Raw genomic sequence first — 144,179 nt, 5'->3', positions numbered from 1 at the left:
GAAGGAATCCTTTACCATGGTATGAGGCAGAATAAAGGTTTAGTGTTGAAGATTCAAAGTTAAGCACTGATTATGTAAATATAGCACAGGGGATGCAAATTGTCCAGATTTAAAACTCAGTTCTGTAGATAAAGTTTAGTACTGATGTAAACCCCAGCACTGCAATGTAAAGTATAGCGATGTAGATTTTGAAAAGATAGCTATTGAGATGTCAAGTTAAGCTATGTAGGAATAAGTTCTAGCGCTGGAGATATCAATTACAACATTATTGACTTTCTAGCTTCTGTGCAAAACTGCTTCAAACGCTCGACTATTAATCTTCAGAGCTAGACTATTAATCTTCAGCGCTAGACTATTAATCTCCAGCGCTAGAACTTTAATACAGAAAAAAACAGCTATTCACTATTCACTACCAGTATTCACTTTATTACAACCAAAGGTCTCTTTAGAAGCTGCTGCCATAACTATACAGACACGATAAAAAAATGACAGTTGAAATGTCAAACAGTATACGGCAAGTTTATGAATTTTGGCGGTTGTACATTTGTATGTATAATTGATACTAAGCTAGTTGAAAATTTCAATCAACAGAAGATCTCAACATTGTTCCAGAATATCTCAACCGATACCAGAAAATCTCAACATGATCTACTTTGTAACATATTTAGCTTAATGAAATTATATTAGTAAAGAAAAAGAGCAAACTGTAATTTTATGTTTATAAGGTTTTAGAAAAATACTAATTTACTGATGTATACGTTAGTTTTATCAATGATTTCACTGTCATTTTGTCAATAGCTGAGTGCACTGGCCACAGTTACCTGCAGGAGAAAAGTAATTCCGATGTCATTTTAAATCATATTGGTCCGTGTTATACACGAAACAAATCCTAATTCAATTATCTATGGCATGACATTCTCCTATTTTACAAAAAACTCATCGATTTTCAGTATTTTGACGAAAAGTCGACCTACCCTGTGTTTATTTTGGATATTTTGAACCAGAAAGGCTCAACAGGAAGTGCCAGAATACTTTTTTCCGTCTCAACATTTTGGTTGAGATTAGATGGTTTACCAGGCGTGTACAAGAAAATCTTTACTTAGTCTAGTTATATTAAGGCAATGATATATAAGAATAATGTGATGACACCTAAAAGTTTTATTTGTCAAAAAATCTAGCGCAAATAAAAAGAAACAAATATACATTTATTACTGTTTACATTAAACTTAATTCATGGTTAACAAATCTAGAAACTATTGGTAGTATAAGTAGTTTCTTTCTGTTTACATTCACCAAAACCCCGCGGAAATCTCACATGCGTAGGTGCGTTCTTAAAGTCATGTACGTTCGTACAACAAAGTTTACATTAAAAATTATATAATTATATAATTGTCCCGAATAAACAGCTGTCATGGATGCAAAGAGCTATGGGAGAAACAATTATTTTTATAAAAACATAAATCTTTGTAAGATCTAGTTCAAATATTTATAGTTTTTCACTTGCTTTCAATCACGATATAATTTTCGAGACGTTTCTTCAAACACAACCAAATCACCCACCAGTATAGCATTTTGTCCAATAACAGAAAGAATTTTCGAGCATGCGTAGTCTGTTGCCATAGTGAAGCGTCATTAAGTTCAAAGTGCACAAACCGAAACTATACCGACTACGTCTGAAAAAATATTTGAAAACCCATATGACTGTCAAAATTTAAATCTGCTAACCGAGTCCCTGTGGGTACATACTAAATACGTATTGGATATGAATTGTTAATTAGTCATAAATAGAAAACCAGAAAAAGTTGATGCCTTATTTGAAAAGGTTCATAATGTGATACTAATACTAAAATAGACAGAAAATACGAAAAAAAGGTTTGAAAAATATTGGCAAACAAAAGTTCAAGCAGCTAACCGACTCGGTCCCTGTGTATATTGATTAGCCTTATTTAAAAGATGTATAGACAATATAGTGCATGAACTTGACATAATAACGATATAAGAATGAGGCTTAGGAACGGGGAAATGCGAGGCTCTTTCCCTAACTTTTCCCCCATTTCGGGCCGAATTCTTATATCGATGATATGTCAAGTCAATGCACCATTTATATTGTTTTTATATTGCAATCTAAAAAAAAAAAACACATTTACAATTGTTGTTTAATGTGTTAATTTTATTATTTGATTTAAATATTGGGAAGTTTGACGTACCAATGTTTTATATTCATTCTCCGTCACTGTAGTGTATCCTATATTTAAATTTCTTTTACGAAACCAATTGTTCGATTTGTCTTATTGTATATGATATTGCTGACTGACTCAAGAATTTGACAATATAGGCTGTATGAAGTTGCAATTGTGTTGTTTTTCCTGCTGATGGTGAGAACATTGCATTTGTCAGGATGGACCGACACTTTCCATTTTGATTCCTATATTCCAAGTTTGCCCAGATTAAGTTGTAAATCATGTGAACTTTTGTCTGATGATATCGTAAGGTAAGCTATTGTGTCATCTGCAAAAAGTCGGACTGTAGATTTCATTCCATCTGGCATGTCATTAATGTAAAACAGGAATAGTGACGGCCCAAGTACTGAGCATTGGGGTACTCCTGACTCTACATCAGTATGAGATGAACTTTCTCCATCAACAACTACTGATTGGGGTCGATTAGAAAAGAAGCTAGTGATCCACTTATTTACATTTCATTGGATACCATAGTATTCCAGTTTATGCATTAGGAGACTGTGACCGTCCTTATCACAGGGACTCGGTTAGTAGATTAAAATTTTGTAAATCAATGTTTTTAATTTATTATTTTTTTCTGATATATAGGGCATATTTGTTAATACATATATATATATATTTTACTATTTCCGGTCTATTTGCATTACTATATTAACGTATTTAACGTTGCCATCACTATTTCTTTGTTTTCTGGCAATGTGCAGTTTACTATCCATATCCATATACTGATAAAATAATAAAAAATAAATTAAAAACAAAGTTTAATCTGCCGAGTCCCTGTGGTTGAACAAGCCCAATTATAGTTATACGTCCTTGATAACAAGAAGAAGAAAAAGAAGAAAATTGAGTATCTGTGGTAGAGCTATACAAATCCTTGAGCTATATATATATTTTTTATGTTTTATGTTATTAGGATGTATACTGGATATATTCTATTTACATTTATTATAATTTGTAGTCTGCTAGTTTATTCAGGTAGAACATTTCCTAGTCTTTATATCTTTTCTATTGGTCACTATGATTTAGGCGGGAATCTTTTGTTTTAACTATTCTTTGTTCTGGTCACAATATTTATCTGAAGTGGTAGCCATTTCTTCAGCTCTATTGGAAGTTGTTATATCTTTAATTTGGTATTGAAATAGTCTAGGACTTTCATATTCTTTTATAAGGTTATATTATTGAAACAGAATGTAAACTGATTCAAATAAATCAGTTGGTGAAAAGACCTTTGCACTACATGTGAGGGTCATTTTTGTTAGAATATTAACATCAATTCTGATGAAATAAAGAACCTAAGACCTATCAACGTGGTTGTGTTTATTTAAATACATGGGAAGCACGACTATATATCCATTTAGTTGCAATGGGATCATATCTTAACATGCAGTTGAAATTATTTCTTAATTCAGTCAGTCTAGTGTTACATGTATGAGGTGTGGTGTACGTCAAGAATACAACAATGACTGACTAACAATGACTAAAGGGGAGTAACTCTGATACATGACGTTTAGTACATAAGTATGGAACACAATACATGACCTTTATTTTTAAGCTCGAGATTTCGGGATTGACCCTTTCGGGATCCGGGAATTCTTTTTTTCGAATTTCGAATTTCGGGATGTTGGGATTTCGTGTTTTTAAACTCGGTGTATCGGGATCAGGACCCCTTCTACCCTCATGTATGTTTGAGCAAAAGCACAAAAAAAGGCCCAAAAAAAATCCTTTAGAAAAAGTTGGGTGGATTAAAAATCACAGGAATTATATTCTGGGAGAACATTTTCACATATATAATTTCTGTATAATTTGTTCGATCACTATAAAACAAGTTATTTATTTTCTACATCATATCACACACTTTATCGTTGACATTTTATTTTTTAAGAAATATCCTTATGGTACACCTTTCAGTGCGGGTTGGTCTGATTTAATTTAGTCACACTGTTAAGTCGGGTAGAGTTGTCCCTCTTTACGCTTTTCAATCATTTCAAATATATATCATATTTCATGACAACAAACACTAAAATAAACCAACTTGGAAAGCAACTAGAACAATTAGCTTTTGAAGCACGAGGTAAGAATGTTGTACAATAATAAAGTAAAGTTAGAACGAGACGACGAATTTGTCGTGTTGTGAACAAAATATGGATTGGGTCCCGAAACTTTCTCACAAGATGCAATAAATTTATCAGCCCATGCAGGACATATATACACATATGTGTATATATGTCTCTGGCCTATGTACCAGTCAAGGCTCTTTTAACACTTCAAGCCGACAAACAAAATCTGGTTGTATATATATTGCAATTAAACATATAAATGAAAGAATTTATTTTTATACTTTGCCAAAATGTTATGAATATAATCAGAGACATATAATACAAGAGATTGGCAACTCGGCGAAATCCCGTGATTTCACTCGGCCAGATTTAAATCTCGCGAGATTTCTGTGGTTAATAGAGTCTTTATCAAAGTATTAAAGGTACTCGAAGAAATGGTGAAGCATGAATTGACTGTTTCAGTGTTAAATTTAACATGATAATTAATTGAATAATTTTAGTTCATACGTAATTACGTATTTCAATGTCATTTTAGTTTTGATTATTTGTATTATTGAAAAAGAGACATTATTTGATATTGTATTAAAAATACGATATTAAATAATTAATACGTAATAAATTGCATGTCTTGTATCAGAGTTAATTTTATTTGATTGTTTCATAATGGGTTTTTATTAAATATACACCTGTCTCGGAGACATAATGTCACAGTGTGACATGTATATTCGGCTTGAATTATCCGATGGTCAGGTAAATCACAACCTGTTAAAATGAGTTTTATTTGACACCTGGTACACACGAAGTAGTTACACCACAGGTGTACACACTCCTTCCGAAAATATTATTTACAAATTATAAAATTAAATAATGTGTAGAAAAAAAAAAAAAAATTGTTTGAAAAATATCGTTTATCATGATCGACTTTGTCTTATATTTATGATTTGTATAGATCATTAAAAAAATATTACTTTCTGGGTTCATTATTAATTTGGCTTGTATTCGGTTGATTTTTTATGATTGTCTGTAAATTGTTTTCTAATTGTGTTTTTCGAAATATTATGAGCTTGCATTCAGTTGTTTTTATGATTGTCGGTAAATTTATGGTTTCTCCTTTTCACGGGTTGGGTTGTGTATTTAGTAAGGACTAATTACATTTAATGATCATTTAATAGAAAATTGCAATATAAGTCTCGCTTTTGACCTCGAATATAAAGGGATTAACCATATTGTAAGAATAATGTACATGTTTCTCTTCTTTTTTTTACTTTTAGACTAGTTAAAATCTCCTTTTAATTTTGAAACAGACATGGACATGTGTGAATAGTTAAACAACATTTTGACTTGATTGTTAGTTAAAACCCTTTTTTTTTACTTTATGCAAACTGCACGAAAATGTGTCTTCCTTTGTTGTTGATCATGCTGATTTATTTGAAGTTTGCTTAACGTCCAGTGGCAAATATTTCATTTTTTTGGTTGATCAGGTTGATTTAATTGATGGTTGCTTAACGTCCAGTGGCAACTATTTCATATTCTTTTTTACATATTGATGTGCGAGTGTATGACATTCATGTTTTTCTGTACAGTTTATGCAATATAATGTCTAACTCTCCACAAGAAACCAAATGATACAGACATCAACATTTTAAGGTGACCAAAACATGTACATTATTATGTATACAATATATCTAGAATATCACTACACATTATTCCATCCTTTTTCAATAATTAAACCAAAATGCGAGAGAACAAAAACAATTCCAGGTATAAATAATATTTTTATTAAAAAACATTTATTCATAATGTTACTGTCAATGATAACTGAGAGTTTTGTGATCATTTCCCTGCAACTGATCTGGTACAGTTCAACTATGCAAATTTCGGTATCTGTACAGCTAAGGATATATACATGTATCAGCGATGGTAACTTGTAATAAATTGCATACAGTGAAAGGGAAATGGCAAGATTCTTCATCTTTATTGTGTGTCTCATTCACTGCAAATATCTCAATTTCTTGTGCAATCAGTTGCTCTGTGCCTTTCACTGGTGCTAGAAGAGAAACAGCATGACAATCAAATTTAAGCGTTCATATTTTTTCATTCTCTTTCCATCTTCAGTGTGGATTGCAACTGGAACAGATGTCTCCTCCATACTGGTACCAACAGCTGTTCATGGTCGAGGATTACTCTCTTTTTAACTCCATTTGTTAATTTCTACATCTTTTCCTCTTTGGCATTCTAAATTAAAAAAAAAAGATAGAGTTGAATAGACTATTTGTCTTACTTGTAAACTTTACTTCCTACATGTATGTCATACAACATTCTGCCGGTTTTTATTATGCTAAATCAGAGACATATATTGTATTATATGTCTCTGGCTAAATCTATTTTAAATTTCATTTTGTAATGTATAGACCTTTCAAGCTTGCTATAGGTACGCATTTTTTATATGTTTGTCAATTGTTAAACGTGGTACCGTGAACATACAATGTAAGTTGCTGACATCAACGTTAACTTTATTTAGTCTCTGCTTCTACATATTTGGTAGGTCTCATGAGGGTCTAGAAGGGGTTTACAAAAGCATAACGGACTGAAAGTTGCAGGAGATAAAGTCACAAATATAGTAGAACAAAAAGTCACAAGACAAAAAAATCCCAAATAATCTTTTGATAATTGTTTGTATATATAAGAGAAATATCTTTAAAACATATATTCATATTAAAGTTACGAAATGTGTTATTATATTTGAAAAATGAAGATTTATTAAATTTTGATAATACAAAAGAAAGACTTATTGGCACCATGAAGCCATTTAAGTGCCAAACCAGTTTGACATTTTGTTTTTGGTAACAATTATTTGATCATCTTTGATATGTTGTGATAATTTTTGTATACAAAGTTGGTTTGTATACAATAGTTCAAGAATAGAAATAAGTGCTTTTTGTTCAAGGAAAATAATAAAAAAAAAAATTGTGACATTTTGTCCTGTGGCTTTCTGGCACTGTCCTTCATTCATACAAAAGAGTATCGGAATAACTGCATATTTGAAAGCAGAGAAGTAAGGACAAGAGGAAACATCTTATCAAAATATCAAGATTGGAGAATGATGGGGTGCTAAAATAAATAAAGAATAGAGAATGATGGGGTGCTAAAATAAATAAAGAATAGAGAATGATGGGGAAAATTTACAAAGAAAAGAGAAATAAATTGGGAATGTCTACATGTCCATGGTAATACAAATATATGCCCCGCTGATCTTATTTTAACAAGAAAACATTTGGAATAAATACAGACTCATTAAAATGCATATTTATTCTATAATTTCTAAGTTTTATGAAAAAAGGTAAGTCCCGCATAGCCGGGTTTGGGTATCAATGTGAACAAAATAAATCACCTTTGATAGTATTTTATAAAAACACTATTTAATCAAAGTATACGACAATAGTATCATTTTAACAAGATAACAATCGTTAAAAGAATAACACTATGGAATTGCATGTATAATCGTAAATTTCTAAGTTTTATGAAAAAAAGGTAGTTCTCGCATAGCTGGATTTGAGTATTAATGTGAAAAATAAATAAATCGCCTTTGATGGTATTTTGTGAACACACTATTTGATGAAAATAAACGAAAATAGTATCATTTTAACGGGATAACAATCGGGAGTAGAATAACACTATAAAATTGCATATATTATCGTAAATTTCTAAGTTTTATGAAAATAAAATGGTGGGCCACTCCGGTTCTACAGCATTGAAAGAGGGGAAGCTGAATGGACCGAATTTAAATAGGTCTGCATTGGATTATTATCATCATCTCAGGACATAATCGTATAAACAAATCGGTGGAACTAGTTAGATATATCTTTTGAATATACTGACATGCTTTAGCTGTGAAAGCAATTGACATAAACAAGAAAACAAATCTGTAAGCGTATCGTCTCTCTTTACAACAATGGCGAAATTTTCTCATCTCGATCCTCCTTCATCCCAGGTCACATCATAATCCCAAGCACTTCCGGTGGCCAAGTGATTTCATTGGCCGTTATATAGACTCTACTACGAGTTGCCAATCTCTTGTATTATATGTCTCTGATATAATATATAAAAAAGAAGATGTGATATGATTGCCGATATAAGAAAACTCCCCACAAGAGACCAAATGACACAGAAATTAACAACTTAAAGTCACTGTATGACCTTCAACAATGAGCAAATCCCATACCACAGTCATCTATATAAGGCCCAAAAATGACAAATGTACGTAAAACAATTCAAACAAGAAAACTAGGGGCCTTATACATGTATTAAAAATGAATGAAAAACAAACATGTTACACATCAACAAATGACAACCGCTGAATTACAGGCTGCTGACTTTGGACAGGCACATATATACAGTATGTGGCAGTGTTAAACATGTAATTAAGCTGGATACCAACTGATCTGTGCAGTGCTTTACCGGTACTCAAAATTGGTAAAAAAAAATTATGGTAGGGAATAAAAAATTAGGGTAGGTCATGCAGGTAGGGGTATAATAATCACACATGCTTTTTTGTTTGTCCTAATTGGTAAAGATATCATAATAGTTACTGTAAATAATTAAGTTTCATACATGTAGTTCTCAATTTTTTTCCAGAATTATATCTAGACAAGACTGTTCGAGTACTCACTAAAGCACCAACACCACTTGTATTTTATCGGGAATATGTCGCACCAAACAAACCGGTCCTCATTCAAGGTGCCATAGACCACTGGCCAGCAATATCTAGATGGAATCATGACTATCTGAGGTAATTTTTAAAACTTTCTGTGAAAGAAAATGTTTAATTGGTTCCCAATAAAATTGAGAATGGAAATGGGGAATGTGTCAAAGAGACAACAACCCGACCAAATAGAAAAACAACAGCAGAAGGTCACCAACAGGTCTTCAATGTAGCTAGAAATTCCCGCACCCGGAGGCGTCCTTCAGCTGCCCCCTAAACAAATATATATACTAGTTGTGATAATGAACGCCATACTAATTTCCAAATTGTACACAAGAAACTAAAATTAAAATAATACAAGACTAACAAAGGCCAGAGGCTCCTGACTTGGGACAGGCGCAAAAATGCGGCGGGGTTAAACATGTTTGTGAGATCTCAACCCTCCCCCTATACCTCTAACCAATGTAGAAAAGTAAACGCATAACAATACTATTTTGAGATATGCAATACAAATACAAAAATGTCTATGCATAAAAAACAAAAGCTGTTTTAAGAGATACCATCTTTATATTGTCAATCTAATGATTCTTTGTCATTTGTGTACACTCATATATAAGTCCTGTGAGAATTGTGTTAGATCAATATATTTTCATGATTTTAGTAAATACCAAGAAAAATCTTTTTTTTTTGGATTAGAGAGTTGTCTTAATGGCACTCACACCACATTTTCTTATATCTATATATTTTTGCCACAGGAATATTATTGGTGATCTGGAAGTGACAGTAGCTGTAACACCCAATGGCTATGCTGATGCTGTAACTGATGGCAAGTTTGTCATGCCACATGAAAAGATGATGAAGGTTAAAGACTTTTTAAAGGTCATAGAAAATCCTGATGAATACACAGACGTTTACTACATACAGAAACAGAATTCTAACCTAACTGATGAATTTGCTACATTATTGAAGGATGTTGATAGCGGTATATCATGGGGAACTGAAGCATTCGGTAAAGTATAGATAATTTATAAAGAATTAAAATAAGTGTTAGTGTTAATATTAGTGTCCTGATTGATTGATTGTTAGTATATGACAACACTTTCAGCCGTCTAAGCTACTTTGTGGCAGCCAGTTTCTGGGTAAAGTTCATGCAATCAAAATCCTATGTAATTGATTTGATTTCTAATTCTTTCTAAGCTTATCACTACCTTTTTGATACACAAAAATAGTGCATTGATCATAACATTCTATACACTTGATACATGATATCCATGAACATTTGTAGAAATTCATCAATGTAATATATGCTTAGATATTCAAGTCACAAAATAATGTTACACCTGTCAAGAAAACTTTTGCAAGGTGCAGGAACCTAATATCTGTTCTAAAAATATAAATGATGTTGTTGTCATCTTTGAGAATTAGAGTTATCTCACATTGTCTAGAATTGTAGTTGAATCAACTACAATAAATGCTTTTTTGACAATTCAATATTTAATTTAACTTCCTTCTGATAAATCAACACAATCTTTACCCTTCTGTGCTTATAGGTTGAGGATTGTCAAGACATGATTCACAAGTTCACATATATAAAGTCAACTCAGCCTGGAGAACTTGGCAGGACTTCTGCAGAATTTCTTAATTAGTGCATTCAAAATTATCTCTTATGTTAAATTATAGAATCCCAATAATTACATTATGTGCATTTTCGCTAGCCAAGGGTTACAATCCAGTCTTGCCAAGAGAGGAGGTGACTGGATTGTAACACTTAGTTAGAGAAGATGCATTATGTGTAATTCATGCATAATTAGTCTAAGATCAGACAGTATTTTTAGGACTTGCTTTGGCTGGGGTCATAAGTCTTGTAAAATTCTTCATTCATTGGTTATTAATTTATTTCATAGATGTATATTAAATAAGTGGTATTATAGGTATATTAACAAACATAATGGTATAACATGTATAGATCAGTGTTTAAAAATTGTTTTGCTGATGGTGCTACCTAGATGACAGTAGAATTGTATGTAATTTTTCTAATATTTACTTTATTGTTTTAACATATTAAAATATATATAATTTTATATTTTCAGGAAAAGAACCAGATGCTGTTAACTTTTGGATGGGGGACAGCAGGGCAGTCACTTCCAGTGAGTAAAACAGGATTACATTTTGGGGCAAAATCAAAAATTTATGAAATTTATGAAATTTTCATATATGAAATTTGAGGAATAGGTTTCTTAATATGATTGCAAAAGAACAAATATTCATCAGAACAGGGTAGCTGTTACTTATGAGCAAAACCAATAACACATAGTATACTATAAAAGGCTGACAAAACACAACAAAACATAAAGTCCTATTATCTTTCTGTACGAAATTTCTTTTTTTTGAATTTTTGAAGTATTATCATCTGTTTTATTGAAAGACTATATATATTTATCATATTTATATACGGTAACAATGTATATATAGTAAATTACTGAAATAAGCAATTTTAGTAAGATTCAATAAACAATGTACAAATCCAGTTTATGAATTGAAGGATGCATCTGATATTATTCTTATTCGATCAAAATAATTAAATTCAGCTTATTTTTGTTTGGATAGTTTTTATACGACCACAATCGTCATATATTGCTATCACGTTGGCGTCGTCGTCTGCGTCATCGTCGTCGTCGTCGTCCGAATACTTTTAGTTTTGGCACTCTAACTTTAGTAAAAGTGAATAGAAATCTATGAAATTATAACACAAGGTTTATGACCACAAAAGGAAGGCTTGGATTGATTTTGGGAGTTTTGGTCCCAATATTTTAGGAATAAGGGGCCAAAATAAGCATTTTCTTGGTTTTCACACTATAACTTTAGTTTAAGTAAATAGAAATCTATGAAATTTTGACACAAGGTTTATGACCACAAAAGGAAGGTTGGGATTGATTTTGGGAGTTTTTGTTTAAACTGTTTAGGAATAAGGGGCCAAAAAAGGGCCCAAATAAGCATTTTTCTTGTTTTTTGCACAATAACTTTAGTATAAGTGAATAGAAATCAATGAAATTTAAACACAAGGTTTATGAACACTTAAGGAAGGTTGGGATTGATTTTGGGAGTTTTGGTCCCAACAGTTTGGGAATAAGGGGGACAAAGGGTTCAAAACTAAACTTTGTTTGATTTCATCAAAAATTGAATAAATGGGGTTCTTTTTGATATGCCGAATCTAACTGTGTACATAGATTTTTTATTTTTGGTCCTGTTTTCAAATAAACTTAGTTTGATTTTAACAAAAATTGAATCTTTGGGGTTCTTTGATATGCTGAATCTAAAAATGTACTTAGATTTTTTATTATTGGCTCAGTTTTCAAGTTGGTCCAAATCGGGGTCCAAAATTAAACTTTGATTTCATCAAAAATTTAATAATTGGGGTTCTTTGATATGCCAAATCTAACTGTGTTAGTAGATTCTTAATTTTTGGTCCCATTTTCAAATTGGTTTTCATTAAGGTCCAAAATTAAACTAAGTTTGATTTTAACAAAAATTAAATTCTTGGGCTTCTTTGATATGCTGAATCTAAACATGTACTTAGATTTTTGATTATGGGCAAAGTTTTCAAGTTGGTCCAAATCAGGATTCAAAATTATTAAGTATTGTGCAATAGCAAGAAATTTTCAATTGCACAGTACTCAGCAATAACAAGAAATCTTCAATTGCACAGTATTGTGCAATATCAAGAAATTTTCAATTGCACAGTATTGTTCAATAGCAAGAAATCTTCAATTTCTTTGTCCAGAATAGATATTTGTGCAATAGCAAGATATTTTCAATTGACAGTATTGTGCAATAGCAAGAAATATCTTAACTTCACAATATTGTGCAATAGCAATCAATTTTCAATTGGAGTTATCTTTCTTTGTCCAGAATAGATATTTGTGCAATAGCAAGATATTTTCAATATTCTTTGTGAATTTGAGTTATCTTTCTTTGTCCAGAATAGTAGTTGAATCAACTTAAATCATTGTTTTATACAATAATCAATGTAATTTCACCATTACTACCAATAGATAAATTAAAACAATCTTTACCATTCAGTGATAACAAGCACTTTTTTTTTACATTTTAATATTTTATGATGTATTTAAATGAGCAGTTATTGTTGCAAACTCCATTAGAAATTTGAATTGAGATCAGTTTTGGAATAAGGGAAAGTTTTTCTCATTTCAGATTTCATAAATAAAAATAAAATTTCTTCAAATATTTTTTTGAGAGGATTATTATTCAACAGCATAGTGAATTGCTCAAAGGCAATTTTTTTTTAAAAGTTCATTAGACCACATTCATTCTGTGACAGACACCTATGCTGTGTCAACTATTTAATCACAATCCAAATTTAGAGCTGAATCCAGCTTGAATGTTGTGTCCATACTTTCCTCAACCGTTCAGGGTTCAACCTCTGCGGTCGTATAAAGCTGCGCCCTGCGGAGCATCTGGTTTGAAGACTGATTTTGTGTTAATCTTACATACATTGTATTTACACAACCTAAATATAGCTACGATATGCAACGGAAATAGAGTTCTTGATGTGAAAGAATTATCATAAGAAATCACTGTTCATGAATGTGAATATTCAATCTGTCTGGTGACAATTGGTAGTTAATTTGATAAGCATAAGGCAAAAGAAATTTCTATAAAAAACAATGCATTTATATGTTACCTAATATTGGTGAGTTTTGAGTATAAGTCAAAATGTACACTACATAGAAAATTGTATAATATAAATTGAAAGGGATGAAAAATTTAAGTAGAAATAAAAGCTTAGTTTAGAAAAATTGTAATGGCTTATTTTTTTGATAATCATCGATAGAATTAAAATCTTTTACCAACAACGTTATTGAAAATAATCTACTGTACTCCAACTTTTATACAATATTATTACAGTACACAAGGACCATTATGAGAATCTTTACTGTGTTGTAAAAGGATGGAAGAAGTTTATCTTGATACCACCGACTGATCAACCATTTGTTCCTTATGGTAAGGTTTGTAGCAGCATTATAAATGTTCTGACATAGAGCTTCACATACTAAACAGACAATTGTTAATTGTTGAAGACTGTGTGTTGATTTCTAGATGTCTTTGTTCTTTAGTGTCATTAGGTTGCTGTTGATGGTTACATATTTGTTTTTCATTCATTTTTTTTAATATATAAGTAGGCCGTTAGTTTTCTCGTTTGAATCGTTTCATATTGTCATTTCCAGGCCTTTTTGATTTCTTTCATGGATTTGGCTATACTTTTTTGACCTTTTGGATTATAGCTCTTCATCTTTTATATAAGCTTTGGATTTCAAATATTTTGGCCACGAGCATCACTGAAGAGACATGTATTGTCGAAATGCGCATCTGGTGCAAGCAAATTAGTACCGTTAATTTTATTTATAGCTGACTATGCGGTATGGACTTTGCTCATTGTTGAAGACCGTACAGTGACCTAAAGTTACAATGAACTTTCACTTTCACTTTCCAGTTGCTATTAATAACGTTACTTACCATTGTAACATTTTGACATTTAAATTTTTACAACCCGATTTTGTACTTCAGCATGATTTTATGTATTGTTATTATTCTGATGACGGTGCCTTAGGCACCGAAACATGTTGATCAATAAATTTCTGCAGAAGTCCCTAAAATGTTGTTGTTATAAGACTCTACATTGCTAATAATGGTTTATTTTTATGATAGAAGTACTCAAGAAAAGCAATATAACTTACACTTTATCATAGAATTAACAGTCTCATCTGACATTCAATGTACTTTAATATTAGTGTTGTAATTTGCTAAACACAACAGTTAATTTTAGTGAAGTTTGTTTTGATTAAGGGGAAATAACTCTAAATTGAAACATGTGCAGGTCACTTTTGCAAATTAAGCATGTGTAAGTTGGTTAAGTCTTGACATATAAATTTGGTATAAGTTGTGTTTCTTCTCTGTGTATGTGTTATTGCTCTATACAGTTATTTTATAAGGTTGATTTATCTATAAATAATTACTGAAACAAGTAAATCTCATTAAATTAATGCAGCAATCCCTGCAGTGTTGTTGTTATTGTTGTTATTTATGAGGTTTTTCATTATATATTATAAGTGGCAGATCCAGAACTTTTCATAAAGGGGGTAGGGGGCTGCTGACTGACTAGTCCGAGATTACATCCGATGGCTGTTTTGCCAGACAAGCTGGGGGCGTGGTCGAGATTACTCTGACGTCCGACGGCTGTTTTGCCAGACATGGACTACTGACTGACCTAATGCGGGTGGGGGGGGGGGGGGGGGAGGGGGGCTCTCCAGTCATGCTTCAGTGATTTCCTATATAATCAACCAAATTTTTCCAATGAAAAGGGGGGGAGCTGGATCTGCCTACAGTATTATCTAACATTCCTGAATACCTGTGGTAGTATCAGCCATGGGGATTTTATTGTGTTTAAGATTTACCATGTCATTTATAATAACTGAAACAGTTACTGAAAATTAAGAAAATTAAGAACGTTTTTGTAATTGTGAAAAAGGCAACAGGGTTACAATAGCAATGATTTAAACTTGCATTTTGAATTTTTTTTTAATGAATTAAACGGGATTTCTTTTAGAGTCGCAAAAATTATAATCACATTTTAATCTAAAATGACAAAATCTCAATAATAAAAGCACACAATAATTTCTGAATTTACAGAATACAATAATTTAATATAGGTTATTGAACTGGTGAAAGAGTTTAAGCATTTGAAAGGCAAATGTTCTTGATTTATCATTCTGCTATTAAAAATAAAAAAACAAATTTGGTAAATTTTGAATATTTTGTGACGTTTATTATTTCGCAAAATTGGCAATGCAAAAGGTTTAGCAAATATTTAATAGTAATATTTGTATGAAGCGTTATATTATATTAAACAAGTTTATATTAATCAATCCAGCATTATTCATTGTTTCAAAATCTTAATAAAAGATGCATCCATTCCAAAAAATTCTAACTTTACAGTTATTAATACCATTTATTAAAAGCAGTTCTTTTTCACAGTAGGTGATTCATGTATCAACAAAAGAAAGAAAATGTTCCATGAAATTTATGATTATGAATATATATTGAAAATATGTTTTGAAATTATGTATCTAGTTTAAGATTAAACATTTCAGAATTGTATGATCCTGCAGTGTATGTACAGAATGACGATGGTTCATTTACTATTAAGCCAACAGATTCTAGTGACAAGGTATCATCAATATCAGTATTGTATTTTCCCGTAAAATTATATTCATTTGTATATTGCCCCAAAAAAATAACACTATACAATGGACCACATCAACAACATTCACAAATAGAAACCTTTAAACAAATTGCATAAAACAAAAGTAACAATGAATAACATTTTGTCCAATTACCCTGATTTCGGCAGACACGAAATAAAGTGCATTTATATCAAGTTTATGTTTGAAATATACTAGATTTTGAAAAAATTGTTGCAAAAATATGAAAAAGCTTTAACTGCTATACGTGGTAAGATGTCATTAAGTTGTTTTATGTGTGTTGTTAAATCAGGTTAAAAGCAATGTATACACACAATTCTCTTTCATCGTGCTTCTCAAATTAATATTTTTTTATATTATGTTTTACAATGTTAAGTATTGTTTTGAAATTTGTTGATGTAGTTTATACATGTTTTTTATTCTGTGTAATTTACATATCTTTGGAATTTAAACATTCATTTTAGACACTGTTAAAATTTTAGATATTCAAAACACTATTTTTAGGTTCCTTGGATAGCCATTGACCCATTAAATCCAGATCTAGCGTTGTATCCAGAATATCAAAAAGCCAGTCCAATAGAAGTTACTGTTAATGAAGGAGAAATGTTATATTTGCCCTCATTATGGTTCCATCATGTACAACAGTCACATGGTTGTGTGGCAGGTTAGTAAAATGCTATATCTGCCTTCATTTTGGTTCCATCATGTACAACAGTCACATGGTTATGTAGCAGGTTAGTAAAAAGTTATCTTTTCCCTCATTATGGTCCATCATGTCCAACAGTCACATGGTTATGTAGCAGGTTAGTAAAATGTTATATCTGCCCTCATTATGGTTCCATCATGTCCAACAGTCACATGGTTGTGTGGCAGGTTAGTAAAATGTTATATCTGCCCTCATTATGGTTCCATCATGTACAACAGTCCCATAGTTGTGTGGCAGGTTAGAAAAAATGTTACATCTGCCCTTATTATGGTTTCATCATGAACAACAGTCACATGGTTATTTAGCAGGTTAGTAAAATGTTATATCTGCCCTTATTATGGTTCCATCATGTCCAACAGTCACATAGTTGTGTGGCAGGTTAGTAAAATGTTATATCTGCCCTTATTATGGTTCCATCATGTCCAACAGTCACATGGTTGTGTGGCAGGTTAGTAAAATGTTATATCTGTCCTTATTATGATTCCATCATGTACAACAGTCACATGGTTGTGTGGCAGGTTAGTAAAATGTTATATCTACCCTTATTATGGTTCCATCATGTCCAACAGTCACATGGTTGTGTGGCAGGTTAGTAAAATGTTATATCTGCCCTTATTATGATTCCATCATGTACAACAGTCACATGGTTGTGTGGCAGGTTAGTAAAATGTTATATCTGCCCTTATTATGGTTCCATCATGTCCAACAGTCACATAGTTGTGTGGCAGGTTAGTAAAATGTTATATCTGCCCTTATTATGGTTCCATCATGTCCAACAGTCACATGATTGTGTGGCAGGTTAGTAAAATGTTATATCTGCCCTTATTATGATTCCATCATGTACAATAGTCATATGGTTGTGTGGCAGGTTAGTAAAATATTATATCTGACCTCATTATGGTTCCATCATGTCCAACAGTCACGTGGTTGTGTGGCAGGTTAGTCAAATGTTATATCTGACCTAACTATGGTTCCATCATGTACAATAATCACATGGGCTGGCTGTGTGGCAGGTTAGTAAAATATTATATCTGACCTCATTATGGTTCCATCATGTCCAAAAGTCACATGGCTGTGTGGCAGGTTAGTAAAATGTTATATCAAAAAAAAAAAAATACAAGGTAAAAAAAAGATAAGCAAATTTCATTCATTGCAAAAGAGAAAAAAAGAGGAGACAAAAAAAATTGAAACAATTAAATATATACTGTATACTAATTTATTTTCTCTTTATTTTCGCAAGTATTGCAGGTAGAAACTAATGCTAATATGTAAAAAAAGAATTCCCTAATTTTAGAATAGAGAAATTTAATTCAACAAAATGGGTTAGGTAGGGCTAGAAAGAAATAAAGTAACAGCGAAAAATAAGTTGGTTTACAGTATTTTCATTCAGTGCCAGTTTGTCTTTTCGTGGCCTTTTACTTTTTGCCATAATGTGTCAGGTTATGCTGATACAGTACTTGCAACCTTAGGCTTTACTGTTTTAGCGATCAATCAGCGGTTATCCATCAGTCACCGATCAGTCAAGTTTGCGTTAAACTCACGTCAGCAATCCGCGAGACTTATAGTAAAAATAATTGAATGATCGGACTGATCAGACAGATAGTACCGATCCACCTTGCTGACAGATTGAACTTTAAAATGTCACATGATAAACTAATACAAATTACGTAATTTTAGTTTCGTTTTATTTTTAACATTAAAATGGCAACCCGTGAAATTCGAATGTTCAAGTACAACTGATACATTTTTTTATTTATTATTTATCAAAGTTTTATGAAAAGAAATGTACATATAAAACCTAAATTAAAATATCATCTTTAAAGAATGGTCTTTTTTGTTTTTAGAAACCCGGTGTGTTCTAAAACGTAGTCTTTATCGCTATTTTGATTTTATTAACTTTCCAAAAATACTCGGGAAAACAAAATGAAAGGATCAGTTATTAAAAATTTTAGTCTATGTTTTAAATTTTTGTATCCTTTAATATCAACATAAAATTCTTTAAAAACAGTTGTCACAATCAACTGATTGAAATTGAAGTTACTGAAGTTACAATATTTTCCAATATGAGAAGAAATATTTGCATTTTAGGCAACGCGTATAAAAATTTAATGACTTTTTCCTTAAAGTAAACATAATTTATAAAGACCAACCATTCCTGATGGATAAAAAGTACTGAAATCATATGGCGGTTAATAATTTGTATCAAAATAAAGCAAGAACTGCATTCTTATTCCACAAAAATAAAATTTAATTCTCATTATATCTCAATACTAATTAGATGACTTATCTCAAGATGGTAAAAATAACATTTCAAATAAAATAGTATCATTTTTAATAAAATCAAGAATTGTTTTGGTAATTTTACAATGCGAACAAAATTTTAGTATGATTTTCTGACATTCTTTTAATTCTCTGATTAAAAACTATTCTAAACTATAAAAAGTTCAAAAATTCAAAGGCTGTCAATAATATTCAGTAAAATGAAGAATTTTTTGCATTTTAGACAAAGTGTACAAAAATTTAGTATCTTTTTCCTTAAAGTAAGCATATTTTATGAAGGACAGCCAATCCTGATGTACAAAAAGTACTGAAATCATAAAGCGGTTAATAATTTGTATCAAAATAAAGCAATAACTGCATTCTTATACCACAAAAATAAAACTTTAAGTATTTTAATTCTCATTATATCTCAATTCTAATTAGAAGACTTGTCTCAAGATGGTAAAAATAACTGATTTCAAATAAAAGACTATCATTTTTGATAAAAAGAAGAATAATTTTGGTTATTTTAAACAATGGGAATAAAATTTTAGTATGATTTCTCTGACATTCTTTTAATTTTATAAAAAAAACACCTATTCTAAACTATATAAAGAACAAAAAACAAATGCTGGTCAATAATTTCCATTTAAATGAAGAAATGATTGCATTCTGGTTCAACAAGATCAAAAGTAAACACATACTTATCCTTCAAATATTTACATTTTATACAAAATTAGTCATAAAAAAGCATTTATAACAACTGATTGCAATTGAAGTTACAATATTTTCCAATATGAGAAGAAATATTTGCCTTTTAGGCAAAGGGTACAAAAATTTAGTAACTTTTTCCTTAAAGTAAACATATTTTATGAGAAACAACCAATCCTGATGAACAAAAAGTACTGAAATCATAGATGGCGGTTAATAATTTGTATCAAAATAAAGTAAGAACTGCATTCTTATTCCACAAAAATAAAAGTTTAAGTATTTTAATTCTTATTGTATCTCAATTCTAATTAAAAAACTTGTGTTGAAATGTTAAAAATAACTGATTTCAAATAAAATAGTATAATTTTAATAAAATCAAGAATAGTTTTGGTAATTTTAAATAATGCGAACAAAATTTTAGTATGATTTTTCTGAAATTCTTTTAATTCTATGAAAAAAAACTATTCTAAAATATTAAAAGTACAAAAATCCAATGGCGGTCAATTATATTCAGTAAAATGAAGAAATATTTGCATTTTAGGCAACGCATTCGAAAATTAAGTATCTTTTTCCTTAAAGTAAACATATTTTATGAGAAACAACCAATCCTGATGAACAAAAAGTACTGAAATCATATGGCAGTTAATAATTTGTATCGAAATAAAGCAAGAACTGCATTCTTATTCCACAAAAATAAAAGTTTAAGTATTTAATTCTCATTATATCTCAATTCTAATTAGAAGACTTGTCTCAAGATGGTAAAAATAACTGATTTCAAATAAAATAGTATCATTTTTAATAAAATCAAGAATTTCAAATTGGTAATTTTCAAAAATGCGAACAAAATTTAGTATGATTTTCTGACATTCTTTTTATTCTATGAAAAAAACAGATTCTAAACTATAAAAAGTAAACAAATCCAATGGCGGTCAATTATATTCAGTAAAATGAAGAAATATTTGCATTAAGGTAACGCGTACAAAAATTTAGTATCTTTTTCATTAAAGTAAGCATATTTTATGAAGAACAGCCAATCCTGATGTACATGTACAAAAAGTACTGAAATCATATTGCGGTTAATAATTTGTATCAAAATAAAGCAATAACTGCATTCGATTTCCACAAAAATAAAAGTTTAAGTATTTTAAATCTCATTATATCTCAAATCTTATTAGAAGACTTGTCTCAAGATAAATGATTTCAAATAAAATAGTATCATTTTTAATAAAAATAAGAATAATTTTGGTTATTTTAAACAATGCAAACAAAATCTTAATATGATTTCTTTGACATTCTTTTAACAGTTTAATTTCATGAAAAAACAACCTATTCTAAACTATAAAAAGTTCAAAATCCAATGGCGGTCAATTATTACCATTTTCGTAGGAAGAAGTTGTATGTTAACAGAGATATATGATACAATAATGTATTATATGTCTCTCATGTTAACAATATTTAATACAAAACTATTAATCAACACAAACAATTTAAAGCTCTAAGCATCTTATACTGTTATACTTTTTTCACTTTTTTATTGCAACTAATTTTATAACAAATTAACGTGTAAATTAAGGTGTCTTCATAGAGGTCCACGTTCATGGAATGTAAACACTGTCGAGTTCGGTTTACATAAGAATTTTAAATATATACTTATCCGTCCGATCCGTGCATAAATTAAATTTACTGATATATCGCTGACCGTTGTCACTGTAACTCTCACATAGGTTATTTGACTTATCTGATGGATCCTATGGGTCACTGATCACCGATCACTCATCGATCAGTCAAACATCCATCACCGATCATTTACCAATCAGTCAAGTTCACGTCAAACAGTAACGCCTAAGGTTGCAAGTACTGTAATGAGCTTTATGTTGATTTTTTGCCATCTTTTGTTATGAAGGAAGTTAAAAAGAGTAGAAAGAATATTTGAAATAAAAATATATAACCTCATAAAACAAGTGATTAAATTATCATGTAGTTAATCCTGTGTACCTGCTTTTATTAAGCTGTGAATTTATAAATACATAGTCCTTTTTTTCTTCTTTTGCAGTTAACTATTGGTATGATATGGAGTTTGATATAAAATACAACTATTATAACTTTGTGAAGAATGTGACCGAGATACTCAAGTGATAGATAATGTATGCTATGTTGTAATAACATTTGAAATGCAGCAATCATCAGTTTACCTGTTCATGTGTAAATCGGCTTAATAGAAAATGTCGTGTGAATGATGAATGAAGGTGCACTCATCACTTCTTAAAAATTAAATGTGTAATATAGGATTCATAACAAGTGACAATTAGATAATGCTTAATATCAACTTGAGTTATTTTATTTTTTTTACAAAAAATAATGAAAAAGCCTTTGAGTAAAATACTGAGCATTCATACCAAGTGATACCATATTCTTAAGTGTTTTTGAACCTATTTCCTTTACTGTAAACATTCTCTATGTGTTGAATAAGAAGCCGGCAACTGCATGGTTGAACTATTGTTTTGCAAATAACAGTAATATTCCAGTTTCAGCCTAAAATTTTAACACCAGACATCCTAAAACTTTTCTAAGCTTCAGAAAATAAAAAAAAATCAAGTAAAAAGTCTTCCTGTTTTTTGTGGGGCATTTGATGAAAGTTGCAGAATGCAAAATACATGGTTTACTATCGAGGAGCAGTGGGGACAGCACTATTTTATAAGGCTTTATTTTATTAAGGTAGAAGCCATGGATGCTTCATTCTTTTATGCTGATGTCTTATGTTATGAAATTTCTGTCTGTCATATGTCCATTGTCCTCGATTTCTTCTTCATGGTTCAGTGACTACTTACAATTACCTTCATTCTACGATAGTAGAGGGGCATTATGTTTTCTGGTCTGTGCGTCCGTTTGTCTGTCCCGCTTCAGGTTAAAGTTCTTGGTCAAGGTAGTTTGTGATGAAGTTGAAGTCAAATCAACTTGAAACTTAATACACATGTTCCCTATGATATGATCTTTCTAACTTTAATGCCAAATTAGAGATTTTACCCCAATTTCACAGTCCACTGAACATAGAAAATGATAGTGCAAGTGGGGCATCCGTGTACTGGGGACACATTCTTGTTTTTTCAGAAAATTCAGAAATTATTCGAGGGATTTATTAGTGTGAATAATGTGACTGAGTGAGTTTCGAAATAGTAAGACTTCACATTCTGATATCTGCTACATATATCTAAATGAAAAGTTTCCTGAATTTGCAATAAATAATCTCTTAGTCTTTGTACATTCTTAGAAAATTGCAATAATAAATGCCTGCAATAATATCTGAATTTACAGTACTCACAAATTATAAAAATAGGTTTTCTTGCAAAAACTTTATGTCCATCTGATCAACAGGTCAACTATATTTGATGTATGGATTTATTGTAAAGTGTACATGTCCAAGTGCAGGCTTCAGCTGACCTTGACCTGATATTAATGTTTCATTGGTTAATTTTCATGTGTTTTTCTGCTTAACATATGTTTTAAGCAATAAGACAACCATATTTGGTGTGCACATATGAAATGTTTGAGGTTTGCATGTCTGAATGGTAGGTTACATTTGACCTTGACCTCATTTGCATGGTTCATTAAACAATGTAAAGATTTTGTAGTTTGGTCTATTTCTCAGATTCTAGAGCAATAGGGCTACTATATTTGGTATATTACAGGTTTCATCTGACCTTGAATTCGTTTTCATTGTTGATAAGTCGATTTTTTCATACTATTAGTAATAGCTTAAAAATATCTGGTGCATCGAATAATTGTAAAATGAACACTGTCTGACATGTATTATTTGATCTTGACCTCATTATCATTATTCAATAGTCCATGTTAAGTTTTGATTGTTTTGATCTGTTTTTTTTTGGATACTATAACCAAAATATGAATTAACATTTTGGTGTATGGAATGACTCGGATGAACAAGTCTGCTTGGCAGGGTTTATCAGACCTTGATCCTTACTGTCATGGATCTGTCATGGATCATTGCTAATGTTAGGCTTAATGGATAAATGTAGTTGTAGTAAATAAAGGCAACAGTAGTACAACACTGTTCGTAAGTAATACATCGATTGAGCGAAAACAAATCCGAATTACAAACTAATACTGTGGGAAAAACTTCAAATATCAGATGAAAATAACGAAACAACAGAAACACCAAAGTGCAACAAAAAAACAAACGACAATGCAACACACACACAGACACGAACAATAAGATAACAATTGCCATTTTCCTTTGTAAAATCTTAGTCTCAAAGGCATCCAACATAAATAACATCAGGGTAAAGAAAGTAGGCAAGACGTCCCAGTAGGTGCATCCTTTTGTTTATGTTTTTAGTGAAATCTTAAGCAGACCAACATGAAATATTATTAAGAAGCAGAAAATGAACAGCAAGATAAGATGTAGAGATAAGTAAATGTATAGATTAGACCGTTGGTTTTTTCCGTTAGAATGGTTTTACACTAGTAATTTTTTGGGCCCTTTAAACTGCTGTTCGGTTTGAGCCATGGCTTCGTGTTGAAGGCCGTACCTTGACCTATAATGGTTTACTTTCATAAATTGTTACTTGGATGGAGAGTTGTCTCATTGGCAATTTTCAACCAACTTGGTATAGAAGTCATTGCCATTTAATGATGTTTTTCAGGAAGTTTAAGTGTTTTTATGCATCTGTCGTAGCGGAGGGGGCATTATGTTTAACCCTTGTCCGTGCGTCCATCGTCTCTACGTCCGTACATACGACACAAAGTTGGTTTCTGTTCTCTAACTTTAGTTTGCCTCTACCAAATGCTAAGAACTATGCATAATGCATATTCCCACCACACACAGATGACAAAAAATTTGATGGGGTCACTTCAACCGTTCTAGAATTATGTCCCTTTTCAAATGAAAAACAAATGCTAAATTTTTCGTTTTTGTTCTCTTACATAAGTTTGACTCAAACAAATGTTATTAAACTTATACTCCATGCTTATTATAACAAAACTCACACCAAGAACATGTTTGGTAGCGTCACTTGTACTGTTCTTGGGTTATGTCTCTTTTATAACATTATATCCAAGTGGGGTCATCATCTGTGACCTATGGACATATTCCCCATTTATTTTCAAATATCTTGAAAATAGCAATAAAAGTCTGAAACTTTGAACCACAATGATAAGTAAAACAAGATCCACAATTAAGTCTAAACTGATTGAAGTTGTCAATCGACATTTTCGGGAGGTTTTATTAAACGCTCATCATGCTCATCACAAATTAAAGCTGTTTTTCGCACAACTGGACCTTTGTTATCACTTAGATGCTTAGCTTCTGTCATTGTTTCCATTCCTTTTTGTAAACATTTTAAAACCTGAATAAATATTGTACAAAGTGTCTGTTATTCTTTTGCTGATCAACTACATGTAATATGAACGACATGACATAATATAGAATGAAACAGTAAAATGAATCTATTCTAGTTATTGATATGCAGATACTGATCTAAAAAATGTCCCATTTCTATTTAAGTAATCAGATGCCTTCTTACCAATGTTTTCCCTTAGTTTGCTGTTTACTTTTTATCTTTAAAACAATAAGAAAACATAAACTTTAAACAGCAAAAATGAAAAAAAAAAACAAGATCTTTTAAAAATGATGTACAATCAAAACCCCCAAGCTGGTGTATTAGCCTTACATATTATGGTTTTCTCTAATTATGTTTAAGTAATTTTAAAATCAAAGAAAATGTTATTAAAGACTAACATTTTAACCATTAAAGTTTTCATTCAACACCTATGATTTTAATTTGTTGCACTGTATGTATTAGTTTCAAGGAAAAAACAATCAAGATAAGCGATATAGGCTCCTTCAATCGTGTTGTTATAGCTTTCAGATCTTATGCATTATAACAAATAATGTCCTATAAAACAAGGAAAAAGACACCATTCAAAAGACAGCTATCGCGTTTTAATTTCAGTTAATACAAATGTAGTTGTGCTATAAATAAAATCATGAAGTCTTAATATGGTTGTGGTTTTAGAACCTAAACTCGTTTTTATTTTGTTAAATTAAGTCTCCCAGGGTTGCCTTAACTGATCATACTCTTTCAATTATGATTTTATTAAATTAATTAAACATAAATTACATTGGACTAATTAAGTACTAAAACTGATTATCCTTTCATTCTTCAAAAAGATGTATATTTTTTAAATGGGATCACAGTCACAATTACCTGAATACATGGAAATAAATCGCTTAAGTTGTGTGAAATTTGAAAGTCAATTGCCTGTATGAGCAACTTGAAACTCAATATGATTTGTATTTTAACCTTAAACTATTTTATTTATTTTTTTACTTTTTTATTATTTCATTTTACAATATATTCAAACTTTATTATAACATTTAAAACATAAGAGAGCAATTAAAAGAAATCAGACAATATCGAAAGGCCAACTGCATGTTCAAATTGTACATAATTACAAAGCACGATAATAAATTATATATTATTGAAAAAAATATCAAAAGGATGAGTGTCGATTTAGACGGGCGGTACCCACAAGATTCGAACCGAGGCTCTCCTCCTATAGGCAGATCCATATGCTTCAGGCTCATTGGAAATGAATTAGTATCAATCCACCCGACCACGGCTCACCCGATAAATTTTATAGAATTTAAACCTATATACCTACCTGTTCTCATATATCTACCTGTAAAATCCATATTTAGGTATGATAAAGCAACAACAGGAATAATCACTATACATTTTATTAAAAATCATAAACATGTCTGATAAGCCAATATATGCCTGTTCACTTTATACATCCATATCATAATGTATAGATATAGCTTCATCAGAGACATATCTCTGGTTCTATCTAAACTTGTATACAAACTATGTTACATATCGATTCATGACGTCAGAGGTCCGACATGTTGAATTGTATTAAGTATATATCAATAAATATACAATGTGTAAGTATAGCTGGCATAGTCGAGAGGATACTTCGCTCTGGCCTTTTGGATAGATCTGACTAGTGTCGGCCTGATGGCTAATACTAGGAAATCCTTTGACGCAATCCAGTACAAATCTTTTGTTTATTTTATTTTATTATTTTATTTTTATTTTTAACAATAGAATTTCTGGTAGATAAATATTTTCAGATTAAAGCTAACAATTTGTTTCAGGTTCGAATCTTCAAGAAGACGTGTGACTTTTGTATGTGAAAATATAAAACTAATTTGATAGATATTTAAAAATTACAATTATATATATAATTGGATTTGTCTTTTCGGTTATAGTGTTCCAAATGACGGGAGTCATATATCCTATTGCTACCATGCAATTTTGGATTGTTACCTATTAATGTGTTTCTAATCCTTAAGGTTGATGACCCGTTCTGTAGCCTTTTTTTACGAATTTTTCAAGCATCAATTGTATCAAAACTACAGATGTATTGAACAATAAAGACAGGCCATTTTGTACATATACCAGGGGGAAGCTTGAACGAAAGCATTATAATTTACTGTTTCATTGTATTTAAAAGAAAAAGAGTACCAAATGAATCAGGATTTTTATAGAAAATCCACAACATTTTATACAAAGATTTTTGTTATAAAATTTGAAACATAGATTACTTACTGGCTTTTCTGTGATGTGCTAGTGTTTATTTTTTACAAAAGTTCTAACCAACCTGTAAATACCAAAATACTTCGTGCTAAGTCACTAAAGTCGAGCGCACAATCAAAGGTGTACTTGATTTGGTCTATATTTTTATTTGTTTTAACCAATACCTACATTAATAAACTTGTTTTAAAGAAATTAATGCTATCATTGCATGAAAAAATCCTTTATCTATCAGTCATACAATTGCCAAATATGATAATACAGAGAAAAAAGACTGTGGATTTTCTATAAAATTTCCATATGTTTAGCATTGAATCAGCAGGAGAGTACATTATCCTTAAACAAACATCGTACTTATTTCAAACTTTTATAATATTCCCGTTTAAGAATATTTTGTTAATCATACCAACTATCATAAAACTTACTAATGTATATAACAAATTACCTTTTTAACTCGCACAACATTTAGGATTACTGGAAAATATCAATTACTGCCGAACTAAATTATAATCCTTGTACCTTTGATAAATATTTACACCACGCGGTTGATGACACTGCTGGTGGACGTTTCGTCCCCGAGGATATCACTAGTCCAGTAGTCAGCACTTCTGTGTTGACATGAATATCAATTATGTGGTCATTTTTATAAATTTCCTGAATAGAAAACTTTGCATTTTCGAAAACTAAGGATTTTCTTATCCCAGGAATAGAATACCTCAGCCTTATTCGGCACACATTTTTGGAATTTTGGTTCCTCAATGCTCTTCAACTTCGTACTTGTTTGGCTTTATAATTATTTTGATATGAGTGTCACTGATTAGTCTTACGTAGACGAAACGCGCGTCTTGCGAACTAAATTATAATCCTGGTACCTTTGATAACTATTTGCTTAGTCGTTTTTGTTGTTATTGTTGTTTAATATATTGAATCTTTGCAGCAAACAGTCATAACGCTCTTACTTCGTAATGAAAAAAGGAATTATCATTATATATCTTACATATACGCATTGCTTGGTAAGAGTGATATGGATGTTTGTTGCAGGACGCATTATATGTAAAGAAAAATAATTAAAAAATACCATGAAAAAAAAATACAAAATTTATTTCTAATACAATTGACATCCGATGTTCTCCCAGTCACTAGCATGTACGTTCAAGTTGTTTCTGCAAGTTGAAAGATCTGATCTAATGAAATGCATTTTTCTACATGTTACAGTTGCCCTGCGAAAACTTATTTTTAATCCTCTCGTTTTTCTGCCTTTGCTTAGTTATCTCAAAAACAATAGTAAACAAGTAAAAACTGTCAACAGCAAACGAGATGCATGCAATACAAGATCTACAAAAAGAGGTATGATTAGAACCATTAACTGACTAATTTTAGAATTTATTTTCCGTCCATAATATATTTTTTATATTGTTTATCCTATAATATTCATAGTCAAAGTGTATGAAAAGATGTCGTTTTCTCGTAAAAGATGGGATTTTATTTACGTTATAAGAGTACCCGACGGTAAATTGATTATTCAATCGTTGGAAAATCAATTTGTTGTGTTGTTTATAAGAATGGTTAAAAACGTTTCCTTTTCATGTATTTTCGGTTTAAACGTGTTAAACACATATACACTATAGCCTTAAATGAACAATCAAGAAAGGTCACTTTAAAAAATAAGTAAATTATCTAAAGAACAATTTTTAAATATGACATGAAATAGTGATAACATTTATGAAAACAAAAATCAAAAGGATGAGTGTCGATTAAGTCAGGTGGTACCCACAAGATTCGAACCGAGGCTCTCCTCCTGTAGGCAGATCCAGATGCTTCAGGCTCATTGGATTGTAGATCAATTATAGTGTCAGTAATCCACCCGACCACGGCTCACCCGTTAAATATTATAGAATTAAGGTGGTACCTAACACTACAGGGAGATAACTGTGTAAAATCATCTAAACGTTTTAATTACGTTATATTGTTAAGGGAATATTAAGCTTGTCAAGGATCAAAATCAGTGTTTGGCAAATTGCTATATAACCAGTGTAATATTTCTGACAAAATGGTTGGTTAAAAATTTTTGATTTCTTTTTATATTTTTGTCAAAGGGTCAAAGTAAATACTTTGTCAAAATTTTATGAAAATTAAACGAGCCAAATTAATTTTAGTGAAAGTGTTGGGTACCAACTTAGAACCTATATACCTATCATAAGGCTCGTACATAATAATAAAAAAAGGGATTATAATAATTTATCTTACATATACGTATTACTGAGTTATTGATTAAGTTACAGAGATATGGCTGTCTCATTCAAGATGCATTACAATAAAAAAAAACGTAACACAAAAACAAAGTAAGTTTCTTATACAACATCTTCACTAGGCAAGGGTTACGATCAGGGGCGGATGCAGGAATTTTCGAAAGGGGAGTGCTAACCCAGGGCAAAGGGGGGGGGGGGTGCAAAACATATGTCCCGATACAAATGCACTGATCGGCAAAAATAAAGGGGGGGGTGCGCACCCCCGGAACCCCCCTCTGGATCCGCCACTGACGATCCACTCCCGTTTGTTCACCCTTGGCGGACTGAGATAAAATTTCGGAGACACAAAGTAAGGATTTTTATTGGTTGCAGTTGAAACTCGCTGCAACCAATCAAAAAGCGCCTATAACATGATCACGTGTAATAAATGTAGAAAGTGAATGTAAACAATTGCCGTGTTTTTATTGTGCAACAATTCTTTACATTCTTTAAACATACGACTATATTTAGTGACAACTTGAATGTTTTTAATCACTCAGTAGAAGTTCCTGTGTATGTTTCATGCACAAGTGCAGGAATGCTGACGTATATTTTCGTTTCCGGCTTTATCAAGTGTGAAGAATTTAGACGCTACCGTGTTTCATTTTTAAATTCAAGAGTTCAAGTGCTACCATCGGTCAAGAATAATGTATTCGGAATGGGCATGACTTTGATATTCCGATAGATGGCGCAATATTGTTTTCACAAATGTTGGCTTATTTTGCCTATGGTGAGGAGAACGGTATTGGATTGTAACTCTTGTCTAGCGAACATGCTAATACAATTGATATCCGATGTTCTCCAAGTCAATCGCATGTACGTATTGTTTTGCAAGTTGAAGGCTCTAAGGTAATGTATCTTTTTATATGTGAAAATTTCGTAGCGGATACTTTTCCTGTTTGCCCTCATTTTTCTGTGTTTGCTTAACTCAAAAACAATAACAAGCTGGCAAAAACTGTAAACTGCAAAAAAGATACATGCAATACAAGATCCTCAAAAAGAGGCATAATTGGAACCATCGACGAACTACTATTAAAATTTGTTTCCCATCAAAGAAATATTGTTATAAATTGCCTTTCTTATAATATTTTGTAGACCAAATCTATGAATATATGTTGTGTTTTTCTGTTAAAGATGGGATTACATTTACGTTACAAGGAATTTACAAGGTAAATCCCTGAATTAATTAATTTGAAATTAAACATGTATTTTTGCTTATGTGAATTGGTTATTACAGTTCCTTTTTCGTATATTTTCCAGTTTAAAATACATTTACACTATAGTCTTACATTAAAGATAACTTTATATAGTATATTATTTACAGGACAATTTTCAAATATGGCATGAATTAATGATACCAATTATATATATAGAAAAATCAGAAGAATGAGTGTCGATTTAGTTAGGTGGTACCAACAAGATTCGAACCGAGGCATTGTTGTTTATGAGAATGATTTCAAACGTTTATTTCGTATATTTGAAGTTTAAAACATATTTACACTATAGTTTAACATAAAATTCAGGCAAGATTACTAAAAAATAGTATATAATGGAAAGGACAATTTTCAAATATGGCATGAATTAATTATAATAATTATATATATAAAAAAATCAAAAGGATGAGTGTCAATTTAGTAAGGTGGTACCCACCAGATTCGAACCGAGGCTCTCCTCCTATAGGCAAATACATACGCTTTATGATCAATTGTGGTAGTACCATAAATCCACCCCACTACGTCTCACCCATTAAGTTATATAGAATTTAAACCTATATACCTGTACCATTATATGTACCTGTAAAATCTATTTTTAGAAATAATCAACTTACAAATGTAATGATCATTAAACCATTTTTACAAAATTCATAAACATGTCTGCTTAGCCAAATTATGAATGTTGACTTTAAACATTTATATCATAATATAAAGATATAGCTTTATCGGAGACATATATCTGGTTCTATCCAAATTTGTATACTATGTATATATAGAGAATAATACATGGCAAAATCCGTATCATATGTCGTATCATCCCGAGACATCAATATCAGCGTAAGGGCCTTTAGGCCCGAGGTATGATATTGGTCGAGGGTGATACGGCATGTGATACGGATTTTGCCATGTATTATACGCTTTATCATATGTTTCAACAGAAGAGTATTATATGAACTGTTTTCTGATCCATAGCACTGGGTTACCTTCAGTTCTACTTTTGTATTGTTTCAAAGGCCTTAAAAGAACTGCTCATTTACTAATCCGAAGCACCTTGGTTACCTTACAATTTGCGTGCTGTTGTTTTAAAAATATTTTGTTTATTTTTGTAAGTTTTTTAAAGTTGCATTTAGTGTGCCAAAAACTATGAAAACTTGACGTTCGTGACGTCACATACAATGTGAAAACAACGTTCGTGACGTCACATACCAAACTATGACGTCATTAAATAAAATTTTGAGGAAAATTTTTCTTGAGCTAAAAAAAATTAAAACGGACTTTATGTAAAAAAAAAAAAAAAAAAAAAAAGTAGGGGTGTGATAAAGGGTAGGGGTGCGATAAAGGGTATGCGATAAAGGGTAGGGGTGTGATAAAGGGTATGCGATAAAGGGTGCGCATCAAAGTTGCGCGATATGGATTAAACAGCAGCCTATTTATCACATATGCAAAACTACTGTATTTACTACTAAACATATGATAAATCGATTTATGACATCAGAGGTCATGTTGAATTGTACTAAGTATATATCAATATATATACAATGTTTAGTATAGCTGGCTTAGTCGAGAGGATACTTCGCTCTGGCTTTTTGGATAGATCTGACTAGTGTCGGCCCATGGCTGATACTAGGAAATCATTTGATGCAATCCAGTACAAACCTTTAGTTTATTTTATTTTTTTGTTTTAATTTTAGTTTTAACAATAGAATTTCTGGTAGATACATATTTTCAGATTAACGATTCAAGCTGACAATTTGTTTCAGGTTCGAATCTTCATGTAGACATGTGAATTTTTTTATATGGAAATATAAAACTTATTTAAAATATATTTGATAATTTTACTTCGAAAAAAATATAAATGTTTTTTTTTTTTTTAGCTATAATGTTCATAATGACGGGTATCAGATAAGCTATTACGACCATGTAATTTTGGATTGTAATAAACTTGTTACTACCATTTATTACCTTAATATCGTATTTATTTCAAACTCTCATTGTGTATAGAACAAAACAATTCCTATTTATGACTATATATCTGACATTTACAGTTGTGTTTCTCATATTTTCTTCTGTATAACTTGCTATATCTCAAAATACCACATACATATCCAATTCCTCAGTAGTTTTGTTTTGGTGTTATTATTTAAAATGTTGATTATTACTACAGACATTCATGGTGCTCCTGCATGATAATGAAAGAGAAGAAATTATCTTTATATCGCTTACATATATGTATAGCTAAATAATTGACAAACTTAGAGTGTTACGGATGTTTATTGCAAGATGTATTATATTTTTAAAAATATTAAAAAAAAATACCAAAAATAATACAAAGTTACTTTCTAATAAAAATGACATCCGATGTTCTCTCAGTTAATCGCATGTACGTATTGTTTGCAAGTTGAAAGCACTAAGTTAGATAATGCATCTGTCTTTAAGTGAACATTATCTAGCGAATACTTTTTCTGTTTCCCTCAGTTTTCTGTGTTTGCCTAGAAATCTCAAAAAATTATATTAAGAAGGTCAAAACTGTGAACAGCAAATAAAGATACAAAATATACAAAACAATTTCTGCAAAAAGAGGTATTATTTAAACATGTGTTAAACAACAACTGACTATCAATTTGATATTATTTTACATTATTTTTCCATTGATATTCTATAGTCCAAACCATATCTATAAATAGATATGTTTTTTTCTATTGAAAATGAGTTTACATTTAAGTTACATAAATACTTGAAGGTAAATTGCTTATTTAATCGTTTTAAAATTAAACATGTTCTGTTGTTTATGAGAATGATTTTAAACGTTTCTTTTTCGTATATCTAAGTTTAAAACACATTTACGACTATAGTTTAACATAAAAAAAACAGGTAAGATTATTTAAAAATAGTATATTATTTAAAGGACAATTTTCAAATATGGCATGATTTAATAATAAAAATTATAAAAAAATCAAAAGGATGAGTGTCGATTTAGTCAGGTGGTACCCACAAGATTCGAACCGAGGCTCTCCTCCTATGGGCAGATCCAGATGCTTCAGGCTCATTGGATTGTTGATCAATTATGTTAGTATCATTAATCCACCCGACCACGGCTCACCCGATAAATGTTATAGAATTTAAACCTATATACTTACTACCTATATTTCTACCTGTGAAATCTATATTTAGGTATGACCAAGTGGACCAGACGAACTTAAGCCACGTCTCCTTAGGGAGTTAGCACATGAAATTTCACCAATACTATGCCTTATATACCAAAAATCATTAGACACTGGCGAAGTCCCTACTGACTGGCGTACTGCACATGTTTCACCCATCTATAAGAAAGGTTCCAAATATAATCCAGAGAATTATAGACCTATTTCTTTGACATGTATATGTTGTAAACTTATGGAACATGTTGTAGTTAGCGCAATCATGACACACGCAGACAAACATAACATCCTGTATCCCCTACAACACGGCTTTCGAAAAAACAGATCTTGTGAAACTCAACTTTTGGAATTTGTAGATGATGTCACTAAAAATATGGAAAACTCAAAACAAACAGATGTACTTATAATGGATTTCTCCAAAGCTTTTGATAAAGTCAGTCATAACTTGTTAACACACAAATTAAATTATTATGGGATACAGGGGAAAACAAATGCATGGATACAGGGCTTCTTATCATGTCGTACCCAAGCAGTCATTCTAGAGGGTGAGACTTCAGGCTATGTCCCTGTAAAGTCCGGAGTGCCTCAAGGATCTGTTCTGGGCCCAAGTCTGTTTTTATTTTATATTAACGACATACCAGTTGGGCTAAATTCCACCATACGCCTATTTGCAGATGACACCATTGCATATCTGGTAATAAAATCAAACAGTGATTGCGAAACCCTTCAAAAAGACCTCAACACACTAGGCATTTGGGAAAATACATGGAAAATGGCTTTTCATCCTGACAAGTGTAATGTCATGTCCATCAGCCGAAATAAAAATCCATTCATTTATAATTACACTTTACATGGCCACATTCTTGAACATGTCGATAAGGCGAAATACCTAGGTGTGACAATTCAATCAGACCTCAAATGGCACAGTCACATAAACAAAATCTGCAATAAAGCCAACAGCACACTAGGTTTTCTTCGAAGGAATCTTAACATCAGTTCCACCTCAGTAAAGGAACAGGCATATAAATCCTTAGTCAGACCATCACTAGAATATGCCTGTTCAGTTTGGGACCCTTATTTTACTGAGGATATTAACAAAATAGAAAAGGTACAAAGAAGGGCTGCTAGATATGTCACTAACCGACACAGAAACACCTCAAGCGTTAGTGACATGCTAGATCATTTGAAATGGAGAGACCTTGCTAACAGGAGAACAGATGCACGACTGGTCATGTTCTATAAAATCACATATCATCTCATTGCAATCACAAAAACAGACAGATTAATTCAACCGCTCAGACAGTCCAGGAACATGCACACACTCTCATACCAAATTCCATCCTGCAGAACACAAATAAGACAACAATCATTTTTTCCACGCACAATTAAAATCTGGAACAGCCTTCCCCTGAGTATTGTTATGAGCGACTCTATAGAGTCGTTCAAAGTAGCCGTCTCAAACTACACCTACAGCCCATAAATTCATCATGTGTAAATAGTTTTATCTTAATATTTTAAAAATAATAAATTAAAAATATGCACTACCACTATGTAAAAATTTTTTTGTTTTGTTTATTATCACAAATTTGTATATTTCACTGTATATATGTCTTCACAAAGCAATGCGCAGTACAAGTGACGTAAACTTCAACGTGTTGAAGGCGGTCATTATATAGTAGAAGTAGAAAGTAGAAATTTACAACTTAAATAATCGATTAAAATTTGATAAATCAGAAACATGTTTAAGGCAAAATGATATGTTGACAATATACATATATTTCACATTAAATAAAGTTTTATTAAAGACATGCATGGTTCTATCTAAAGTTATTATTCTTTACTTAATAGACTGTTTATATCGCTACAAGTCCGACACGTTGAATAGCAATATCTATGTATTAATAAATATTCAATAATTTAGATATAGCTGGCATAGTCGAGAGGATACTTCGCTCAGACCTTTTGGTTAGAACATACTTGTATCGGGCGTATGGCTAGTACTAGTAAATCCTCTGACGCAATCCAGTACTAAATGTTTTGTCCATTTTATTGTTTTTTTAATTTTGTTTTTAACAACAGGATTTTGAGTAGATATAATTTCAGATTTACAATTCAGGCTGACAACCCGTTTCAGGTTCGAATCTTCATGTAATTTTTTTTTTTATAAAAAATATAAAACTCAATTTATATCGATGAAAATTGCGCTTAGAAAATTTATAAATTGGTTTGTCTTTTTTGCTTTTTCGTTCCAAATAACGGGTTTTAGATAAGCTATTGCGATCATTTAATTTTGGATTGTAATAGACTTGTTACTTATATTAACCACCTAAAAACTCGTTCTTATTATTTCAAAAACTGTAAAGAGACAAAACAAGTCTTGTTTTATGACTTTATAACCGACATTTTTTTAAAAATTGATATTAACTGTCGTAAAATGTAATAATGTATATCACAAACAACTTTTTTAACTCGCGCAGCATTTTAGAAAAACTGGAAAAATATTAATTCCTTAGTCATGTTAGTTTCTTTGTTGTTGTTAAATATGATGAATCTTTGCAACAAACAGTCATGACGCTCTTACATTTTAATGAAAAGGAATTATTATGATTTCTCTTACATATACTTATTGCTAGGTAATTTATAAAGAAAGAGCGCTATGACTATCTGTTGCAAGATGCATTATATTTAAAAAAAATCAATAACAGAAGGGAATAAAATTCAAAGTCACTTTTTAAAACTATTGACATCCGATGTTTCTCCCAGTCACTCGCATGTACGTTTATGTTTCAAACGAATACACTTTAGTAATGTATCTTTCTATTTGTGAAAATTTCCTAGCGGATACTTATCCTTTTTCCATCCTTTTTCTTTGTTTGCCTAGTTATCTCATAAACAATCATAAGCAGGCAAAATCTGTAAACAGCAACATAAGATACATGCAATACAAGATCTACCAAAAGAGGTATAATTGGAACCATCAACTGAATACGACACGGGGGGGGGGGGGGGGGGGGGGGGGTCTCAACATGGGATTTTGGGTACAGGTGTGCAGCTGGGACTTTAAAAACACCCCCATTCATATATTGAATAATTGTGAAATCCCTACCTATACATATATTTCACAGCGAAATCATAACCCATTCATATATTTATGACCCATTGATATATCACAATCGGTCAATTACTACCTATTGATATATTTCCTCGGTAAAATTGCACCCCATTGATATATTTGACGGATCAAAAAAGGGACCCATTCCAGCGGCACATATGTATATACCTTTATATAGGAAGAGACCCCCCCGTGGAATACGATTAACATTTACTTCCCGCCAATGATATATTGTTTTACATTGTTTTTCTTAATATTTCATAGTCCAAAGTATGAATAGATTTTTTGTTGTTGTTGAAGATGGGATTAAATTTACGTCACAAGAGAACTTGAAGGAAAATCGCTTATTTAATCCCTTTGAAATTCAATATGTTCAATCATTCTTTTGAAAACGTTTTCTTTTCATATCTTTTAAATATAGAATAAATGCACTATAGTCTAACATGCAAATCAGAAAAGGACATTTTCAAATATGGCATGAATTCATGATAACGATCATAAACCTTAAAAAAAATCAAAAGGATGAGTGTCGATTTAGACGGGCGGTACCCACAATATTTGAACCGAAGATCTCCTCCTATTGGCAGCTCCATATACTCCAGGCTCATTGGAAATATGATCATTTGTTTGACGTATCAATCAAAGACCACTGCTCAACCGACAAAAATATGAGAATTTAAACTTTTATACTTACTACCTATATTTCTACTTGTAAAATCTATATTTAGGTATGATCATTTTACAACTGAAATAATCGTTAAACATTTTGATAAAAATCATAACATATCTAGTTGGGGAAATATAAGTTAAAAAGAGAGTTTTATCAAAATGTTTAGTTTTAGCAAAGGCATATCTCTGGTTCTTTTCTGCAATTAATATCCTTTTATATCGATTGATGACGTCAAAAGTCCAACATATTGCACAGCATTATAAGTTGTAACCATAGTGTGACTATTTTACCGATTATGTCTGTTTTGTTCACGTATCATTGTTAGAATAACGGAATTTGATGCGACTTTCATAAAAGTGAGAGGTTTAATGCTATACAACAAGGTTCAATCCACTATTTTTTACGTTTGAAAATGCCTGTATCAAGTCACGAACATGACAGTTTTTGTCCATTCGTTTGATGTGTTTTATCCTTTGATTTTGCCTTTGATTAGGGACTTTCTGTTTTGAATTTTCCTCGGAGTTAGTATTTTTGTTGTTTTACTTTTTATGTATATATTAATAAATATTCACTAATTTTGATATAGCTGACATAGTCGAGATAATACTTCGCTCAGGTCTTTTGGTAAGAACATACTAGTATCGGCCATATTGCTAGTACTAGTTAATCCTCTGACGCAATCCAGTAACAAATGTTTTGTTCATTTTATTGTTTTTTTAAATTTTAACAACAGTGTCTGGTAGATGTTTATTCAGATTAAACTTAACCAATCTGGCAAACTGTTTCAGGTTCGAATCTTCAAGAACACATGTTATTTTTTTTGTGTATGAAAATATCAAATTAACAGTTGACAAGTCGTAAATAAGGAGGGATCAGCAATTTTGAATTGATTGGCTCAATACATATTATCGAAAATAACATAAAAGTTACCTCAAAACGCTGTTTTAAATGTGATTTTTTTCACATGTTTTAATGTGACTTTCGCAAATTTTTCCATACAAATTTTGAACCATTATGCACATTCTGCATACCTTGAAGAGATGATATAATAAGATATATTATTTTCGTAAATACATCTCAGTAAAATTAAATAAAAAACAAATGTTGGAAATTTAAAGTTTGAGTGTCTGTTCGTTTAATGCTTAATAATTCTGTTGGAAATTTTCATTTCTAATAGCAAAAAAGTGGACAAGATCATTGATTTCAATCCATACACGGCTAGAATTTTTATTTAATGACATAATCAGTAAGTACAAGCGAAAAATGTCTTTATAAGTAAAGAAGTGTCGAATACAAATTAAATACACGGGAAATGGTAAAGTTCACGAAGTCTAGTCTGATAAATCATTTTACCCCCCCCCCCCCCCAAAAAAAAAAAAAAGTCCAAGCGGGGGTGGGGGTTGGGAGCGTACTCCCTCTTCGCCCTCTGTGGATCCGCCACTGATTATAATAATTCTGATGTGACTAGTTACATATCCATTTGAGAAAAGAAGTTACCAAAAATACAAAAGGATGAGTGTCGTATTGGTCTAACTCGTCGGAGACGAAGTAGCCGTGAAAATCACGAAGAGGCAAAGACTCTAAGATACGTAACTAAGACGATAAATCTCCTCGAGGAGATTTCAATGTTTCATCGGATAAGTGTGAGATGCAGAAATTGATGATTAACAATATAGAAGATGTGAAAAGGAAAATATAAAAAAAACCGAACTACCATGAAAAATCAAAACGAAAGGCTCCTATCAAATGTCAAAATCAAGAGCTTTAAACAAATGGAAAACAACTGCAGTATACCTTGGTACAGGTATTTCTTTTCTCTTATCATGCTTATGTATAATATGATGGATCACACTTGTTTTTTATTTATTGCTAAACCCCTGAATAACTAGAATGTGTTGTCTGAATAACTATAAATAGACGAAAACTTCAAACACCAAAAATTATCCGAAATGTAAAACCTTCTAATAATGATGTATGGTTTGAAATCATCAACAAGTGTACTCCCCTTAAATATTATGTTTTTCTCTCTGAAATTTTAGTAATTCTAAACAGAAAAAAATTAAAAGACCAAGATTCGAGCAACAAAAGTATTCAACGTTAATAATTCGTTTCACTTATAAAATTGAGAAACAAAAGTAGGAATATGTCAAGGAGACAAAAACCCGACTAAAGAGCAGACAACAGACGAATGCCTTCAATGGGACTTCAATGTAGCGAGAAACTACTGCACCAGTTGGTGTCCTTCAGCTGGCCCCTTAATAATATGTAATTAGTACAGTGATAATGGACGTCATAATAAACTCCGAAATATACACGAGAAACTAAAATTAAAATCATACAAGTCTAACAAAGGCCAGAGGCTTCTGACTTGGGACAGTCGCAAAATTGCGGCGGGGTTAAACATGTTTGTGAGATCTCAACCCTCCCCCTTTACCTCTAACCAATGTAGAAAAGTAAACGCATAACAATACGCACATAAAAAATAAGTTGAAGAGAAGTCCGAGTCCAATGTCAGAAGATGTAACAAAAGAAAATAAATAAAATGACAATAATACAGTAATAACAACAGACTACTAGCAATTAACTGACATGCCATCTCCAGACCCCAATTAAACTGATTGAAAGGTTATGACTACATCATATGAATATCAGACACAATCCCACCCGTTAGGGTTTAGTATCATACTTTCATAAAATATACGAGAAGAACATAACCCGTGTCATGAAGCAGTTTTTATAAAAAAATCTTGTTAAAGATATAGGTTCCTTTAATTATCTAGTTTTTAAAACAAATTATGTCCTGTAATATTTATGCAAGGAAAACGACACAATACTTCAGTTTTTAAATTTCAGTAAACAGTTGTACTGTTAATTACATAATAAAATCTTAGATGGTTCTGCATCAAGACCCCAATTTGAAGGATCCAAAAGAGAAAAAAATGTGCAGCTACAATGTAGTATGTTTTTATTAAATCATTCTTCCAGATGTGCCTCAACTGATCGCACACTTTTAAATATGTACGAATTATTGAAACAGATTTTTGAGGGTCGATTTAAACGGGCGGTAACAACAATAATCTAACTGATGCTTTCCTCATATAGGCAAACCCATATGCTTCAGGTAGTACGGTAGAATTGCATTCAATGATTTGTATACTTGGCTTTATCACAAACAACCTTATCAACTCACGTAATATTTTGAATTACTGAATACTGTTATTTCCATAGTAGTTTTTTTTGTGTTGTTGTTAAATATGATGATTATTGCTACAGCCATTCATGATGCTCTTACATAATAATAAACAGAAAGAATGATCGTTATACCACTTACATTTACGTATTGCTGACAAAGTAAGAGTGATTTGGCTAGCTGTTGCAAGATGCATTATATTTAAAAAAAACATAAGAAAATACAAAAAAAATACAATATTAATTTCTTATACAATTGACATCCGATGTAGGTAGTGAGTTGATGGTTCCAATTATACCTCTTTTTGAAGATCTTGTACTGAATCTTTTTTGCAGTTTGTAGTTTGCAGTTTTTGCCTGCTTCTTGTTGTTTTTGAGTTAGGCAGACACAGAAAATTGAGCCAAAACAGGATAATTATTCGCTAGGACATGTTCTCAAAAAGAAAGATGCATAACCTTAGTGCTTTCAACTTGCAAAACAATACGTACATTTGATTGACTGGCAAAACGATTCCTTTTTCGTATATTTTCAGTTTAAAATACATTTATACTATAGTCTTACATTAAAGATCAATTAAAATAGTTTTCTATTTACAAGACAGTTTTCAAATATGGCATGAATTAACGATAACAATTATATATATTAAAAAAAAATCAAAAGGATGAGTGTCGATTTAGTCAGGTGGTACCCACAAGATTCGAACCTAGGCTCTCCTCCTATGGGCAGATCCAGATGCTTCAGGCTCATTGGATAGTAGATCAGTTATATTAGTATCATAAATCCACCCGACCACGGCTCACCCGTTAAATGTTATAGAATTTAAACCTATATACTTACTACATATATTTCTACCTCTGAAATCTATATTTAGGAATGATTATTTTGCAACATAAATAATCGATTAAAATTTTGATAAATCATAAACATGTCTGAGAAAAATATATGTTGACAATGGACATTTATTTCACCAGAAATACAGTTTTATGAGGGACATGGTTCTATCGTGTATATCGCCAAAAGTCCGACATGTTGAATAGTATTATGTATTTATGAAAAATTATTCCATTATTAAGATATAGCTGGCATAGTCAATGGGATACTTCGCTCAGGCCTTTTAGTAGAACATACTTGTATCGGCCATATGGCTAGTATTAGAAAAACCTCTGACACAATACAGTACCAAATGTTTTGTTCATTTTATTGTTTTTCATTTCATTTTAACAACATAATTTCTGGTAGAGATATAACAAGATTAACAATTCTAACTGCCATCTGTTTCAGTTTCGAATCTTCATGTAGACTTGTTTATTGTTATACGAAAATATCAAAACTAATTTAATATACATTTTTAAATCACACTCAGAAAAATATTTATATGGGTTTGTCTTTTAAGTTTTACAGTCCCAAATAATGAGTGTCAGATAAGCGTTTGCGACCATCTAATTTCGATTGTAAAACTATTAAATATTTTATTAATATTTATTACCTTTGAAATCTTACTAATGTCAAACTCTTATTGTAATAAGACAAAACAATTGCCGTTTATGACTAAACAAATGACATTTACAATTTTGTTTATCATATTTACCGTCGTCCAACTTACTAAATAGACTCATCAGGATTCGAATTTTGTATCAGTAAATCACAAACAACTTTATTAACTCGAATAGCATTTAGAAATACTGAAAAAATGTAATTCCTCAGTCATCGTATACGTTTAGGTTTTTGTTTTGTCTTCGTTCATGTTGTTGTTATTGTTAAACAAAATGAATATTTGCTACAAACTGTCAAACTACTTTTGCTAGTCTTTAACGCTCAAAGCCAAAGCATACATAGACTATGTCGAACCGCATGAAAATTAAGAAATAAAGTACATATCTAAGTAATCTGATTTTTAAATGAATTTAACTATTTAAACATATAATATTGTTTTACCCCGAAAGAATTTAAGTTATGCCATTTTATTATTGACAAGACCACTTATATAATCAGGTTTTACTCTACACAAGGACTAAAATAGATTCGGTTCGTTTAATGATTTACCAAATATGTACTTTGACCTGTTGACAAAAGTATTACACTTCAAAAAATTTGAACCACAGAATAAGCAGGAATAATTTCATTGGATATATAACAGTTTGACAAACATTCATTTGATCATCGAGAAGCTTGATTGCGCTTAACAAATTGTATGTAATTACAACATTCGCAGATCTTTGAATATTTAACGCCCTTAATATATTGAAGGCTGAAGAAAAAAAGATAATTTTTAAATATTAACTATTTGTAAAATAAAATGCAGTCTTAAGATGCTAAAAATGAACTAAATATCAAGAAAAAGGATGATTTTAATCTTCCAAACCGCACCTTCATATGAAAGTATCATGGCAGATCATACTTTCTCTTCCTATCACGATTTCTCTGCTATAGTGTCTGCTAAAAAAATAAAAATAAATAAATAAAAAAAATTAACTTCAAGGAAATTTCAAAACGGAAAGTCCGTAATCAAAGGCGGATTCAAAGCTCAAACACACCAAAAGAATGGATAACAACTGACATATTTGGATATTCTTATGTAGAAAATGGAAGAAAAACCTTTTTTTAAATACATCAAATAACATAATTACAAACCTAAGATCCATATGTATCCTAGTCTAGACATATACCTGTCGCGTTGATACGTTCTAGAAATATACCTGTCGCGTAAATACGTTCATTATTCTGTTATGCGTTTTTTGTGTACTGTATTGTTGTTATTTTGTGGTTAACATGTCGAAATGCACAATAATATTATATATTTATGTATTTCTCTGTCCTGAATGATCTTGCATTTATTTGTACTGTATTCTCGTCATGTTATGTTGTCATTTTTTTTTAAATATATTTAGCATTACCATAAATGGCGAGTTGTGGCTTAATAGGAGAGTGAGTCCTAGAGATAATATTGAGATGTTTGGATTGTTTAAGGACTCGTTCTTATTTCAACATCTCTGAAGATTTATGCTGTTACAAGAAAAGGAGAAAAGTGTCTTAGGAGTTATATTAAGATATTTGGACTGGTTAAGGAGTCGTTTTTATTTGAACATTTAAATACATGAAAATAAACTATATATGTATTAAACGATACGATAGGTCACTGATTCTCTGAAGATATATACTGTTACAAAAATGGAAGAGTGTGTCCTAGAGATAATATTGAGATGTTTGGATTGCTTAAGGACTCGTTCTTATTTCAATATCTCTGAATATTTATGCTGTTACAAAAAAAGGAGAATTGTGTCTAAGAAGCTGTTTTGAGATATTTGGATTGGTTAAGGACTCGTTTATTAAACATTTTGAAATGAGCTTCACTGATGAGCTGATTAGCCATAATGACAAAAGTGTGTCAGAAATCATATCTGAATATTTTTCCTCGGTCATAATAACCTTCCATCATTACCGAACTGAACAAAGAAATAACACGACGGGTGCCGTATACGATGTAGGAAATGCTTACCCTTCCGGAGCACTTGATTTCACTCCCGATTTTTAGTGTAGTTCGTTTTGTTTCTTATTCATTATTTATAACTGTTGATGTAAATGTCTTTTGGTTTTGTGTGTCTTTGTTTACTCTTTGGTTTTGAATGTTATTGTCCTTATGTAGACGAAAAGCGTAATCATAATCCTGGTACCTTTGATAACTATTGAATTGCCTCAAAACCAGGTTCAATCCAATTGTTTTTCCTAAAATGTTCTGAACCAGTTCAGAAATAGAGCAGTTGTTATATAATAGTTCTTTTTTTGTATGTGGCATGGTCCTTTTCTTGTTTGTTGCATTTCACTGTTTCTGTTGCATTTTAGTGTTTCTGTTGCATTTTAGTGTTTCTGTTGTTTCGTTTTTGTCCTCCTAAATTTGATGTGGTTCCCTCGATTTTAGTTGGTAACCCGGCTTTCTTTTCACTCAATCTATTCATGAATTTCATACTGTTGCCTTTGTTTATAGCTATGTTCGGAATATTTGCTAGGTAAAATCTTATGAAAAAAATAATAAGACACTTTGAAAACTTTAACTAGTAATAACATAAGTTTAACATATGAAGTGATTTTTTGTGAAACATTTTATTAACAAATAAATGATAAACAATTCACTAAGCAATGATGGTACTAACAAAACAATACACATATATAACAGTATCACAATAGAAAACACAACCTTTTTAATAACAGTTATCGCTTATACACAAAACTAAAATAAACATGGAATTTATATACAATATCACACTATGAATTGAAGAGCTTATATATTCCGCCATTTTTATTATAAAAAAAGCATGATCACAAATACACAACGGCAAAAGGGTGTTGGAATTACGCATGTCCTCACCTCAAATGTTTTTAAAATCAATTGTTACGAATCGTTTTTCAAGTTCACGTTACTATTAGATGTTGCAATTTATTGTTCAAATCATTTTTAAGTTTGAGAAATTCCTGTTCGGGTACGACATATCTGATTATTTTATCTTAATTGTTGTGCTTTGGCCTGCTTCTCTCTGACATATCTTTTTCTACCCTCATTTTTTTTATGTACAGAATTTCCAGAATTTTATTGTTCGTGCATCATAATAGTTTATTGCTGCATAGTTGCTGCACTTGAAAAAAGTCATTAATTTTGTAACATTTTTTAAATCAGAAGTTGAAAATTATTACTGTTGAATTTTTGTTAATTGCTGATTTTGATTAAAAGATGTTTGCTTGTTACTTAGACTAGTTCATTGCCTACTAACGTGTATGGCTTAAACCTAAAGTGTTCATCGTTGATTTCTGTTTCAAAGTTGCTTTCAGTAAGTATAGAAAACATTGAAAGTTGTATCTTATCATTCGGTTTTTGTCATATATATCATGTTTGTTACATGCCGTCTTTTCCCAAGTAATTGAAAACAGAAGCTCTGCGCAGTATGCACACAGAAAAAGGGTGTCGAATTTCTACAAACCCACTGATTGATTTAAAAAAAAAACCACCAAAAATAGCACTCAGAGTAGAATTAGATACTCTGATATTCAAGCAGTACTAAATCAGTATTCAGTTTGTGCGTTTTTGGTGAAAGTAAATCCAGAAAAGTACTTTGTACGAAATTTATATAGTATTGTTTGCATTTGTTACGGAGGTGCAACTTAAAAAGCACATTGCTATGTTGGTCCACGAATGTTTTAAGCGGAACTTAAACTAGATACATTTTACTAGTATGCTAATGAGTATAAAAATAATATGCATGCGTAGTAACAGCACAGTATGAATACATAAAAGGTGGACTTGTATTCCGTATTCAATCACAAAATGTAATCTTCATTCAAACACTTCTGGTGACATAAACATGAACATTAGGCTATTATAAGTACAACGATTAATGTACAGTTTCCTATGTTTTATGAAGCTGATGGGGATGTTATGACAGTAGATAAAAAACAATATGTAACAATGGAATAGGTCTTGAAATAGATAAATAAGGTATGCTAATCGTGTTATACATTTACTTTCTATTATTGCATTTCCTTCCAAACATAGAGTATACATTATATAATCAAATGTGCAATAAAAGGTATAATACAAGCATATCAAAATCACAAGTTATAGAACATTCATGAATTTATCTTTCATAAAAAATGGTCAAACAATAGAGAAAAGTAATATTTTTTATTCGACAGTTGTTCAATAACTGGCCAAACTATGCTTGATCACGATATCAGTTCGAAATATCAGATGTCATCACTGATAGCAAAATGGGTCAAATTTCAATTCAAGTATAATAAGTAATTATGCTTTGCGTAATGCAATTGCTAGTGAAAACTCTTATACAAGTCAAAAATACAATAATTGGTGTAAAAAGAACACTATGCCAGCTCGCTCTATCATAGTATGATCAGTAAAATCTGTGTCAAACCCCTTATGTGGCATACATTTCAAAAACAGTATACTCTACAACACATCTGTTTCAAAATGATGTGTGACACTCTTCACCTTCACCAAAACTTTAAACCCATACAGAATAGGTGGACATATTCCAATGTAGCATCAATTATTATACGAGATGTTAAACAGTTTTTTCGATGCCTATTTTATTTTAGTACATAGTCATATCTTATGCTATTTTAAATCTAAATTAAGACATTTGTTGTAAATCCCAGACTAAATCTAAATATTCGAAATTCATCGATAAATTATATAATAAACACTAATATTGAGACTATAAGCTGGAGGTAACTAAAAGTCCAAAAACATGAAAAACTCGTTAGTTCTTATCAAAGTGGTGTACTACAACGTCCAACTTCTATATAAAATTTAAAAAAAATCTCACAGAGCTTCAATTCCTATATTGGGATGATGACTTAAAACACGTACTTGTTACCCCAAATAAATAGGTACCAAATAGCTCTGTTGACTTCTGTGAGCAATTCAGATACAAACCTCATCTTAAAAATGTTTTATTAAAATTTAACCGTTGTTTCAGGTAATTGAAGTGTAAGTAAGATTTTTTTAAAATGGGATATCTAATCGGTAACTTATTTTTGGTTTAAAAATGATGTTAGAATTGAAACCTAGCGATTTTGTGATTATGTTTTAAATCATAATTTTATCTGACCTGAAATATCACTTTTAATGCTACCACATATATCATCATATGCCGGAAACAGTTTGATTGTTTTGTTCGAAGTAGTGTTATAAATATCTGATAAAAGAATTTCTAGCTGGGCAACTGGAGCAGATATGACAACGCTGTCAGGAACATTTCTAGCATATAAAGCATATGAGGCAGTGTCTGCGCCTTTGATGCAACATCCGGCGAACCAAAACAAATACGGAACAGCTACCCCATTCCCTATTGTGCTGTCATCATCGTTTAATGATACTGCACCTGATATTACATACATCTCCGGATGGTCACGTGATACCCTGTTTCGTTGTCTCCTCACGGGATTTAAAAGTACTGGAATTCCACACTTTTCGACGGCGAAAGTACGCGCAGTTGACAAAGCAGTTTCCCACATTCCATGTAATGATGAGTGAATTGGCGCCGTATTGGTCAGTGTGTATGTTGCTATTTTCTCTCTGACGTCATTTCCTGTGAGACTGTGTGGTAGAAGTTGTTGCATTTTGTACTCTGCTCTTTCATAATCGGTGTTTACAGCCTGAAATTGACCTAGATTACAAACTGAAATTTCACCTTTGTCATAGAACATTCCTTTGCCTTCTGCACCATTCAGCCAATTATATACCGTCGATACTACAGTTTTATGCTTTTTAGTTGACACCAGACCTAATAAGATAGGATACAAAAATTTATAAAAGACACATTATTTTTGTAATCAGGGTACTGTCGTCTGTTCTAAACCTAACTTGATTTGATCGCATATTTCATTTTAGTTTTTTACTCGATTTGTTCGTTCGTATCCTTCTGGGTGTACCTGAGATCTTATATAGACCTTACATGTTTATGGCAATGGACAGGGTAGGTGTTCTATCAATTTTCACAAGTCTGTTAAATCAAAACTCTATCTGTAATTTGTCATTTTATGATTACAACGAAAACATTTATATTCCTGGCGCGAAAGTGTATAATTGTCTTGGTCCATTTGTTGTAGATGCATTCAAGAGGGTCTTCGCGCATAAAAAGAAGTTTGGAGGTATCGAGTCTTAGTGGTGGATATGGCCTGTTGTATTTTGCTGCGATTTAGTCAATTTCGGTTATATAGAGATAAAGGGGATGGTGTATGATTGACAATTAGACATCGTACGACCTTCAATAAGGCATAGAATACAATTTACCTAACATTGTCCGTTTCTTAATTTTATTGTAATTTTCTAATTTGAAACGAACTCAGGTTTCAACTTCATCAAGCGAAGATGACCTAAGATGGATTCTTCTATTCTTTTATATGCTTTTAGATATACAGCTCGTCAACGGTTTCGGTTTGGTTTGCTTCCAAATAACGGTATTCGGGTTTGAGTGTTACTGATGGAGGTTTATTTAGAAAAAGTGCTTCGGACGTACATGTATGTAATCTATAGCGTCTAGTTTTAATTTTTTTTAAATGTTTTAACATACTCACTTGTCCCAGTTTTCATAAAAAATGGGGTTGTTATTTCAATAACACAAACAACTCAGTACATAACATATTGAACGTTTTCAAAATATTTGTTGAAATCAATTTTTGAATAATTATGAATAGAAATATTTTCATAAAGGTTAAAGTCATAAGAAACGAGTGACCGGTGAAAAATAATATTCTTCCAATTCTTGAACCAATGCATACAAACATCATAAACTTAGTCTTCTGTGCTCGAATTTATCATTTTTTTTGGTGTAAATTTCGTATAATTGTCAATTTTTTTTTCAATCGGTCAGAGTTATTGTGAAAATATGGCAGGTAATTAAAGTTCGTGTTTTGAAGCCGAAGTTTAACAATTGTCACCTGTTTGTCAACAATTGACGAACAATAATCAAAAAAGCATGGAAATTGAGCACGTGTTTAACATGTAAATTCAGATAATAGTTTATTTTAAGGACATCCATGCGTATTGTGGTCACCGGATTTTTACGAGATGGGTCACACTGAGGTCACCTTGCATACGGAAAATATGTCGGGGGAATTGCTTGCTGGAAGGAAGCTATTCAAATAAAGTAAACTTCTTCTAAATATGAATAAATTAAAGAATTTTCTTCAGAAAAAAAGTATATGTACATAAGTTTTATAATGAAAACTATCTTTTGAGTTATAAAAATCATATGCATTTTTTTTTTATTTGAGGTTTCTAATGACTTTAAAAAAACTTACCCTTTTCAATCATAAACTTCATTAGTGGTTTTGAAGTATCAGAAAGGTTTCGCAGTCTTCCAAAAGACATCAGAGGAATCCGTTGTTTTGTATCATAAACAGTGCCATAGAAAGCCTTCCTTGACGTGGATCCTATATACGTATCATCCTGGGCAAAGCGCTGGCAAATAAAGTATTTGTCATATATTCCTGGAAACCCCGTTGGTAACTGATCACCAAGAAGGAACTTTTTCCAACAGTTGTGTTTCAAGTTACCTTTAGACTTCAAAATATTTTTCTTTTTACGAATACATTTTTCTGATTCTTGACAAAACTTTTCTAAGGTTCCAGAGCACTGTTTCGTTGAGTCGAAGAATGGAACAAAACGATCCCTATTTCTACACCAAACATTTTTGTCCCCTTTTGCATCAAGATCATCGATTGTCCATTTCTTGTGTATGAATTTTGCTATTCCTATATCGTATAATGAGTATTCACAATCTGATACTGCAAAGAAACGAGATGTAAACAGTAAGTTTCAGGTACTTTTCAAATGAAGTGTGGAACATAAAATGATAGTGAATGTATTGGAGGACCCAGTCTACTATTTGTCTTTTCGCTTCTTTCTAACTTAATTTTTCATTAAATCGTTTTGTTTTTCGATAACGTTTTGATTGACTGTCTTGCTGAATTTGCATGGTCTTTTCATGCTATTCGTACGAGGTATCATCAAATAAAGCCAACTGAAATTTATATTTTTAATGTGTTAACTAACGCGTCAATTTCTATGAATGTGATGTTACATAAAGGTGGTACATTGATTCCCCAATTCCCCAATTTTAATTATCTGAAGTAAAAGATCAATACGTTACGAAGAATTGTAAATTGTATTCCTTAAAAAACGGCCAAGCTTTCTTCATGTATGTTATCCTGTTCTTTTGACTTTTTTTCCAGGACAACAGTTTCATTCAGATACCGAATTAATGTATGATAGGCATAAGTCCCCACTTATTTAATGACCAAACATATTCTCATCATGCCATTACATAAATTATATATTTTGTATGTAATTGGCTTTAAACTTTATTTCAGTATTTGAGAGTACAGTTGCATTTGTTTTTTGTTTTAAGTTAGTTGTTTTTGCCTTGTACCAATCTTTTAAATTGCAGCAGAGTTTGACAGTTTTTCTTATGATGTGCTGTTACAATTGTCACAGGTAACAGCAGGGAGAATGCTCATAAACATGTGTTACACCACTATATGTTGTATTTGTCTGTCCCAAGTCGAAAGCCTGTAGTTTAGGGGTTGTTCTGTCATGTTGGTCATATTTGGATTTTGCTAAATTGTTTATCTATGAATAAGACCGTTAGGATTACATTTTTCATGTCGGGGTCTGATAAAGCCGACTATATGGTATGGCGTTTTTTTAATTGTCGAAACCAACCGGTTGCATGTATTAGCTTAATTCTACTTCTTTTGAATTCTAGTTGATTGTTGTTTCATCGGCAATTCTTCTATATCTATTTTTTTTTAATAATTTACCAGACACAAACACGGTACCGTCAGATTTAGGTTATCCAGTCAACATTTGTAAATATATCTGATACGTTATGATAGTATAATAATAGTATCTGACTTACCTTCATCGTGTAAATGAGGGAAAATATCATCTGAAACAACAATTTTCAGAAAAAATGATTCATAGCCAATGAATTTTAAAAGCATACGTTTGAAGTTATATAATTTAACAACAAAATATCAATAATTGTATCAATAACAAATTTTGGATTTGATTTATTCATATATAATTGAACCAACAGTTTAAAGTGGTGAAGTTATAATCATCCCTACGTAAATTTTACAGACGCCATCACCAGTTGGCAGACCGTTATGGAATATCAGTTACACAGATTACAGTGGATACCGGAACGTTCCAAATGATGTTACTACAATTACGTCCTGTTTTCCCGAATGTAATCTACCAAATTAGACTTATAAGGGGGTTTGTGATAACACAAGCAAAACCGCGGGTGCCACATGTGAAGCAGGATCTGCTTAAACCTTCCAGAGTACCCAATATCGACCCCAGATTTTGGTATGGTTCATGTTGCTCAGTCTTTTCTATGTTGTGTTTTGTGTAATATTGTTTGTCCGTTGGTAATTTTCTTTTTTAGCCATGTTAGTTAGTTTTCGACTTGTAATTATCAATGTCCCTCGCGTGTATTTTTATCTTCTTTTGAATCAATTGCAAATTTAAAAAACGTTTTTTCTGTGTTGCTATAGTTTTTTACAGACAGATTCAAAGGATTATTTTTCAAAGGATTATTTGGTATCGTCAAATTTTACTCCTCTTTTGGCATCAAACATATGTTGCATGTTGAAGATGATATCATCCGTGCTTTACGGTTAGGATTGTGTTGCTCAAATTTTTCTGTTCTGTTGCTTATCTTATGACCGATTTTATTATTTTTTTTCGACATATGAATATGAATATGCCTTTGGTTTCTTTCTTCTTTCTTTGTGATCTTTGAAAATTTATTGTTCCCAATAAACAATGATTAACCAAGTTTAATATCACACGAATTCTTTATCAAATTTGATTGTAATGCATTATATATATTCAAATATCAATTCTTTATCAATGGTTAACCCTTTAAAAGATTTACTTACCAATTCTAGATATCTCAGATAATTGAACTCCGCTGCATGAGTATTCGTATTCTTGTGTTGTTTTTCCTGACATAGATCTGCACGCTCTTGTTTCTCGTCTGTTACACTGTCGAACCTGCATCTGTGGGTCGTTACAACTGTCGTCTGCCAGTAAATATGAACCGGAACGTTTGCAATATCTAAACCTGAACTCCTTATCACCTGACTGTATCCAAAGTGACCACGGTGTCCAATAAGGGTCTGTAGATGTAACAGATAGAAATCTTGTAAAAAATATCTATATATAAAGAAAAGATCCCTCATCCAGGAATAAGCCAAACAAGGTAGTTAACACAAAGTAATAGTTACTGTCTGGGCTATCAATATATAAATCTTCCCACAATATCAATTCATATCATTTCATATCAACTTTTTTTTGGTTATTTTTTTTCAGCATTTCAATGTTGGTGTTATTTAGAGAACCTAGCACTGAAGGCATTATTACAGAACATTAATTGTTTAACACATCTAAGATGTATGCATAGACTTTACAATATAACGTTAAGGTACATGTTTAATATAATAGCATTACTATTGATGTCATCACTCAGTTCGTTTTTCTTGAGAGTTATACTTTTGCCCTAAACGATCCTTTCATTGAACGATAGAACATTCCAACTATTCTCAATTTTACTCTTTTGTTTAATATATTGATGCCTTTGGCTTTGTAAATTTTACCTTGAAGGAATTGTTTATTGTTCAGCAAACTAAATTTACTATCACCTGAACAACAGGCTGATATATTCCAAATGATTGGACACATAGTGATTTTAACTTTATCTATTCACAATGAGACAAGGGAAAACTTTTTTTCTTTTTTTTTTTTTTATTAAAATACGATTGTATTCCTCACACTTATGACAAACCATAAAAAAAACTATTTATTATCGTCATTTTTAATTCTTTCCACTTACAATTTCATTACAACTCTTCGTCGTGTTTATAAGTTTTGAATTTTCTCATATTTCAGCCTAGAGCATCATAAAGAGACATTCTTTGTCGAAATGTGCTCATGGCACAGAAACATTTGTATCGTTAATGTTATTATTGTGTTCTTTCATATACAAAACCCTATTGTAAATTGTGTGATACCGTTTGGCTTTGCAAGAAGGGTGTATCTGAAATACTCCTTTTACATTTAGATGAAAACTTATAGTTTTCAAAGTTATTATATAGATTGTTAAAAAACGCATCACTAGGGCATAACCCATACAGAACAGGAAAATGTTTTGACAAGCGTTGCCTGAGAAATGTTGCTCTTAGAAAGTTTTACCTCTAAGTTTTAGTATTTGCTCAGATGATAGAAAATATATATTTGATGAGTAATATTTGACTAATTGTTGTTTCCTTAACGTCTATTAGCATGTAAAATATTTAAAAAGAGCGACACAGAGAATCAGAGCGAATACTATTGTATGATTTTATACTTACATGATGTTTTACATTGTTGTAATGAATTAAGTGGATTATTGTCATTTTGCAAACCTGAAAAGATACAAATCAGTCAAGAAACTATTTCCGATTGTTTTATCAATGTTGTGAATGGGTCAATAAAAAGAAAAGAAAAAAGGACCAATATTAATTTAGTACTAGTAGTTGTTACTATTGCATCAAAGAGTATTCGAGATTTTTTTTTTCTATTTTGAAAATTACTGCAATATAAATCTACTCTTTTTATTCTACTTTTTAACAAAATAGTTGAACATGAGACTCTTGTTGAAGCACTCAAATAAGTAAGTTTATACCACAAATAATGTAAAAGACTATTGCTAATGTAGTAATCTATTCAACAAGAACATTTAAAAGGATAACCATCTACTGTTCATAGAAATTACTCTGATGTTTGACTTTGCTTATATTTTATTTCTATGCTATACACTTTAAAAAACATAATGACAAGCTTACACACACATATGGAACATAATTAAATTGACGTACATTTACTTGAAGAATCCAGCGATATATTGACCTGAAGACTACATGCCTCTAGATGCAAATGACAGAGGTTTTCATATAGTATACCGTCGGAACCACACACAGGATCGCCTTTGAAATTCTCACATTTCATACCACAGACACATCCGTTTTTAACGCCGTTTTGAATCAGACAAGTGGCGCCATATTTGCACGAAATGCCTCTGCAATTATACTCATCTAAAATATAAGGTGCCCATTAATGCATGACTTCATGGTTATCAATGAATATGACGATCTTAATCATTTTTGTTTGAATAATTGGATTAATTTTGTCTCTATTGTGTGGTTCGTTTGGTTGCTGTTGTTCAAATGCATACTTGACATATTCATTGATTTATCTTTAAAGTCTTCAAGAAAGTATAATACATTTGCATTGATACCATTGAATGTTTAGCCCAATTGCAACGAGGTCGAACTGGCTTTTCATATGACAATTGCCTAAGAAAATCTCTTGAACTGAACTGAAAGAAATAACACAACCAAACCAAACCATGCATAGTTATGCCTAATTGAATGCTAAAGAAGCTACCAATGTAAGGGACACTTGATTTAAGCTCTCATCTATTTAAAACCAGACAAAGAGTTTGCAGATTTTAATTTTTACAAAAATAGTTTTTTGGGGAAAATTCTAAAGACAAAAGTCACAGTAACAATTAATAAATTTATATTTCGGTAAAGTTCTTTGTTTACGCATATATCAAAACATTTACTTGATTTGATACATGTCTTTTTTTATTTGTATTGCATATATTGATTTTCAAGTCGATGTGTCAAAGAACAAAGTTAGATCAGTCATTAAAAGACTGAAAATTAGGCGTTTTGGTTCTAAATCATATCTGTTGAATATAAAAAGAGAAGATGTGGTACGATTGCCAATGAGACAACTCTCATCAAGAGACCAAAATGACAAAGAAATGAACAACTATAGTTCACCGTACGGCCTTAAGCACCATTTATACCCGCCAACAAACTAACCTGTAGACAGTCCAAAGGACAAAACGATAAACGTATAGTTTTTGTGGTCGGTACATGAAAGATGAGGTGATGTTTATATAAATACAATAAAAGTTTTGTAAAAGTTGTTTGAAAGGCTATATCGTTTGAGTCATAAATCAGCTCGTTTGCAATTTTTGCTAGGTAAATAGGTAAAGGAACTTTGATTCTTTTAATGTCATTGGGTCAAAGGTTAGGGTTACAACAGCAATCACTATACTGCAAGTTATGAGTTTTTATCATTGTTTCCTATCATTTGATACAAATTGTCTACAAACTGAACAGTATGTACTGTATTCGAAACAAAAATGTTTCTCTGAATATTCATCCGTTAAGATTACATATCAGTTTATGCTACTATGTTGTTCCTGATATTGTACAATGTGAGGTAATCAATATTTAGACATTCAATGTTTAATGTGTTTTAATGGTTATCCCGCGTGTTTATTTCCTCTAATATGTTTCACTATTTTAAATCACCAACATTTGGTTTCACGAGAAATGGAAATTCGAAGTGCATTATTGATGCATGAAAGTTCCTTTGGTACCTTGTAGGGTGATGTCAACTAAAACAACTACATACTTTCAAAACTAATAATATGCACAGTTGTTTATGCTTTTTGTTTTGCTTAATTAGATATTTACCTTTGGCTATTTCCTCTGTTTTCATGGGAGACGTTATATTCAATTTCTCCTCGTCGTTTGAAACTAAAGATACAACAGAAGTAAAAGCTATGTAGAATATGCGAGATATATGATATAGTACTGTGTTACTATCAATTGCCAACGTACGGTTTATTGACAAAAGGCAAATAGACGATTAACTTTACGACGATACAGCAGATTTGATGATACTAACAAATTGTTCTTTACTGGAAGAATAAATGAGATTTACCACAATTATATCACAGACACATAGTCAATATGGTACTTTCATGCACGCTGATACTGGCCTCATTGAACATATTTGATGGATGTGTGCAATCTATTTTATTATTGCCTGCACCTCGAAGTGGTCTGCTTTAAATGGAAGATGCAACATTACCTTTTCTCCGTGATATTCAATAGATTTTTTTTATAAAGTCCTATGTACTTATATTGCAGTTATGAGAAGATCATATTTTGAACAGGTAACCAAAAGGCGACGAGCTTACATGACTTAAAACTGCAGTTAAGATAGAATATAGCAAATTAAACTTAATGAACTATTGTTATAAATCATGTCGGTGACGACACTAACAACTGAGGTAATGATATCTTCGATGGATTACCTTTTATTTGCAATATTAAGACTCATTTCTGATTTAGATTGATCTTGTCAACTCTCCGATTTGTTCCCCTTAAAGAGACAATTACTTGAAAAATTGGCTATAACTATGCGAGTTATCAGCTTTACTATGAACTAATGGTGTTTCATATACCGGTTATATTCGTCCAGACTGTTATTCTCAAATAAAATATTGCTCTCCATATCGATATTTGGCCTTCAAACGTTTCGTATTCGAACGCCACTGATATGTCGTATGTTGTCTGGGCCAGGGTCTCAAATTATAAGCGTGGTATCTTTGGTTGGTTTTTTAAACAGTGATATTTGTATAAAAACACATTGAGTTCCTGTTGATGGTCGAATAGAGAAAATAGTGTGCTGTCGTTAAAGAAATGAAGCCAGGAGTGAGATTTTGAATTCACAATACGAAACAGAATACAATTACTATACAAATATGAAGCCAAAAAAAACCCAACACAGACAAGCCATTAGTAATGCCAGAATAACTAATAGAACAGTTGAAAACTCGTCATATTACGTCCTTTGAAATATAACAAGTTTAATCTTTGCGGTGCATGTAATGTTAGAGTGTTATTTTCGTTGCATTTTCATTTAAGACAACATCGGAAAAACAGTTAATTCAAGTTAATCGGATATAGCATGAGAATCAGAAAAGCGATAATTATTCATCGTGAATATGAATAGTTCTAGGAATTCCTAAATTGAACTTTTTCGTATATTTGTTGTTGTTAGATTTTCAAATTAACCTTTTATCAGGATGAAAATCGAAATAAATGAAAGGGTAAAAGAGAGTAAAAGATACCAAAGAGACTATCAAACTCATCAGTCGAAAATAAACTGAAAACGCTCTGGCTGAAAAAGAAAAATATCAACAGACAATCGCCAGCACAGAAAAAGCAACATAGTACACTAAAGTCTGAGCAATACGAACCCAACCGAATTCTGGGGATGACCTCAGTGCTCAGAAAGGGTAGGCAGTTCTTCAATAACCCGCCTTATTGCACATACATTTATGAAAAAACAAACACGCACATCTTATGTTCTATGGGATAACCCACAATAACTTACGAGGAAGACAATTATGGATCTGTGGAGGTAAAACACCGTAGTTGATACGTTGTACACTGTATTGCTTACCTTTATCTTCCAATCCAGACCCAAGTTCTGTTCTGGCCTCAATAAAATCTTAAAAAAAATAATCATAATAATTATAAGACTGAATTATAACAATTCTTTGCCTTGAATGTCGGTATTTTTGTTTATCTTTTTATTCAACAGTATATGCGACGAAATATCATGGTATATAATATCATATAAAAAAATATGTAACCCTGTGTGCCTGCTTAATTAAATTTTAAATTCCAAATAATGATTGTTTTGCTGGTATGACTGACCTTAAGCTTCTTAGTGGGTATCTATGACATAATTGCAACTGGACGGATTGCACTTATGAATCAATCAACCATTTAAATGTTTTTGCAATTACTAATTTCCCTAAAAACTGTAAACTTTGTCCGTAATAATATATGCATGTTACGTGTGCAGCAGCATGTATTTTTGTCTATCTTTTTGTAATTTTATTTTTTGATATGTTATATGTATATTTTTTCATATAGATTACATCTTAATTTGTTCATGCAAGTTACTTATATTTTTCTGTCAAGGTTGGCTTGTAATATTGATACAAAACAGTGCGAATTACCAGCATCATATTATCTCCCTATATCTACTGCAACTGACATCGTTTTTGACATCAGACAATAAATTTCCCTCGTGATCGGAGATAATATTTCATTTTATTATTTTGTTGAAAATTACCATTATGATGAGAACCAAGTTATCATGAATTGTATTGGGAATAAGAAATATGAATATGCCTGTTGAAATTAATAATACTTTGTAGTTCTACTGTTATTGTTGAATTTTATAGCAGAATAAAATGTCTGATATTACAACCAATTTAACTACTAAATTGTCTCTTATATTCTCAGATTAATTCGTCACCGGAAAGTTATTTCAGTAATACGAATAGAAAATTACGTCCTATTAGTCATTTATAATTAGTTTCTTAATACTCCTATTCAAACTGCAGATTTTATAGAAGAAAACATTTGTCACACGAGAATACTGGTCAAAAGTGATTCGTAACAAGGAATGGTGAAAAAATTACAGGACGCTTAGTAAGCCTGAAAAATCAAACTTCTGCAAAAATGTCCAGTTTCATTTTTATTTGTTTCTCAAAAAACATATGGCGTTATATTTAGATTTTTTTTTAAATGGACCTTTTCCTACATGTATAACAAAATAATGCAATACATCATAATAAAAATGGATGAAAAGATAGTTATCTATATGAATTATCATTCACTATCTACGACCCAAACACTCTGTTCACGGGTCATAAATTTACACAGTGTATATTATTTCTAAAATTCTTGCATGTAGAAACAATATGTCATGCGTTTGCAAATACAAATGTAACTCCTTTTTTCAAAACAAAACACGATTTTTTCATGTTAACTTGTATTCTCCATTGTAATTTGAAAAATGATTGCAATTTTGTTTCCCGTGTATTAGAAGCAATTCATGCTATGATGTATCCGATCATGTTTCCCTTATATATGCTGTTCAACTACGGAATGGAAGAAAACAAAACCTACAGAGGTACAATTGGATTCTAAAAATCCAGCTCCAACGGAAACCGTTGAAATCACGAACATTTAAGCAAAACGAAGATTAAACGTCAGAAATTAAGAAATCAACACAAGATATAAATGAAACATAATCCTACATTTTGATTAGAGAGGATAAAAATACCAGAGAGAATTTCAACCTCGAAAGTCAACATAACTCGAAAATAAACTGACAAAGCCATGCCAACAAAAACCAAAACAAACAAATGTACACCAAATACAACATATAAAACTAAAGACTGAGCAACACGAACTCCACTGAATCTTGGGTGATCCCAGGTGCTCCAGAAGGGTAAATACTGAAATGTACCCACTTAAAATACAAATATGCTATGTGTAATTGTAGTAAGGATATTTCAAGATCAGACTGAAAATCAACTGTACCGAGCCTTATAATATTAGGATTCTTATAAAAAGTGCACATGACGAATCTTTTACAATTAATAGTTTACTGTAAGTCAGAAAATTTGATGACAATAATCATTCTGTTACACTTTGTGTGTAATATTTGGAGCAAGATCTGCTTTTCCTATCAACCGCGTCTTGCCCAGTCTTCATTTTTATATGTTGTGTTTTGTGTACTTTTGTTTGTCTTTTTATCGTTTTTTTTCCATGAGTGTGCAGTGTTTCTGATGTTCCGTTGTGTCCCTTGTCCTTCAGTTTGAGTTGGTTATCTGAATTTGTTTTCTCTCAATCGATGTATTACTTTTTTTACAGCGGTATACTACTGTTGCTTTTATTTGCCACTTTTGTATTTAATTTATGAGTTTGGCTATTCCTTTGTAATCTTTCGCATCACTTTTACAAAAAATGACAAGTTGTTGTTGTTCTTTGCTTAAGATGAAGAGTTAATTCATAAAAACTGGGAATGAGTCACTTTTGTAAGTTATGATATTGGTGAAAAATTGAGGAAGTATATGGGGTAAACAGAGTGAGATTTTGGAGAAAAAAAAGAAAGTGGATATCGGAAGCAAATGCCAAACAATATTTTTTTTTAGGAAATTATCAACCCGGTATCACTCCATCATTAATTTTAACTGCCACTGAGTAAGTGTTTCAAAAAGTCGTCAACGTCTTTATAATGAGTGTTTTCATCTCATTTAACTTGGGTTAACTTTTAGCGTGTTTTTTATGCATATTAAATGCTGCCTGTGTTTATATATACGCCTCCAGACTTTTCACTCCTTTTGCCTACAGTTAATGTATAGCTACTTTCATGTCTAAATTGAAATTGGCAGAATATGCAGTAAAATTATTATTGACACTTGGCTTACATTCATATAACATGATTAACATTAAAGTTGAACGTTGCAGACTATAAATTAAAATTATAATTGACTATTGGCATACATTTATATACCATTTTCCTGGAATTACTGCCTAAGACTTCATATTCAGAATTCTTGAAATCCAATATTCTGACAGTTAGTCGACGTTTAATTGCCGCACTTTTCAAGGTCGTTTATATTTCCTCAGGGGAAAGTGAATCAAATTATATAATACATGATGTATGATATCAATTTCGGAAGAACAATCAGTGAACCTCTCTAATTTTCATAATGCTTAGTTATCGAACGAACCTGAGCAATAAATCTTGAAAAACCAGTAAATCGAGAGGAAAAACATCTCTGACGACAATTCTTGTTATGTTTAAATATTTTAATTGAAAAAAAAATGTGTTTCTGTTCTTTCCCGATTTATGTTTAGTGTTTTCAATTATATTTGAAAAGTATAGTTACCATCGCCGTCTTCATCGTCAAATTCATCGTCAGTTTCTTTGATAATGTCTGGATTATTTGAATGTGTTGTCGACGTCTTAGTGACAACTCGAGTTGTTTGGATCGTCGCAGCACCCATAGTCGGTAATGGGTGTAATGTTTCTTTTATTTCTTCATTGTCAACATTGAAAAGGTCTACATCTATAAACACAAGTATTTTTTAAAGACAAACTATATTTAGCCATACCAGTTTATTCATTTGAGAATTAAAAAGGCCACTAATTTGATGAAAATGTAACAAATGCATACAAATATGGCTTTATGTGGTTATTATAATATAATGACATTTTTTTAATGTTCTTCAAACGCTTTGCGTACAAATGATGTAACATTCGAATATAGTCATATGTATGTCACATACTAGGCAGCGTCATGATTGTATGGGCTGTAATGTTCCAATCCTACTTAAACCCCATATGCTTTAGATGAGTAATTCAAATCACACCAGCATATGTAAATGACGTCTTGGAACGATGACGTAAGAATGTTAAGTTGTATACGGGAACATGCACGAATGGGAACTAAAAGTGGTCAAAATTGTGAATACATGAAAAACTATTATAGGAATTTGTATACTATCCCAATCTTAAGCTCTAACTTTAGTTTGTGGTAAAATATAAAGCATAAAGCGTAAATCAAGATAATTGAAGCCCAAATGAATAATCTCTTGTTTCTATTTTTTCCGAGCTTGGAATCAGTCAAGATTTTATGACTTTTACAAGTAAAAATATCTATTTAATTTTGAAATGAATATCATAATTATTCATGGTGGAGTACAATCATGATAACAGGAGGGAAATGAGACACTGTTTATCCATTGATTTAACGAAAACGTCCGAGCGTGATATTCCGAGTATTTTATCACTCTATAAATCAACATTGACCATTAGATTTACGTTGGTTCAAAATGTATATGATCGTTCTAAATCAGTCAGAATATTTGACGAACTTATATATGAGATGATATATATACTAAATTTTCTGACAAAAATCATTTAAGAAGGTTATACTATAATAGTACTTCAGAAATGTTTCAAAGGGATACAAAACAATAAATTAATTTAACTACATATATATTATTTAACATTATCGATCAAATCACGTATTTATCTCGTTTGGTACCATACTCTGAGGACTGTAATTGTGCTAGACAATTGCGTCGTAGTTTTATTCACATATATATTGCATTGTTATAGACTTGCAAACAAATACCAATTTCAGTGTTTGTTATTAACCAATAATGGTTTACTTTTTAAATTGTTACTTGGATGGAGAGTTGTCTCATTGGCACTCACACCACATCTTCCTATATCTATTGACATATGTTTTGGATTTTGTTCATTAGGTACACTCGAGATCAAACGATTAGAAAACAACTGTATGGATCGTTTTGAGTTAGCAATAACTTTGCAAAGTATTTTCTCTGCACATGGATGCACAATATGGAAAACTGGTTTTGTTATAAACTGAGATATGTACGGCAAACATATTCACAATTGGAACAACAAAGTATGATAGTTTTTGTTTATTTCTACTTTGGTTGTCGTTTTGATTTAAAATGTATTTCAAATTGTTGTTGTCTTCTTTTTTAGTGTCTTGTTTTTAACTAGAATTTCATCGACATCAAAGACGTCACAAGTTATAACATAGTCAAGAATGATTACAAACTAATCTAATAATTTGAATATAATAGTTTCAATCGATCCATAATCCTCAGATTTCTCCATTCCCTTGGTAAAAGCAATATGAAAACAAATTACTACATGTTATCAAAAGACGAATATATCAATGTACGTTTGATCTATAATTAAACGTCAATACCTGTATCAGAGTCGGGCAGACGACGAATAGCCTCGTGCTGTTTTCCTATCGTCTGTTGTTCTAGTCTTCCTGGCGTGTGATCAGTGAAATGGCCTGGAATATCAATGTTAAATTAACTTAATCATCAAAGTAATCAATAATGTATCAGATCCTGCATTTCAATCTATTCATGACTTTGATCGGAATCGATTTTTAGATAAACATTTGATTCATCTATAAAGTAACATGTCTATCAGAATATACTTGGAAATGTCTGACATCGATTCGGATTCCAACGTTTATTTTGCCATCTTTCTTGTTTGGGCTTGGACCACATATCAGACAAACTACAAACTCTATCAAAGTGTCATTTCCGCAGATAATTAACACAAGATGTATCACTTAATTCTTACGAAATTAATGTTTTCTTTCACTTAAAAGTCTAATCTATATCTGTAATTTCCGTTTCTACTTCAATTTTCGTATCAGCAATGCCACAAAAATGAAATAACAAACACGACCATTAACATTTGCGATGTTTTTGAGGCAACAATGTAGATATTTCTATTAAAAAAACTGAGGTGAAATGATGGGCATGAAACAGCAAGCAAAGGACATATAATAATATGAGACATGTATTTGTCACACACAGGTACATAATGATAAAAATTTAAATGGCGAGTTCCTTTTCAATATGGTAAAGTCTAAATCCGAACATAAAACTGGGAAGTTCCTTCTTGATATGCTAAAGTCTAAATCGGCAATGACATGGATATAAACTTTAAGGGCATACGATACAGTTACAGGGAAGGTCATGACGTTGCTAACGTGATTTGTTTTTTTCGCGACGTCAAACTGTGACATAACGGGAAAAGATGCATTTTTCGACTGATTTTTATTATTCAAACTGATTTAATTTGAAAACGCGTTCATGGACCCCTATTGTTTAAAACGGCATTTGATTTCATTTTGCAGGGAGATTATGTGACCTAAATTTTTTTTTAAACTGTAAATAGAGGATTTTGTTTAATTGTGATAAACATGCAGTAAAAAATTACTTTTTTCCCTCAATTCATGAACATTTGATAAATATGAGTTATTTCTGATTAAAAAAATGCATATTTTTTAAAGATATTTATAAAATACAGAAATTACCTATTATTTAACAAAAAACAATTTGTTTTTATCTTTTATAACAAAAAAGTTATATCTTTCTTTCGAAAAAGAAATTACGGCCACCAATCTGAATTTCGAGCAAGTATACAAAATTTCGACCTCATTTAACTCAAAAAGTAGCACATGAAGGTATATTTTTTATTATATATTTGATTTAATCAGGTAAAAAATAGCCTATATGCAAATTTTCATGAACTTGTAAATACAGGATCAAAACTGTATCGTATGCCCTTAAGGACACGCAAAATAACTGTCATCCACACTAAAAGCTCTGGAAATAAAAAAACGACGACATTACTGTAAAAGACACTGTAAAATACAAACATTACAGATGATACACCACTGACGTGATTTAAGACCTTGAACTGCTAACAAGACGCGAATTTTGTCGTTATAGATAGTTACGGTTTTATAGAAGATGAATTTGGGGTTTGTATGGCTTTTTAGTTTAAAATTCACATTTGATTTCGCGTTCTAAACAGTTTTTATTCAAACAACCCTGATGAATCTTTGGACAATACGCGCACATAGCGTTCAAATTAAAGTCATCGTCTATTCGAAGAGTGCTTTTTTAAGTTAATTATTGAAAATAATCTATACACTGAAATGATTTTGTAATTCATTACATTATTAGTAATGATGAGTTTTCCTTATCGAGATCCCTCTGACGTATACATTAGTCTCTTTTGGGCATTTACAGTAACGACAGCAATAGAATTCTCACAGTTGATGTAAATTAATTGATAACAAGGAAGTCTATTTGTAATAACTTTCTGTTGACTGTTCTCTCCGCTTACCCATTTAATTCTCTGAATTGTATTTAACAAACTTGTCAAGTACTTAAAAGTCGTATGGAAATATATAACAGGCCTTTAATGATAGACTGGGTATGAAGACTGACAACGAATCCTGGGAGCTTAATTCGATATTTGAAATCCAATAGCCCTGTACGGATATATTTAGAGAGACTGATAAATTGTATTGGAATTCATGCTGAAATTTGTACCTAAGTGATGATACCGGGGTATATCTTACTCCACCACCAATCTAGTCACAATGTTCTTGTACTTTTTAAATTCTATAGCAAATCCTTATAAAGCAGCAAATAGTATTTTAATGTTAAGCTTTCTGTCATGTCAGTACTGCTGTGTCTACAGCTGGCTCTGTGTCAGATTTAGTCGACATTTTCCTCGGGAAATGTCTGTGCCAAGACAGGGGTGTTGTGGATGTTGTCAACTCGTGCCGTTGGTTGTGAAAGTATGATGTTGTCAGTCTTTATTTTCTTTAATTGGTATTTTGTAACATTTTGTTTTTATATTATGACTTTTTTAGGATTCATTATGCAAGTGAAGTGTCAGTACTGCGTCTGTACCAATTTATGTCAAAGAACTGATCTTTTTAGTACTGTTTTAATTCTGATGTTTTCAGGGGTGATATAAAAAATACCATTTTAACAGTTTCAATTTTGTGGTATGATATAGTTTCCAACATTTAGAAGCAGACGTTATAATATCCCGTTATTTAGCTACACAGAGGATCTTCACAATATACAAAGCAATTACGAGTATTTAGTACATCTTGAAACGATAGTGTTAACATCGTTGTAGTGCGATGAGTTTTCGTTGCTATGCTTTTACAGCATAGTGGTTTAGTGTGATAGAACCAACGACCTCAAACACTAACGGTGAGTACACTACCACGAAAACATAAACTGTCATATCAAATTGTAATGATATCTACCTGTAGAGTTGTTATTCATTTAAGGAGGTAGACCTAGGTTAAGGGAAATAACTCTTAAAATCATCAGTACGTTTGTGTCAACCATTTTCAAAAATATATTCTAAGCTTCTAGGTTACATAGATTATTTTCAATCTGTTTCAGGTAAATGCTTAAAATACATTGATGAACTTGACTTTTACAAACGCATAACTGATTTAAAGAGTTATCTCCCTGAACCAAGGTCTACCCCCTTAAAGTGTTTGCCATTGATACTTAGATGTGAGCAACAACTTTAAAATAAAAGATATTTTACTAAAAATGTATTTTACAAGGATATGCATGTGACTTAAATATCTTGTTTGGTAAAGCTATTACTCATATATATTTTTTCAGAAAAGAAACTTAGCATGGACGGCGATATTAGCTTGAATATATGTTATGTTTAAACATATATACTAGTAGATATAAGAAAATGTGATATGAGTGCAAATGAGACAACTCTCCATCCAAGTCACAACCTGTAAGAGTTAACCATTATAGCTAAACTGTCGGCATTTGAAACGGAGCATTGGCTGACACTGAACAGTAAGCTATAAAGTTCCTCCCCGAAAACAAAAAGAGCCACGTGTAAATCCATTCAAACAGGAAAACATAAAAACGAGAAACGAGAAAACACATCAACAAACAACAACAACAGAACAAAAGGTTTAATGACGCAAACAGACATCACCTGCTACTTTTCTGTACGAAAATATCCAAGTACTATTCATATGTGATTCATCCTTTATTATAAAACGACTAATGAAATATGGGAATATGTAAATGACACAACAACCCGCCCAAAAAACAGATAACAGCCACATTCCACCAATGGGTCTTCACCGCAGCGAGAACATTTTGTACCCGGAGGTGGTCATCAACTGGCTCCTAAATACAAATGTGTACTACTTCAGTAAACATGGACGTAATACTAAACTCCAAACCATATAAATGAACTAAAACTGTGAAAGATGTGGTATGAGTGCCAATGAGTCAACTCTCCATCCAAATAAAAATTTATAAAAGTAAACTATTATAGGTCAAGGTACGGCCTTCAGCAAGGAGCCTTGGTTCACACCTAACAACAAGCTATAAAGGGCCCCAATATAACTAGTGTAAACCCATTCAAACGGGAAAAACAACGGTCTAATCTATACATAAAAAAAAAGAGAAACGAGAAACACGTATAAATAACATAAACAAACGATAACTACTCTACATCAGATTCGTGACTTAGGACAGGAGCAAACATTTGCAGCGGGATTAAAGGCCAGATGCTCTTAGCTTTAAACAGGCACGAAATGAGGCTATCGGTTAAAGGCTTGCATAAGTTTACTGTTTTTAATTTGAGGTGACAAATCATTACTTATCACACATTTTATTCCTTTTCCTCTGATCAATAAGCAATGAAAATGCAAAAACATATAATACTTTCTAATAAATATGTATGTACCTCCTTCGCTTTTACCTTTATCTAGTTGCATCCCATCACCGGAACCGGAACCATCGACATTATCCTCGTCATCAGATACGAGTTGTGGTAATTGCACATGTTTGGGTTCCTGGTCGATAATAATTTGGTTGTACTTCTTACTACTCTCATTAACATTTGTATTAAGAACTTCATTCAGCCAATTGTCATCTATGTTTATGTCGTACCCATTTGTATTTCCAATATCATAAGTGACGGAATCTGTAAACGAAAAAATGATACGTCATTATTAGGTTATTATTAGATAAGTTAATTCTATTATAATGTGTCAATTTTTCAAAATGTTAAGTGACGAAGGTTTAATAAAATACAAAGGATGAGATGAAAAAGGGGGACAATTATAAATTATAACCCGGTGAAGTACATTATCAGTATAACAACGCTTAATTTTCTGCGCTCAAAAAGTAAAAAAAATAGAAATGTAAATTGCTTTTTCTCATTCCAAACATTAACTATATAATTTATTAACCCTTCTGTCGAAAATTTATAATGTCTGGTAACACATATTTTGGTCCAGTACTGTTTATGACTAATATGGCAGTTGTTTTCACTCGAATCGTTAAATATTGCATTTGATTTTGTAAATTTTTATTGACTTTTCCTTTGTGAATTTGCAAAGCATTTCGGTATTTGTGTCATACCTTTTTACCACATGATTTATTGCCAGTGCCAAAACATTTTTAAAAACCAAATGATCAAGAGTTTAATATACATCTTTTCATTTATCTACCTACATATATAATAAATAAGTGCATTTAAATAATAACTGGCAAAGTAAGTCGCATTCTCAATTCACATAAAGGTTAAGAGCAACAGTAATGTGGTACCGTAAGTCTTTATCTGAAAGTCAAATTACATAAGGCATTTGTACGGAAATTAATATACATATATTTGAAAGTAAAATAATGCTTTGAAGAAATCTGCAATTGCAATTTCCGATCTCATTTTCGAAAGATGAAATTGATAAATCGTGAAAGAGAGAGAAAACATAAAATTGCGATACAATACAGGAAATTGACATCCGGCAGTAAATGGTTACGTAACAATCCTGCATTAGGGCATATAAATAACTTGTTATCGAGAAATCTTAAAGCACTAGGAATAAGAATTACATAATACTTGTTTCAAAAAAAGAAGAAATCGAAACGTAGAAAATGTTTATAACATACAACATGCCCTGAAACATACTATTTTCGCACAAAATACGTTTAAGTGAAAGTGGGAATTTTCTATTCTACTTAATGAAGTTATCGTTTCTGAAAACAATCAAATGTAATATAGAAACTAATTCAACATTGTAAAATCAATACAAAAACAAGAAAAACAATATTGGAAATTAAAAGAGATGTAGTTACAGACACTTGATAAAAAACCAGATGCCATTATCAATTGCATCAAGTGACAAAATCTCTATGATAAAACATTTGTTGATAAAGCGATAAAATTTAGCCTAGTTATTGCCTTTAGAATTGACACGATAGTGAGATTAGTGAATCGAATGTTTTAGCTGTACATACAAAATGGAAGAGAAAATCTCATTTAAATTAGTGCATTATGCCGACCTCTGAAAGCGCGATTGTATTACTTAGGACAACTAAAAACTATCAAAAAGAAAATTACGATAAATTTAACATTTATACGAAACTTTTCCAAGACACGTTATTGTTTGAATTTTTTTATAAGTGAATACAAAAACACAGATTGTTAGTACATTATTGTTATCAAAAAAGGGCACATTAATACATATGAATAAACACATTTTAAGGGGCATGTGAAAAAAATTATGCCAAACAAAATATACAAAAACCTAAAAAGAAAATATACAAGAGGCTAAAATGAAAACAATAAACTTTGATAAACCTATAAAGAAATATTGATAGAAAATACACAACACACAGAATATTTATGATGAAATTGGTGTCGATTTTATCATAAAGTATGCCAGCTTTAACAAAACTGATTTGCACTTGAATTTTCCGCTCGAAGAGGTATGAAAGTACAAAACTGTTGTTGACTAAAGCATGTAAAGAGGCAATTTTTTACAACGTTAGAAAGAGTTAAAAATTCGTCAGTGCTTTTAATTACTGGGTTTCAAACTTTTGTTTTGATTAATAACAAAAAAATCAATAATCATAGTTTATGCAAACGACTAACACCAGATTATTTAAAAATAAGGGATGAAAAAATACCGAATAACATGAAGTGTTGTTTTCCTCAGAAAGGGACATACGAATACTTGCTAAATTAATCATGCATATTGGATCATCTGTGTGTTTTGATATCCCTGCTGGTGCGGAATTTTACCGCTGTTTTGAAGACCTTTAAAGTTTGGTGGCATTATCTTTATTTTCAGCCCATTTGTCGGGTTGTTGTCCATTTGAGAAGTTACCCGTTTCAATTCTCAATTTGAGTTTGTTTCAAATGATATCAAGGACACTACGGACATTAACGTTGTAGTGATGAAACACAACATTGTCAAATCCAAGTGAAATAAAATCATTGAATTGCTCCAGTTCTGATATGCCACGCATCTTTTAAAGGCTCGACATAACAGACCGGGGAACATTCAAGGATTGAATCTGAATAAAATTGCAACATTGCCATTCCTTACATGATTTTGTTAATGGGGAACCAAACACTTTTTAAGTCGTACATAGTTTAATATTTCAGATCTATGTTTTAATTGCTACAAACTATCTACAAATCTAAAACCTCAAATATTACAACTTTTTTAAAATATTGGCTCCGTCGGATAGAAATCGACCTTATGCAAGTTGATATCAATATAACTACTATCGTATTTCGACTTAAAATAAAATATTTATCACGACTGTTTGAAAACTGAGTTTGTTTTAAAACTATATAAAAACACCACAATTTATCTTTTATTACAAATATGAACATGTTGAACGTCCCTAAAACAAATCAAAATTGTATACATATACATGTAAATATGCTATTGCATAAGGTCGATTTCTATCCCACGCAGCTCATATCTTAAAATATTAACAATTGTCATTGCTATATTTTTGCAAAGGTATAATGTAGGTCAAAATCACCGATTTATAGCTAGTTCGTGCATAATAAATTTACAATATATCTATAATGCTTATTTCCGGTATCTAACTTAGAACAATTTGCATGCATTAGCAATTTAAGTAAATTGTATGTTATATATGAAACATATCGTTACCTAAGAGAGCTATTAGATTTACGTAGTCTCAAAACAGTTTATTTTCAATTAACCGAATTTCTTTTAGGGTCAATCATTTATCCAACACATATATTGACAAATATCATGTTTGATCAAGCATCTCATAATTAGGTTATCCGAGGACACAGGGTTTCAGTATCATTACGTAGTATTAGAAGTTAAAAAACGGCTTCCATCCAAGTATATATAAGAACATTAGGAATGAGTGCCAATGAGACAACTCTAAATCAAGTAACAATTTGTAAAAGAAAAAAACATTCTAGGTAAAAGTACGGTCTTCAACAGGGAGCCTCGGCTCACACCGAACACTATGAGGTCTGTGTGTCCTCTTTCTGTTAAAAATTTCATTCAGTTGAACCGTTTACTTGTCTTTTTGCTTTGTAAATCCCAGAATTTGGAGGGGTTCATCATGATAAGTCTTTAGCTTGAAATGTAATATTTTGTGAAAGTATATTTTCTTTGTTGTTATTTATCTCTACGTGTGAGTTTGGGTTTCCTACTGGTATCATCTTCCATTTTTCTTTTACATTTACACTAAATAAGTTTGACTATATTATGTTTAACAAACAATATCTGTAATGTTAAAAGTATACCTCAGTCGGAGAGATGTAATACGGCATCATCATTTAACTCTTTTTATTAACGAGAAAATTTGACTGATAATATATTGCAAAGTCTGTGACATAAGTAACACGTCCAGATTTATCTTATGAACGTATTAGTTATGGCTTAACGAGCTGTGAAAAGCTGCATCAGCTGCTTTTAAAATTTCTTTACTGATTGAAATAATAATTCCACTACTTGAATGGATTCCGATGATCATTAAAAATCTGATGTACATCATTGACAACCAAATGCTACCTTTTTCTACTGATTGTGACATTCCTGTAGGAAACAGTTTGATAGATACCAGTCTGCCGTACATAAACCAATATTTATCCGTGAATAAATGTTTTTAACCAAATTATCCGTAGTCTTATATGCGGCAGAACAATCCCGGTGTACTATCTATCATAAATTATTTAATTTGGTTTATATAGTTCTTAGCTTAAATTGCAAAATTTTGTCGAACCTTTTACAGGTTTGAAATCTTATTCGATACCAAAAACTAATTAGAATAGTGGATAAAATATCATTGACAATAATAGATAAATATCAATTTAACTACGCTGTCTGCGTTTTACATGTTCACATGGTGAATCTGGGGTGAAACCAGGAGTTTTAAAAAAGGAAAAAAAATGCAGATTAGGAAAAAAGATACCACCAAGCGGAGCTCGGGAAAACATCAGAAGATTATAAGCTAAAGATTCATACAAATCATAAGAATATGAGATTGTTCTTCTGACAACATTGGCCGTACGACCTCCAAGTTCTATCGTGGATCTGAAACAAGAGGTCAAATGAAGTTCTCAATTCATCATTTTAGAATCAATTGTAATGTACCTGTGGTTTTATTACGTGTATCTTTTGTATCCATTGTATTAACAAATTTTTATAAGACCAAAGCTAAGTGCAAATCATTTGCATTCTGAGTGATAATTTCAGAATAACTCAAAATCCATTTAGAATCACGGATGTGTATATGACTGTTCGATTGGTTTCATAAAAGAATGTTAGTTATAGAAAAATCTACTATCAAAATCATTGGTAATCGTTTGTCGTAACTATGAAGTCACAATGTTAGAGAGAAATTGTGCCGCTTGCCATCTCCATTATCATAACAACCGTCCACACCAAAACAAATAAGAAAAGAACTGAACAGAAAAACCAACTACTCACTTGAGAAAACAAGGGAATACAACTCAATTTATAAATTGTATATGCCCGAAGCGCTGTTCTATAATGCCTTTTATCAGGAACGCGTAAATATTTGGAAGCCAATGATGGACAATAAAATCCGAAGCAGAAGAAGAGACATATGACCAAAAATGACCTTAAACAAATAGCCAAATACTTCCAAGATCAACTTTACCTAAATGAGTTGGAACCTTAGTTTCCAAATGAATTCTTAATTTTGAAAGTTTACCAGCTAGGGTATCGACCCAGTGTTGTAAAAAATTGAAAACTACACTTAATGGAAGCATACCACTATGACAACTTACATTGATGTACTAACAAATGTATCTATTTCGAAATATGAGAAAAAGCATGTTTTGGTGAAAATAGAATAAAGGCCAATCATTTGCTCTTTTATAAAACCTATTAGTTATATGCTATAGTCAATATTCAGACCATAGTTATGTTTAGTTAACAAAAGTGATCAGTCATCATTTTTTTCTCCTAGATAAACAGAGAACATTACAGTAATTTAGCTTTTTAGAATGAGACATTGATAAATATTATAGGTTTAGTGGTAGACAGAAATGGTTTTGTAACTGATCACTTGCAGCTATGGGAAGTTATTATTGTTCCACATATGTCATTAGGAAAAATGCTTTTTATGATTTTCGTAATCGACACAACTAAGCCTGTGATTTCTCCCGATGTTCGATTAGTTGATTATTAGTCTTGAGGTTTTGTCCTTGGGTAGTTATGAGTGTATATTTTCATGTAAGGTATATAACGCTTCCTTTATTTCGTTTGATTATAGTATGCCACCGGTTTTTCTAAATAGAGTAATCCGGAGTACTCGGAGAGAACCACCGACCTTTGCAGATAACTGGCAGTACTAATCAAAGTTGATTGAATTGTGAGTTTAACGAACCTGAAGCGTACGAAGTATCAAATCATATAAACACAAGAAAATACCTGTACTAAGTCAGGAATGTTTACTATTTATTTGATGTGTTTGAGCGGTATATTATGCCATTTGATAAGGATTTGAAATTTTCCTAGGAGTTCGGGATTTTTTGTTATTCGTTTATCACAACCTAAGTTTTGACAGGTAGACATTTCTGCTGCTACTGTCACAATTGTAATGACAATACTAGATAGAGGAACCTCAAAACATAAAAGGATATGTTCAAGAATGAAGCAACAAGACAAAAACAAATCTTAAACGAATAGCTATTACCGTTCAGGATAAAAATTGTCAAAAAGAGGAGGAATGTTGCTTTTCGATCTAGCCATAAGAACAATTGTTTTTTGCACATTCCATGTAACATATATTACGTTTAGATATTGTATTGTAACAAGTACATCAAATGCATATAGATAATTTATATCGAAATGAAAATTATAAAATAATGTTAAAAAGAGATTATGTGCTGTCCTGCCATTTTACTACGCTTATCTTCTCCTTTTTACCTTTTTATAGGCATTTATGTTTCAGATGATTATGGCGCACGCAATTGGCAAACATACCCTATCAAGCAAACTGTTGTGATGACTGAAGACAGGGTTCGAAAAGGGGAAGTTGTTCTTTAGTTCAAAATAATTGCCATAAGATATAACAAAGAATACAAACATAAACTATGATTCGTTCGTCTTCCTGATTTAGCATTGCAAAGCAATGCATTTTCATACAAAAGAAATCTATTTCCTTCGACAACTCATTAATACGAAGTTCCGTCAAAAGTAATGATTATTTTTGGACAATAATAGGTAATTTGAATAATTGGTTGTACAAACTGGTCTAAGTTTTGGGAATGTCTTTTCTGTAGTTAATTTCTGTTTTCAGCAAATTCATATATAGTTTGCAATGAACTCTACACAGGCAACACGATTCGCCTCGGAAAAGAGGAAAGGCACGCTGAAGTTTCCATTTCACCGGTTTCTCAGCCTATTTCAAATCAAGGCACTGCACACTTATTCACTATCTTACTATCTTACAGTGTAATAATCGTGAGAAATAGATGGTTCTTTATCTATCTGTATGTAAACTAGTTTGAACCAATTTGATATTATTTTCACATTTCAAATTTGTTAGGTTGATTATTGTGATTCGTGTCATTTCATGATTCACTACTTGTAAATATGGCAGAAGCCTATCGAAAATCTGTATCTTATGTTAATCAGCACTTCTCTGATACACAAACACGGAAATATTTGACTATGCTGTTTGGGCTTTTTTATTTGTCGAAGGCCGTGCAGTGACCTATTTTTGTTAATTTTAGTGTCATTTGGTCTCTTGTGAAGAGTTTTGACAATCATACCACATCTTCTTTTTATACGTAAAGTCCATAATAAGATTAGTATCAACATATATTGTAATGTTTGCAAAGATAGAACTACTGTCCTTCAAACCTCAAACAGTCGATGTCTGATAGCATAAAAAGTAGAAGGTTTGATGAACCACAAATAATCATGAAGACCACAACTGCCACTTCAGTATGACAGCACCATCCTGTTTAATAGATTTTTCCCATGAAATTGAAAAACACAAACATATGAAAATGACAGTTAATAATCGCTCTCCTTATTTCAATATGCATTTTACTGGTCTGATCTTTTATGGTTAACGAAGACATGGAAAATATTGCAAAACAATTTCTGATGATCTGTCATACTGATGTATTATTCTAACGGCATGTTCAATGCTGCTTTTTGATAAATCACGCTATTTATATATATCCATCTTTAAAAAAAACATTCGGTGTCAAATTCCAGATATTCCGCATTTTACTCAAAGAAATTAAATAGACTATCGACATGCATGATTCATAGAAAAAAAAATCAATGTTGGGATTTTCAAAAGATATGCATGACTTTGTACTTTTATCAATGCTGAAGAGCCACCCCTAAAAAAAAAAACATGAAAAAAACAAATTCAGATTGAGAGAAAAGCAAATCAACATTATCAATTAACATGAGTATATATATAATCATAGATTTATGAATAACACAAAACTGCCGCCGTAAGGTCTCTATTTATATGAATACTTTTTCCATATTACTTTTCAAAGTTATATTTTTGTATTCAAAGCTTCTAGACGACGTTACATTTGATGAAGCAGATTTCCAATATATTTCAATCTGAGAATTTTATCTCCTTTTCTAATTGTCTGGATTGTTGACTTCAACAACAATTTTGTTCAATTGGTCAGCTCTATTAGGCTATAAAAAAGATTATTATGGTAATCAAGGGATTCAGCTAATATAGAATTTCTATATGTCATTAAGGCTAACATCAGAATGAATCCGACTGTTTTTTAGGAACAATATTAGGTACCAAGGGAATTGCTGAACGATTTTAGAAACTATGTTTAGAATTTACAAGTATAAAATATTGTTATAGATTAATTGTTTATGAATAACAGAACTAGGATAGCAAAAAAAAATATGAAAGGTATATGTTTGTGTTTTTGAGAAATAGCAATCGAAAAATGATTCTCTGATATATCTAACATTATCATCTTTTTTCTTGGAAAAAAAAGAAAATTCAAGATTTCTAAAAAATGTCTTTTTTGCAAAACGAGGCATACATTAAAAGATTCATGATCCCTTATGGATGTCACCTTTATCATTTGTAATAATTTATCACCTTTAAAATCTAAAGAAAAACATATGCACATGAAGTTAGATTCTGTTTACCTCTTGTCAATCATATAATTTATATCATTCCATATTAAAAAAGAATTTTAAAAATTACAATAATAGTTATTCATGAGAATGATGACATGAATATCGGAGTCAATGTTTTCGAGCTGCTACATTTGAATCTGTTCTAAAACTTTTATCATTAGTTGCATCGGCAGTGTAAAATGTTAGTCTTTTTTCTGGTGAAGTTATCCAATGGACACCTATGAATCAATTCGTACATTTCAGCATGGTATGTCTAGACCACGTGTCAAGTGATATGTCTGGAGGATCCCTCTTGATACTTCCTTATGTCTGAAGGATCCCTCTTGAGACTTCCTTATTGTTACAGATTAGACATGGACAGCAAGACACAAGAAATTTCACAGATGTGTCTTCGAAATAAGTGATTTCTTTTATTTTATAATTAATTTGTAATGCCTCAGAGTAATGCCGTTAAAAACGTTTATTGCTCAGTAGTAGGGTGGGGTTGCTTTGGTTAATTGGTAGCATTTGGTTTTATTTCGAAATGCCTTATTTGTATAAACGCAGTGGTAGTCTCCTTAATCATTTATTTTTTATGAATATTTGTTTTTGATCTTGAGACTTCTTGTATTTTCTTGAAAATTTACAAAATCTCTCAAAAAATATTTGATATCTGAAAAATCATCAATCGCAAAAGGTTAGAATGTCTCCCCTACGAAAATCCATCATAGCTACAAAAGGTTTGGTGCCTTATAATTCTCCTATAAATTATGACGAGCTTTTTCACGTGAAGATGAATTAGAAATTTCTGTGAGTTATATGACCAATACTTTCATAAATCCTCTTTTATTGTATTCCTAACCACCTTAAATTGCATGATATAAAACGAAATAAGTTTTTGTAATAATTAACATCAGGTGTTCGAAAATGAGATTTTATTGCAAAGTTCTCTTTTCCTTGATATGGTTTTATATCAATGCTCAATTTGAAGCTGAATTTCCGATTTAAAGATCTGTTATTCTGATTTTACATGTCATTGACACATGGTTTGTCAGAATTAATTGAGTTTCAACATAAACTCTAAGTAATCTAACAATCCTCTGTTGTTTTGTAATTGTTTTAAATGAAACGAACAATTACTTTTAACAACAATTGTGATACTCCTAGCAAAATCTTTGTACTGTGAAATTAATGGTTAGTCTTGTACCAGGTCGATAGAGATTTATAAATTGCCTGTTTGGTAACAGCTTTTAGCATTATATTTTCAAATACAACAATACAAAACTTAAATTGGATTGCTGTGTCATTCACATTTACTAGAAATCACGATCATCCAGTTAATTTCTAAATAGATCTACCTTTGGGTTTAATTAGATACAACAAAGGAATTTCATATACTTGCATCAAATAACATTTTTATGTATTTGTTAAAAGTACCTTAGACGTAATTGTCATGTCTAAAAAAGTGCATTTGAACAATCAAATATAAATTTAACGTTTATATATACAGCTGATGAAAGAAAGTAGCAACCGCAAAGGTTCAAACCAGCAGTTATTTTACTGGTTTCATTAGGGGCCATAAATGTGGCTTGTGTAAACAAAACATGTGTATGTGGCTTTGTTTCACTTGTCATTTTAGTGGTATAGTTAACATTGCCATAAAGCGCGAGATTTTTCTAGCAACAAAACCAGGTTCAAACCACAATTCGTTCTTAAAATGTCCTGAACTAAGTCAGGAATATGGACGTTGTTATCTAATAGCTCGTTTCTATATATGTTGCATTGTCCGTTGTTTTTTGTTGCATTTTAGTGTTCTGTTGTTTCAGTTTGAATCAGTTTAATTGAGGTCTGGAGCTTGCATGTCAGTTATCTGCGAGTAGTCTGTTGTTATTTATGTATTATTGTCATTTAATCATTTCCTTTTGTTACATCCTCTGACATCGGACTCGGACTTCACTTGAACTGAATTTTAATATGTGTATTGTTATGCGTTTACTTTTCTACATTAGCTAGAGGTATAGGGGGAGGGTTGAGATTTCACAAAAAAGTTTAATCCTGCGCAATTTTGCGCCTGTCCCAAGTCAGGAGCCTCTGGCCTATTTCTTAAGGGGCCAGCTGAAGGACACATCCGGATACGGGAGTTTCTCGCTACATTGAAGACACACTGGTGGCATTCGTCTATTGTCTGCCCTATGATTGGGTTATTGTCGCATTGACACATTCCCAATTTCCATTCTCAATTTTATTGAAATTGCAGAGATAAGTATAGAAAGCAATGGGGCTGTGCACTAATTATTTTATTCCTTAAAGTTATAGTAGCGTACTTTTCCGTGACTGCACTGAAATTGATAACAAAATAAAGATATTTCCTTGCCTCTATGATCATGTCGTTTATTATATATACCATTACCTCTCCAAATCAAATCAAGCGTAAATTTTTCGTTTGATTAGTATTCCAATAACATATAACGAAAGAGTTCATATTGCTCGCACGCAATGTTAGTTCATAACGTTAGTATATGGATAGCTGATTCATTAGCAGATTCTAGGAAAAGAGGAATCGATCTATATACAAATCGTTGTAGTATCCTATAGCATATAAGGATCAACTTAATCATATAAATATTTCATAGATTGGCTCTTATAAGCTATTCCAAGAGAGGAATGCATTACTAGTTTTCACACTGATCTCGCTATTGAAAACTAACATTTATTAGAGAGAGCCGTAATGACATCAGTTCACATTATATATGATAAGATAATATTGACATTTCAAGATTCCAGCAACTCTTTTTTTTGATAGTTTTTATATATAAAATACATGTACATGTTAAAAGCAGAACAGGTTAATGAGCTCGAGGTAACAATTAGCAAAATAAAAAATCTAACACAAAATGATTAAGCTCATACTTAAGTGTTATTATACTCGTAGAACGTATCGTCCTGAACTTGCATAAATTATTTGCCACTGGACTTTAAGCAACCAACAATGAAATCAATCAATCATTCGTTTCTATATAAAATATAAAACTGCACGTCATAAATAATACTATGGAATTTAATTATAATCTTATAATGTCGATTTAACCACTTTTTTTAAAGAATACAGTACATACTACATTTGTAGTCATTATATATTTAAGTAAAATACTAATAAGAGAGAATGTCAAGTTGACAAATCTACATATGAATGTCGCAAAAATGATTCGGCATCTCAAACTTATTTTGAGTGTAGACAGACACTGTGTGGAGCCAATAATACGATAGCATATTTATATATTCCTTTGAATTGGTAAGTATTTTTTCTTTCACTAAAATATGCGATAATCAAGGTCTAAAATAGCAGAAACCAACAATTGGACCTGAGTAACATCGAAATGCAAGTTAAGAATGCAAATGTCAAGCATTCCTTATGTTGTCTAATTCAATTATACCCCTATCGTTGTACTTGCTGCAAGTAATTTCCTTTCTGGAATTTTACTGTCGTCCGCCGGTAATTAAAGTTGAGATCACATTAATTGTTAGAGTTCTGGATAAATTACTAATACAATTTCAGAAGTAAATTCAATGTTACACCAATACATGTTCTCATCAGAGGAATTTGGCTTTAACTACAAATTGATCAATTAATTACTTATTTTATAGGAAAATATGGGAATGCGATTTTGTTATAGCATTTTTAATGGTTGTTTCATATATCAAGGTATTTTTTACGTTCAACATGCTTTAAAAGCTATTTCCAATGACTCAGACCACTTTTGCACTTCAACCATGCGTTCATCATGCAAAAACATGTGAACTTTAACTATTATTCATAACGAGAACCTTAACCATTCTTCATGTCAAAAACATAGCACTTTTACCATTCTCAATTACAAGAACATTTGCACTTCAACCTTTCTTCATGACAATAGATATAGGAAGATGTGGTGTGAGTGCCAATGAGGCAACTCTCCATCCAAATAACAATTTAAAAAAGTAAACCATTATAGGTCAATGTACGGCCTTCAACATGGAGCCTTGGCTCTCACCGAACAACAAGCTATAAAGGACACCAAAATAACTAGTGTAAAACCATTCAAACGGGAAAACCAAAACGAGAAACGAGAAACACGTATAAATTACATAAACAAACGACAATTACTGGTAATTAGATTCCTGACTTAGGACAAGTGCAAACATTTGCAGCGGGATTAAACGTTTTAATGGTACCAAACCTTCTCCCTTTTTCTTAAACAATAGCATAACATCACCAGATAGAAAAACACACGATAATATATAAATTGGCAGGCTTTACTCAATTAAAAAACGTAAACTAATACACTATGATTAAATTATTTTGATCCACGATATCTGAATGCAAATGCACAGTTAATAAAAGAGGGACGAAATATAACAAAGGGACAGTCAAACTCATAAATCCAAAATAAACTGACAACGCTATGGCTAAAAATGAAAAAGACAAACAGACAAACAATAGTACACATGACACAACATAGAAAACTAAAGAATAAACAGCACGAACCCCACCAAAAACTAGGGGTGATCTCAGGTGCTCCGGAAGGGTAAGCAGATACTGCTCCACATGGGGCACCCGTGGTGTTGCTTATGTGATAACTAATCCGTTGAATAGTCTAATTCGGTAGGTCACAATCATGAAAAGGAAGGGGATTGTAGTTACGACGTAAGGTATATATCCGAAATCATTGGTGAAACGGTTATTCAATAACGGTCAACCAATTCGTGATGGCATCCGTAAAAATTACGAAGGGATGATTTCAATTTCACCATTTGGAACTCTTGGTTTAATAGCTTCCTTGTGAGCAGCAATCCTCTATCAAGAAAATCATGATAGGAAATGCAAGCACGGAAATATCGTATCAATTGGGAGATATATACCCCGTATGCAGGTGCTGCTGGAATGTTGCTACTTAGAAATGGAAAGTTAACAATTGGAAAGCTGAAATCATCTCTTTAGTCGTAAAGGTTTGTTTTCAACCGACCCTCATTGTCAAACTCTAGACGTAAGACAAGATATGAGGCCGATTCAACTGTATCTGTAGTATCCTTTATCTCTAGTTCGATGGGATAAAATATTAGGGATTAACATTCTACATGGCAAGAACATTTTTCATCTTCACCGTTCTTTATAAAAAGAACATCCGCCCCTTAACCATCCGGCATGATAAGAACTTGTGATCTTTGACCATTTTTTATGACCAGAACAATTGTGCTTCAACTATACCAAACCCAACAGTATCACATTGCGCAACAATATCATTTTACTTACAGATGATTTTCCTTTTAAGAATTAGAGTTTTTAAGACGATTATTTTTCTTGTTTGCAAGAACACTGATTAAGACAAACATAATCTGTTAATGAAATATGATTATAAACTATCGACTATATAATTCTTTTCGTACGGAACACATTTATTCAAATTCTATTAAACCATTATTTTCTTTCTATTTTCTGTTGGTGTTTTATGGCAAGTGACTATTGAGTATAGTGTGTATTTTTGTCAATTTCCTGTTTGTCAATAGAGTAGCTGAGGCCTACCTGCAGGTGAAGGATTTTCTCGATGCATCGAAGATCCATTGGTGGCCTTCGACTGGTATTTTTTCTTTGGTCAGGTTGTTGTCTCTTTGATATATTCTCTATTTCCATTCTCTATGTTTTAGTTTATTTTTGACATGATTATTTTCACACCATCTTGCTTTGGAAAAGTTATTTGGTAAAATCTTTGTTTGTTAACTCGTATCTCGCAAACACCTAATTTGATTTGTCTTTTCAACTCTACGACACCTCTTTCAAAACCTCTCTGAACAGATAAATCAAACTTAGACAAAATACAATTTTTTACGTAAATTTTACAAAAATGTTTTACAATTGCACTTCACGAATTCCTCCCATTACCATGATTACTAAGTCATAATAAGAATTTAATACAGATGGAAGATTTTTCAAATAGAAATTCACAAACGAATCTTACGTAACGACAACCATAACACGATAAAAATGTTGTTTTCGATAGCTTTTATCAATTTATACTTAAGCTCTATTGAGATGTAGTGGATTATAGAATAATTTATTTTGCAAATTTGGTCAATTAAGGGACGCTTTGATTGATAATACAGTAATAAAATCACTGATACTGCAGTTCCTACAAAGTAAAAAAAAGAAGGACAATTGCGTAATTCAATGCACTGTAGTAAGAACAAAGTCACGCATTTCGAACTAAATCAACGTTTACAATACAAGTAAATTGAATTCACGTTAAGGACACGAGATTTAAACAAGATGCACCATTACAAATGATCATTAATTATACCCCCGCTCAATCACGGTATATTACTAAATTTGATCATCTTTCAAATATGTGCGTGATATTTTAATGAGGGACGTTTTAAGTAAACAGGATTCAGAACATCGAAGAGGCGGGAAAAGTGTCACTTTCTTTGATATACCAAGGCAGAGCCTCATCCCAAATAACAAAAAACTTCAGACTTGAAGACGCCGATAAAAAAGACGAAAATACGATATATAAAGTATTGTATATATTTTTTTGGAAAACTGGAAGAAAAACATTGAAGGAACTAAAAACGTTAACTTTAGATGCTGATAAAATGTGCCGAAAATATAACTGTCTTTATCACCCTGCCCCGCGCTTCATGAAATCGGCTTTGTGACGAATATAAGTTCACCTGACTTTAAAACTACTTTGACCCGACTATATCATCGACGACATAATGAATGAATCGACGTTGATAAGTTTGACACGTCATCTTACGGTTTACTGGTGCATAACAGAAACCGACGCTTGTTATATGAATGCAAATACAAAGCAATCAAAGAAATCAGATAAATACTGATAGGCTGTTGTTTGATTAACACCCAGTAGAGCAAACGGATGCAAGTTCATTAAATGTATGATCAAGTACAATGTACAATGCTGCTACTATAAACATGATAAACACAGAGCTTTAATTTAAAATGTCTCGAGAAGATTGTAAATCAGTGAGCTAAACAATAATAGATGGTCATGTAAGCCACCTACATGTTTACAAAAGCAAGGTCTGTCTGGTTTCCAAATTCGTTATGAAGCGATTAACATCAGCTTATAAATGAATAAGTCATGAACACGTAGGATTATTCTGACGTACATTATGATTTTATGATTTAAGGTTCTATTTATAAGTGTAAGAATAAGTATGGAATATAAAATTTAACATGAAAGGAGAAAATGTTTGATTTTTTTTACAAAACACATGTGTCTATATTTCAGTATTATAATCAGAATAACCCAATTAGTATTCTCACTTTGAAATGCCTATAAGTACAGTTTTGGCTTAGAGCGCGTAGAATTAAAGACAAGAAAAGAAAATATCAGCCCAAGAAACCAACTGAAAAATACCATTAAAGCAGCTAAAGGGAAAACATTTAAAATACACGCAAACCAAAACAAAGTAAATACTACATCTCGATCAACCATTATGATATTCTACAAAACTGCAAAAGTATATGGCAACGATGATCATGTGACACTTAAATTAAATTAAATTAAATCTCTGATCCTGTTATGCTCATCTTCGATAAGAAAGCGAGTTGCGATAGATCTGAATGCTAATCAAATTTAAAGTATTATGGGGACGTCTGTTCATTAACAGTGGATTATTTTTCAAGAATCCACGCCCCCTAAATCCGTCGCTCCCTCTGGGCTCATTGTTTGTTTTTGAAGAATCAATGCTTATCCGTTGTATCTATATTACTGATCATAGTTACAATAAATAAATGTTTGGCTGAGATCCTTTCTGGGATAACAAAGGAGCTGGAATATATTTGTACATTATATACCTTCGGCTTAATATACCCTTGTTATTATACCTCGTTATAACCCACATGGAAGTAACTACAAATTCTCTCTCTTCAATACGTTAAGATTGAATTCTTATTTTTCAATCAAAAATATCATCGCCTTAGGCACAACAAAAAACTAACAATAACCAATATAAATATATAATATATCAAAAGGACTATAAAAGAAACATCATTAGTTTCATGCTATCATCCTTTGTATTGGATAAACCAACAAAATCAGAACATGCACATGTAAAAATAATATCAAGGATGTTAGGAGCCATTGGCAATATCAAGCTTAACGTGTTGGTGTCTTTAAATTAGCAAGAAACTAATATCAAGGATTATCAAAATTATCAATGACAAACGCTTACTAAACATTAGATAATGAAAATGGAGGGACACTGCTGATGTGGTCGTAACATACATTTGTATATATTATAACTTGAAACATTTATGTTACTAGTATCAACAAAAAAATAAGTACAGTAAAAAAAACTAGATATGCATATACCATTAAAAAGATTTTTTTGTTAATAAATTTGGAATGTCAATTGTTAAACAATTTTTTTATTCTTAAATGTTCTCATAGTTTTCGAATTATAATATTTTTTAAGTTTGGGTTTGTCAAATGTTCAAAAATTTCTCAAATGTGACCTTCTGCTGTCGTTTTGTCTATGGTCGGGTTGTCTCTTTGACACATTCCCCATTTCCATTCTCAATTTTATCTTGTTTTATTACCAGATGAGCATTTTTGGAAAGTCTGAGCGAACCTATCATATACCAACCAGGAATATATATGTTGAATAAGCAAACATATAATACTTTGTCTTTGAATGGATCTTTATATAATTATGTCATGCTTTATTATGTCGAATAGAGCATCTCAGAAGCGCTTTATACAACAAATATGGTACACGATAAACAAAGCTTTTGTTTTCAATATGCTAAGGAGAAAACCATGAAATTACAAGTTTAAAAAAGCTTTGTGTTTTCCCCCAAAAATTCCTACGAATTATTTAAGTTTAATCATCATGTATTTTGCATTATATTGGGAAGCATCACACGCTCTGTACACAACCGAAATTGATAACCAAGTGAAATTTCGGTATCGTTCACAAAAAAAGAAAATTACTTTTATGGAAAGTAAGGACTGCAGAAATTCAGTGATATTGCGACCACAAAAAAATACTTAATTGAATGAATTTGAGTATGAAACAACAGGTGATAGAATGTCTGAACTTTAAAGTACACTCACTAAGATGGTTGGTTTAATGACTTTTTTTAACACTTTTAACGTGGAGTAAATTAAAAGTATAATAGTCCTACCACTTTTGCTTCTAACTACGACTTGAAATACCCAAAACGGTTTCAATATTCCTCTTTATTTTGTTGATTAATTGTTGTTTGTAATATTGCCAGTGGCAAATATTTTATCTATATTTAGGACTTCCTGCATCAAAATGAACATTTTTGGTTTAGTTGCCTCATACGCAATTCCATTTTAACTATTAAAGTCTGTGGACAAAAAAATTTGATTGTCTGATAACATAAATGACTTCTGCAAAGTGAATTTACCGGAAAGGAGAACGACAACATATTAAGACGTGTTTGTTTTTATAATAGTAAAATATGTGAAATTATAAGTTTCTGAAAGAATTGTTTAATTGGTTTGACTAACGCGAATTGATAACATGGCACTTTTCAAACATGGGTTTTAGGAGTTAACGTAAAATTGAAAATGAAGATATGTATGTGACAAAGACTCGACAAAAAAGCAGTAAACAACCGAAGGCAACCAATGGGTCTTCAACACAGCGAGAAAATCCCGCACCCGTCTGTTTCCAACTTGGCGGTATTTCATTGATTATTTTATGTTTATTGAATAAGACCACAGGAAATATAAAACTATAGAGAATCAATTATTGTCCACAAACAATGAAAATCAGAAACACGTTTCCTTTTATCCGTTTATTGATATCTTTTAATAATTTATTATCGATGGCTGTTTTTCAAGATTTTTCAATAAAAAGATGGCCATGTATTACAAAGTTACCATGATGGAAATATTTGTCCTTTATCCATGATAGTAAAACAATCCTAGTTTTGCAATTCTCGATTTAGATAGCTTATTAAGTTTGTATCGATCTATTATAACGACAGTATTAAATTTCTTAGGGTTTTAAAATGTAAAAGTCGTGATTTCTAAATTGTAATCTTTCACTTAACCAAATACTTTTTATAATTGGATTGTTTTATCTGCGAAAGAAATATCTATTTTTCTTAAATCCCATTCCAGATTAAATCAAATAACATAGGTTTTCCGTGAAATGTAAGTTTTAAAATAATTTTAGCGTTAATTTACGACAAATGTTATTATTTAGTACCCATAAGCCTCTCTCCTCCCGAAAATAAAATGCAACATATTATATTTCTATATCATAAAAGTATAGCATATATTAATCTTTCAAATTGAATGCTGAGAAATATGTCGTTTTTTTATTGTGACAGTCTCAAGAAATAGTGTAATAACCGACATTTGAAAAACGAATATAGATGTCTGGCACCCTGAAATTTCCAAAAATTATAAAATCTACAATCCTTTTTAAATTATAAGCCACATTTTCATTTTTACAGCCAAAATTGTGTGGTCATGCCCTTTTCAAGTCTTTTATGTCTGTCGACCCAATTTCCCAATTCGTCTAGTTAGTGTTTTATTTGTTTAAAGTTAATTTTGTACAAGACCTGAATTTGCATAAATCATTTACCTCAGGATCGCAAACAAACAACGAATCAATAGAAATGAATTTTAAAACATAAATGACAGAGCATACTATTGCATAATATGCAAATTTATTGCAGAGTTTTATTTATTTATGCAATATTTTAGTCGATAAAACGACAGTATGAGAATGCAAATCAGATTAGGTTTCAAATTTGAAAGCAATAACAAAAAAGTGTTGATTTTTTAATGGATATGTTGTTAAATAATTCATAGTAAAACTTAACCTCCAATAAAAAAGTCATGTTTGTTTTATTTTAAACATTTGTACAGGATATACTATATACAAGTGTCGATAAGGATGTGTAATTACAACCTAGTTTATTATACTGTTATAGGCTTCAGCTGTCCTGTTCTGTCTAGCATGTAATCAATAAACTGAAACTTAAAAAGTAATTTTTCAATATGTATAAAAAATACTTGCTTCTGGACGCTACCGCGTTCGAAGTTCGTACTCTCAACCTTGGTGTTGACAGGGTAGGCCACTCTGTGCTTCTACTGTTAAAATGTTTATGACAAACTAGATCTCCAAATTAAAGAGATTTGTACAATAGTTATACAATTCGAAAAAAACATTATCTTAGAGAAACAGCCAGAACCGCTCAAGATACCAGCTGTTACTGGAAAAAGTAGTCACGTTGATTTTCTGTTTAGTTTTCATCCAGCAACAATTGTGTTTTCACAATTCTTAAAACATATAATATGTCTTGAACTGTAAGAAGTAAATAAAATACACATAGATAATTTCCGATCGAAATAAAATTGTAAATTTGAAAAATAAGTATTGTTGTTACGTCATTTTATCTCGATCATTATTTTTATTTTCATATTTCTATTGCAATTTATGGATGAAAAAGATTCATTGTTATTGCAATTGGTAAACATCCCTCCTCAAGCAAACCCTTGGGATGAATGACTGACCCAAGGATTTCAAAAGCGAAAGTTGCAGAATTATCGAAAATAATTTTCATTCGATATAACAAGAAAAAGAATGATAAACATTGATTCGTACGTCTTCCTGATTTACCAATGTAAAGCAATGCCGTTTCATACAAAAGAAATTTATTTCCTTCCACAACCCATTAAGAGGAAGCTTTGTCAAAACTAATATGTATTTTCGGATAATAATAGGTAATTTGAATAACTGCTTTCACAAACTGGCACAAGTAATAATAGGGATCTTTTATCTGTATTTTATTTTCACATTTTATAAAATATACATTAACATGAATACGTCTTGAACTGTAACAAGTACATACAATACACATTTAGATATAACCACGAAGAAACACCAAAATGAATGATGTTTCGTACGTCTTTCTGATTTGCCAATGCAAAGCAATACAATTTCAAACAAAAAAAAGCTATTTCCTACGACAACTCATTAACGAGCAAGTTCCGTCAAACGCAATATATATCATCGGACAATAATAGCTAATTTGAATAATTGGTTGTACAAACTTGCACAAGTATTGGGAATGTCTTTTCCTGATTTTATTTCTGGAATGAGCATTTATATATCTATAGAGAGGTTTACCCTACAAAAGTAACACGATCCGAATCACTTCACCTAGTTCTAATGCTGGATAAACTTAAATAAAGGCAACAATAGTATAACGCTGTTCAAAACTCATAAATCCATGGATAAAAAACAAAATCGGGGTAACAAACTAAAACCGAGGGAAACGCATTAAATATTAGAGGAGAACAACGACATAGCACTAAAATGTAACACACACAGAAACGGACCGAGCATCAGACAAAATCCCACGAGAATAACTTATATGTAAGACAATTCACTTTATATGACAGAAGTCTTTCAAAAATCTGTATTTTATGCTTATCAGTACCTCTCTAATAAACAAACACGGGAAGTGTGAACCTGCCCTTCAAACCTTTGTAACGTCGATATCTAAAAGCATTAAACAGTATTAGTTTAATGAATCATAGATAAACATTTTGGACCACAACTGCCACTTAAGTACATGATGGCCTGTATGCCCAAAGGTTTGAAAAAAAAAATATCTACAAATGTTAAAAAGTTATTAAAACAAAAAAGGGCACACATAAATTAGAGTTGCAAAAATGCTGTACAGATGTATAAAAAATCGAAGTTCTGAAAACAGACAAAATATGGATATTAATACGGATGGTCAAACATACTGCGTATATAGCAGTCCTTGAAATAGATAATGAGCTTTTGTGAACAACCATTTCCTACATAACAAGTAATTGTAGCAAGTCTGGAATATGACAGATGTTTTCCATGCGTTTGGTGAGCTAAATCTTTTTCTGTTCTCATTTATTAAGGATTTTTCCGTCTGGAATTTTCCTATCCGGTTTGATATTTTTGTTATTCTATATGCACTTACAATCGACAGATACTGTCTCTTGAGTGAATATATGGCATAAATATGACAACACCATACTTTTGAATAGATTTTTCCCCCATGAAAATTGAAAAACACAAAACATATGAAAATGACAGTTAATAATCGCTCTCCTTTTTTTGATATGCATTTTTACTGGTCTGTTTTTTTATGGTAAACGAAGACATGGAAAATGTTGGAAAGCAATTTCTGATAGTCTGTCATACTGATGTATTATTCTAACGGCATGTTCAAGGCTGATTTTTGATAAATCACACTATTTATACATATCCAGCTTTTAAAACCATTCTGCTGCCAGATATAACGCATTTCGTTTCAATGAAATTAATTAGACAACCTCCTTGATTCAAAGAAAAATTCAATGTTTGAATTTATAAAAGATACGAGTTTGTCTTTATATTAACGCGGTAATGCACAAAAAAACCCAAAACAAACCAAAACAAACAAAATACAAACAAAAAAACAAACTCAGATTGAGAGTAGAGCGTTATCAATTGACATGAGTATGTATATAATCAAATTTTACGTCTAAATTTTGATTAATTAATAACACAAAACAGCTGCCGTAATGTCTCTATTTATATGAATACTTTTTCCATATTACTTTTCAAAGTTATATTTTTGTATCCAAAGCTCCTAGACGGTATAACATTTCCAATATATTTCTATCTTGAATTTTATCTTCTTTTCTAACTGTCTGAATTGTCGACTTCAACAACAATTCTGCTCAATTGGTCAGTTCTATTAGGTTATAAATAAGATTATTATGGAAATCAAAGGATTCAGCCAATATAGAAATTCTATATGGATTTAAGGCTAACATCAGAATGAATCCGAATGTTTTTTAGGAACAATATTAATAGGTACCAAGGGAAATGTTGGACGATTTTGGCAGCTATGTTTAGAATTTATAAGTTCAAACTATTGTTATACATTAACTTTTTATGAATAACAGAACTTGCATACGCAGACAAAAAAGAAAGGTTTGCGTCCTAGTTTTAAAATAAAATAAGAGCTATAAGTTTGAAAATATAATTGGAAGTTGTTGTGCAACACGAGGCAGTGTTAAAATTATGTACACCCCCTCCCTAATACATGTCAACTATTTTTTAGTATATGTAATATTGTTTTACCATTGAATATGAATGTAAAAAACGTATGCAAATAAAGATTGGTTCTGTTTCACATTACCGGAACATTTACGTCGTTATTAACAGTACTAAGTGAATATCTGGATCAAGGTCTTCGAGATTCGACATTTCTCTGTTCCTAAATATTTTCATCTTTCGTAACATCGCCATTATAAACCTTAAAGTCTTTTTCTGGTCAAGTAATCGAAGAGACACCTATGAATCAACTCGTACATTTCAGCAAGGTATGTCTAGACCATGTGTCAATCAATCTCTCGTAACAAGAAGAGGCACATCTGTAATGTGCATACTCGAAAGTGATATGCCTGGAGGATCCCACTTGAGACTTCCGTATGTCTGGAGGATCCCGCTTGATACTTCCTTATTGTAATAGATAAAGCAAGGACAACAAGACGTAAGAAAGTTCACAGATGTTTCTTCCAAATAAATGATTTCTTTTATTTTGTAATTAATTAGTAATGCATCAGAGAATTGATTAAAAATACCGTTCATTGTACTGTTATAAACGTGTATTGTTCAAAGAAGGTTGGAGTTGCATTTGGTTGATTTTTATAATTTCATGTTATGTCAAAATACTTAATGTTTTCCCAAACACGATTAATTTTTTCTTTATTTGTGTTTGATCTTGAAACTTCTTGAATTTTTTTGGAAATTTACAAAAAATTTCGCTATCTGCAAAAGTCTCGCTTGAAATGGTCGAATGTCACAAAATGTTTTATAAAGATATTGATGCAAGTTAATATCCCTTCTTGTGATGCATGCTGTTCAGACATACGTAAAGATTTAAGGCATCTATATTTTGAGTTTTATGGTGGATGGGGTTGTGCTATTATGAAATTAGATAAAAAGGCAGAACAGAAGTTTGAAGTAAAAAATGCAGGATGAGCAACTTGTCAAAAAAATGCAGGATGACAATTTATGCCAAAAAAAAGGTTGATTAAATAAGTTCATAAAAAATCGCAGGAGAGAATACTTAAAAATAAAAAAGGCAGAACAGATATTACAACTCACGACTTAATCTTGACATCACAATTGACATTTCTGATTGAATTCAAAGTAACCCAACTAAATATAAAACATGGTATGATCAATAAAAATAAAACAAAAACAGAATACTTTTCACGGGTTTGCATAATTTTAATATTTGTTCAATGATAGGAATGGATGATAGGATTTAAGAACGAATCGTCCCTTCCCCTTCCCCCCTCCAAAAATCCTTACATAGCTACAAAATAGTTGGTGCCTTATGTTATATCATATAAACCATCATGAGCTCTTTTATGTTGAAATGAGTTTAAAAATTGTGTAAATTATAACCAATAGTTCCACATATCCTAGTTTATGGTATTCATGACAAAATAAAATTGCATGATATAAAATTGTGCCTGTAATAGTATAACATCAGTTGTTCGGAAATGAGTTTTTATTGATCGAAGCGTAAACTACTCTTTTCCTTGATATTGTTAAATGCCAATGCTCAATTTGAAGTCAAATTTCTGATTTAAAGATCTGTGATTCCGATTTTACACGCTATTGACACATAGTTTGTCAGGGTTAATTGAGTTTCAATATAAAGTTGAAATAATCTAACAATCCTCTGCTGTTTTGTAATTGTTTTGAATGTAGCGAACAATTACTTTTAACAAGATTTTTGATATTCCTAGCAAGATCTTGATATTGTGAAAGTAATGGTAATTCTCATTCCTAGTCGATAGGAATGTATACATTGTCTATTTGGCAACAACTGTTAGCAATATTTTTAGATATAAAAAAAACCCAATTTTCATTGGTTTAATGTGGTATTCAGAAAAAAGATATAGGACAATCAAATCTCAATATAACGTTTATATCTACCGCTGATGAAAGAAAGTAAAAACTGCGAATGTACGGAACAGCAGTCATTCATCCGTTTTCAATAGTGCGCTACTTTGGATTCTTGGGTTAAAAAAAACACGCGTTCATGACGTCATAGTATAAATTATAAGACTAGTATCTTGGACAACGTTTGATATCAATGTTTGACAATTATTCATTGTAGATACAAGAGCAAGAAAAAGAATATGTTAAAAGATGAACAATGAAACATATCTCTACAAATGGCCATTTGATAGAGAAATATGTTACATGTACCTTCAACGATGAGTAAAACCCAAACTGCATAGTCAGCTGTGAACAGCATTCAAATGACAAATGTGAATAAATATAGATCAACACATGGCCTTCAACAATTAGTAAAACTAATTGAATAACAAGTTTTGAATAACTAAAGAATAAAGTGAAAAACAGAAAAGCAAGGCTAACCAGTATATGAAATAATTGCAATAACAAATAATACCCCCTTAACTGGCGTACTTTTTCATGACTATACTTAAATTGCTAACAAAATAAAGATATGTCCTTGCCTCTATATAACATTACCTCTCCAAATTAAATCAAGTTTGATTAGTATTCCAATAACATATACCGACAGATTTCATATTGCTCGCACGCAATTATAGTTCATAACGTTAGTATATGGATAGTTGTTTCATTAGCAGATTCTAGGAAAAGAGGAATCGATCTATATAAAAATCGTTGTCGTATCTTATAGCAAGTAAGGATTAACCTAATAATTTGAATATTTCATAGATTAGTCTGAATCAGCTTTACCAAGAGGGGAATGCATTTAAGATTTTCACACTTATCTCGCTATTAAAACTGACATGTATTAGAGAGAGTCGTAATAGCATCAGTTCACTATACATAATAAGGTATCATTGATATTTTCAGTTCAATATATTTTAAGCAACTGATTTGTTTATATGTTTTTTTTTAATAGTATATATATTCTATTTCTAAAAGGTGAACAGGTCAATGAGGTACCAATAAAAAAAACCACCACGCCCACGAACCCGCCCCCCCCCCCCAAAAAAAACACAAAAAAACATGGGATAGTGAATTATGTTCATTTGCATTGTTCAACAAATGGCGCCAAAACAAATCGGCAAGTCGAACTTATTTTTGAGTCTAGACAAGTATCGAATGAAGTCAAAAGAAGTTAACTTAATATATATTCCATTGATTCAGTAAAAAGGTACATACAACACGAAAGGCAAACAAAATGTATCCGAGTATAGAAAGGCATACGATGAATCTAAGCATATAGAACTAGTAATTACATTAAAAGACTTTATAGTCATGGGATAATATACCAGAAATCAACAAATTCGATCGGATTAGCATCGAAATGCAAGTTAAGAATGCAATTGTAAAGCATTCCTTATATTGTCTTATTGGATTACACTACTAACGTTGTAGTTGCTGCAAGTAATTTTCTATTTAAAATTTTACTGCCGAACTCTGGTAATTAAAGTGGAGGTCCAATTAGTTGTCAGATTTCTGTTTAAAATACTAATACAACTTCAGCAGTAAATTCCATGTTACACCAATATACGATCTCCTGAGAGGAATTAATATTTAACTACAACTTGGTCAATTAATTGCAAATAATCTTGGAAAAATCGGAATGCACATATGTAATAGCATTTGTATTTGTTGTTTCATATACTAGTATCAAAGATTGTTTACGTCTAAAATGCAAATACTTTAGCTATTCCACATGACTGAAATATTTGCACTTGAACCATTTGTCATCCACAGTACATTTGTACTTTAACCATGCATTTTTTTCATGACAAAAGAACATGTGGTATGAGTGGAATATATTGGTCGTTTTGTTTTACATGGTTTTTAGGGCCATCTTGGTTACATAAGTCGGTAAAATCTGTTTTTGCTAACTCATATCTTAATTTAATTTGTCTATTCAACTCTACGGCATCTTTCGAAAATCTCTTTGAACAAATACATCAAACTTAAAAATATATATTGCAAATGTTACAAAATTGTTTTACAATTGCACTTCACTGATTCCTTTCCATTCGTAGCATTTAAGTCAAAACTGGAATTTAACGCAAATGGAATAATTTTCAAATAGTAAAGTCACAAACTACTTTACGTAACGTCAACCATAACACGACAAAAATGTTATTTTCGATCGCTTTCATCAATTTATACTTAAGCTCTAGTGAGATGTAGTGGATTGTATAATAATTTTCTTTGCAAATCTGGTAAATTGAGGGGCGCTTTGATTGATAATACAGTAATAAAATCACTGATACATTTTGTACTGCAGTTCCTTCAAAGTAAAAATTCGAACAATTGCGTTATTCACTGCACTGAAGTTTAAACAAAGTCAAGCATTTTGAACTTAATCAACGTTTACAAAACAAGTAAATTGAATTCACATTAAGGAAACGAGATTTCAAAAAGGTGCACTATGACAATGTTCATTAATTATGTAATATTTTTATACCCCCGCTCAATCACGGCTGATGACTTAATTTGATCAAAATTACAAATATGTGCGTGATATTTTAATGATGGAAGTTTTAAGTAAACAGGAAGTAGGACCTCGAAGGGGCGGTAAAAGTGTCACTATCTTCGATATACCAAGACAGAGTTTCATCTGAAATAACAGGAAACTGCAGACTAGTGAACGCCGATTAAAAAGGACGAAAATACGAAATATTACAGATATAGCAGTATATTTGGCAGACTGGAAGTAAAACATTGAAGGAACTGAAAACATGTCCCCTTTTATCAAAGATCCACTTAAAAATATAGTTTGGTGACATACCTCAAAAAAACATTGACTTACAAGTGACGTTAAAAATGTTACCAAAATATGACTAGAAGGTGTTCCTAATGTCTATAGCACTCTGCTCAACGCTTCGTAAATTCGCTTAGCGCGGCTTACAGACGTTATATACGTTGACCCGACCTAAAAATCTTTGACGACACAATGAATGAATCGACGTTGAAACTTATCAACGTCGATTCATTCATTGTGTATGGTTATCAAATCCTTCATCGAGCGACTCACGTAGGCTTATAAATTAAACGCCATGAACACGTAGGATTATATTGACGTACATTGTGAATTGATAATTGAATATCATATCAATGAGTCTATCGATAAGTATTGGATATCAAACTTTATAATAAAGGTAAAAGAAAAATCTAAATTAAGAAATTTCAAAACCTGTAGTTTCATTGGGATCGCATACCACATACATTTATTTTGAAAATCTTAATCGAAATAATAAAATTAAGAATGAAAATGTATCAAAGAGACAACAGCACGACCAAAGAGCATAACGCAGCTGAAGGCTGGGTCTTTAACACATCGAGAACAATCCCGCAACGGGAGGCGGGCTTCAATTGTCCTCAAAACAAAATGTATACTAGTTCAATGAAAAGGGACATCACTCTTCTCACTTTTTTATTTCCATATGAAAAGTTCTTGTTTGATAAAGCGCCTGGAATTAAAGACAAGAAATGAAAATTATAATCTCCAGAAAGGAAAAAACAAACAAGGATAAAATATATCGCTATGATGATCATGCTACACTCTAATCAAATATAGATCTCTGATTTCGTTTTGCACATCTTCGACTAGTAAGCGAGTTATGATGGATGTGAATTTTAAATAAAATGATCATGGCTTTGCGTTAACAGTTTTTCATAGTACCTTTAGATCATATTTGATATATTTATATCAATATACCTCTTTTTTTAACCCATAGTATTTACATGTCTCGTCAATAGTATGTTAAGATTGAATTCTTATTTTTCAATAAAAAATATCATCGCCTTAAGCCTATCAAAAAACAAACAATAACCGACATTAATATATTATATATCAAAGGGACCATAAAAGAAATATCATTGATTTAATGCAAAGCTGTCATCCTTTGTAATGTATGAACCAACACATGCAGATGTTGAAATGATTACAAGGATGGTCAGAGCCATCGGTAATTTAGTCGACTATTAACTTCTGGAATTTATTCAAGATTGTGTTGGTGCGTTAAGCAAATCAAGAAACAAACAACAATAATCGACACTTATTAAAATGAAAATGAAACAATATGATGTCGTCGCAACAAACGTTCTTTTTACATGAATACTTGGGACATGTAAATAATCAACTAAAGAATAGCTTATTAAAAGAAAAAAATGCATATGCATAAACAATAGAAAAAGACGTTTGTGTCTAAACTTTGAGAATTAGATGGTCAAATGCTAGCTTTTTAAATGTTCTCATGATTTTTGAATTAAGTTATTTGTTTTAAGTTTGGGGTTGCTGTATGTTCTTCTGCTATTGCAGGATGAACATTTTTGAAATAATCTGAGCTAACTTATTATATCTTCAAGGAATGTTGACTGTTAAATAATCACAAAATACATGTACCATTAATTGCTTGAAAGCTTCTTTTTGCTGTTATTAACAATTGTATTAAAACGAACACCGCGGAAGCGGTTCATACCACAAATGAGTGCACAGTTAACATATAAAACTAAAATTAAAAAAAGACATTCATTTTTTTCAATTTTATGTTAATGCTTAAACCATGGAATTACGAGTTTTAACAGGCTAGTCAGCACGTCGGGGTTGACATGAATATCAATTAAATAGTCATTTTTATAAATTTTCTGTTACAAAACTAAGGATTTTCTTATCCCAGGAAAAGTAAAATCACAAAATACTGAACTCGGAGGAAAATCTTATCGGAATTTCCATGATCACATGGCAAAATCAAATGAAAAAACACATAAAAAACGAATAGACAAGAACTGTCACATTTAGATTTTGGCAAAAACAGTTAATGAAAATGCAAAAATACTGAAAGTGGGTTCGAAACAGTAAGCAGCTTTACTTGATCTCCTTCAATACATTTTATTTTATCGAATAACCTACTGTGAAGTACATTCAAACTATATTAGTCCTACCACATTTGCTTCTCATCACGACTTTCAATACAAAAACGGCATCCATATTCCTCCTTATTTTGTTGATTAATTGATGTTTTAGATATTGCCAGTGGCAAATATTTCATCTATATTAAGGACTGCCTGTTTCTAAGAAACATTGTTAAAATTGTCTTGGCAATTTTCATTTAAAAATGTAGAGTCTGTGGGGGAAAAATTATTGATCGTCTGATAACATAAATGACGTCTGCAAAGTGAATCTACCGGTGAGGAGTACGACAAAATATTAAGACTTTTTCTATCAGGGTAGAAATCTATGAGTTTCTGAAAGACTTGCTTAATTGAGTTACATGTATCTAAAGACCGTGAAACTCTTCAAACATGTTTCATATGAGGTGACGTCTGCTTTGTTTTGACTTGGCGGTATTTTATTGATTATTTTACATTTATTGAATAAGACCACAGGGAAAAATAAAAAAAGGTAGATAATCAATTATTGTCCACAAGCAATGAAAATCACGATTAATATTTCTTTTATCCGTTTATTGATATCTTCTTCTAACAAGATTTTTCAATATGAAGATAGTTAGGAATGATAAAATTACCATGATGTAAAGATTTGCCTTTTATCCATGATATTAAAAACTTCTAGTTTTGAAATTCTCGATTTAGATAGCTTAATAAGTTTTTATCGATCTATTATAACCATAGTATTAAATTGTTAAGGGTTTTTAAAATGGAAAGTCGTGATTTCTAAGTTGTAATCTGTTTAGTAATAACCGAATGTTATATTATAATTCAATTGTTCTTTCCGCGAAAGAATTATTATTTTTTTTAAATCCCAATTAAGATAAAATAAAATAACTTCTATTTTCTGTGAAAACGGAAGTTTTAAAATATTTCAGGCTTTAATTTACGAGAACTGCTTGTATTTAGTATACATGAGCCTCTCCCTTCCCGAAAATAAGTTGCAACATATTAAATTACTATATTATAAAATTATAGTATATTATATATATTGTCTTTAAAATTGAATTCTGATAAATAGGTCTTTTTTTATTGTGACAGTCCCAAGAAATAGAGTAATAATCGACACCTAGAAAACAACTATACATGTAAGGCACCCGGAAATTAAAACAATAAATAAAATCTACTATCCTTTTAAAATTAAAAGCCACATTATCATTTTTACAGCCAAATTTGTGAAGTCATGCCCTTTTCAATCTTTTATCTTTGTCGACCCAATTTTCAAATTCGTCTAGTAAATGTTCTATTTTTTGTTATGTTAAATGTGTACTAGTCCTGAATTTGCATGATTCATTAACCACAGGATACCAAGCAAATAACGAATCAATACAAATGAATTTTAAAACATAAATGTCAGAACATACTATTGCATAATATGCAAATTCATGGCAGAGTTTTATTTATTTATGGAGTGTTTTAGTCGATAAAACGACAGTACCAGAATGCAAATCCGATTACGTTTAATTTTTTTTTAATGGAAATGTTGTTAAATAAATCAAAGTGTAACTTAACCTCCAATAAAAAGGTCATGTTTGTTTTATTGTAAACATTTGTACAGGATATTACCTATACAAGTGTCAATAATGATGTGTAATTACAACTTATTGTACTGTTGTAGGCTTCAGCTTTCGTGTTCTGTTTAGCATGTAATTAATATATTGAAACTTAAAAAGTAACACTCGTTTTCAATATGCATAAAAAAAACACTTGCTACTAAACGCTACCGCGTTCAAAGTTCGTACTCCCAACCTTGGTGTGGACAGGGTAGGCCACTGTGCTAGTACTGTTACAATGTTTATGACAAACTAGACCTCAAAATTAAAAGGGATTTGTAAAATAGATATACAATTCGAAAAAATATAATCTGTAAGAAACAGCCAGAACCGCTTAAGATACCAGCTGTTGCTGGACAAAGTAGTCACGTTTCTTTTTCTGTTTAGTATCCATGCAACCAACAACAATTGTGTTTTCACAATTAATAAAACATATAATATGTTTTGAACTGTGAGAAGTACACAAAATACACATAGATAATTTCCGATCGAAATAAAATTGTAAATTTGAAAAATAATTATTGTTGTTACGTCATTTTACCCCCATCATCATTTTTATTTTCCTATTCCTATAGCAAATAATGGGTGAAAAAGATTCATTGTTAACGCAATTGGTAAACATCCCTCCTCAAGCAAACCGTTGGGATGAATGACTGATTAAAGGATTTCAAAAGCGAAAGTTGCAGAATTTTTGAAAATAATTTTCATTCGATATTACAAGACACAGAATGATAAACGATGATTCGTACGTCTTCCTGATTTACCAATGTAAAGCAATGCAGTTTCATACAAAAGAAATCTATTTCCTTCCACAACTCATTAAGAGGAAGCTCTGTCAAAACCAATATGTATTTTCGGACAATAATTGGTAATTTAAATAATTGGTTGCACAAACTGGCACAAGTAATAATAGGGATCTTTTATCTGTATTTTATTTCTGGTATCTGCATATCAATATCACATTTTATTAAATATACAATACCTTGAACTATAATAAGTAAATAAAATACACATTTAGATATAACCATGAAGAAACACCAAAATAAACGATGTTTCGTACGTCTTTCTGATTTGCTAATGCAAAGCAATACAATTTCAAACATAACAAAGCTATATCCTACGACAACTCATTAACGAGGAAGTTCCGTCCAACATAATGTGTACCATCGGACCATAATAGGTAATTTGAAAAATTGGTTGTACGAACTTGCACAAGTATTGGAAATGTGTCTTCCTGATTTCATTGCTGGAATGACGTTTTATATCTATAGAGCGATGTGCTCTACAAAGGTAACACGATCCGACTCGAAAGCGTAGGGAAGGCACGGTGAAGTTACCACTTCACCTAGTTCTAATGCTGAATAACTCAAAAATTATATGATAGACAATTCACTTAATATGACAGAAGCCTATTAAAAATCTGTATTTTATGCTTATCAGTACCTCTCTAATAAACAAACACTGATAGTGTGAACCTGTCCTTCAAACCTTTAAAACGTCGATACCTAACAGCATTAAACTGTATTGTGTTTAATGAATCATAGATAAACATTTAAACAACAACTGCCACTTTAGTACATGTAGTACTATATGACAAAAGGTTTGAAAATCAAAACAATTGTACAAATGTTTAATAGCAAATAAAACCAAAGAGGGCACACATAAATTAGAGTTATGAAAGAGTTGCAACAATCAAGTTCAGATGCATAAAATCAAAATAACGAGAACAGAAAAATATAGATTATGAGCTTTTGTTAACCACCATTTCTTACATAACGAAATTTCTGTAACAGGTCGAATTATGACAGATGTTTTCCATGCGTTTGGTGTGCTTGGTCTTTCTCTTTTGCCATTTATTAACGTTTATTCCGTCTGGAATTTTCCTATCCGGTTTGGATTTTTGTAATTCTATTTGCACTTCCAAATGACAGATACTGTCTGGAGTAAATATATGGCATAAATATGAGAAAACCATACTCTTTAATAGATTTTTCTATGAAAATTGAAAAACACAAACATATAAAAATGACAGTTAATAATCGCTCTCCTTTTTTTGCTATGCATTTAACTGGTCTGTTCTTTTATAGTAAACGAAGACATGGAAATGAATTTCTGATGATCTGTCATACTGATGTATTATTATAACGGCATGTTCAATGCTGATTTTTGACAAATCACGCTGTATATACGTATCTGGCTTTTCAAAAATAAACTGCTGCCAACTTTCAGATATAACGCATTCTAACTCAATAAAAAATGAATTGACTATCAGGGTGATTAATAAAAGAAAATTTCATTGTTGGAATTTATAAAAGATAGGATTTTCCCTTTTTAAAAACGCGGGGATGCCAAAAAATAAACTAAAAAAACAACAAAAAAAAACCAACCAAAAAACAAAAACAAAACCCAAACAAACAATCTCAGAATGAGAGTAAGAAAAATCAACGTAATCAACTGACATGAGTATATGTATATAAAATTTCCGTCAAAATTTAGATTCATTAATATCGGCACAGAAAATTCCGCCTTATGATCTCCTTCTATAAGAATATCATTTCCATGTTTTTTTTCAAAACTCCCAGACAATGTAATATTTCACATAGCAAATTTCCAATATATTTCAATCTGAGTTTTTTTTATCTTCTCTTCTAATTGTCTGAATTATCGACTTCAACAACAATTCTGCTCAATCGGTCAGCTCTATAAAAGTTTTATGGTATTATGGTAATCAAGGGATTCGGCTAATATAGAATTTCTTTATGACGGTAAGACTAATATCAGAATGAATCCGAATGTTGTTTTAGAAAGAATATTAGGTACCAAGGGAATTGTTTAACGATTTTGCAACTATATTGAGAATTTACAAAATTAAACTATTGATATATATTAATTGCTTAGACAACAGAACTAGATTCAGAAAAAAAAAAGAAAATTTAAGAGATATCTAAAAATTGTTATTTAACTATGATAAATTTGAAAATATAATTCTAAATTAGTCTGCCAATAGTTATCAAAAGTACCAGGATTATAATTTTATACGCCAGACGCGCGTTTCGTCTACATAAGACTCATCAGTGACGCTCAGATCAAAATAGTTAAGAAAAGCCAAATAAATACAAAGTTGAAGAGCATTGAGGACCCAAAATTCCAAACAGTTGTGCCAAATACGGCTAAGGTAATCTACTCCTGGGGTAAGAAAATCCTTAGTTTTTTCAAAAATTCGAAGTTTTGTAAACAGAAAATTTATAAAAATGACCATATAATTGATATTCATGTCAACACCGAAGTGCTGACTACTGGGCTGGTGATACCCTCGGGGACGAAACGTCCACCAGCAGTGGCATCGACCCAGTGGTGTAAATAGTTATCAAAAGTACCAGGATTATAATTTTATACGCCAGACGCGCGTTTCGTCTACAAAAGACTCATCAGTGACGCTCAGATCAAACGAGGCAGAGGTAAAAGAAATACTATCCCTAATGCATGTCACCTTGATCATAAGTTATAATTTATCACCATTTAAAATCAATTAAAAAAAACAAAATGCACATGAAGATAGGTTCCGTTTTCCGCTTATAAATCATATAATGTATATCAATCCACATTAACAAGAACATAAATGTCATATTTTAAAAATAATGTAACATTAATTATTCATTTAAAGGATGAAATGGTTCTCTGGATCAAGGTCTTCCAACTTCGACATATCTCTGCCCTAAAATGTTCATCATCTGGAGTAAACATTAAGTCTTTTTCTGTTCTAGTAATCCAATAGACACCTATGAATCAATACGTACATTTCAGCACGGTATGTCTAGACCACGTGTCAATTAAACTTTCGTTACAAGAAGAGGCGTATCTGTTATGTACATACTCGAAAATGATATGTCTACATGCTCCCTCTTGAGACTTCCTTATTGGTATAGATTAAGCAAGGGCAACAAGACATTAGAAATTTCACAGATGTGTCTTCTAAATCAGTGATTTCTTTTATTTTGTCATTAATTAGTAATGCCTCAGAGTAATGGTAAGTACATGTAATGTCGTTCATTGTGCCTTAAAACTTTAATTGTTCAGTGGAAGGGTAGTGTTGTTTTTTATTGATAAGTTGCATTTTATCTTAGGTCGAAATACTGTATTTTTCTCCAACGCAATAGTAGTCTCATATCATACTGACAGCACAATTGACAATATTTTTCAGCACTGAAGGTACCCGACTATACAAAAAGCTTTAAACAATTAAAAACCCAATACTCATCAAAGGGCTGCTTTATTTCAAAATGTGTTTTACAATAGGAATGTATGGCATGAATAAAGACCAAAACCCCCCTCCACCCAAAGAAAAAATCAACTAAGCTACAAAATGTTTTTTGTGTCTTATGTTATACCTCTAAATTTTAACAAGCTCTTTCATGTAAAAAAAAATAATTAAAAAAATATGTAATTTATATTACCAATAGTCCAAATAATATTTTATTGTATTCGTGACCACCTAAAATTGCATGATATAAAACAAAATTAGTCTGTGTGATATTTCAACATCAGTTGTTCGGAAATGAGTTTTTATTGATCGAAGCGCAAATTCACTTTTTCCTTGATATTGTTTAATAACAATGCTCAATTTGAAGTCAAATTTCCGATTTAAAGATCTGTTATTCAGATTTTACACGCTATTGACACATGGTTTGTCACACTTAAATGAGTTTCAATATAAAGTTTAAATAATCTAACAATCCTTTGCTGTTTTGTAATTGTTTTGAATGAAGCGAACAATTACGTTTATCAACAATTTTGATATTCCTAACAAGATCTTGATTTTGTGAAATTAATAGTTATTCTCATTCCGAGTCGATCGGGATTTATACATTGTATATCAATTTCAAATATAAAAAGACAAAACTTAACTTAAGTTGATGTCTCATTGACGTATATGTAGAAATCATGACCAAGTAATTAATTTCTATAAAGGTCTACTTTTGAGATTTTATTAAACACCACAAACGAATTTGGTATACTTGTATTATATAAACAAACATTTTATGTATATGTTAGAAGTACGTAAGACGTAATTGTTATGTCCAGCTGATGAAAGAAAGTCATGAACGCAAAGGTTCGCAACCAGCAGCCATTCAACCGGTTTTATTAGGTCTACAGACGAGTCTTACGTAAACTTGTTTGCACCTGTCCTAAGTCAGGAATCTGATGTTCAGTAGTTGTCGTTTTTTTATGTATTTCTCGTTTCTCGTTTTTATATTAGATTGTTCCGTTGGTTTTCCTGTTTGAATGGTTGAACAATAGTTATTTTTGAGCCCTTAATAGCTTTCTGTTTGGTGTAAGCCATGATTATATGTGGTCATGACAGTACTTTGACCTATAATGGTCATTTTATTTTCAATTGGGACTTAGATAGAGAGTTATCTCATTGGTAATCATACCACATCTTTTTATATCTATAATATGCAATTTTATGTTGACTTTTTCAGCACAAGTCAGGATAATCTAAAGTTTTGAAATAAAATGAATGCCACTTGTTTTGAACTTCGGACAACGTAGCCATTAAACCTTGTAATATTAGTATGTAGCATAGAAAGCGATAGCCTGTACGCTTATGGGTTTATTCCTTAACGTTAAAGTAGCGTATTGGTTTGTGACTGTCCATTAATTGGTAACAAAATAAGGATATTTCCTTCCCTCTATGATCATGTCGTTTATTATATATACCATTACCTCTCCAAATTAAATCATGCGTAATCTTTTCCATTGATTAGTATTCCAATAACATATACCGTGTGCTCGCACGAAATGTTAGTTCATAGCGTTAGTATATGGATAGTTGTTTCATTAGCAGATTCTAGGAAAAGAGGAATTAATCTATATGAAAATTGTTGTAGTATCCTTAAGCATGTAAGGACAAGAGAGTTATATGGAAATATGGAGGTTTTTAATGTAAAAAAAGTGCAAAGAATTGTAGAAACTATCTGTATATCAATAGGACTAACTAAAGGCAACAGTAGTATACCGCTGTTCAAAACTCGTAAATCCATGGACAAAAAACAAAGTCAGGGTAACAAACTAAAACTGAGGGAAACGCATTAAATATAAGAGGAAAACCACGACATAACACTAAAATGTAACACACACAGAAACGTACCGAGCAACAGACAAAATCCCACCAGAATAACAAATATAACATCAAAACCAAATACATGAATTCGGGATAGACAAGAACCGTGACACGTCTTATCGCAATGTGAGTTTACACTCAAAAATAAGAGAAAACAAACGGCACAACATGTGGGCATGTGATACACACAGAAACAAACTATAATATAACAATGGCCATATTCCTGACTTGGTACAGGGCATTTTTAAAGGAAAAAATGGTGGGTTGAACCTGGTTTTGTGGCCTGCCAAACCTCGCACTTGTATGGCCATATAAAATATAACATCAAAATGATAACACAACACTACATTTTCAATTGCCAGAACTGGTCCAATCCAATAATATATGATAATGCTATAAAATATAACTTAATTGTGCAGTTGATTTAATCCAATATCTTTTAAGTGTATTTGATGAAATGTAATATCATCTAATTCATTTTAAAGACTTGATTTTGAAACACGTGACTACCAAAGTTGCATCTACTGACAAAATATCTCAGATATAGAATAAAACGCAGCCTTTCACCTCATTTACTCATCCATGAACTTCATTTTAAGATGACATATTTAAGGACCCTGAATTCTGACTATTACAGACGAATCTACTGACAAATAGTATGTTTCTACCAATTGTATCTCAGCTATGGACTCTAACGTAAACTTAAATCAGTCACTCATTTGTAAAATGTAGGTCTAGATAACCGTATTTTTTATCAGGACCCCTTGGTTATTCAGGACGCATCTATGAACAAAATATCATGAACTATGGCTAATTATTCCACATCTGGATGGACTTTAACTTTATGACGGACAATCTGTTGGTTCCAGTAAAATTGCAAAGTGTTGAAAAAGCCTAGATTGTATTTGAGAAGTTTGAAAATAATTTTCCGTTATTGAAACATATAACCTATTAAAACTCCATAGATAAAAAAAACCCAAATTATAAATAATTTCCCAAGTTCCGACGACGAGTTGTTGTAAGAAATTAGTACCTTGCTTACATTTCTAAAAATAATCTGTTTGGGAAATCCCCAAAATACGGGTCATGCATTCTGTAAACGTTCATAATAAAAGCATGAAAATGTATCGTTTTAAATATTTGGCTTCTTCCTTTTAATATAAAAATCAATAAAAAAATGTTTTTATTTCAATTACCTTTAATCTTTAATTTTCATATACCGCAGAAAATAAAAAATATAGTTCCATATTAATGGATGTAACAATCTAAAACCCATATCATATGATGGAGCGGGTTAGTGCCGGCCCATACTTAACTTAATCATATAAATATTTCGAAACTCCAATCTTTTTTTATTTCAACTTCAATTTATATCATTGATACAATTTTAACATGATTGGCATCTTTGGCTATTTCAGAATTGTGACAGATGTTGTTCATTCGTTTGATGTGTTAGAGCTTTTGATTTTTCAAGTAGTTCATTGCAGACTTTCCATTTGAATTTTCGTTTTTTTATTTTTTTACTTTTTAAAGACAATAGAAAAGTAGTTTTATTGGAAACATTGCGACAAATGAGATTAACACTTTAAACAAGGTTGATTGTGTCCGATGCTTTTTTGGAGTCTGCCTTTATACCAGGAACACCCGAATCCAAATATTGGAAGGTTAAGAATGTCTAAGTACATCCTTGCTCCTTTCATATATAGTTTGATATAGGCATGATCACGCTCATACTTAAATTGTCTAATTATAATTCTACACATATATATGGTAGAAAACTGCAAGTCATGAAGTGGTTTATGGAAATTACTTCACAAACACTTGAATATTTATTGGTTCGATTTGATTAATTTCTGCTCTAAGATTGCTTAAAATATTTAAGTAGAAATACGGGTTATGTTGTTCTCTTATATTCTATTATGGCATGATACTAAACGGAGAGGATTGTGCTTGACAATCATATGATGATTCATTGAATTGAGGTCTGGATATCGCATGTCAGTATTTGCTAGTAGTCCTTTGTTAGTTAATGTATCCTTGTCCATTCGTCAGTTTCTTTTCTTGCCTCTGCTGACATCGGACTCGGACTTCTTTAAACCGAGTTTTATTTATTACTTATTTACGTAATGCTGCGTGTTTTTGTGTTTTTTTACATTGAATATAGAGGGAGGGTTGAGATCTTACAAAACATGTTAAACCTCGACACAAATTTGCGCCTGTCCCAAGTGAGGAGCCTCGGGTCTTTTTTAATATTGTATGATTTTTAATTCTAGTTCATATACATGGTTTTCCGAGTTAAGTATGCCTTCTATTTATCACAAAACTAGTACACTTCGGGTTCGGAATTTTTCTCGCTTTTTAGAAGAACCATTGGTTGTCTTCGGCTTTTTTCTGTCTCTTTGGCACAATCCCTATTTCCGTTCTCAATTTGATTGAATTAAAGATAAAAAAAAATGTCAATTGTAATAAATCGCCATATGGATGTCACCAAAACAATTCCAATCGGCAACTCAAACTTTCTTATTAAAGTCTAGTCAAGCACCAAATGGATCCAAAAAGACATAAACCTAATCATTATGTAAAAGGGTACATAAACACGATAGGCAAACAAACTGAATTCGATTGTAGACAGGTATAAGATGAATCTAAACATATAGAACTAGTACTCACAATAACAGACTACTGAATAGCCCTGGTATAATATACCAGAAATTAACAAATTAAGCCTGATTGGCATCAAAATGCAAGTGAAGAAGGCAATTGTAAAGCATTCATTATACTAGTATTGTCTTACTCGATTACACTACTACCGTTATACTTGCTGCAAGTAATTTCCTTTTTGAAATTTTACTGTCGTCCTCCGGTAATTAAAGTTGAAATTCCATTAATTGTTGGATTTCTGTTTAGATTACTAATACAATCTCAGAAGTAAACTCCATGTTACACCAATATATGTTCTCATGGGGGACATTTGCGTTAATTACAACTTTATCAATTTATTGCGTATTATCTTGGAAAAATCGAAATGCACTTATGTAATAGCATTTGTAATGGTTGCTTCATATATAACGGATTGTTTATGTCTAAAACGCAAAGACTTAAGCTATTCCACATGTCTGAAAACGTTTGCGCCATTTGTCATAAAAAGTACATTAATATAGCGCCTTGGCTCACACCAAACAGCAAGCTGTAAAGGTGTAATACCACCAAATCATGGTACGTCACATCCGGTTGTATACGAAAGTAGGTCTAAAAAAATATTCCCTTGAATTTGACCGTTGTAGGTAATTAATCCTACATTTTATCGCAGTAACACTATTTCTGTGTCATAAACATATGTCTTGGGTATTTCAAAACACCATTATTTTATATTTGTGATTTCTATACAAATTTTTGTAATCTTCAGGGGACATGGTGACTAAACCTTGTACACAGATAAAATAAGAGGAGACATTTGATTGGTTAACTTCCAATGATGGTTACTTTCTTATATGCAATGAAATGTTATGTGAAAAGTTTTCTATAGAACTGGACAGGATAAAACTTTACTCATGCCAAGTATTTCTTTATTTGAAACAAAGATAAATTCTGCACAATTTTTTGAAAAGTGCAAATTTAACAAAGACTAATAGGGGAAAATCAATGGTGGTATTACACCTAAAATAAACTGTTTGTTTGCTAACTCATACATGTATCTCGCAAACACTTAATTTGATTTGTCTTTTCAACTCTACGGCACCTTTTGAAAACCTCTCTCAACAGATTAATCATACTTAAGATAAACTAGAATTTAACGCGAATGGAAGAATTTTCAAATAGAAAATTCACAAATTACTCTTACGTAACGTCACAAATAACATGACAAAAATTATCGTTTTCGATCGGTTTTATCAATTTATACTTAAGCTCTAGTGAGATGTAGTGGATTGTATTATAATTTTCTTTGCAAATTTGGTCAATTGAGGGACGCTTTGATTGATAATACAGTAATACAATCACTGATACTGCAGTTTCTATAATGTTAAAAAAAACTCGAACAATTGCGTAATTCACTGCACAGCAGTTAAAACAAAGTCACGCATTTTGAACTAAATCAACGTTTACAAAACAAGTAAATTGAATTTACATTAGGGAAACGAGATTTAAACCAGATGAACTATTACAAATACTCATTAATTATACCCCCGCTCAATCACGGTTGATGACTTAATTTGATCAAAATTTCAAATATGTGCGTGATATTTTAAAGATGGAAGTATAAAGTAAACAGGAAGTAAAATAACGAAGGGGCGGGAAAATGTCAGAGTTCATTCCATATAACATGAAACTTTAGACTAGTGGATGCCGATAAAAATGACAATACTAGATATTAAAGATATTATATAGACACGCTTGTTATATGAATCCAAACACAATCACTGATAATTTTTGGCAAATATGAAGAAAATCATCGAAGGGTTGAAAACGTGTCTCATTTCCCTAATTTGAAATATAGTTTGATGCAATACCTTAAAAATATTTGATTTGTAGATGCTGATAAAAATATGCCGAACATTGACTGACTTTACTCTGCCTCGAATTAGTCATTCATAAAACTGCATATCGCGGAAATGTGACGTAAAAAGGTTAACATGACCTTAACAACTTTGAAACAACCATATCATCTAAAACATTATGAATGAAACTACGTTACTAAGTTTGACTCGAACTGATCACGTCATCTTCCGATTTCCGGTGAATAACAGAAACGTGCTTGTTATATGAATGCAAATACAATCAATGATAGGCTGTTGTTTGATTAAAGCCCAGTAGCAAATATTTGATGCAAGTTCAGAATAGCCATTACACGTATGATCAAGTATACCGTATAATGCTACTTCTGTAAACATGATAACATAAAAAGTATTATAATAATTTAAAATGTCTTGATAAGATTGTAAAGTCAGTGACTTTAACATTAGTAGATGGCAATATAAGCCACCTACATGGTTATACAAATGCAACTCTTTGGTTTTCAAATCCGTTATCAAACTATTAACGGCAACTTATTTACAAATAAAGACGTCATGAACAATTAGGATTATACTGACGTACATTATAAATATATAAATTAATGCTATATTTATGAGTCTATGAATAAGTATGGGATATCAAATTATACATTAAAGGAGAAAATGTATTACGTCAAGAAATTATAAAAGTTAAAAATTTTGTTTCATTTAAATGACTTCGCTTGCATGGCTTGCATGCTATGTACAGTATCATTTTTAGATTCATAATCGAAATTACAATCAAATGGAGAATGGAAATGGGGAAAGTGTCAAAAAGGTAAGAACCCGACCTAAGAGCCACCAATGGGTGTTCAACACAGCTTCAACTGGCCCAAAACAAAATGTGTACTACTTCAATGAAAATGGACCTCACTCTTTTCACTTTTACATTTCCGTGAGAAAACGCATAGAATCAAAGACAAAAAAAGAAAATTCAACCCCAAGAAAAAAGAAAAAAAATATGATAAAAAAGGACACAGAAGGAAAACATTCAAAATGCACTGGAATCAAAGCAAAGGAAATACTTCATCTCCATAAACATAATGCTTGTATGCTAAAATATATAGCAACGAATATAGATTTCTGATTTCGTCATGCTTATTTTCGACGAGTAAGCGAGTTAATGATAGATCGGAATTTTAATTAGATTGATCATGGCTTTGCGTTAACAATTTTACATAGAACATATACCTTAAAAATAAAATACTGATATCATTTTAACTCGTTTTTAACTCACATGGAAATATTTACAGATTATGTCTCTTCAATAATACGTTAAGATTGAATTCTTATTTTTCAATCAAAAAATCATCGCCTTAAGCACGACAAATAGCTAACAATAACCAACATTAATATATACATAATATATCAAAAGGACTATAAAAGAAATATCCTTGATTTAATGCCATCATCCCTTAAAATGTATAAATCAACCAAATCAGCACATGAATTATATGAAAATTATTACAAGGATGGGTGGAGCAATCGGCAATATTTAACTTGTGTTGGTATATATAATAATTTCACATAGCAATATACAAAATCAGTATGTTAAACACTAAGTACTAAACATAAGCTCATTAAAATGGAGGGATACTTCTAATATGATCGCAACAAACATCAGTTTGCATTATAACTTAAGACATTTGTATTATCAACTAAAAAATAAATTAAAAAAAAACAAAAATAAATAAATATGCATATACCATTAAAAAGAAATGTTTGTTAATCAATTCAATAAACTCATCCAAAAAATTCAAAATTTTGTAAACGGTTAATTTATAAATATCAAATTATAACATTTTATAAGTTTGGAGTTTTCTTTTGTTAATCAAATATTGTATCTATATTTGGACTGCCTTTATCAAAGACTCCTATATATATGTTAAAAACGCCTCGTTGGAAATTTAATTTAAAAGTGTAAAGTCTGTGAGGACAAATCATTGATTGTCTGATAAGACAAATGACTTCTTCAAAATGAAACTACCGAAAAGGAGTACGAAAACATATAAAGACATATTGTTATTATAATGGTGGACATTTTGTATTCTATGAGTTTTTGAAAACTTGATAATTGGATTATCTAACATTTATTGAGAGCGTGGCACTCTTCAAACACGATTCAAAAACGTAACGTCTTCATGTTTTCAACTTTAAATACGGTACTTCATTGATATTTTATATTTATTGAATAAGAACACAGGAAAAATAAAAAGGTAGAGAATCAATTATTGCCAACAAACAATGAAAATCATGATTAACATTTCTTTTATCCGTCTTTTGATATCTTCTTTTAATAATTTCTAATCGATGAATGTTTTACAAGATTTTTCAATAAGTAGATAGTTAGGCACAATACAATTACCATGATGAAAAGATTTGTCTTTTATCCATGATAGTAAAACATCCCTAGTTTTGAAATTTTCGATTGGGTAGTTTATTAAGTTTGTATCGATCTATTATAACGACAGTATTAAATTGCTAAGGTTTTTAAAATGTAAAGTCATGATTTCTTATATGGAAGCTACGAAGTAAAACATAGGAGATGGGGTGTAAAAATTGTAATCTGTTACTTAAACGAATGCTATTCTATAATTGAATTGTTCTTTCGGTTAAAGATTACTTATTTTTCTTAAATCCGATCCAGATTTAAGCAATAAACATAGCTTTCTAGGATTTTGAGGACTATTCAAAATATAACTACTTCGAAAAAAAGAATCTCTAACGAAAACAAAAAATATCCAAATAAATTAATTAAAATTTAAAACAAACAAAGGTGCACATTTAAGTCATATAAATCTTAATGTAGCCTTTAGTATTCGATGAAAATGTTGATAACACAATCAGATATGTGTTAAAATTTCAGAACATCAAAGTACATTCCTTAAGCTGGATGTTTCAGTGATTTTTTTGTTATTAACGAGTGACGAGTCTTTATCAGTCTAATGTGAAGTAAGTTTAAAGCATAATAGCGCTACCATTTCGCTTCTAAACTACGATTTTCAATATCCTGACAACATCCCCGTTCTTCTTTAATTGGTTGATTAATTGTTGGTTTTGATATTGCCAGTGGGAAATATGTTATCTATATTCAGACTAGCTGAATCAATTAACACGCAATTCAATTTCAAATAATAAATTCTGCGGAAAATTCATTGATTGTCTGGTATCATATATGAATTGAGCAAAGTGACTCTATAGGAAGGGAGTACGACACTATTGGACTAAAGGGCATTATGATTATGGATCTGTGCGTCCGTCTTCCATCCGTCTGTCTGCTCAGCTTCAGGTAAAAGTTTTCGCTCATGAAGTTGAAGTCTAAATAACTTGAAACTTAATACACATGTTACTCATAATAATATGATAGTTCTAATTGTTATGCCAAATAAGTTTTTGAACTCAATTTAAGATCAACTGAATATAAAAAATCAAAGTCCAATTGGTACATACGTGTAGTATTGAAACGTTCTTGTTTATATTGATATAAATTTTGTAATCTGAGAATTCTGAAAGACTTGCTTAATTCGGTTACCTAACGTGTATTGAGAGCGTGGCACTCTTCAAACATGTGTCATAGGAGGAATAGTTTGGTTTCGACTTTGTGGTATTTTATTTATTTACCATTATTGAATAAAACCACAGGAAAAAAATAAAAAGGTAGAGAATCGATTATTGTCCACAAACAATGAAAATCTCTCATAAGACTTCCTTTTTTTCTTCATTGATATATTCTTATAATTTCTAATCGATGACCATTTTTAAAGATTTTCAATAATAAGATAGCCAAGCATAATAAAATTACCATGATGAAAAGATTTGCCTTTTATCCATGATGGTAAAACATTCCTAGTTTTGCAATTCTCGATTAAATTAGCTGATTAAGTTTTTATCGATCTATTATAACGACGGTATTAAATTGCTAAGGCTTTTAAAAAGTAAAGTCGTGATTTCTAAATTGTAATCTGTCACTTAACCGAAAACCATTTTACAATTGAACTGTTCTTTCCGCGAAAGAATTATCTTTTTCTCTTAAATCCCATTCCAGATTAAATAAAAAAAGTGTATTTTTTGTTGTTGTGAAAACGGAAGTTTTAAAATAATTTTGAGTGTTAATTAACGAAAACTGTTACTAGACTCTTTCTCTCTCCTCCTCCCAAAAATACTAGCAGGTGGCCACATATAGCTTTATAAAGTATAACATGTTATGTTCTTTAAATTGTAAGCCTGAAGGATGGTAGTCCCTGGATCACAATTGACATCAAACGTCTAATAAGAAAGAGGGATAGATGATATAAGAGAACGAATAAATCTGGAAATGAAGGCGACAAAAACAAATTCAAAGAACTGAAACGTTGCACACAGAGAGAAATCAGGAAAGCTTACTGGTATTACATCGACAGTATAGTCTCACCACCAGACCTGAATAAACCACAGGAAAAACCAAACTGCATGAAGAGATTCTGGACCTTCATATACCACAAGAGATCGATCAGATGGGAGAACAATGCCCCCCCCCCTAAAATATAATGGAACTTTACACTCAGAACCAACAGAAAAAGCAGATATACTCAACGGACAATTTCAGAAAGCATTTTCAGACAAAACCAACATATCAAACCAAGAATTCCAAAAGCAGTGTAAGATGTCTGGTAAATTTCAAAACATCTCCGACATCAATATTACAGAAAATGGTGTTAATAAACTTCTGAAAAACCTAAATCCAAACAATGCAGCTGGCCCAGACAACATAACACCTCGAGTCCTTAAAGAACTTGCATCAAACATTGCTCCAATACTGACAATTATATTCCGCCCATATCTTACAGGGGATGTGCCAAGTATTTGGAAATCAGCTTACATCTGTCCAGTGTATAAGAAAGGGAAGAAATATGATCCAATTAATTATAGACCAGTTTCACTCACCTGTATATCATGCAAACTAATGGAGCATATTTTAACCAGTCACATTATGTCTCATGATGATGCACAAAACCTCATGTATTCATTACAACATGGCTTCCAGGGGGGGACTATCATGTGAGTCACAACTCATTGAATTCATCGAAGACATAACTGGCTTCTATGATCAAGGTAAACAGACAGATTGTCTCATAATGGACTTCTCAAAGGCATTTGACAAGGTTAGTCATAGCCTTCTTATCCACAAACTAAATCATTATGGGATGACAGGTAAAACAAATGAGTGGATAAATAACTTCCTCAGTGATAGAACACAATCAGTAGTGGTGGAGGGGGAAACGTAGAGTGTAGAACGCTGTGGAGTCCGGCGTACCCCAAGGATCTGTCCTGGGACCAAGTCTTTTTCTATTCTACATAAATGACATATCCAAAGGGATCCAATCAACTGTACGACTGTTTGCTGATGACACAATTGCGTTTGTCACAATTTCATCCGATGCAGATTCAGCAAACTTTCAAACGGACCTTGACAAACTAGCTGAATGGGAAACGAAATGACTCATAAAGTTTCATCCTGATAAATGTAACGTACTCACCATCTCCAAAAAGCGAACACCAGCTAAATACAGTTACACACTACATGGCCATAACCTTGAACATGTCTCAACAACAAAATACCTGGGATGTACCATTGCATCAGATCTCAAATGGGGTAAACACATTAGCAATATCTACTCCAAAGCAAACAATACCATCAGTTTTCTTAAAAGGAACTTAAACATCTCCAACAAGTCTATAAAAGAAAAAGCATATGTGTCCCTCGTCAGACCAACATTGGAATATGCTAGTTCAGGATGGGACCCGTACCAACAAAATGATATTTGTAGATTGGAAATGGTCCAAAGGAGAGCAGCAAGGTATGTTACTAACAGATACCACAACACTTCATCTGTTAGTGACATGCTTGAACATTTAGAATGGACTACACTACAAGGACGAAGAAAGCAGAGCAGACTGATAATGATGTATAAGCTTAATAACAACTATGTAAAGATTGATACATCAAATAAACTGACACCAAATGAACGTGCTTCCAGGAATAACAACGAAAAAGCATTCAGAATTTCATCATGCAAAACTACAGTTCGGAAGGAGTCGTTCTATCCTAGAACAATAAGAGAGTGGGACACCTTGCCCAACTGTAAGGTCTCTACCCCGAGTCCTGAATCTCTCAAGGCTCAGCTCCACTGGGGTAAAGCTGACGACCGTAACTGCATTCACGGTCATCCCAAGATGTCGGATGAAAAATTAGGTCAGTATTTTTATTGTCTGTTAAGGTGTTCCTACATCATTTTATTTACAAAGCATACTTTGATACGATGTAAATTTATAAAAGATTCACACGGAAGTCACAAAACTCTACCGAGGAACGTGTATAAAACGGGAATTTGGATTTGAAAAATTCGCTAGGATGACCGTAAATCTTAATCGAGATGACCGTAACAGGATAAGTGATTCATAACAAGGCTGACCGTAATTGGTTGAAAGATGACCGTAAATTGTTTAGGATGACCGTAAATTGTTAAGGATGACCGTTATTTTTAAAGAATTACTAAATTTAAAAGGATTACCGTCAATTGAAAGAAATATCCATATTTGTATACATTGTTTTTTGTTGAGTTTGTCGCAATAGGGGATCGGTTAGTTCTTTTTAACTATTAGGCGTATTTTGAGTTTATATGAAAATGATAGTAAATAGTATAATCGATGTTGTGAGTAGTTTTTGTCGAGCCTGCAACTTTTGTTGCAGAAAACCCGTCATAGGGATAGTGATGTCCAATGTCCTTGACCTCATTTTCATGGTTCCGTGACTACTTGAAAAAAGTTAAGATTTTTTGTAATGTTAAATTCTTTCTTATTATTAGTAATTGGATAACTATATTTGTAATGTGCGTACCTTGCAAGGTTCTCGTGGCCGTCAGACAGTTTTCACTTGACCTCGACCTCAATTCATGGATCAGTGAACAAGGTTAAGTTTTGGTGGTCAAGTCCATATATCAGATACTATAAGCAATAGGTCTAGTATATTCGGTGTATGGAAGGACTGTATGGTGTACATGTCCAACTGGCAGGTGTCATCTGACCTTGACCTCATTTTCATGGTTCAGTGGTTATAGTTAAGTTTTTGTGTTTTAGTCAGTTTTTCTTATACTAAATGCAATAGGTCTTCTATTTTTGGTGTATGGAATGATTGTAAGGTGTACATGTTTAGCAGACAAATGTCATCTGACCTTGACCTCATTTTCATGGTTCAGTGGTCAAAGTTAAGTTTTTGAGTATTGGTCTGTTTTTCTTATACGATATGCAATAGGTCTTCTATATTTGGTGTATGGAATGATTGTAAGGTTTACATGTCTAGCTGACAGGTGTCATCTGACCTTGACCTCATTTTCATGGTTCAGTGGTCAAAGTTAAGTTTTTGAGTTTTGGTCTGTTTTTCTAATACTTTATGCATTAGGTTAGCTATGTTTGCATGGTGTATGGAAATATCTTATGATCTATATGTCTGTTCAAAGGTTTTATTTGACCGTGACCTCATTTTCACGGCTTAATGCTCAGTGTTAAGTTCTTGAGTTTTGGTCTGTTTTTCTGAATTTATAAGCAATAAGTCAATTATATTTGTTGTATTGAAGAATTGTTAGCTGTACATGTCAGCCTGGCAAGGTTCATCTGACCTTGACATCATTTTCATGGTTCATTGATAAATGTTTTGTTTTCTTTGTTAATGTTGAGTTTATGTGACAGTTGTAATAATACTTTATATTTGGTCTATCAACATTATATCTATGATTAGTAAAGAAGGCGAGAAATTTCAGCGTGTTCCCTCTTGTGATTTAAATGGACACTATAGACAATAGACACCTGCAAACAATAGGTGAATTTAACTGTGTAACTGAGTAGACCGTATCAAATGAAACTCGTGTGTCTGTTTATTTTGCTATCTTCTGTATATTTGAAAAAAAATGCAACTCAAAAACCAGGTAAGTTAGTTTTTTTTTTCTCAAACATAGACTTTATATAACTTTTACATATCTAAGGGAGCTACCATTTGATTTTTAGGGGGGGGGGGGGGTACCGAATAGACTGAAAAATTAAAAAAGCAGGACAGAGATTACAGCTAAAAAAAGCAGGACAAAATTTTTCATCCTAGCCCCCCCCCCCCTAAAAATCAAATGGTAGCTCCCTAAAGGACCTGCCATGCTTTAAGGTTTATGTACCCTTCTGTAGCCATTTTTGTACGAATTTTTTAAACATCATTTGTATCAAACTACAGATATAATGAATAATAGACACAGTCCATTTTAAACATATACTATAGGGGAAAACTTGATGCAAAGCATTATTATTTACTGTTGCCTAGCATTTAATAGAAAAAGAGTACTTTGTGGCAAATAAACCAAGATTTTTATAGAAAATCAACACCCTTTAATTAAGAGATTTTTGTTATAAAATTTGAAACATAGATTACTCATTTGCTTTTCTATGATGCGCTAGTGTTTATTTTTTACAAAAAGTTCTCACCAACCTATAAATTTTAAAATACCTCGTGCAGAAAAACTAAAGTCGAGCACACCCTAAAAGGTGTACTTGATTTGGTCCATATTTTTATTTGTTCTAACCAATAACTACATTAATAAACTTGTTTTAAGGAAATCAATGCTAGCACTGCATGCAATAATCCTATATCTATCGGTCATCAAATTGACAAATATGTTAGAACAAGATTAAAGGCTGTGGATTTTCTATAAAATTTCTATATGTTTTGCATTGAAGCAGCACAAGGGTACATAATCCTTAATACTTTCCCAGAAGCATCAGTTTGTATGTTCTTAAAATAGATATGTGTGTGTAAAAACGGCCATATTTTTCAATTCATTCAAATGAACCTTAAACATTATGAATATCCGGTAATTGAGCCCATGTGTATGGTTTCAGAGGAGCAGAATAAAATATTGACTTGTCTTGATATATAAAAAAAATAAAAAATCTTTTTTCTGTCTATACAATTTACAAGGCTCCCCTTTAAAATTCGCTATTTATACAAGACTATTTTAGGATCTATTTTGCTGGGGCTAACCTTCACTAGTTTGGTCGGAGTATTTTAAAACATGTTCTTCTAAATTTATATTTGGCCTTTTCCTAACATCATTTTAAGTTTTGTGACTTCAACACCGAAATGTACGGACCGATATGCAGTATGACCAGTGTTTTCATCCAAAACTTTCTTCCTAAAACTAAATGTTTGTGGACCAACATGATTGTCTATAGAGTGCATGCATTAAAATAATGTCTACATTAGATGAGGTGAACTTGCAAGTGGAAAATTGATAACACATGTACGTATCTGAAATAAATTAAAAAAACACATCTGCAATGGTAGTTGAAACGATATAATATAAATGGCTGTACACCCATTGCCTTTTTGGCATTTTTAAAAAGCTGTATTTATTATATAAAATTAATAGGAATCTCAGAAATAAAAAAATCCTTTGGCTTGTAGTTGGATGCTACACATGACGAACCATGTATTTGAAGCACGTCTTATTTTTGTCTACCTTTATGATAATGTTGTCTTATAAATACGTCTTACACCAACACGATTAATATTTAATGTTATTCCATATTGATAAATAATTAGTAGGTTTTTCTATATGAATGGGATTTTGAATAAATAAGCATATTCACCTGCGGAAAAAGGATATTCACCGCGCAAAACGTCGCGTGCTTTTACGTGTATAATTTTGGTAAAAAACGTTTGATGTACAATTGGTTTTGGTAAATATTTTCCATTACATAAAATTTCTCTCGGAATATGGAATAAAACATTTACTGTCTTTTGTTTCGGTAAATATGTGGTTTTATTGACTTTTGAAAAACTGATATTCACTTCGGCCGTTGGCCTCAGTGAATATCAGTTTTTCAAAAGTCAATAAAACCACACATTTACCTCACTAAAAGACAGTAATTGTATATTATTTGATACAAAAAGGAAATACAAATACAGATATTTCTTAGAAATGACGGTTATACTATGAAAGTTACGGTCATCCTTTATAAATTACGGTCATCCTTTCGAAATTACGGTCATCATTTTACTAATCACGGTCATCCTTATTATATGTTACGGTCATCTTGAAAATAATTTAAAGATGATTTACGGTCATCTTAGCGAATTTTTCAAATCCAATTTCCCGTTCTTTACACGTTCCTCGATAGAGATTTGTGACTTCCGTGTGAATCTTTTATAATTTTACATCGTACCAATGTATGCTTTGTAAAGAAAATGATGTAGAAACACCTTAACAGACAACGCAAATACTGACCTAATTTTTCGTCCGACATCTTGGGATGACCGTGAATGCAGTTACGGTCATCAGCTTTACCCCAGTGAGCTCTGTCAGTAAATTAAATTGACATGTTTTTATTTGCACTTGTATATAAAATTCACCTAGTAATTGGTTTTGTTAAATTATTGTTTTTATACATGCGCGCACTCCATAAATGTGGCAGAGTAGTCAACCAGTTGACCGCTTACTGGAAGAAGAAGAAGACAATTCGGAAAACATTAATGTCTGTCTCCTGATTTTATAAATTGACTGTTACAAAACTGACCTTCGTACACTTATTTTGTGACCTGATGTGACATTTAAGCCATATTGATGTTTATATAGTAGAAATTTTGAGGCAAAAAATAGTGTTTCATAGGTTCTGTGTCTAAAACAACTATCGAATCAATTATGAATGAAACAAATATTAGGTAACTTGGTCATACCTCTTTCAAGTCCTTTATCTCTGTCGATCAAACTACCAAACTTGTCTACGTGCTTTATTTGTTTAATTTGTACTCGTCCTGAATTTGCATGAATCATTTCCCCCTGCCTTTAAGGCAAACAACAACGAATCAATATCAATGAATTTTAAAACATAAATGACAGAGCATACTGTTGCATAATATGCAAATTTATGGCAGAGTTTTATTTATTTATGAAAGAATTTAGTCGATAATACGACAGTACCAGAATACAAATCCGATAAGGTTTTATATTTGAAAGCAATAACACAAAACTGTTGATTTTTAATGGATATGTTGTTAAATAATTCATAGTGACACTTAACCTCCAATAAAAAGGTCATGTTTGTTTTATTAAAAACATTTGTACAGGATATTACCTATACAAGTGTCAATAAGGATGTAGCTTATTGTATTGTTAAAGGCTTCAGCTTTCGTGTTCTTCGTAGCATGTAATCAATAAACTGCAACTTAAAAAATAACACTTGTATTGAATATGCCTAAAATACTTGCCACTGGACGTGAAGCAAACATGCAGCAATCAATAAGTCAATCAAAAATAACTAGTCTCCAAAGATGCTTGAATAAGCACAATTTACACTTTCTCGTATTTTTTGTCTTTTGTTTTATTGTTAGCTGTTTTCTGTGCTTCGTTCCACTCTGACTAGTCAAGCCATTCCAAACTTGGTTGAGTGCTAAAAAACTGTCAAACCCTACAAGGTTCTATGTATATGTCCATGTCCGAATTCGTGGTGTTATTTAGCGACATTATGTCCTATTTATTTTCGGTTTGTTGTATCATCATAAATTATGCTGTTTCAGAATCTAATGCATTCTGGGTAATATTTCCAAAAGCGTACACTAAAACATTGTGATTGGTTTAAAATGTAATAAACAATGGAAATCCATCCAATGACGCGAGGTTTTTATCATTTTGGTGTACGAACAATGAAATTACCCATAGTGCTTTAGATTCTGAAAGTGCCAATTGTTCCTCATGTTATATCACAGCGTTTTAACGCTTACTATAAGGTATGAGTGTTGCTCATCGTTAAAGACTGTCCGATCATTTAAGATAGTTGCTTTTATCCACTTTATACATACTCTGTTGTATATTTTTTGCATAGGCATTCATACCACATCTCCATGTTTTGTATAACAGAATGTTAACGTTTAGAAAGCAAGACAACAAGTGACCAACCAGGTAGTCATGGCGACTATAGAAACTATCGCTAGAAACTAGTACTTACATGCACATAAAAAATGAGCTACTTGAAGAGCAAATTAGATCAATGTTAGTTTTTACCTCAGTTGTGTTTCTCAGTCGTTAGTTTTCTATGTTTTGTTTTCTAACCCCTGTTTGTCTTTTTTTCAAAATCTATCAAAGTAGTAGGTTACAGTATAGTTTCAAAAAAACAAACGACAACAAAATCTTGACGACAATCTATGCCGTTGGATTTCCTTGGACCGATTGTAGGATATCTTTACGCCAATTATTGCAAACTTGTTTTTATACTGGTAGACATAAAAACATATAGTTTTAGGAAGACAAACGACGATTCTGTGAGTCTAAAAAACAGTTATTATAGTCAATCATCTTGTAAGATTAATTTTTCATTGAAATGAAAATAATCGCAACAATTGACTTTTAATGGTCTCAAGTGAATTGAAAATATTTGTTTTCTGACCTATACATTACCACACATCTCCATACCAAGATAATGTTGCCTTGTATTGGAGTGTATGTTTTGGATAATTAAAGATATCAACAATTTGCTGCAAAAATTTTATATACTCCTACATGTGTATGAAACTGTCTTTTAAAAATTATGCATGTAAGTTTAATAGTGCAGTTACAGATTCAATCAACAGCAAAAATGAGGCAGCAAATACTATAAAAGAGGGACGAAAGATACCAAAGGGACAGTCAAACTCACAAATCTAAAACAAACTGACAACGCCATGGCTAAAAATGAAAAAGAGATACGCAAACTTTAAAATCGACGACAAACATCATGACGAAACGCCACACCAAAGCTAAAAAATAACCAAAAGACAGTGTAAGAAAATACTGAAAAGAAGATCCTGCTTCGGTTGTGTAATGTACTTGTACCCATAAGAATACCTTATAGAGCATACAAGTAGTAGTCATTTCAAAGATCATGTGCTTTTTATAAATTTTCGTAGTACTATACAGGTAATTAAAATATGCTTTGAAATTAAAATTTCTGACGTATTCATCCAAAATAGATAAAGGGTGTTTGGGAATACAGATAGACATCGGAACACTCTATATCTTTATTTTTGTTGATTGATTTTTAACCATCAAAAAGTTCAACGGTTTCCAGGTACAGAGATATCATAAGAATTCTGCTGAAAACATACCTAGTTTTATTGTTCTGCACGTTTAAAAATACGCATGCACTCTCTATTTTGTTTGTTAATCCAAGACTACATATTAGGTAGTAATATGCTTACTACAAGCAAACTATGTTCTATTTGCAGCATTCGTACTTGTCTATGCAATTTTTGTTGTTTTTTGCTAGTTTCGTAACTTCTGCAATTTAATCGACGTATTACAAAAAAAAGGGAAAGTTAATTTAATTAATTCATGTCTGCAATAGTTGTCAATGGGACAGCAATCCAACGACACACACAAAAACTCCGAAAAAGAGTCAATATAATTCTGGATTCAAAGGAGCACAAACATTTTCATGTTCGAATTATTTTATTTCAAAATCAATTCAAATGGGTTTCATTTTGTTTGTTTGTAACAATCATAATCAAACTTTTCAAACGCACATACAATAATATAGAAGTTTTAACGTGTTTAATTCATTATAAGTTAAATTAATGCTTTATGTAAAAAAATATTTGTCACAAAATTTTGACGGTTTTATTTTTACCTAATATGTACTGTAGAAAATGAACAAAAACAAAACCCCAACAAAATACGGGTTCAGCACATTTTATACACAAAAGAGGTTTCGTATGAGTGACAATGGGACAACTATCCATGAGACAAAGTTGTGAAGTGCTACAGGTCACCAGACAGTCTTCAACAATTATTAAAACCCGTACTGAGGTTTTAAATGCCACGAACAGAATATGTAGGAAGTCTGATTAGATGCGAAAAATTTAAAAGACCTACCTTTATTTTGTTCCTTTTCTATATTTTTAGAAATTACACAGCTGACAAAAAGTCCACAAACTAACGCCAGTCTAAAGATGCTATTCATTCTAGACGACCACAAACTCACTCCTGATTCTTCAGTAATAACCGTATTCCTTACTTCTCCGTCAAGGTTCAACTTAAAAAAAATGTCTACCGGACTAAATCATATAGAAATCCGAAGAATCTTTGTTGGAAGATTGGCTATTTTACACCTTTCAACCTCTCATCGCGTGGATGCCGGCAGAATTCCTTTGATCGATCTAGATTCACATGCCTGTATCATTACAATATTGGTAAAAATTATTGAAGAAGTGATGCAGACAGTGTATTGATCCAAACTTAGTCATTGGCATTAATAATATAAGTCATCAAGTTGAAGCATGCAATGACAAACAGTAGTATATCGTAAAGTTCTTGATTTTTATGTTTTTTATAAAGATTTTTAACCATTTAAATGTAGGGCTAATAACGTAAGTCTCAAATATGGTATGTTATGTTAATTTTAAGAATAAGGGAAAATGTATGTGATATGAAAATGAGGAGATGTGGTATTTTTGCCAATCAATGTACAACTATTAACTAGAGTTAAAATGAAGTGGTAGTAATCATTTAAAGGCCACTGCTCGGCCCTCAACAATGAGAAAAAAATCACACCGTGTAGTCGTCCATAATAGGTCTTACTATTTTTCATTAAGTATTTCAATTCCATGAAAGGTTTCCAAGACCAAAGTTTAATTTACAGTGATTTTTATCGTTTTGAAACTGTCTCCTATTCAACATTTTGGCGAAGCCTAAGATCCACCAGCCCAGTATAAGGGACGACATCAAAAGATCGATGTAGGATAAAAAAAACAACTTAAATCAAATAGTTTGGGGGAGGGGGTGGGGGAATGGGTGGGGATAAATTCTGCAAGTTTTGTATAATCTAAAATAGATTTTTACATATATCCCTGTTGGAAAATCAATTTTTCCTTGATTAAGTTAAGAAGGGGGGGGGGGGGGGGGGGGTGGGGTAGTGAAAAAACTATGTGAATTAAGTTTTTATCCAACATTGAACTTTTGATGTCGTCCCTAAGAGGTGTATTGTTACGAATATCGCTGGGTTACGTGTACATAAAGAGGAGTAACAGCAACTGTGATGTTTAGCTTAAACGACTATACACAGTCTATATCTTAGACTTTTTCTTTTTAATCTAGAATAATTCACTTTACTTATACTAATAAAAAATCACAAAATAATTTTGCTAAGTTGTTGCTTAATTAGCTAAGTTAAAAAAAAGATAGAGGAAACATTAGAACTTCACAAAGTCTATCTGTTTGTCAACCATCAAAATCCCATCACAGGTATAATAAAATGAAAGTACCATATATCTACCGTCTTGAAGTGCATCTGTTGTTCATAGTGTAAAAAAGAAATTAATATAAAATTTCTACTAACCTTTTTATCTTACCGAACCAATTTCTACAAACTGTACAAAGTTAACCCTTGTTATCCTAGCTCTTTACCCGGCCACGTTTACTTGTATTTTTATCCATCAGAGTTAAGCCTTTTTCAACTGATTGTTATAGTTCGTTCTTATGTTGTACTGTTTTACCACTGTCCCAGGTTAAGGGATGGTTGGGATTCCGCCTACATGTTTAACTCCGCCTATTTATTTATGTATGTGTCTGTCCTAAGTCAGGAGCCTGTAATTCGGTGAGTGTCGTTTGTTTATGTGTTACATATTTGTGTTTCGTTAATTTTTTTTATATAAATAAGGCCGTTCGTTTTCTCTTTTGAATTGTTTTACATTGTCTTATCGGGGCCTTTTATAGCTGACTATGTGGTATGGGCTTTGCTCATTGTCGAAGGCCGCACGGTGACATATAGTTGTTATTGTCTCTGAAATTTCGGTCTCTTGTGGACAGTTGTCTCATTGGCAATCATACCACATCTTCTGTTTTATATTGTCACCAAGCATTGGAGTTGTAAACATTTCATTTGTTTTAATGCTGGATGTTGCTCTTCTGTCAATCTAGACAATGCAATTTCCCTTAGGAACTCCATTTGCTCCATTTGCAACTATGACTGTGCAACTTTTACTATGAAGTTTCGTAAAAAAATATATCCTAAAACGGAAGTTTCTTATGCCCTTCTATTTTATTCAAAGGTCAAAACATAGGGCTGTGCGGCATATTTTCAGCATTTGTATACCCCGAAATTTAAGAGTTTAAACTTATACTAAAATTCTGTACTACCCCTTTATTCACTCTAAGATCTTGCTTTTATATTTGTGTTGTTTTATTGCTGTTATTCAAGACAAACGCAAACACAAATTAAAACAAAATATGTAGGGCATTTTTAAATGTGTATTGGCTGTCTGTTGTTTGTGTTTGTTGACCTAAATTTTGATTGTATTTGCCACGAGCAACAAGATGAACATTACAGGAGGGTTTCATGTTGCTCAATCTTTTAATTTAGTTTCTTTGCAATTGCTTATATTCAAATTAATCACTGTCCTGCCACGGAGTCCTCGGTGACTTCAGTGGCATCAATCAACCCCTTCCTGATTCAAGCTTGACAACTTCTACTTGTTAATTTCAGAAGACATGTAGCATATTTCTATTATCCAATATCATTGCATGTCTACACTTTGAAGTTATTTGGACTTAAATTGTACTTTTTGTTTTGTTTTAATTATCTTACATGTTAAAATACGTTTAATGTATACAAGAGCGTATGCCCGTATATAATATTGGATACTGACCAATGTCTGGAACTTTGCTTCTTAGTTATAGAATTTTAACATGTACCGCTTGCACTCTATAATTTAATAGACATCAGACTATTGATTTAGGCTTACAACTTTGCGGATAATACTCACATCAAATGACGTTAAGGCACATTGTATCACATAGATAATAAATGAAATTATTATTTCAATTATTATATCAAAAGCACGATTCAAGTTATGCCATACAATAACTTGTATTGGAGTGAATTAGAGGCTGATGACCACGCTATCATGTCTTCTCAGATACGTGTTTAGTTACTTATTTATAAAATCATCATTTTTATTATCACATATTAAATTAGTGTGTGAGTATCAAGACACGACTACAACGTATGTTAGCTAGAGTTAAAATTAAAAGTTATTCTTTGCCGTACACAAGGAGGTATTTTTTTTATAAAATTGAAACTATACACTCAGTATTGGTCGAATTTTTGTGAAGTTAGAATAGAAATATTATAATAATCCTTTGAGGCATTTTTCATATTTCCATTTTTCATTCTATATTTCTTTTTTATTCTAACTTCCCAATCTTAGTTTGAGTAGCGACGTCGGTTAATGCCGGTTCATGCAATGATTCTCTAACAATAAAAAACAACTTTAAATTTTTGAAGTAAAGTTCGAACGTCTCAGTTCATGGAATGTGTGATTTATTTAATAGTATTAGTCAAATAATCAATAAAGAATCATCGGAATCAACAAAAATATTGGACAGTACAGCAGATCATATCAACCAATGACATATTTAAAGAACGATAATTTCAATGCTTTTAGATTATAACCTTTTTTAAAACAATTATTATATATATTACTTATAGTCATGCTGATTCACCAACTAATCGTTCATCTGTAACATCTACGTTGTTTTTTGTATTTACTAATTATTTCTTTCTCCCAACCTTTTTGAACAAAAGTCATTTGTATTGCGTATCGTTTAGATTTTAATTAATTTCGTTACTAAGTCTATTTATGTTGGTACACGAAATATTTACTTCGATACTTCGTGATTTAAAAAAAAAAAATAATTTCACATTGGCTAAGAATGTCGAGGCAAATTGCATGAAGTAATTCTCCTCTGAGCTCATTGCAATTCTACATGCAAACAAAATGCTTGTATTCTGTTTTAATAGATATTTTATCATTGATTTAACCTAGGTTGTGTCATGAATAATACATGTATTAAATGACATAAAGGGATGGTGAATGTGCAATCATGCATATCTTTAATTCCCTTATCTGACATGCAATTGGTTATTGAATTTCTCTTATCTAAAACAAAATGTGATAAAATATATGCATGCAATTTTCAATGCTTTTAAGTCTGATTACTCAAAAAAGACAAATTTATCGAATATTAAACTGCAGGTGAAAAACTGTTTCAAATCAATCCTTTGTATATATTTGTCGACAGAGGTAACACAATTATACCCCTATTACTTTAAAGATCTAACTTTGTTAATCCTCATTATTCGGATCAAAAACAGAATTGGAGGAGCTAGCACTACAGAAAGCAAGTAAATTATTTATTATAGTGACATGTGTATATTATGAACTGATTATAAACATAATTATAAGATATGATAAATTTTAATACACCCGGCCAAATGGACCTATAAGTCACCTCCAATAAAATAAAATGATTATAAAACAATTGTATCACGTTCTAATCTTTTGTTGACGTAAGTGAATTTCAAAAATATATATAGACATACAATTATTTGCAAAGAAAAATTTAAGCTTTAAATATGCAAAAAATGTAAGTGTTATGTATACAGCAACTGACGTCTTATATGAAATGCACGAACTATATATTTTGCTTATTTTCTTTTGTGGAAAGACATTAAAAAGTTCAATTTGTCAGCATCATTCAAATCTGTGAAGTTTTCTTCAATTAAAGGTTTACCAAAAAAGTTAATTCGACATTCAACATACAATGGGCAATCAAACATAAAATGGAATTCAGTTTCAGTTTCTTGATTTTTGCAAAATATACAGTGTCTTTCTTCTACACTTTCGTTCGAGTATCTACCAGTTTTACTCTTAATGGTAAAATTCCACTTCCGCTCAATTTTACTCAAGTACAAATTAACGTAATTTTCAGTTTCAAAGACTGCTTTGAAGATCCTATATGTTCGTAATTTTGAAACGTTTTGGACGGAATTTCTACAGATATCTGAAGACAGACGAAAAATGTTAGTTTTAACCAATGATAAATCGACCTCTGATTTCAGCTAGTAAAAATGTCCTAGTTTAAGCTGGTCAAGTATATCCTTTACTTTTTTCCAAGTTGATATATCATTTTTCAAATTAACGCGTATTCTTTAATTGATATTTCAATAAGGCCGTGTTCATACCAAACGCCGTGTACAGTAAACATGTTTACAATTAGTTTAATGTAATGGACACTGGTTTCACATTAAATTTGTTCACATCTATACACCTTGTTAAATTACCTGTACATAAGATTTGTTCACACTTGTAAACTATATGTTATTTAAATGTTCATTACGTAGAACTGAATTCAAAGTTTTCGGTCAATTTTTCTAGCAGTAAGGGAACGACCATTTGACTGCAAAAGGGGGGTTGGGTGGAAATATTCCGATCCCCAATTTGATAAACAAAAATCTGGTCATACAGATGATAAAAAATTTATTCTGAATCAAGAGTTTCCCCATACATTATAGTGTTACATATTGAAAAAAAACCGTATTTTATCACCAGCATCGAAAAAAAACCGGAATAAAAACGTACGCGCGGAAAAAAATGGGACTCAGATTAAAAATTAACCCTTCCCTCTTTTTTTAAGTTAACTGGTTGCTACTTTATTTAAGCCATTTTTATAATTTGCAGTAGTTTGAATATACTAGAGATGTCTCGATTACACATTAGAAAACGTTAGCTGCAGCAGCGTGCTTACAGCCGAAAAAAAGGATTGAGATATTAGGGATCACTCCATGTTTATCTTTTCTGTTTGTTTCAAATTTCTTCTCCAATGAGTATTTGGTAAAGGAATAGGGTAACGTTTTTTTATTTATTTTAAGTGTTATTTAACGGATCTGAGATACTAGACTAACATATCATTTATCTCACACTTTTTTTAGTTATGCATTTATGCGTGAATCGTTGTTTGAGTAAAGACCAGCGGCGAATATTTCTGTGTACGTCAAGTCGATCCGAGAAGACCTTTTCAAATGAATTAGGCAGCAATTATTTGTTTCATTTTTTTGGGAGGAGGAGGGAGGGGGCGTGGGCTATAGATTTTTTTCAGGACAAATTTTAGTGACAATCGAAATCAATTTTAGCATTATATATACTGGCAGCTGAGGGTGAAACAAACAAATTTTTTTCCGGGCTAAAAACTGGAAACATTTTTTTTTTCAAAAACATAATCCATAGCCCCCCCCCCCCCCCCCGCCTTTATGTTTTATACTCAACTATAATAGCCCCCCCCCTCCCCGAAAATCAATTTGTTGCTGCCTTATGGGTTGGGCAATGATGCTGCTTTGAGTCTTGATCAAGGTTGATAAAGTACGTTAATTTTTATGAACAAAAAAACCCTGTAAAATTTAGACAACAATTCTGTAAAGAACTATACTGATAATTATCAAAAATATCAATTTTAATCAAAAATAGTTTCCTCCTTAAATATATACACGGTAAAACTTATGTCCTAAATGCCTAGTTTTGTGTACACTTAACCTACACAAGGCCTACTGAACATTGACTATCGACTGTGTGTAGATAAAACATGATTTAAACTACATGTAAACATTGAGTTTTATCAATGGGAACGCCATTGAGTTTAGTTTACGTGTGAGTTACACTAACACAACACCGAATTTAGGTCAATGTGAAAACGGCCGTTCTTTATAATTGATCAAAACAAAAGTTAGATACACGAAGAGTACATACTGCCAAAATTCTTTTCTTATTAACTACATATTTGGGTCTTAAAGGAATAAAATAAATCCACACATTACAAAACGGTAGCGAATTCAGTAAGGTGCATTTGCCAATATTAAAAGACTGTATTACATGTGTAATACAAGTCTACGGAATGTTTTAGTTCGCGAGTTGTCCTGCTATTCATGTTTAAGGGGTACAATCAAAATCACGTGATGGATATACACACACCGAAAGTTACAGTCGAACTCGCCGCTTGAAATGTTAGTAGTTGCATTTTCTTGTTCATATAAATTAAATTTTGATTAATAAGTTGGCACACCGAATGTCAGATAGTATGTAGTTTTAAAATACAAAAATGTTTTTGCTAGAAAGCGTGCAGTTATTGCAAACACTTCGACACAGTTATCTGGTGAAATTTTGAAACTGTGTCGAAGTGTTAGCATTAACTGCACGCTTTCCAGCAAGGATAATTGTGTATTTCAAAACTAGATAGTATCCGACATTCGGTACACTACCTTATTTATTAAATTTTATTGATATAAACAAGTAAATACGACTACTTACCTTTCAAGAGGTCTGCTCGACTGTTACTTCCGGTGTGTGTATATCCATCACGTAATTTTGATTGTACCCCTTGATGTTATAACCGTCGTGATGAAAGTAATTCCTGTACTAGCGAAGCCGGAACTTTTCGTCAATATAAATGTGCATGAAATGGAGGTAATTGAACGACTTATTCCAAACAGCGACGAAAACCGTTTCATTGAATTAATGTAACCCGGGATTATATTAGAGCTTTTCAGATTTGCTACGTATCAGGTACGGTTGGTACGTAACACAACCGTTGTTGCTGATTTGGAGGTATCATTTAATGCATGAGATTATTGTATTCATCATGATGAAAATAAAGGAATCGAATTGCATATCAGCGATAAAACCTTAATCTTTTATTTTATTACGATTTAACTGCTTCTATAAAACCTTGCTTTTGATTTTATACGATAAAAAGTATTTTGTGCACAAGAGAATAAATCAAACAGTCCTTACTGGAACTGAGTTGCCTCGACCTTTATATTCTTAGTATAGATTTTCGTTTCTGTATGGCTATGTTTTTGTTTTTTCCGTATATCTAGAAAAAGATTAGAATAAAGAATGTTTTTTAATACTTAAAGTCATAAGAAACGAGTGACCGGTGAAAAATAATGTTCTTCCAATTCTTAAACCAATGCATCATACAAACATCATAAACTTGGTCTTCTGTGCTCGAATTTATCATTTTTTTTCGTGTAAATTTCGTATAATCGTCAAATTTTTTTTCAATCGGTCAGTGTTGTGAAAATATGGCAGGTAATTAAAGTTCGTGTTTTGAAGCCGAAGTTTAACGATTGTCACCTGTTTGTCAACAATTGACGAAAAATAAACAAAAAAGCATGGAAATTGAGCACGTGTTTAACATGTAAATTCAGATAATAGTTTATTTTAAGGACATCCATGCGTATTGTGGTCACCGGATTTTTACGAGATGGGTCACACTGAGGTCACCTTGCATACGGAAAATATATCGGGGGAATTGCTTGCTGGAAGGAAACAATTCAAATAAAGTAAACTTCTTCTAAATATGAATAAATTAAAGAATTTTCTTCAGAAAAAAGTATATGTATATAAGTTTTACAATGAAAACTATCCATTAAGTTATAAAAAACATATGCATTATTTTTTTTTGATTTGAGGTTTCTTATGACTTTAAATATAAAATGGAATAATTAGAAATTATTTTTTAATAATATCTTACTTGTATCTTACTGGTGTCGTTATTACTACATGGACGGATCCAGGGGGCCTTGGGGCCCGACCCCCCCCCCCCCTTTCGTGGGAAAAAATTGGTTCATTAGATAGGGAATCACTGAAGCATGGCTGGAGCGCCTCTCCCCCTCCCCCGTTAGGTAATTCAGCGGGCCCCCTTATGAAAAGTTATGGATCTGTCACTGAACTAGTACACGTGCTAATGGCAAAAATGTGTTCAAAATTGTGTTGTCTTCTCATTAAAATCAATATTTTATTAATTAAGCAATCTTTCCGATCATTGGAGCAACATTTTTGCTTTAAACGCAACACACATTGTAAAATATCGTTCTATCTTTTATCTTATATTTTGTCACTGGGTTTTTTAATAAAATTGTTGATTATATTATATGTAAAGAATGAATACAAATTTTATGACACATTAAAACCATTTTTATTCGAAATATTTATCATCACGATGTTATTTCATCTTGATCGTTTATTATTATTATTATGTCACTAGATATTGTAATTACATTAATATTGGTAAATATTGTAACGAGTAAATGTGTGTATTGAACGTGTCTGCGAGTAGCATAATATAATCTACGAGGGGTAATGTTAACCAATATCCATCCATTAATCATTTTGTTGTACAGCAAGGCTAGAAAAACTTCTTACAACACAGCGTATTTTGTTCACTTATAACGGAAATAATTTGACGCTATATTTACACTTAGTCTAATGCAATATGAATATGTCTTTCTAACTCTTCGTAAAGTTCTTCGGAAAATACTATGTTGCTATATAATGTCTTTTGCGCCATTTTCAACTGATTTATGTACTCAAAATTAAGGATCATTTCAACATGTTTGGGTACGAGCGGCACTGATGAGTCTTTTGTAGACGAAACGCGCGTCTGGCGATATAATGCTAGAAGAAAATTATTTTAAAGAAAAACTTTTAGCCGGATGGTAAATATAATTGTCTCTAAAAGAAGGATGGCAATTATATACAATATCAGTCATAGCTCTATGCATAGTTGTTGAAATTGAAGTTTTAAACGACTATGTATTTTAATAACTTTATCAAGACTTTTTTTTTTTTTGATCTTTATTCTAATTTTTTTTATCTTTATTCTTTATTCTAATTTTTTTATCTTTATTCAATTCTTCAACATATATATACAACAGATATCTATAATACTAAAATTACGAGGTCCAATTTGTCAGCCGTCATCACGTAAAAACGATGAATCAAAGAATTAAATTTTACATATAACTAATACAGTACAATAGTGTTGATTAAAAATTACACCACTCTAGGCCCCTTTGTTTTCCACGTAATTAATATTGCCAATAATTAAGAAGTTCCGGATCGAATCCGACACCGATACCAATAGTATATTCACCTGTTACCTATAATTACCTTATCTGTACGTTCCGCACCTGACAGGCGCACCACCTAACGGTGTATTTATAATTTTGCTGTATACTGTTGAGTAAAAAATACTCCATTCAAGGCCCTTTTGTTTTCCAAATTATTAATATTATAAATAATTGATAGGTTTCAGGTCGACGGGTTTAAACAGAAAAAAATTGAAAGTAGAGAAAACTGTGCATCTTATAATCGGCATGACTTTATCAGATGACAATACCAATACTAAAATAAGGCATACGCATAGTTATATATTTTAATTCAGTCACGGACCCGCGATATAACGGGTGTGTTCTAGTATTATATATTTATTACATATTACACACAAATATCACAAGGCAAGGTTTTAAAGTATAATCATAATATATAATCTTTATTCTAATTTTTTTTTTTTTTTTTTTTTTTTCTGATTTGCACAGACCTTGGACGGCCAATTTGCAATTTTGATATGGTTTTATATTTATTTTATCATTATTCTTTTGTTATTGAGGTCAATTTATTTTGTTGAAATACATTTTATTTGTTCATGTTATCTAAAAACCTCCAAAATAAATTCAAAACTTTAACATTTTATAATGATACATAAAGTTATTACAAACAACATTTATATAGGTTTAAATTTAAATGTAATTTAGCTTCTTTGTGTCTATGTAGTTTCATGGGGAAATAACTCTTAACTACAAACCTTTCGCACCAACGGTTACTTGCAACGGTTGCTTGAAAGCATAATCGAGTGCACACATTTATTGTTTCCTGTGAAAACAAGAAGTATCCACATGAAATATCATCCCAAATTATAGCTTAAAATTCTCAAAACAGTTCTGCATATGATTCCTAAAACATTCGTTGATATTAAGTGTATACATCAATAGTTTCCAAAAGTAAAATGACGGCTCCCACTCCGTACTACTGTTGGTACGGTAGAAAATCGGGAAACCTCTAATAGCCGTTTTTACGGACAATCCAGGAGTAGATTACTGTATTTTAAAATGTATATAAGAAGTTAAACAATTTAAGCAAGCACTTTTTGATGACTTGGGGAAAGAATTCTCAAGCCAAGGTTCAAGTAATTGAAGGGGTTTATTTCGACAAATTATGTGCCAGGGAAAATACAATTCTATTCAAATTAACCAAGGGTAAAAATGTTTCGATTTTCTTGCAGAGTGTAAGATATATTTGTATTTAGGTTGACTTAAGATATAGAAATTTTACAATGACAGATGATATGCACCATGAAAGTTAAACATCCTATGATAAAAGTTTTGTACATCGAATTTTTTTTTTGTATGGAAAACCGTATACATGTTCTTCCGTCCCATTTTCCTTTCTAAATAACTTGCGACAGTACTGCATGATTCTTAGGTGAAATAACTTAAAGGGTAAGCATTTTTAATTTATTTCCCGATTTTTTTCAATTTCTCGATTTTGCTTTCTCGCTTTCTCGCTTTTCCGATTTACCGTTGGAAAAGTGAGAGGAGAAAACGCGAAAACACGAAAAGGAACATCGTGCATAACATTTGGATCATGTAGAGCCACATATATATCTCTACAAAACAAATCCATTGGATATGGTTTTGTTTACCTCTTCAATTTGCTTTATTTTATCAATAACAATCAAATTAATATCAAGAGGAATAAATAAATAAATAAATTTGGTAAGTTCCAAATGTAGTACTAGGAAAAGAAACAATTATTACTAATGATTAGTCTATTTAGGATGAAAAATGGAATTACAGGAACTCAAGTTTATATAGATCGGTTTTTCATACACTTCTTCTTATCATGTTTGATTTTCTAGCATGGTATACTTTCCCATAGCTCCCTACACATAGGGCATGTAGGTGTTTGTTGTCTACCTATGCAGGCAGCTATCCACTGTAATATACAGTGTTCATGATATATATGAACACACTTTGTGTACATATTTATGCAAACCATTTCTCTATACTTATTGAGTTCTTGTATGCAAATCGGGCAGTGAACTGGTTCATTTTCTAACATGCGTCCAACGATTAAAGTAGTACCTATTCGGTTTATATACCAATGATTTTTTCCACAAATGAATGTTAAGGTATTGAAAGTATTCAAAAGTTTGCTGATAATTCTATTTATTTAGTGTTATTTGTGAATCAATTTATTGAAAATGTACAAAAGGAATTTGAATTTTTTTTTTATTATTTATTTAACAAAATTGTCACTTAGGAGATGATATATGCAGCTTCAAAGTTTTCGAATTTAAAATTACTTCCCTTATTTTTTATAAGAATATTATACGTAAAAATAGATTTTCAAAAGTTAAAGATTACGTATGACATATTGTTTATTTATTTATATACCACAAGGTTTTTAATATAATTATCGATTTCATTATGTTTACATGCACCATGCACCGTAGATACTTTGTTTGTGTTGTTAAAAAGAAATGTTAGAATTCAATATATTTTAGAAAACGTGTTTATAAACTCTGACTAAATCCTTTTAAATCAGCTTGATGCTTTGTTTCAATTACATAAGGGACGGTGCAATATTCATCAAGCAGGGGGGGGGGGACGGTGCAAATCAAAAAACCTGTTTGGAAAAAATGTATTGTCCCATGCTGATGTGATAGGAAAAAAAGTTATGTCCCATGACCTCTATTCATTAAAAAAGTATGTGTCCCATGAATATCATTGAGTGAATAAAAACCTGTACCTTAAATAACGTAAAGCAACAATATTTATTGTGATATAAATGTTTTTGACAATCATTTTTATATTCTCGACTAGTCTTGACCTTCAAATTTAGTTTTGACTGGTGTAAATCAGCCCATCTAACTAAATTAAATACTGATCTTACAAAATTCAAGCTTATTAGCTTGAATTTTTTAAGATCAATATTTAATTTAGTAAGATGGGCTGATTTACACCAGTCAAAGCTAAAATTGTATATCATATTCCGTTTCTGTTTGAATGTTTCTTGTGTGTATGTTTGGGCTAATTAAAATAAAATGTTTAATACTTTAGCATTTGAAAAAAGTGTATGTCCCATGCATTTAGATAATGAAAAATCATCAGGTCCCACTACTTTGCACGTTGAAAAAAGTACATGTCCCCTTACCATTTGCACCGGTCCCCCCTGCTTGATAATAATGCACCGTCCCTAAAGTTGGACAGTCCTTCTGTAAATTTTACAGAAAGATTCAAAAGTAAAAAATACTGATAGCCGAATGGCTCGAGGGCTGATATTGACCGAGGGCTGATTATACATGTGATATGAAAAATGACATGTTAATATGATCTTTTTATCATATGCTTCAACAGTAGAGAATAAGAAGTTCAAGGAGTAAAAAAGTTCACGGACGTCGGACCAAAAATTTGATACATTCACTATGAAATTTTTCTATTATATGCATCAACAGAGAAAAAAACCAATTTAATATGGGCGAATCGACAAAAAAATAATTCAACAATATACATAATGAACATGGATTGGAAAAGTCAACTTTCTAAATTATGTTGCAAAAAAACTAAAAAAATGCATTTATTTGATTTTTTTTTTTTTTTGAATTTTGTTTCTGTTTTACACAATATACTTTCCAGTATTCAAATAATTGTTTTGTACACTACTTTATAACTGAAAACGTAGCATTGAGGTGTATTTTACGGAATCTGTTGAGTATCACCGAAATACCATGTGATAACGTTACGGAAAGGCATGTGATAACAATCGAAGCATGTGATAAACTTTTCATATCAGCCCGCTAATCACCAATTCGAAAAATACGGAATATACTTTAATGTAATGCTATTATCATACGGTAAAAATTATTTGTTATATAGTCGAAGTATATGATAATCGTAAATAGCATGGCAAAAACCACCGGTGCAATAACAGCCAAACATAAAGATCAATTCAAGCCTAGTACTCTTACTGACGTCATGAATATATGTCGTCGATCATTTATTCACTAAGACTGCAAAGGCTTCTTTGCCTAAATTTTAAAGATGCAATTCTTTAGACAAGCTTTTTAGAAAGCAAATACATTTGATTGTCACTGTCTTCTGAACATGCGTGAAATCACATGACGGATAATGCATGTCAATTCACGTAGTTTGTGTATGCAGGTATGCAGCTCCAAAAGTTAAAGCTCCAAAGTATTATCTGGACTAAGGATATTCATCATAGTCAGGCGCGGATCTAGAGGGGGCGGGGGTTGGAACACCTTTTTTTTAGACGATCAATGCATTTGAATGGGGACATGTAATTGGACCCCCCCCTTCCCCCCCCCCCTTTAAAATGGCTGGATCCGCCCTGATAATTATGCTCATAAAAAAGCATTTCCGGGGCTTGTCTGTTACATATATTGTGAAATTTGTTTCAACTTTCCTATCAAGTAATTTTTTTGTAAATGAACACAACGTTAGGATAGATACATGTGAAAATCGCGCAGCTAGCACCCGGTCAATTCAAGATACAAATGTAGTTTGTTCCTATCTTTTGGTTTTATCAACCTATAAAAAATTGGTAATACAAATGCCAATAAATGAAAAACAAAACAAAAAACAAAGACGCGAATGAGCATATGCTAGCACAGAGACAAACCATGAAAGTATCGAATTCTGCATTCAAATTATATATATTTAAGATTTTAAGATTTTTTGGAACGTTTGAGTATTTTACAGTATTTTTTAGTTTTTTAAAATATCATGAACATTGGCTGCTGGGAAAAATAGCTGATTCCTTGATTGGCTGCAAAAATTTCAAATATTTGAAACCAGAAAAGATTTTAAATTATTTCTTTTAATTACGTTTCCAAAAGTCTTTGTTTTTTTTCTTCACATACGTTAGCTTGATGCAGTGTTTAGACAAGTTTAATTTTTATATAGTAATCAATGTTATTACAAGACACCGATGAAGTGATTTGAATGACTATTCTAATCGATATTTTTTAAAGACTTCAACTTGCCAATAATCATGATTTATTCTAAGCATGACGGTGGAGACGCAAAGGTTATGGTGCTGTTGAAATAAACATGATTTATACTGATTTGGCGAAGAAAAAAGCAACCGAAAGCTGGTTATATTAATATTTGCAGATATAAAAGAAAAAAGATATTTAAGCTGGTCATATCGTAGAGGAATTAAGCCAACTAAAGCTGTTCATTTTATAGATGAATTAAGCCATCTTCCATTGTCATATGTTACAGAATCTGAATACCCTGCAGATATTTTCGTATTGCGCAGGACGATATTGTAAAACGATCACCGTGTCTGACCTTTATAAACTTCGATCGCGCTAATGGCCGCCATAATACGTCTAATTACCTACTTCATATCTTTCCCGAGTGGACCATCATTATTTTATTACAATAATTCGTAAAGTATTGATTAGACATTTACAAACCAATTTCGACAAAATTAGTCTGTATAGATTGAAGCCTGAAAACAGGAATGTCATATACAAAGAAATGGAATTATGGTAGTAAACAGCCAATGAAAATCCGTAAATGTGTATTAATTGTTTTCAAAATATCGTTACTTCTAAAAGGTAGACGTTCGATCATCGATAGCCCTTCTTCCTTTTGAATTGAACAAGAATGGTTGTTTTGAGGTGAATGTTTATCCCACAGGGTACCGCCAATCATTTGCAATAACATAACTGTTTACAATACCTGTATTTGCATCAGCAATTTTTAGGTAAAGAAATATTTTTAATTGAAAAGAGAGGTAAGATACCAAAAACAGCTGGGAATATAAGATCGAAGGTCAAAGTCAAAGAGGCACAACCATGAACAAAAAGACCAACAAGTTCACAATCATAACATCATCATATTAAAGAAAATAACACGAACCCATACATAAAAGGAAGTACTTGTTGATTACAACGCTCACAGGCAATCATGACCTGTCCTCAGATTTGATGTTTTGTTCTTTTGGTTTAAAAATTTGTGACGAAGGGGACGCCATTTGATCTTAGAATTTCCATCTTAGTATTTTCTTAAAGCAAGTTCAACGGTAACAGGAAATAACTGCGTTGCTCGTCCAACACAAATACATTGCTTTTTAAACACATGTAGGTTTGACTATTGCAAAGTATAATACATGACAGGTGTCCTTTGTGTAAGCCAAAAAAGTGTCCCATGAAATTGTGTCCTCTAGAACATTATTTCACAGTTTAGCTGTGAAATTTTGTTCATGGGACAAAATATCACATTTGCAAACCATAAAATAGTGTCTCCCTTAGTGAAAAATTGTCCCTAGTACTTGCACATAATTTCATGGATGTTTTATAAAATTATGTCTCAAAGGACAATATTTCATAGTGTAGCTATTTTTTTCTGTCCCTATAGAAATCATTGAAATGTTTTAATCAATTACTTAAATCATAATTGAAATTTAAATAAAGACAACACAGATGTGAACAAAAATGGAAAGTGATGAATATAAACAGCTGTATAATTATGTGTCTGATGGTCAATACCCTCCAGAATTTGAAAATAATTATAGGAGATCAATAAGAAGGAAGGCAAAGCAGTTTCAAATAAAAAACAATGAAATGTATACATGTTGACAAAAAAACAGAGGACGTTCTCGTGATGCCTCCAAGACCGAAACGTATGCGTAAGAAGAAACGACAATCAAGCATTTATGAATATTATTCCTGACATTATTGATCTTGTTATAAAGGGTATTTCAAAGATGTTAAAACAATTCATAGATTCCTATTGCTTATTTAAATAAAAATGTCAATTTAGTCTTATTATTTTTTGTTAAATATTTTTTTTGGTATTAGACAAGACTTTTATGCAATATGGACATGATTGCACTATGAAAAAATGCCCAACAAAGGTCACAATAGTATCTCTTGTCAAGGGACACTTTTACATAGAGGTGGACAATATTTTATAATAAAATTATGTCCCGGACCAAATATCATAGATCATATCTGTGAAATTTTGTCCATGGGACATAATTTCATGGGGGACACTATTTAATCCTACATTTGCACCTAGATATATATGAAGTGAAATACTAGTACATTAGTACATAGTAAGAGCATTGAAAAGAAAGTCAAGGGTCGTAATTTATTTCTTTATAGAAAGCTGAATCTAATAGATATGATAGATAAAGTATTCCTGCCTTTATCATTGAGAGTACATTGTATTTGCCATTTAGGGTTGTGTAAATACACTGACACGTACCGTGAGTTTAATTGAGAATTGCAATTACATTCACATGATGTATTATAGTTACAAGCTGTTTGTATGTCTTAATGTTAAATCTTAGAAAATATACTGACAAATCCACGGGGTTCGGTGTTTGAACTCTGACAACTCGGTCGGAACTCTTATTTGGGTTATTAAAAAAAAATTAAGTTTCAAACCTACCGAATATGCATAAAGTGACATGCGGTTTAAATCGTATATTCCCTTTTCCCACTAATTTTGAATATTTAAGACATTTCAGATCATATCAACTAAGTAAATAAGGGTAACTGGTTCTCGGGCATACTCTTACCCAACCATTTTCATCTTTTGTCAGCACTTTGATACGTTTGAAGAATATATTCCTGAAGTTCTATCGGAAGAAACAGAAGAGTAAATCGGTTCATCCGATTTGTGTGGAGACTGTTGCAATATAACAAATTTCTGTTTATATCCAGAAAGAGGGAGCAGATTAACCAAAAGGAGACATACAACCAAAATTTGTCGCCCTTCATTCGGGTCGATTTGTTTTTTCGCCCGAAAGATAGTAAAACTGTTTTCCGAATGAAGCTAAGCAGACAGAAATCCTGATATCAATGGACTTTTAACAGGAAAAGTATGTATCGCCACAACAGTTCACATGGTGTATACATTGTAGATATATAAATAGATATCTTTTAGTTTAAAGTACAACTCGCTACATATGCATGAAGTACAATAGTTGAATATTAAACGAGAAAATAAAGATGAAAGTATCTAGTAAATAATTATTGGTTTGATCATGTAGGAATAGAAGGAAGATAAGAGTTGTCTCTCTTTGTATGTATCTACATTATATAAATGTGTAAAACAAAAATAGAATTTCTAATGTTAAAAGATAAAAAATAGTTTACTAAATTCTGACAGTTGATCTATATCATAATCGTTTTTTGAGATTGCAAATTAGTTTGTAAATACTCAAGATAATTTTTGAAAAAAAGAATAATTAAAATTTTAATGCATACAAAGAGGGACGAAAGATACCAAAGAGACAGTCAAACTCATAAATCTAAAACAAACTGACAACGCCATGGCTATAAATGAAAAAGACAAACAGAAAAACAATAGTACACATGACACAACATAGAAAACTAAAGAATAAACAACACGAACCCCAACAAAACTAGGGCTGATCTCAGGTGCTACGGAAGGGTAAGCAGATCCTGCTCCACATGTGGCACCCGTCGTGTTGCTTATGTGATTACAAATCCGGTAAATTATAGTCTAATTCGGTAGGTCACATTATTACATATACAAATCTTACAAGTAACAATATAAAAATATTTATCACAATAAGTACTTAACAAGCATGTGTAACATGTTAACAGACCAGATCCTATACTTAGTATAATACAACTAGTATATAATATATATTAAATGACTAGAGTGTGTATATGTGCAGAGTTGGTGTTAATTTAGGTTATCCCCCTTTATCTTGGAAAATTTGACATCGGCTGCTTCTTATTTGGAAGTATTATGTTAGCCTTTTTTCTTTTTAAAGACAGGCCCGTAGCCAGGAATTTCCAAAAGGGCGTTATTTGGACTCACGAACTCAACTTTATACAAATCTTACAAGTAACAATATGACAATATTTATCACAATAAGTACATAACAAGGATGTGTAATAATTTTAAAACAGACCAGACCCTACTTAGTACAATACAGCTAGGCGAAGTATAAAATATATCATGATTAAATGACTAGTGAATTCTCTAACGTTGGGGTAGAATACGTTTGTGAATTTGATGAAAATGTAATATTATCTTTCTCAAACACGAAAAAACATTAACTTTTTTAAATCAAGAACATGTACTTGGGATTTTTTTTTGTCCTCCCCCTTTTCCCCCCACCAAAACCAATTTGTATTGTCGGTTCCGCTATAGGTAGTAAACACAGTAAAGAAATAGCTAATAGTATTCATGGAATACTTGTAAAGGTCTAATACAAAAACCCACGTTCACTAAATGAAAGCATTAGAAAAAAATAATAGATTTTGGAGAAAAAAGGGGGAGGTCCCAAAAAACAATGCGATATTTATTGGATACAAGTCTACACGCGTATGCTTGTACTGAGGGTATTCCATGAAGTGAAAAACGTGAGTCCGTTTGTCCATTTGTTAACTTATGATCTGTTTTATATGACGAACCTCGAGTGACGAGGTTGAATCTCAGGGTTGAATTATCTAAAAACAAGTCTAAAAATCAACAACTGTTGTCAATCTTTGATTCTGTGTATTCAATCTACATTCACAATAATATCTTTTACACAATTTCGGTGGCTCCCTACCCTACCACTCATTGTATATATAAGTGTCCCGTGCCTAAGCATAATTAAAGTTCTGAGTATTTAAACGCCACCAATTGGGCTGCATGATCTGTGTATCAACTTTTGTCGTGAGTTGACAACAAATACTCCCCCCTTTTTTCTAATTTTATCTAAAGTGTCCTCAAGTCTTGACTGTAACGTGTTAGATATGCGCAATTATTCAAATATATAAGTGACAAATAATATAGTACAAATTGTAAATCTTGTTTTCTTTAGCATTTAAAAAAAAAACAATATTAACAATTTCGTGATGATAACAAATAGCATAAAGATTTGAGTTACTTCCCCTTGAAAAGCTTGTTTTAGGGAAAAAATTCTGTTTAGTTTTACACAGACAGATTATAGAATGTTTGTATTTTTAATAAAATGAATGTATAATTTTATATGAATTTATTGCTTTAAAAGTATTTATTTAGATATTTTAAATTAAAGTTTGTTTTTTTAAATTTTAATCTGTACCGTACTTAATAGAAAAAATGAGTTTAACCGGGTATTTTGTAACCCATTTGTTCGTTAGCTTTGCGCAGTGGCAGTACCATAGTCGATGAGGTTTATCCGAGACGTGGTTATTGCTAGTTGAAAACTATACCCAATACCCCGCGCTGATGCCTGAAATACGGCAGCAGTCGCAATTTCTGAACGCCTCTACGGAGGCAAAATTAAATCAATGTAAAGGAAGTGTGAAGTAAGCGGCATGGCGATAAATTTTCAAAATGTAATTAATTGTGAAATGGTCATATACAACAATACGCCAATGTCAGGAAAATATAAACTTTTTTGTATGAGGCTGCGAAACTGGGAAACAAGCCCTTCCCCAGTTTTTCACCGCTTTCTTTTCATATATGTTATGATGGTATGATATTAAACCCCTAACGGGAAGGATTGTGCCTGATATTCATATGATAAAATTATAATCTTCCAATCAGTTTAATTGAAGTCTGGCGCTGGCATGTCAGTTAACTGCTAGTAGTCTGTTGTTATTTATGTAAAATTGTCATTTGGTTTATTTTCTTTGGTTACATCTTCTGACATCAGACTCGGACTTCTCTTGAATTGAATTTTAAATGTACTTATTGTAATGCGTTTAATTTTCTACATTGGCTTGAGGTATAGGGGGAGGGTTGAGATCTCATAAACATGTTAACCCCGCCGCATGTTTGCGCCTGTCCCAAGTCAGGAGCCTCTGGTCTTTTTTAGTCTTGTATTATTTTAATTTTAGTTTCTTGTGT

General features: G+C 31.6%; 2 protein-coding genes and 1 non-coding gene across 3 annotated transcripts; 2 read left to right on the top strand and 1 right to left on the bottom strand.

Annotated features, from left to right (window-relative positions):
* The first annotated feature begins 4,168 nt into the window (after positions 1-4,168).
* On the top strand, positions 4,169-22,281 carry LOC134683059 (bifunctional peptidase and (3S)-lysyl hydroxylase Jmjd7-like). Its single transcript, XM_063542100.1, has 8 exons — positions 4,169-4,311; positions 8,933-9,086; positions 9,755-10,008; positions 11,090-11,146; positions 13,926-14,021; positions 16,169-16,245; positions 16,784-16,943; positions 22,009-22,281. The coding sequence occupies exons 1-8, from the start codon at positions 4,245-4,247 to the stop codon at positions 22,089-22,091; spliced, it is 948 nt and encodes a 315-aa protein (XP_063398170.1). The 5' UTR covers positions 4,169-4,244; the 3' UTR covers positions 22,092-22,281.
* Positions 22,282-45,754: 23,473 nt separating this feature from the next.
* LOC134684714 (uncharacterized) lies at positions 45,755-123,874 on the bottom strand. Its single transcript, XM_063544019.1, has 12 exons — positions 123,482-123,874; positions 67,620-67,859; positions 63,253-63,345; positions 61,393-61,572; positions 58,098-58,145; positions 56,318-56,380; positions 54,641-54,856; positions 54,134-54,187; positions 52,664-52,903; positions 51,634-51,663; positions 50,015-50,500; positions 45,755-48,495 (listed from the first exon to the last, which is right to left on the bottom strand). Exons 1-12 carry the CDS (start codon positions 123,567-123,569, stop codon positions 47,804-47,806), a joined length of 2,430 nt encoding a protein of 809 aa, XP_063400089.1. The 5' UTR covers positions 123,570-123,874; the 3' UTR covers positions 45,755-47,803.
* Positions 123,875-143,465: 19,591 nt separating this feature from the next.
* Positions 143,466-143,604, top strand: LOC134685835 (U4 spliceosomal RNA). The gene has a single exon (XR_010101451.1). It is a non-coding gene; the product is annotated as a U4 spliceosomal RNA (small nuclear RNA).
* Positions 143,605-144,179: the final 575 nt, after the last annotated feature.

This window comes from Mytilus trossulus, chromosome 9 (assembly GCF_036588685.1).
Source record: "Mytilus trossulus isolate FHL-02 chromosome 9, PNRI_Mtr1.1.1.hap1, whole genome shotgun sequence".
Lineage (NCBI taxonomy): Eukaryota > Metazoa > Mollusca > Bivalvia > Mytilida > Mytilidae > Mytilus > Mytilus trossulus.
This window is presented reverse-complemented; position numbering and strand designations above follow the sequence as displayed.

Coding starts and splice junctions, on each gene's coding strand:
- LOC134683059 (XM_063542100.1), top strand. CDS start 4,245: ATGACAACAAACACTAAAATAAACCAACTTGGAAAGCAACTAGAACAA. Junction 14,022..16,168: donor TCAACCATTTGTTCCTTATG/GTAAGGTTTGTA, acceptor TAAACATTTCAG/AATTGTATGATCCTGCAGTG. Junction 16,246..16,783: donor CAACAGATTCTAGTGACAAG/GTATCATCAATA, acceptor CACTATTTTTAG/GTTCCTTGGATAGCCATTGA.
- LOC134684714 (XM_063544019.1), bottom strand. CDS start 123,569: ATGAATAGCATCTTTAGACTGGCGTTAGTTTGTGGACTTTTTGTCAGC. Junction 52,904..54,133: donor ACAACAATGTAAAACATCAT/GTAAGTATAAAA, acceptor TTACATCTACAG/ACCCTTATTGGACACCGTGG. Junction 48,496..50,014: donor GAAGTTTATGATTGAAAAGG/GTAAGTTTTTTT, acceptor CTATCTTATTAG/GTCTGGTGTCAACTAAAAAG.